We start from the raw sequence: 119,339 nt of genomic DNA on the forward strand, positions 1-119,339 counted from the left end.
TCATTATTTATAACATAATGTCATACACATCATTGTACAATAGGATTTTAGGGCACTAATCCTAATAATCTCCGACTTGCCCTAAAAGACTATTGCGTACCAATCTAACTCTCATTCCCTCTAGGTGTGACTCAAAAGTCCTTTGGGGCAAGGCTTTGGTGAAGGGATCTGCCAAATTATTTGCGCCATCAATCTTTGTGACTACCACATCTCCTCGAATCACAATGTTTTGAATAATATGATACTTTCTTTCTATGTGCTTTTCTTTCTTGTGATTCCTTGGATCTTTGGATTATGTAACTGCTCCACTATTGTCACAAAATAATGTGATTGGAACTTGTTCCATTCTCATAACACCAAGATCATAATGGAATTTCTTGAGCCAAACAACTTCCTTTGCTGCTTCAGAAGCAGCAACATATTCAGCTTCCATGGTGGAGTCAGCAATACAAGATTGTTTAACACTCCTCCAACTAATGGTTTCACCTCCCAAGGTGAACACATAACCCAAAGTGAACTTTCTGAAATCAAGATCTGACTGAAAATCAGAATTTATGTAACCAATAGGTATCAAATCCTCACAATGGTAAAGAAGCATATAGTCCTTCGTTCTCCTTAGATACTTGATAATATGCTTTATAGCCTCCCAATGTTTTGATCCTAGATTTGATTAATATCGGTTGACCATGCCAACTAAATAACAGATGTTTGGCCCAGTACATAGCATGGCATACATGAGACTTCCCACTGCTGAAGCATAGGGAATTTGTCTCATCATCTTTTCCTCTTTTGAAGTCTTAGGCCTTTGGACATCAGATAGAGGACCTCCATGCCTGAAAGGAAGTAATCCTTTCTTAGAGTTTTGCATGCTAAACCTTTCTAGAATCTTATCTATATATCTAGCTTGAGATAAGCCTAATATCCTATTTTTTCGATCTCGCTAAAACTTGATCCCTAGGATATAGCTTGTTTCACCCAAGTCCTTCGTATCAAATTGGCTTAACAACCAAATCTTAACTGATGACATTACCCCTATATCATTCCCAATGAGTAGGATGTCATCAACATAAAGCACTAGGAAAATTACTACTTTGCCTTGATATCTCTTGTACACACATAGTTCATCAAGATTTTGTTCAAAACCAAATGATTTGATTGCTTGATCAAACCTAATGTTTCATGACCTAGATGCTTGCTTAAGTCCATAAATGAACCTTTTCAATTTACATACCATATGCTCTTGGTTCTTTGCTATGAATCCTTCTGCTTGCTTCAATTAAATTTCTTCTTCAAGATTGTCATTTAGAAAAGTAGTCTTGACATCCATTTGCCAAATTTCATAATTAAAATGAGCAACAATGGATAAGAGAATTCTGATAGATTTAAGCATGGCTATTGGTGAAAAAAAATTTTCATAATCAATGTCTTCTTTTTGTGTTTACTCTTTCGCCACTAGTTTTCCTTTAAAGGTTTCAACATTTCCATCTACCCATCACTTTCTCTTGTAGACCCATTTGCAACCAACAGGTTTAATGCCATTAGGCGCCTCTACAAGATCCCAAACTTGATTGGAATACATAGATTCCAATTCAGATTTCATAACTTTGACCCAATGATGTGCATTTATATCTTTTATTGCATTTTCATAAGTGTAAGGATCAAATTCAAGCCCTTCTGAGATAGCTTCAAAAGTTTTCCAAAAGTGTAAATCTTACAGGTGACCTAATACTCCTCCCACTACAACGAGGTTTTAGTGTACTAGTTATTTCATGAGTAGTGTCTTGTGGTGAATCTAATACAACCACATCATCCCTAGTTTTATCCATTGATTGATCAATAACAAGTTCATTCATTTCAGTCAAGACAACTCTACTTCTAGAAGTAAAATTATTCATATAGTCATTTTCCAAAAATTTGGCATTAGTACTAACAAACACTTTGTTATCATTACGACTATAGAATAAATAACCCCTAGTTCCTTTTGGATAACCTACAAACAAACACACTTCTGATTTTGGTTCCAATTTATCAAGCTCCTCTTTCAACACATGTGCTTGACAACCCTAAATATGGAGTATCTCATACGAGGCTTACGCCCACTCCACAATTCCATGGGTGTTTTGTGAACAGATTTTGATGTAACTAAATTTAAGAGGTGCATTACTGTTCCTAAGGCATACCCCTAAAAAGAAGTAAGCAAAGTTGAATAACTCATCATGGCCCTTACCATTTCTAAAAGAGTCTTATTCCTTCTTTCTGCCACACTATTTTGTTAGAGAGTTGCAAGTGCAGTCAATTGGGATATAGTCCTATTTTCAATTAAGTAATCCTTGAAATCCCCAAGAAGGTATTCGCCACCACGATCAAATCAAATGGCCTTTATGTGTTTACCTAATTGATTTTCCACTTCAGCCTTAAACTCTTTGAACTTTTCAAAAGTTCCAGACTTCCATTTCATTAGGTACACATAACCAAATCTAAAGTAATCATCCGTAAAGTAATGAAATACTTATAACCTCCTTTTGCTTGGGTTGACATAGGACCTTATACATCTGAATGTACTAGCTCTAGTAGTTCATTGGCTCTATGCCCTTTTGCATTGAAAGGTCTTTTTGTCATTTTATCTTCCAAACAAGATTCATAAACAAGGAATTCATCAAAATCCAATTTTTCTATAAAACCGTCTTTCACTAGTTTTTGAATCCTATTTGGATTAATATGACCCAAATGCAAATGCCAAAGATATGCATCACTAGTAGAAGGAAATTTTCTCTTTAATGATTTTACACATGAATTACCATCTAACTTAGAATTGTACAATTCATGCTTATCAGGAGTTAAAATATAAAGACCATTAACAATAGTGTCAGAATAGATAAACACTTTATCCTTCTTTATTACAACACTGCATTTCAAGATAACACAATATCTATGTCTACCTAAATAAGTTGCAGAAATCAAATTCCTACAAACATTAGGAACATATAAACAGTCTTCCAATATTAAAACCTCAAAACCAAAGCACAAATTAAACACCCCAAATGCTACAATTGGAATTTTGCTCCCATCAGCCAAAGTAAGGGACATTTTCCCTTCATTCAGCCTTCTGGTCTCTTGGAACCCTTGCAAAACATTGCATATATAATTAGTAAATCCTAAATCCACACACCAAGAATCTGTGGGATTTTGTACTAAACAAGTTTCAAGAAGGAATGATCTTGTCATACCTTTGTTCTTGGTAGCTAAGAATTTTAGACAATTCCTCTTCCAATGACCTTTCTCACCACAATGGAAACATTTTCCTTTGGTGTAGTCCTTTGCTTTCTTCTTTGCCTTATTGGCAACTCCTAAGGCAACTTGCATACCGTCTTGTTTGGTGAAATTCTTTTTCTTCTAACCACCCTTGCCTTTCGACTTAGGCTTAGAAGAAGATGTTTCAGCCATATTAGTATCAACACCGGCTTTCACAAGGATGCTTTTCGCTACCACCAATTCATTCATCAATTTAGAAAAAGTATAAATCTTTTTGTTCATATTATAATTAAGTTTAAATTCTTTGAATCAATTTGGCAGGGATTGGAATATTATATCCACTTGAAATTCTCCATCAATGTCGGCACCTAAAACCTACAGTGTATTTAGATAAAAGATCATTTTAAGAAAATGATCTCTAATTGGAGTCCCTTAAGCCATCTTGGTATTCAGAAAAAGCCTCATAATATCTTGCATAGCAAAACGGCCTTGCTCACCAAACATTTCCTTTGGACTAAACATTATGTCCAAAGCTAGTTCTATATCCTGCATTTGATGTTGTAGAACATTTCAAATAGATGCTAGGATATAGCACTTAGCCATCTCATTAGATTTCCACCAACGATTATATCACTGCCTCTCCTCAGAAGGAGCATCTATTGCAGGAAAGTCTGGACATGGTTCACTAAGCATAAATTTGTGCTCTTCAACAATAAGAACAATGTCTAAATTCCTTTTCCAGTCAACATAGTTAGGTCCAGTCAGCTTGTTTTGGTTAAGAATAGCAATAAGTTGGCTAAAAGATGCTATGATTACATCTGAAAATAATAAACATAAATACAATAAGTAAATAGGACATTATCAATTTAGCATATTAGCACATAGTATGGAACCTTAACAAAGCCATAATATAAAAATATGCAACGACAACCCAATCCCATATTTAAAATTCCTTGGTAGCAAGTAAATAATAAATTTTATGATTGATTAAGAACTATTCTCATTACTAGTGCTATCTTGATAATTCTTGCCAAACACTAATAATATTTCATTTTTCCTTTAGCCTCTAAGTAATAATGACATAACTCCGTAGGGAGGTTAATATTAAACTTAGTCTAGTTTACACCATTTCCTAGACTCTATGTGAGTCACCAAGTATTTCTACAGTAGCATGGTCGTTCTCAATGTAAAAACACATATCATCCATCATTAAAAAGTTTAATCTATAGTACCGTGAATTAAACACCCTCCGTAGAGAGCAAGGCATATACGCCAAGGCGAGGTGCTAATCACACTACTATAAATCGATAATGGAGGCTGTGAGATTCAACCATTGAATCTCTCTCCCCTTAGAAATTTTAAAAGTAAGGTTTTTATTATTTTCCATCAAAAACACCTTTTGATTTTATAAATGAAGATTTATAGATTAAACATGAAGGGTTTCAAGATCAAGATCAAGAACCCTAAAATGCTAGAAACCCTTGAAAATAAAATCCTAATCTCATTAGAAATAAATTTCATAAAAGGAATACTTTAATCCTAGCATTAACATGAGAGCATCTATATCCGTGTGTATATATATATTATCAATCCAAGGATATGAACTAATGAAGTCAGGCCATGAATCCTATATATTATCAATCCGAATGAAGTTAGGCCTTGAATCCTATATAATATCAATCCAAGGTTATCAATCATTCGCGTGCATATGAATCCATATATATATATATATATATATATATATATCAATGCATTCCAAGAAGACAAGAGAACGACACATCAAACTCTATCAATGCATTATAGGTTTATGTGTTCATCCCTAATACAAAGACTATCGTGTTCATGCCTAATACAAACACTATCAAAAAACGACATATATTAAGAGGCATAATCATGACCACTTCGAATAACACAAACCAATTATTTGAACCAATATATATATCTCATATATAATAAATGGCGTGTGGGTTCAAAAAATAAAAAACGTGATTATACAGAATAATCACTGCAGAATGCCAGAACACCAAGAAAATGATTTTCTTTGATTCTAAAACTCACCCAACATGTTATACAAACATGATATTAAAACCCGGCTTTGATACCAATTGTTGGAAAACTGGTTTTGCATATCATACAAAACCCACAGCAGAAGCAACACAAGTATCTACTTCATTCATGTGAGATAACATGGAATATCTAGAATTTTAGAAACAAAGAATAGAAAGGCGTACATTAATGCAGTGAAATTCAAAACAAAAGAATTTTGAACTTGGGAAGACCTTCAATCTTCTCCCCAATTTCACATATGTCCAAGATGTGTGGTCTCTCAATCAGTTATGTATGCACCTATTCAAGAGAGAATGTCATTAGAGAAAACTGTATGTATCTCTTTTAATCGTACATACGTTTATAATTGCCAAAAGCAGTTATTTTATTTAATAACTCTTATTAAATAAATAACTGATTATCTAATTGAGCTAGCCTTTTGGGCCAACCCAATGCCAGTCCAATTGAGCGTTAGTGTGTGGTTTGGGATGGGACCAAAAGGACAAATAAAACTCTAACTCCAATAGACTTCAGGCTTATTTGTCAACTCTTGACAAGTCCAATGTTACCATTAATTATATTTAATACCACTATATAAATATAATTGCACTTTAGGCTTTATTAATAAAATTAAATCCCTAGACTTTATTATCTAAACAATTAACTCATTCATGAAAATATTTATAGTAATACAGAGTCACAATATATAACTTCCACTTTGAAAATTACTACTTCTTGATCCTTGAGTACTCGATTTAATCTTTTAAGTTGTTCATATATATATATATATATATATATATATATATATATATATATATATTTATTTATGAAATCAAATTTCATAAAATATAAACTTTAATAACTCTTTACTAAAATGGTTAGGCCTAACACTCTGAATAACCAAACTCATTAAACTTATCTCAATGAAATATTTTATATCTCTACAAAAAGACTATGAATTTCATCTTGAGAATATGTGTTCCTTTAACATTACGTGTGGCTACCCAACATACTGAAATTTTGACCATTAAATTAGATCTCACTCCTAATATATCAAAGCAACCTACATTTCATGACCGGGTTCACTATCCTTTCAGGATTGAGAGTTTATGTAAATTAATGGCGTGAAATTTATTATTCAGTTGCCAATCATTAATAGAATAATTCATCTCACAGCAGTCTAGTTCAATATGTCTTATATGTAGGAAAATAAGGCTAAATGAACAAGTTTGATTCAACAATACAAACCCTAAAAAATTAGCAATGATAAAAAATAAATGGATAGAGTTAGAAAGATCTCACAAACTATAGAATCATGCAAAATGCGTTGTCTTTAAAGGTGATTCATGCCACTCGGAGTAGGACTCGGTGTGAATGACTCTCTTGACTGAACAACCCCCCAAGATTAGACTATAATGATTTCTTCAAGTTGATCACACACTCAAGCAAGAAGAACTAAGAACAACCCTAATTTTCCTTTCCTTAAAACTAAAAATTGATGCTGAAATTTTCAGTGGAGATGAGCAAAAAAAAAACAGAGCAAAACAAAGGGAAGAGGCGGCTGCCGTAGCTGAAAAACTTAAGAGCTAAAGAGGGGAAAAGAGGGTTTTATATACTAACTGATGTGAAGGCTGATGGGCTGCATGCAACGGTCACTGTGCAAGCCAATGGGCAGCACTTTAAATGCCCCAACGGGCTGAACCAAATTGGGCTAAAGGAAAAGAAATAGAAAGGAATGAGGAACAAGAGAGATAGAGACAAGCCTAAACCCAACCCCAGCCCAACTCTAACCCTTAGCTCATTATCTTTCAAGCTAATACTTAAGTGGTGCTATGGTTTATAAACATATATGTAAGCTCATCTCTAACCAATGTGAGACACACGCATACTTAAAGTGTTTGAAACACACATACTCCAACAATCCCCCACATGTTACAAACACTAAACTAGGAAAGACAATAAACTCAAGAAGGCATACATCAATATGGTACCCTAAGGTTTTAACCATACTTAAGGTAAATAAGTAGGAACTACTAGACAATGGTAGAGTTAGACTCTTTTAACTAAGCTATTAGATAACCAAACTTACCACCCACATACCTTTCTTTACCAAGGTTGTTCCATAAGCGGGTTGGCGCCTTATACAGGTCATGCGTCATTGGATTTCATGAGAGCTCTAGAGACCTATCCAAGTCTCATAGGAAGCGGCACAACTTCCACTCCCACATAGGTGGCATCCATCAAGAGTGTGTGGAGTACACCCCATCCCAACAAGTAGGGACTATGGATCCATTAAGAGCTAAAGCTCAACCTCCAACAATCTGCAACTTAGCACTGTCTCACACTATAAGGATGGACTCATCACTAATCTCCTCAATGAGATAGCGGAATACATAATAACTAACAGTGCCCACACAAATGACCTTTACTCATTTAAACCCTTGCATGGAATCACCCATCATAGAGGTTGGGCATTAGTCATAGTGTCACAATTTAGGTATCAGTCCTATCCCCCTTGATGTCTCACTCACCAGCCTTCTTGCTAGTGGCTTGGTCAAAGGATCGGCCAAATTCCTTTTTGACCTCACAAAGTCCAAGGACATTACACTATTATCAATGAGCTGCCTCACAATATTATGCCTCCATCGGATATGTCGACTTTTCCCATTATAGATTTTGTTCTTAGCACGTGCTATGGTAGCCTGGCAATCACAATGCATGCAAATAGAGGCAATAGAGTTAGTATACAATGGTATATCAATTAACAAACTCCTAAGACACTCGCTTTTGGACCCAACCTTTTCTAAGGCTACTAACTCTGATTCCATGGTGAATCTTGCTATGCAAGTTTGCTTGGATGATTTCCAAGAGACAGCCCCTCCAACTAGTGTGAACACATATCAATTAGTGGGCTTTACCTCATCTATATCAGAGATCCAATTAGCATCACAATATCCATCTAATATAGCAAGATAACCACAATATGACAAACCATAATCAAAAGTACCCTTTAAATATCTCAACAATCTAGACATTGCATCCCAATGGTCAATACTAGGATTATGAGTATATTTACTCAATCTACCAACAGCATATGCAATATCAGGGCAAGTACAGTTTGTCAAAAAATATCAAACTGCCAATGATTTGTGCATATTTATCTTGTGAAACACTATCACCACGATTTTTAAACAAGTGCACCTTTGAGTCAAAAGGAGTAGACATAAGTGACATATCAAAGTGTTCAAAATTTTTAAGAATTTTCTCTATATAGTGAGATTGTGATAGTGTAATGCAATCATTATCCCTAAGGATCTTGATGCCCAAGATTATATTTGCCTCACCCAAATCTTTCATATCAAAATTAGAGGCAAGAAAGTGTTTAGCATTATGCACAACATCAAGGCTAGTTCCAAATATAAGTAAGTCATCAACGTATAAATATATAATAACACCTTCATTATAAATAAACTTGCTATATATGCATTTATCAGCATTATTGATCACATAGCCATGTGTAAACATAACATTATCAATTTTTTCATGCCATTGTTTAGGTGCTTGTTTTAAACCATATAAAGATTTAACCAACTTACGAACTTTATGTTCTTGTCCAAGAACTACATAACCCTCGGGTTGCTCCATTTCAATTTCTTCTTCTTCTAGATCACCATTTAGAAAAGCAGTTTTAACATCCATTTGATGTACTACAAGTTTGTAAATAGAAGCAATGGCAAATAAAATTCTAATAGATTCAATTCTAGTAACCGAAGAATAAGTATCAAAATAATCCACATTATGTTTTTGCTTATAGCCCTTGGCTACTAAGAGAGCTTTAAACTTATCAATTGTACCATCCAGTTTTAATTTCCTTTTAAACACCCATTTTCAACTAATAGGTTTAACTTTGGGTGGAAGCTCAACTAATTCCCAAGTATGATTAGACATAATAGATTCTAATTCATTATTAATTGCTTCCAACCAAAAAGGTGCATCTACGGATTTAATGGCATCATAGTAACTTACAGGTTCATTTTCAACAATGTAGGCAAGGTAATCGTTACGGTAATTCTTTTTCTTCCTAGCTCGCTTGCTCCTTCTTATTTCTTGCACATTATCAACAAAGTCATTAGAAATTTCAATAGAATCATACAATATTTTTTCCTTATTTTTCAAAGGAAACACATGCTCAAAGAATATGGCATTTTCAGATTCAATAATAGTGTATGATTCTAATATATCACTTTTGATGACAAAAAATATATAGCATGAACTATTGCAAGCATAACCAATAAACACACAATCACATGTTCTAGAACCAAGCTTTCTCCTTTTAGGCTCGGGTAGCATGACCTTAGCCAAGCACCCTCACACTTTGAGGTATTCCAAGTTAGGCTTACGCCCTTTCCAAAGTTCATAAGGAGTTTTACCGGTTTTCTTATGGGGTACCTTATTTTGAATATGACAAGCCGAAAGAATGGCCTCCCCCCACACGTTGGAAGATAGCCCAGAACTAACAAGCATAGCATTCATCATCTCTTTAAGAGTTCTATTTTTTGTTTTGGCTATTCCATTAGATTCCGGTGAATAAGGTGGAGTTACCTCATGTATGATGCCATTTTGTTCGCAAAATTCCTTAAAATGATTAGACTCATATTCACCACCTCTATCAGTTGTAAGTCTTTAAATCATTTTATTCTTTTGGTTCTCAACTTCACTTTTATACTTTATAAACATCTCTAAAGCTTCATCTTTGGTTCTTAGTAAATAAAGTTTAGTGAATCTAGAGTGGTCATCAACAAAGATCACATAAAATCTTTTACCACCTCTAGTCATGGTGTGTTTTAAATCACCTAAGTCACTATGTACCAATCCAAGAAGCTCGGTTTCTCTTGTTATGGATTTACAAGGTTTCTTGGTGATTTTAGTTTCGGCACAAATTTCACATTTGTCCATATTAGCTTCACTTAGTGAGTTAATAATTCCACATTCTTTCATTTTCTTTATATAGCCAAGATTAACATGTCCAAGTCTTCCATGCCAAACATCAATGGAATCAACTAAGTAAGCACAAGAAGATGAACCTCTTTAATTAATAACTTGATCAACATTAAGTACAAAGAGACCTTCATCATCATAGCCCTTACCAACAAAGACTTCATTCTTAGTTAAAGTAACTATGCCACCATCAAATAAAACTTTAATACCGGCCTTACCAAGTAAATTTATTGAAATGAGATTGTGTTGAAAGCGAGGTACATGAACGACATTATTGAGTGAAAGCGTTATATCGGAAGTTAGCTTCAAGAGTACCTTCCCTTTACCACTCACCGGCACGGACCTATTGTCCCCAACATAGACATATTCGGTGTCTTCCGCCATTGGAGTGTAGGAACTAAACTCCTCTTTGAATGCACCAATGTGTCTTGTGCAAGTCGAGTCAACTACCCATCCCTTCACTTTTGTCACCAAGTGTGCCTCACACACCACCACCGTAATGATCTCTTCGGTTTACACCACATTTGCCTTATTTGATGTAGAACCTTTGTTGTTGTTCTTATTGTTGTTGAAGTTGCCTCTTGCCTTACATGTTGCCGCATAATGACCTACTTTGCCACAAATAAAACAATTACCCATTTTCTTTTGGATTTAAGGATTTGGGCCATTTTTATTATGAAATTTTCCTTTTCCCTTGAAATCATGTTTCTTATTATGTTGTGGAAGTCTAGAAGGTTCTCCCTCTAGAACATTAGCCTTGGAAGTAAATTCCTTAGCTCTAGAAACTTTTTCCAACATCCTATTTGTTTCTTCAATTTGAATATCAACAATATTTTGTTGAAGATTCAAATAGGTTCTATGGTGGCTATACCGGTGTTTATACTCTTTCCAAGAGTCCGGCAACTTAAACATAAGGCCATGAACCACAAACCTCTTGGGTAAGACATCACCCTCTTTAACTAAGTCGGATACTAATTTTTGAAAATTTTCAATTCAGTTAGAAACACTTTTTTCCTCAACCATTTGAAAAGACATAAATTTAGCTATAGCAAACTTTTTAGCACCCTAATCCTCAAACCCATAACGACCATTAAGTTCATCCCATAAATCTTTAGCACAAGTAAAATGACTATAATTATTAAACAACTTATTAGATAAACCACACTTAAAAGTATGAACACATAATTTATTTGTTTTTTTCCCACTTTTCTATATTTTTAGCTAGGATCATCTTCGGGTTTAGGCTCATAAAGAACCCGGTCAATTTTGGTAAATTCCAAGATGGGCAAAACCCTTTCTTTCCAATGCTTAAAATTATTTCCATCAAAAGCCTCAAGCTTTGTAATTTCCGAAATGACCTTAAGAGAATTTACCACTTGTTTCTTCACTTTTAAAACACACTAATTAACCTTTAAAATTGTAGGAAAATAAGTCTAAATGAACAAGTTTGATTCAGCAATACAAACCTTAAAAAATTAGCAATGACAAAAATAAATAGATAGAGTTAGAAAGATCTCACAAACTATAGAATCACGCAAAATGCGTTGTCTTTAAATGTTGATTCATGCCACCCGGAGTAAAACTCGGTGTGAATGGCTCTCTTGACCGAACAACCCCCCAAGATTATATTATAGTGATTTTCTTCAAGTTGATCACACACTCAAGCAATAAGAACTAAGAACAACCTTAATTTGCTTTTCCTTAAAACTAAAAATTGATGCTGAAATTTTTAGTGGAGATGAGCAAAAAAAAAAAAAAAAAAAACAGAGCAAAACAAAGGGAAGAGGCGACTGCTGTAGCTGAAAAACTTAAGAGCTAAAGAGGGGAAAAGAGGGTTTTATATACTAACTGATATGAGGGCTAATGGGCTACATGCAACGGTCATTGTGCAAGCCAACGGGAAGCACATTAAATGCCCCAACGGGCTGCTTGTTTAATACCCAACGGGTAGAACCAAATTGGGCTAAAGGAAAAGAAATAGAAAGGAATGAAGAACAAGAGAGATAGAGACAAGCCTAAACCCAACCCAAGCCCAACTCTAACCCTTAGCCCATTATCTTTCAAGCTAACACTTACGGTTTATAAACATATATGAAAACTCATCTCTAACCAATGTGGGACACAAGCATACTTAAAGTGTTTGAAACGCACATACACCAACAGTATATACTTAAGACACATTAATATATCAACTAGAAGTCTCCACTTCCATGATCAAGACAAACCATCTTAATTGACACGTTATAGTCTTCACAGATGAAATGCCCAATTTTATCACCGATTACGAACTAAGGTTTTAAGTTTACAAAGAAATTGTGATTTATATCTTCTGTGACTAAATCATATACTATGCATCTCAATGACTATATGATAATGTTCAAATATTCATGCTACTACTATCTTAGATAATAAAACAACTTCATTATTTATAACATAATGTCATACATAATATCATACACAATATCGTACAATAGGATTTTAGGGCACTAATCAATCTCATATGTCAATCGGAACAAAAATTTCATCCAAATAACCCGGGCAACTATTGCTCCACTCCAATGCTTCCCACCAAGTCCTCTCACCCTTTATCTTCTTCAAATCTTGATTAGATACTTCATCAATGAATGTGTTTTTAAGATTTGGGCAATTATATAAACTCAGCCATTCTAATTGTTGTGCAATGTGTAAACCACTAGAGATGCTAACTAATCCAGGCATGTAATGAAGTGAAATCTTCTTCAAATTTGGGAGAAAATAAGAGGTTCTATGCTTAGCAAAGCCTCCGCAACTTACTATGCTTTTGACAGAGGGGCAGTCTTCAACTTTAAGCTCTTCTAAGTTGCAAAGGTTATCAAGCAACCCTTGAGTGAAAATAGTGGTCAACTGGGGACATGTGCGCAATGTCAAGGACTTGAGAAGAAATAAAGAATTATGTTGTACTGACCCTTCCCATATGCTCCTTAAACTCTTCATATAATATATATACAGATATTCAAGTGATCCCAGAACAATTTTTTCAGTTCCATATGAATCAGATAGTATATTGCCGATATCATCTTCTTCATCAACATCTATGCCATCTATAATCACTTGGACCTCATTACATTCCCCCACAACACAGCATTTTAGTTGCTTCATATTTCTTATCCCAAAATCGGATAGCTTCTTAACAGTCCCATGCCTGTCCAAGAAAAATGCCGTTGCATGTCGGAGTAGCTTCTTAATATCTTTAGGGACACCCACACCGTTTATGTATTTCAAGCATCTCTCCCATCGTTCCAGCTCAAATTCAACATCACGAGGGACACGAGACATAATGCGCTTGACATGGCGGCCAACAATAAATCTGAAATGAGATAGCAATATGCTATTCCATTGAAAGTGCGTCAAAAGTTCCACCCTTGGAAAATAGAATTTAAGAGTTTCCAACCTCTTTAAGGTACATACTTCATTAACAATATCTCCCACACATGCATCCCACCGCTCGTCATCTGGATTCACATCAATATTCAACTCTTCCAACTGAGACAATGCAGAAATTACCCCACAAGGAACCACTGCATTTGATTGCATGGCTCTTCTATCATTACTCACATATCCATAAAATGAAACTTCCAAGCATGTCAGATTAGTCAACTTCTTAATCTCCTTAGGCAGATCTATAATCTGTGCCCCTTCAAGATCAAGAACCTCAAGCTGCTTGAGATCTCCAACTTTTGGCAACAACCTCATGAGACGATGACAATTATTTAGAAAGAGTCTTTTGAGGCTTACCAATCTGATAAGGGAATCAGGCAAAGACTTGATGCCAGTCCTGGATAAGTTTAGTATTTGAAGGGTTGGCATGTAATCAAAAAATGAGGGAGGAATTATTCTCAATTTGTAGTTTCTTTGTAGGTACAAAGCTGACAGACTGGGGCACCTTGGATTCTCAGGTAAAATGGACAACTCATTGTCCATCAAGCAAATCTCTTTAGAATTTGTCCAATCCTCATCCTTTGGTGGCTTAGTTAATCCCAAACCACTCTGCATGAGAAATGATTGCTCACTTGCTTCAGGTTCAATCTCACCGTCTTCAAGCTGAAATTCCACCTGCCCACTAGATTTAAGGATTTTAACCGCTTCAACATCAAACACCATTCCTTGAGGTTTTAGAGTACTTAATGCTTGTGGTTGCATTTCCTCAACCTGTGAACCCTCTGGTTGTCTTGTTTGTGAAGCTTCATTCCCAATTACTTGAATTTCAAATTTCTTTTGTTCACTTGAATCAGTCATCTTAACTGCTTCAACATCAATCACCATACCCTCACGGAGCTCTAACGCTATTTCATTTTCAGTTATTTCTTCTATTTCATTTTCGCTTATTTCTTCTGTTTCATTTTCGCTGCTTATTTCTTCTGCAAAAAAAGCTTTCAAGTAAATCTATACTTCTTGTGTAAATAGTTGAAAGAAAAGATTCAGAAGATCTATATTGAATAAGTACATGTGAGATTCACCAATTATCCCTAAATTAATTGATTAAGCTGTTCGTCCATTGATTTTAATATTATAAAAAAAATGTGATAATAGAATTTAAAGAGATTTACTAATCATCAATTGACAAATGAAATTCTAATTGGGAAAGAAAATAAACTCAATGCGTAAAAGCTGAAGCTAATGCCAAATAGGCTCCAAGATAACTAATTGCACCCACATCATGATTAGTGATTAATCTTTCACAAAGCCAGTTCCAACTCCAAAAATAGGATAACTAACGTTAAAGATTGGATTGTGCATAGGTCTGTTTGAAGAGAGGTGGGAGAATATTTTTAACTAAACCAAACTCAGAATGTTGCCACAATATTTTATATCGGGTTGCCTATTTGAGTTTGTAAGGAAAGTTTAATTAAAAATTAAAATTTGAAAAAAAAAAAAAAAAAAAAAAAAAAAAACCTCTTGTGCTTGGGTGACCTCTACATTTTCAATTCTTTCTTATAACTCTCATATCCACCATATTGACCCTTAAATTAAAATTTTGTCAATGTCTTTTATCATAAAATTTCACTTCATAAAAAAATATAAAATTATTTTAAAACAATAAAATCTTTTATAAAATGAATAAAAACATATATAACATTTTTTTTCACTTTCTCACCAACCAAACAAATACAAACCACTAAAAACAAGGTCTTTTTGTCAAAATAATTTTTTTTTACTAATTGTTATAAATAGCATTTCAAAAAAAATTAACATGCATATTAAGAACATATAAAACATATAATCAAATGGTAAGATTTTCAAAATATGATAATATTGTTTAGAGTTACACCACCTAATAATTTTTTTTGGATAAATAATTTGGAGATTTAACTGTTAGATTACATATTCTCTATATTTTTAACACACATGTCAAATTATTAATCAAACATTATTTACTATTTAATCAATAAATTCATCTTTCATGCATTTTAAGGTTTGTTTGCCAAACATTCATTTTTTGCAGCAAAGAAAAAAAAAATTATTGAAAAGCATCCATCCAAACTTAAACTTATTTAGTTATGTAACAAATTTTTAGAACACGAGTTTACCAAACTCAACTTCCAAGCTCAAGTTTGACTTATTTTGGAACTTTTTTAGTTGTGTAGCATTTGTTTTCTACAATGCTTGGAACTTGAGTTCCAAAAAAGTGTTATATAACTAAATAATTTTGAGCAGAGCCTTCTCAATAAAATTTTTTGTTGTTTTTTTTTTTTTACAAAAACAGAATAATTGTCAAAAAATAAAAACATAATTTTAAATTACAAAAATTTGCACCATAAATATTTGATCGATGATCTAGTTATTGATTTTTGATTGTCTTGAAATTTTATAAGCAAAGAGAATATGAAAAAATAATAAAATCTAACGATGAATTTGTCAAAGTTCTCATCCAATAAAGAAATTTTGAGTAATATAACATTACTTAAAGATATACATGTATAACTTGAACTTACTATTTTCAATAATTACTAGCTTATAACCTCATTCATATGTATTGATACACCTAAAAATAAACAATCAGATACATAATATAACTCTTACATATATAATATAAATATCATTGATGATCATTCTTAAATTTTGTTAACTCTTAAAAGAAACATTGTAAGAATATTATTTTAAACTCTTTAATTTTTGTATTCAATAACTCTCGTTGATGAATATTTATGATATAGTTTCATATTTAACACAAAAATTAAAAAAATAATTTAGAACACATGTTATAAAATTGCAATTCAATTATAGAATATAAAATTTCACATATTATATATATATATATATATATATATATATATATATATATTATAGCAAAATTTTCTTTCTCACCAACGGTGCTCCACTGGCTGGGGCCGAGAGTGAGGTTGAGATTGAGGTCGCGTGGAGGCGATGGTGTGATGTCGGAGTTGAGGTCGAGTTGAAGCCGATGTGTGGACCAGGAGATGAGGTCGAGTTGAGGCGGTGTTGTGGACAAGAAGGTGACGGTACTGCACTCCTTGCTCGTGGAGCTGTTCTGAGAGGAGTCAATAGCATTGGGGAAGTTAGTTTTGGCTTTGGGGCCGCGGCGCTCGCGTGCTGCAGCGTCGTAGGCACGCGCGGCCTCTTCAGCAGTGTCAAAGGTGCCGAGCCAGACGCGGGTTTTCATGCCCGGGTCGCGGATCTCAGCTGCGTACCTTCCCCAGGGCCGCTTTCTCACGCCTCTATAATGGATTTCCTTGGGTTTCGGGTCTGGGTTAACGGATCCGTGTGTATTACTCGGATCCTTTGGGCTAGTTAAGTTTGGGGCTGAGGTTTCCATCGTGGGTTTCGGGTCTGGGTTAACGGATCCGTGTGTATTACTCGGATCCTTTAGGCTAGTTAAGTTTGGGGCTAGGGTTTCCATCGTGGGTTTGACTCACTGTGAAAAAAGAGCCAACAACGTTGTTTGAGGAAAGGAAGAGCCACCAATCAGTTTGAGTTTGTTTGCAAGGTTGGGTCTTGAAAGATCGAAGCTTTCATAGCCAACAATTCAAAGCTCTTTTCCCATCTTGGTTAGCTTTTTTTCTGCTGAGAAATTCTTGTACAACAAAGTTTAGTATTTGCTAGCTTGCATTTTTTGTCATGGAGAAAATTTTATGCCGATCGTTTGTTTGGTGGGCTAATAGTTGACTTTTAACTACCGACAAATCAGGGGCGGCCTGGTGAATGCTTTCTTTTGCTTACGCATGGATTTTTTTTTTTTTTTTCAATTGCACGTTGTGGCCAAAAAGTTGTGTAATTATTTTTTCACTAGACTTTTCCCTAGTAAAGAGAGAGAAGCGAGAAAGTAGAGAGAAAGTTTCTTAAGGAACACCGATTGCGACAAATACGGACTTCAAATTTTAAATGTTGATCGTTTGTTTGGTGAGCTAATAGTTGACTTTGATTACCAGTAAATGAGTCGTTACAGTGACACAAAAACTTACATGGCCTGGTGAATGCTTTCTTTTGCTTACGCATGGATTATTATTATTTTTTTTTTTCAATTGCACGTTGTGGCCAAAAAGTTGTGTAATTATATTTTCACTAGACTTTTCCCTAGTAAAGAGAGAGAAGCGAGAAAGTAGAGAGAAAGTTTCTCTCGAGTTCAACGCAAGTGGGTTTTCACGTGCTGTATGGTGATTTCGTTAATGACTGAATTTTTATAAGGGAGAATATATATATATATATATATATATATATATATATATATAATGAAAAAAATGGGTGGGAGTGACCAAAGTAACATTCTATTCGCTGAGAACGCCAGTGAGTATGAACCGAGAGCATGAAGTTATTTTCCAAGCGCTTTTCATTGTAGGACCTTGGGATCTCCACCTTTCAAACCCTTAAGAGTGAGCCCATAACTAATAGACCAACCACCCCGGTAGTTATAAGGGAGTATATCTAAGTTTTGCATATAAATTTTATCTAATACTCCTGACAATTAGTTAAGATATTCACTTCATTGAAAAAGAAAATACATTTTTTTAGAAGAAAAACACTTCTAATTTTTTATTTCATAGCAATAAGATCTGTAATAAAACTAATAGATCAATAGGAACAAACTCCATTCAAACTAATACATGAAAAGAAAGTCTCACTCTCTTGGCTAACGCATTGTCTTGCCAAAAAATATGAGAGAAAGATAAATGCCATATTGACCTAGCCTCACCACATGCGCTTCACGTGTATGGTGAGGCTTTTTTTTTTTTTAGTGTCAAATTTTCTAGAAAAATAAAAAGAGAAAGAAACAACTAAGGATTTAAATTAGTATTTTTACATATCTAACCCTAATACTTAAACTTTTTAAACATATGAGTTTGAGGATATTTTGATATGTAAAATGATGAAACTCATATAGGAGAATCCTTTATTAGTAGTGTACGATATTCGGCTATAGGCCCTTTTTTCCCTTGGGCCCAAATCGGAATGGCCCATGAGCAGTATCCAGCCATAGGCCCATTATCCTAGGAGGCCAATTTTTGAATAGCCTATGAGCACCAGCCCATTGGTAAGTCCTATGCTCGGCAGGATGGTCTCAGTGCTGCCACAGTTCTGTTGAACCTCGGTGCGTTGATAGTGCCTTGGGAAATATCGCCACCGAGCATCCTCCGGCGTCTAGCGCCATTTCCAACGTCCTAGCTCCTATTCCCAAGGCGGTTTGTTCTTGTCAATAATAATCAAAATGGATCACACCCACATGAGCGGCATTAGAAAACAATCATCATTAACCCACTATGAAAAGGCTATAAATAGGAGAAAGGAAAGAGAACAAGGCGTTGGATAATTAAGGGTAAGGATTGAAGAAGAAAGAGAAATTGAGTGAAGGAATCTACTGTCGGTGTGCTCGGCAAAGGAGATAATCTACTTTGGTGGGCTTTGATTTACTAAAAGGAATTACCTATTGTAACAATCCATAACCCACAATACTAAATAAATTGTGAGCCCAATAGCTTGGTTGGTCTATTAGACAGGATTTAGGCGCGCACAATAGGTGCTATCTGTGGGGATCTCATACGGAGATATAGTTCTGACAGAAGCTACTTGAAAAAGCATGTCTGACCATCATTTGGGAATCTATGCTGGTAGCGGCTTTGAGGGCTTGTCCCGAGGCTCAAGCTGGCGAGAAAGGAGGCATAAAAGGAACGAAGACAGAAGGCATGAATGAGGAGAAGAACATTCAGGCTCGAGAGAGGGGTCATCGCAAACGTACCAATCAGCATCCAAAGTCCTCGAGCAAGGGCATCTTGACAGGCGGGATCAGGACTTAAAATTGCGGAGAGCAAAAGATTTGCTTTTGCAAGGTTGGGTCTTGAAAGATTGAATCTTTTATAGCCAACAATTTAAAGCTTTTTTTCAATCATGGTTAACTTCTTTTTTTTTCTTTTTTTTCTTTTTTTTGCTGAAACAAAAATGTAGTGTTTGGTGGCTTGCATTTTTTATGCGCTTGTATTTGACTTGTAAAGACATTGAATTTTAAAGGCTTGATGAGAGAAAGTGTCTCTCGAGTTCAAACGCAAGTGGGCATTAAGTTAAGAACACCATGTATTCTCAAAAAAAAAAAAAAAAAAAAAAAGTTAAGAACACCATGAACTTATATCGCGCCATAGGGTGATTTCGTTAACTAGTCAGTTGAATTTTTATAATTTTTTTATTGAAAAGGGGGAAGTATTTGCGGTTGAATAGAGATATATGCAGATTATATAAAAATAAATAAATATAAAATAAAAAAAAGGAAGAAGAAGATATATGCCAAAAATTAAAGAGTGAAGGGAGAATATGATATACTATAAGTCCGTTTGGATAGAACTTATTTTGCTGAAACTGAAAACTGAAAACTGAAAACACTGTAGCAAAATAATTTTTAAACGTGTGAATAGTACTGTGGGGCCTATTTTTAATGAAAAAGTTGCTGAAAAGTGAAATTTGTGGGACCCATGAACAGTGCATTTGTGCACTGTTCATGGCTGAATAGTCAAATCTTGCGGCTGGGTTTAAAAAAAAAAAAAAAAAAAAGGAAGCAAAACACGGATGTGGGACGCAAACGTGGGATCCAAACGCCCTCTATATATCTAAGTTTTGCATACAAATTTTGTGTCCATTTGGAAAAAAAAAAAAAAAAAAAAAAAAAAAAAAAAAAAAAAAAAAAAAAAAAAATATTTAATTTTTTTTTTCTAAAAGTATTGTAAATAAAAAGTAAAAGTTAAATAAAATAAATAGTTGACTTATTTATGAAGTTAAGATCACATATAATAATAAAAAATATTAAATAAAATAAGTAGGTAGTTCAGATGGATCATCAAATAGTAAAAAATAAATTAATAAATTAACTTATAAGGAAATAATTTATCTAATACTCTTTGACAATTACTTAAAATATTCATTTCATTAGAAAAAATACCACTTAATATGATATGATTTTACTCATTTTATATTACTATAGGAGGGATGAACTCAATTCCGAGCCAAGGCTCAAAGGGCTTGGAAGATCATACTTGAAAAGATGGGCTAGGCTCATCTCTATGAGTAATAAAGGGAAACATCCCTAGACGATTTTTGCGGAGTTCTACGAATCTATGTATGCCACCAATATTGAAACTCTTGTCCAAGGTCATAAACACGGGTGACCCTATAGTGGACAAAGGAAGGATCCCAAGGAATCAATTCTCCCTTTTAGCTGAGATGCCACTCTTACTAGATATACCTCGGGAAACCCCCTGAAGGGATAAGGATCACAGAGACTGTTACCTCCGCATTAATGAGATGTTCTCTACTTAATCTCTTCCGCATTAAATACACATAGGACAATCGAAATAGTACAACACCCCCCAAAAGTCCTATATCATGATGAAAAGGGAAACCAATGGAAAATGGGACAAGTATCCAAAAAAATCCGGTTGGAAGCACGCCAACTAGAGAGATAAGGGAAGGAAAAATGCCTATAAAAGTAGAGGAGGTTGCAACAGAGAGGAGGATGACGAAATACAAAAAAGAAACTCTAGAATAGAAGGAAGGAGAGAGTCATGTTGTATTTTCCTTTTCTTGTTCATCCTCCACTCCTTGGAAAAACAATTTGTATATAAATAAACATCTCATGTTTATTCCTTTTGGCTTAATCAGTTGCTTGAGCTTTCTATTGTGGAATTTCTATCTTGTTTTAATGATAAATTAATTATGCAAGTCATTTACTTAGGCCATATATTAAATATCTGTTTGTGTTTGAGATTCCAACCCCCACAATTACATTATGGGATTGATTTGATCCGCAATTAATTATAGACTCAAGCATGCGTTATTCAATTTTTTTCTTTTAAAAGCACCCGCTTAGTTTCCATTTATATTTTATACCCGACAAGCAAACACGTTTGTCGGGTCCAGATAAAATATGGGGATTAGGATTCGGTGCTGAGTGCAATTCACCTTCCCCTCTCTCACATTTTTTTTTTTTTTTTACATTTTACTTTTTAAACTTTTATTTTTTACTTTTGTTAACTTTTTTGTTAACTTTTTTTAATTAATGATTTAGATTAAAAGGTGCTTTTTACGGCTATCATTCTCGCCCATTGGTGCCCACTGCTCACTTTTTATTCCGTTTGAAGTCAACACTAGGTTTCTAAGAGAAGAAAAGAAGTCAACGCTAGGTACTTCGACCCAAAAGTTCAAGTACTTTAATCTTCATGTGTATGGCTGCTTCGAGCTGCTGTGCCGATTCTAACGTCTTCCGATCTATCTGTACTCAAATTATCTCATTTATGGTGAGGCTTGTGCTTTTGACTTGATTACAAACTTGGGTTTCAATTCTGATTTTATTTTCTTTGGGATAATAGAAGTAAAATAAAATTTAGGAGGTCACTTTTTCTGTTCTTTGAAGTCAACGCTTGGTAGCTGAAAGGTCCTGATAATTTCCATGGTGGTGATTTCCTAATTAGAGCTGCAATTCTGATTCTAGTAAAGGTAAGTCTTCCTATCTATCTATTGTATTCTCTCGTTAATGGTGAAGTTATGCCTTTGGAAGGAATTGCTTGAGCCTGTTACACACTGATTATATGCCTTATTTTTGGAAAATGACTAGACTGTATGTTGAAAATTTTGATCTAAGCAATATCATTGTTAGTGGAAATAGAGAGAAAAGAGAGCGCAATCAACATAGAGATTTAAGAGTCTCCACATTCCCTTCAAAATCAACAGAAGCAGTAGGATTGACCAAAATCAATAGATACAAGAGGAAGCTAGAAAAGCCCTGTTTCAATTTTCATGTTAACGTGCTTCTTATTGAAAACAGCCTAATTAACGAGCTTTTAGTTTGATCGCAGCTTGCACAGAGGCACTCGCATTTTTTGGCTGCTTCATATCATTCTGGCAATGGATGGACTAGAGTCTCCACAATTCTTTCAATAGGACTGACTAAAGTCTCCACAATTCCCTCAAAATCCAAAATTCCAAGAATTCCGAAATCCTTGGGATTGATCAAAGCCTCCACCGTTCCTTCTATCACACCCAACATTTCATTTCTAAAGTTAAGTTTCAACAGGTAAAATCTTCTCTAGTACAACATTTCTTTTTCCAAAGTTTAGGTTGTTTCAACGCATAAAATTATCCCTAGCACAACTTTCCACTTCCAAAATATTGGTTGTTTTTAACATGTAAAAGTTTTCTTAACAATACATTCGAATCACACCCTCCTTGATTATAGGACCCCTCGCAGTTCTAACTTCTAATTCACCTCAATCATACCCTTTGTAGTTATAATTCACCTGGGATTAAACCCTTCATAATTATAATTGATGGGATTTGTCCCATAAAATATATTTTGTATGATGATTTTAATTAATAAAAGTATTTTATATAATGAGATTGTATGATCTTTGGACATTATGCATTCATTTGATAAATAGTGAATGAGTTACACTATATGAGATTTAGATATGTTGATAAGATTAACATACAAAAGATCTACATTGCAATTCCATAGGATTCTGAACGCCATAGTTGCGACAAGAGTATAAGCATAGCAAACAGAAAGTGGTTTAAGAATGCCTCAGCTTACAAGTTACAATCATATACTATCAATTGACAAGAACCAATGAGGCTGCATGAGGCAATGTGCAGTCTACTTTTGATTAGGAAACATCGCAAGTGCTCTGCAATCACATATGCCAATTGGAACAAAAATTTCATCCAAATAACCTGGACGACTCTTGCTCCAATCCAATGCTTCCCACCAACTCCTCTCACTCTTGATCTTTCTCAAATACACTGACAAGATACTTCCTCAACCAATGGTTTTTTTTCTTTTTCTTTTTTTTTTGGGGTTTTAGTGAAAGTATATAATTTCCAAGACCATTTTCAATATGCTTTTTGTACCTTATTTTGTCAAAGATTTGTTGAATTATACAAAAAACTTGAGATGCTGCATCTTAGATATGCCATTGATTCATCCATAGGTGGGGTAGTCCTTATCTAACAAGAGAGTTCTTCCACAATATGGGATCAAAGGTGGGGATCAGGTACTACTTGTTGCTGAAGAAGGGAAGAACTTGTTGCTGGAGCTCTAAATCTTATTGGAGGAGATACTTTATATGGGCAGCTATGGGGATGTCAGCCACAAGCTTACTATCCAAGTTTGCATTTTGAAGCATGCTATTACCAGGTTTGTATCTGATTGTTGAACCTAAATAATCTACAATTCTCAACTCCTTACCTTCAGTTCTATAACCAGAAGAACAATCTCGAAAATTTTCCATGTTACCAAAAAGCAGCTATATCTATGATAATGTTGGACTATAACTATGAACATGATAGTACACATCATGTGTATTAGGGCTGCACTCCTCTTTGCTCTTGTTTCAATATAATTGTTTACTTGTCAAAAAATGAAAAATAGCTATGAATGTGATAGTGCATTTTAGAACCCTTGAGCCCAGGGTGATTGTTCTCCCACTTTATCACAAAGCTCAAGCTAACCGGAAAAATCACGACAGTATGCGTATGAGGGTTGAATATCAGGAAATTGAGTACACAAATACACATAATCCAAATTGGTAACCAGTGTTATGGTGGATGCAAGACTACATATACATATAGCATAGTTTTTGTGGATTAGTGGTGGTGTAGTTTCTTCTGTCACGTGCATAATATTCCAAGCGACCCTTCTTCTCTATAGGAAGCTACTTAACTTGATTTTTACTCTAATCTTTTAGACTCTTCCAATGCCCCCCTTCAACCTCTACCTCTTTCCCCTCTCTCTCTCTCTCTCTCTCTCTCTCTCTCTCTCTTCTGAGCAGTGAAATTTCAGTGTAATTAATTGTCCCTTTGTGCTGATAATATTTGTCTACATAGATTAAGTACTCTTTTTGCTGAAAGAGAAGATTTAGTATTCTTACATACATGCCTTGCGTGATTTTACAGTATCTAGTTAGTTATTCTGTTTGCAGGTCAGGTTTGTTATGAAACTCTTGCATGAGTCTGGTCCCTTTAAGGAAGGAATACAGCAGACACAGGAAAACGAGGCCTTTACTTGAAGGAAAATGTGTTTTTATACCTGTAAATGTCTTTTTCATCATTTTGTGATGATCATAGTTATGATATTTTTCTTCAAGAATCAATATTATGTAAATAGGCACATGTGACAGCAATCATTAGTGGATCGTTGTATCATATTTCTCTCCAGTAGACAACAAGCTAGCTGAGATAACAAATGCTGGCTCTTGACTAGTTTAAACCCATGTAAATCATGCCCTGATATCTGTAAAAACTCCTGTAAATGTCTAGAGGGATTGAAAATATCCCTCATCTATCTAGAAGAAAGTTCTTTATAGAAGTTGAATAACACCCCCAGAAGTAGTGCTGATGATTCTTTTGGAGAAAAGGGAGGGTGCTTGGACAAATGCCTTTAATCATAGAAATATATGTACAAACAATGTAAACTCTTCAATAATTTTATGGCTTTCTGGGGTATTACGCAAACAGTAATAATTCCTTTCTTTAAAGAATAAATTTGAAAAATGTAAAGAAATTCATATTTTTCCTCATTGACAACTTCCAATTTCAAATTATTATTACTATGAATGGTGATTATTCCATTCAAAGATGTACTTTGTATGAATTGTCTTCAAATATTGACTAGATAATTCCTCAACTAATGGGTTCTTAAGATTTGGGCAATTATAAAAACTCAACCATTCTAACTTTGGTGCAATGTGTAAACCACAAGAGATATCGAATTGAGGCAGTTGAGGCTTTTGTAAATCTTTGAAAATTTCCTTCACCTGCAGATTCTGCTTCTTTCTCAGTTCTCTGATGTGGCCTTCTTCTCCTTCTTTTTTACTTCTTTTCTTCTTTATGTTTTTCTACCACACTTTTGGCACTTCACCCTCTTTTTCTTGTTTTAACGGCCTGTGAATCTCAATGCAAACTTTTGAAACTTGTGGTCAGTGATGGGTAGTGAAAAAGACAAGGCTTTTTATGCTCACTTTTACCCCATCCAAATGGTCACGTCTCACTCACGTGACCTGTGGTGTATGTTTTTTTTCCTTTTAACTTGGTAATAGTACAATTCGGATCTTTAACTCAAAAAAAAGTACATTAGTGTATATAATATAAATACTATATATTATAATAAACTATATATATATATATATATATATATATATATTGTACATTAGTTAAATAGTTTTTTTTTTTGTTGAAATAATTGTATACTTATTATTGTTAGGGCAAAACTTAGATATAGTACTTATGTACTGTTCCTTAGGTTTTCATTTTAAAATTCTGCCATATGAATTTTTTCTCATAGAATGAAAGTGCATTTTTTAATTAAATAACCACATGACTAAATTTTAAGAGGAGAACCTAAGGAACAACATCTAAAGTATTATACCTAAGTTTTATCCTTATTGTTATTATTATTATTACTATAGAATTAACAGTAACTGAAACGATACATATGTATTGATTAGTACCAAAATATATCGTTTTCTTAGCCAAATTAATATAGCTTCCAATACGAAATTAACTCTCTTGTCGCCACCACTACTACTACTACTACCGCAGCATCTCCTCTTTTTGGGATCGAGTATTTTGAATCATATGTATGATCGACTTACTAATAAAGGCATCTTAGCTATTTTCAAGAACTAAAAGTAAACAACAACTTTTTTTGGTAAACAAAAGTAAACAACTTCATCTCTTCCTCATCAATATGAAGAATAGAAAGCTAAACTATTTTGTCCTGCACTCTCTTTCTTGATTCTAGTGTCAAGGTTTTCAATTCTTTGAGTTTATTCTTTTAGGATATATATATATATATATATATATATATATATATATATATATCAATCCTCTTCGCTTTTTTTTTACCAAACCATTTCTGTGTAAGTCTTAATTTTTTATAAAAGAAAAAATTTCTAAAATATCTTTTTTTTTTTTTTTATTTCCCTACTAATTCCAGTATTGCATTATCAATACCGCATTTGTTTATGGAATCCCCGTTCACATGTATTTTAATATTTTACATCATTTTTCTTGGAGAAGATTTTGCAAACCTTAAACATGGTGATATGATCTTTAAATTAAGCAATAGTATAATCAAGATAGTAAAATCTCTCTTTATTTATTTTTTCTTTTATACCTGAACAAATTAGAATGTGAAAGCACTATTAGAGCATGCAAATTTTGCAATGACACAAAAAATTCAAGATATTGGAATGTATCGAAATGTGAGAATAAAATAATAAGTTGACTTACAAAGAATACTATGAAAACCATACAGATTTGGTGCATCAAATATCTAATCAAATTGTTCATGAACTTGAAAGTTTTTGAAAAAATATATACCAAAATGAAAGATGAGAACATAGATAAATTGCTAGAAAAATAAAGAGAGGGGGGGGGGGGGTGGAGAGAGAGTAATGAAAATGGTGAAAATTGAGCTTTAATTTAAGAAGAAAGTGTAACTTGGAGAATTTAAAATAACAGTTTAATTGAAAAAGGATAACGTAATAAGAAAACGGTGAATTCATGCTGAAAATTTAAAAGACAATCAAGTTTTTTTTTTTTTTTTTTATTTTTTTTATAGGAAGACATTGTAATCAGATTTTTGATGATGAAGATAATAATAAATGACGAAATTAAGATATATTAAAAAAAAGGAGAAATTTCAAATCAAGGAACCGTTTAATTTTAGGTGAATTAGAATTTGGAATTATTTTTAAGATTTATTTAAATTAATATTATTAAAAAAAGTTGTCCGTCAAACCAATTGATAACTTCAATATTTATAATGACTTTAACATTTGGTGAACGGTTCTTTTGTTTTGTATTCTCCTTTTGTAAAATTTTTTTTTTTTTTTTGAGAAGAAAAATAATATCAATTGATTGAGCAAAACCACTGACCCAGTCACCATTGTGGTTCCCAAGGAAAATAATAATGCCGCTTTCTCATGTGGTCTAAGGAAGAATCATTAGTGGTGTGTTTAAAATAGTTGGTGCTGGGCTCAATCCAACTGGCCCAAAGATATCTACCCCCATATTATAACTTGTGTTATATTGCTTTCACATTATCACATATAATTAAACTTGAGTTCCATTTAAGATTTACAAAGATCATCTTACCAACAATAAAATAAATGGTCAAGACCTATAAATTTATTTGTCTCATTGAATGATCAAGATCCATGAATTAACTTATTTTGTCAAATATGTTTTCAATACTTTTTTTTTTTTTAGAGACAGAAATGTTTTCAATACTTAGAGAACACATTATAAGCCTTAAAAGAGTATATTTTTCTCTTGTGCGAAACCCTATGAATGTGTCACACTGGAAAACACAGATTAGAGAGTTCTCAATAGTGAGAAATTGAATTAAGAAGTTGAGCATAGTAAATATGATCATTTAGACATATAAATCATGTCGAACCTTGTATATTCTTCTGCTTTCTTTACTTGCTTCCTAAGATTTATTTAAATTAATATTATTAAAAAATTTGTCCTTCAAATCAATTGATAACTTCAATATTTATAATGACTTTAACATTTGGTGAGCATTTTTTTTTTTTTTGTATAATAACAATATTCGACTAAAGATTTGTTATGAAAATGCCATGAGCATAACATTTTATTTATCATACAACACAAAGAATTTTTTTCTTAAAAAAATTGTTATTTTTTTGGGTTAATGTTATATGGCATGGATAAAGAGGAAAAACTACAAATTCAACGCCATAGATATACATAACCTAAAGCATCTTGTTTAAGTAACAACAAAATATTAAAAGGAGAGGCATCAAAAATAACAAAGTCTTCTCCAAGATTAGTGACACTCCTTGCTAGAGCATCAACCACACCATTTGCTTCCCTGTAGCTGTAATGCTTTACTTGGTTCTGGGGGGATCCTACATTCCTCCTCAGAAGGGCCCTGCAATCATCAACCATAGGAGATATGGATCTAGAGGTGTTGGTTCCTCTATTTATCTAATTAACAATCAAGGAAGCATCCATTTCAATTTCAACTGAGGAGAGGTGAAGTTGAATGCAAAGATTTAGGCCATCTCTAAGCACCCACAGTTCTGCAACCATGCTAGTGGCAATACCAATTGATTGGGCAAAACCACTGACCTAGTCACCATTGTGGTTCCTAATAATGCTATCTCCTCCAACTCTCCTCAGGTTGCCTAGCGCAGAGCCATTAGTGTTTTGTTTGAAAATTGAAACAGTTGGTGTTAGGCTTGATTTAACTGGCCCGAAGGTCTCTCCCCAATATTATTAAACTGGGGTTGCTTTAACATATATATATGATCAATCTTGAGTTCCATTTAAGAATTTACGAAGATCATCTTATCAACAATAAAATAAATGGTCAAGACCTATAAATTTATTTGTCTCAAATAATATATGAGGTTTACCAAGAATGTTTGTCTCATTGAATGATCGAGACCAAAAATTAAACCACTTATTTAACATTGAAATGTAAAGATTTTAAGAAATTTATGTTGGAGTTACATTATGTTAATATTTCTCTGCATTTGCTTAATAAGGTGAGACTTCATGGAATAAGGATCCTCTGAAGTTCATAAATTTACTCTTAAAAACGTATTTCAAAACTCTGGCACTGATAAATAGATTCTATTAGATCGACTAGAGTCTCCACAATCCCTTCAAAATCAACAGATGTGGTAGGATTGACCAAAATCTCCACAATTCCTTCAAATTCAATAGATACAAGAGGAAGCTAGAAAAGCCTTTTCATGTTATTAGTAAAGCGGTAACATGCCCTTTATTGAAGCTTGCACAGGGGCACTCACATTTTTTGGCTGCTTCATATCATTCTGCCATTCTGGTAATGGATTGACTAGAGTCTCCACAATTCCTTCATAGGATTGACTAAAGTCTCCACAATTCCTTCAAAATGCATAAGATAAACAAGAGTCTCCAAAATTCCAAGAATTTCCAAAATATTTGGTATTGATCATAGTGCAAAAAGTGACCAAATTCCATCTTTGACTGAAATTATTAGTGTTCTACCACTGTTTGATAAATAATTAATGATTTACCACCTTTTTAAAACTTGAGTTTTACATGTAACAGGGCAAAATTTGCCAGATAACATGATTTTAAAAAAATTTTAGGAAACCAACACACCGATGAAACTATTTTGCAAGTTAGATTGTTTTTGGAACTTGAGTTTGGGTTGGAAGTCGAGTTTGTCAAACTCAAGTTCCATTCAATATTGATGTATAGTGCTTGGAACTCTAGTTTGTCAAACTTGAGTTTCAGCCCAAACTCGAGTTCCAAAAACAGTCCAACTTACAAAATAGTTTCAAACACATGCTATGTACCAAATTTTTTTCTAAAAAGCTACTATTCAGCAAATTTTGCTTGTAACTTGAATTTCAAAAACTCAAATTCCATAAAAAAATGCTGCTGACCTGTGTTTGTCTAAAAAACTTTAACAATAAACAATATCCTCTATACATCTATTGAGCACTATTCACTCAATACACCAAATAAGAATCATATTTTATGCACACATTGAGAAGGATGGGTTGAAAAATATATATTTAAGGAAAAAGAAATAATATTAAAACATAATAGAGATAGAGTACTGAGATTGATGTAATTATCTGTAAATAATATATTAGCTCAACTAAAAAAAGTGAGTTTTTAAGACTAAATTCAGCTAAAAACCTACTTAGGCTGATGTGAATGCTGAGAGAGAGAGAGAGAGAGAGAGAGAGAGAGAGAGAGAGAGAGAGAGAGAGAGAGAGAGAGAGAGAAATTTTAGCAAGTGTGGTCACAACAACCTTGTTCGTTAAAGAGGAAGAACTGGATGCCCATACGTACAACTAGATGGATGGGTGACAATTTCTGTGAGTGGTTTTTTTTCTAATTTTGTTGTCTGTTTGGTTACAAGCGAAATTGAAATTGGAAAAATGAGAGATAGAAAAGAACGAAAAAATAAAATAAAATACTAACATGACATATAAATGGCCACTAAGCTACTGAGGTTCTTCTTTAAAAAAAAAAAAAAAATTTAAAAAATCTACAAAGGTGGCCATTTTATGTAAAGTATTTTCTATACTGATGATAGGACTCATAAACACTCCATTACACAGGGCAGCAATTTTTATGCATCATATGATAGCAGAAGGTGAATTTTTTTTTTTTAATAAGAAAAGTGTAACATTTAAACAATTAAACGTGCTAAAAAAGCCAATAATTTAATTGGGACTACTAATTTGTTAAGAAGCAAAATGATTAAATGAAATCAGCCATAAAAAGTTGAGAATCATAGCAAAAATTTCTCTCTCTCTCTCTGAGTATTCACATCAGCCTCTGTAGGCTTTTAGCCAAATCTAGTATAAGAAACTCACTTTTATTAGTTTAGCTAATTTATTATACACAGCCAAATTTAGTCTAAAAACCTCACTATTATTGGTTTAACTAATCTACAATTACATCAACTTTAATACTTTATCACTATTCTGTTTTAATATTATTTCTTTTTCCTTAAATATATTTTTTTAACCCATCATTCTCAAAGTGAATTAAGAATTTTATTTGGTGTATTGAGTAAACAGTACTCCACATAGATGTGAGGACGTTGTTTATTAAGTTTTTGAGACAAAATATTGAGATTGATGTATTGAAATTTTGGTGAGTTGAGCTTTTTTTTGTTGATTAAATGTTAGTTTAGTTAGGCTGACGGGAATGCTCTGAGCTCAGCATAGACTTTCAACCTAGCTAAAGAAATGTGACAATAGAATTCAAAGATAATTTTTGGTAAAAGGCCTGTAACATCCAAGAAACTAACATCCGTGAAACAAAACAACAGAATCGTTTATAATCCATTAAATAAATTGATCGGAAAAGATTACTCATGTTAGGCCATTAGCACATACAACAGTTTTGACCATTTAACCATGATAGAATTCTGGTTCCAATAAAAAATGAAGGGCTCACAATTACAGACAGACAACCAACGCTAATGGACTACATTAGTCTAGAGCTTTACGTATCCAACTTTGTAGGATTCCAGAATGGACTTTCCCCACATGTTCATGAGCTCGGATTTCATAAGCATTTTGCGTTTGGAGTATCAGAAATCTAAAAACACATTAATCTTTTTTTTTCATTTTTTTTTTACAAATGTCTGTTGGAAAAAAGCCCCAACAGCAGCATGAGAAAGATACATCAGACTAGAAGGGCTATATACAATGTAAGTAAGGTCTCATCGCCATAGCAGCTACAAGGGTATAAGAATAGCAAACAGAAAGTGGTCTAAGGATGCCTCAGTTTTCACACATTATCATTGACATTGAAACATTGAGTTTGCCTAAGGCAATGCACAGACTAATTTTTTATTAGGGAACATTTCAGGTGCTCAGCAATCCCATATGTCAATTGGAACAAAAATTTCATCCAAATAACCTGGATGACCATTGCTCCACTCCAGTGCTTCCCACCAACTCGTCTCACCCTTGATCTTCTTCAAACACTGACTAGATACTTCCCCAACTAAAGGGTTCTTAAGATTTGGGCAAGCATAAAAACTCAACCATTCCAATTTTGGAGCAATGTGTAAACCATTAGAGATGCTAACTAATTCAGGCATGTAATGAAGTGAAATCTTCTTCAATTCTGGGAGAAAATAAGAGATTTTATGCTCAGCAGTTATATCATGGCTTACTATGCTTTTGATGGAGGGGCAGTCATCAACTTTAAGCTCTTCTAAGTTGCACAGGTTAGCAAGCAACCCTGGTGTGAAAATAGTGGTCAATTGGGGACACGTGCACAATGTCAAGGACTTGAGACAAACTAAAGACTCCGGCTGTAGTGGCCCGGCCCCCTCCCACATGCTCCTTAAACTCTCCATATAAAATACATACATGTATTCAAGTGAACCAAGAACAATTTTTTCAGTACCATATGATTCAGATACTATTTCATCACTATCATCTTCTTCATAACCATCTGCTTCATCTATAATCACTTGAACCTCACTACATTCCCCCATGACTAAGCATTTTAGTTTCTCCATATTTTGAATCCCAAAATTGGATAGCTTCTTAACAGTTGCATGCCTGTCCAAGAAAAAAGCCGTGGCATGTTGGAGTACCTTCTTTATATCTCTAGGGACATCCACACCGTTTATGTATTTCAAGCATCTATCCCATCGTTCCAATTCAAACTCAACATCACGTGGGACTCCAGACATAATGCGCTTGACATGACGGCCAACAGTAAATCTGAAATATAACAGCGATGGGATATTCCACTGAATGCAACTTAAAAGTTCCACCCCCTGGAAATAGAATTTAAGAGAGTACAAGCTCTTTAAGGTGCATACTTCATTAACAATATCTTCCACACACGCATCCCACCGCTCATCACCTGGATCCACATCAATGCTCAACTCCTCTAACTGAGACAGGACAGAAATTACCCCAGAAGGCACTACTGCATTTAATTGCATGGCTTGCCTACAGTTACTCTGAAATTCACAAAATGAAACTTCCAAGCATGTCAAATTAGTTAACTTCTTAATATCCAGAGGTAAATCCATAATCTCTGTCCCTTCAAGACTAAGAACCTCAAGCTGCTTGAGTTCTCCAATTTCGGGCGACAACACCATGAAACAATGACAATCATTTAGAAAGAGTCTTTTTAGACTGACCAATCTGACAATGGAATTGGGCAAAGACTTGATATTAGTCCCGGATAAGTTCAGGATTTGAAGAGCAGGCATGTAATCAAAAAATGTGGGAGGAATCAATCGCAATTTGTAGTTTCTTTGAAGGAACAGTGCTAACAACTTGGGACACCTTGGATTCTCTGGTAAAACAGACAACTCATTGTCCATCAAGTAAATCTCATTGGCATTTTCCCAATCCTCATCCTTTGGTGGCTCAGTTAATCTTAAACCGACCTGCATCAGAAATTGTAGAGCTTCCTGAGGTTGATCTGCTTCAGGCTCCATCTCTTTGTCTGCAATCTGAAATTTCATTTGTCCACTAGATTCAGGCATCTTAACTGCTTCAACATCAAACACTCCTTGAGGTTTCAAAGTACTTATTGCTTCTTGTTGCATTTCCTCAACCTGTATACCCTCTGGCCATCTTTGTGAAGCTTCATTTTCAATATCTTCAATCTCAGATTTTGTTTGTTTACTTGAGTTAGACGTCATCTCAACTGCTTCAGTGTCAAACACCATTCCTTGAGGCGGTAACAGTATTTGTTTTTCATTTTCTTCTTCCGCAAAGAAGCTTTCAGGTATGTCAGTCAAATCCAGATCTGTCACAGATTTTGCAATAAAAAATTAACTAAGATTCACAAAGATATACAGTAAGTAAATATGATGTTCACCAAGTAAACCTAAATTGATTATTTTCAATTTATAAAATAAAAATAATGGAACTTGATAAATAGAAGTCAAATAAAGTAATTATCCTCCTCCAAGAGAACAAAACAATCGCCAAAAATAACATAAAAATTTATTTTAAAAGAAAACAAAATCCACGCAGTGGAAAATATTACCAACAGATAAATTTCTGTTTAAGCCAATTTTTTTCATCACTAAGGTGCTAACTAAATTTCCTCAACCTGCATAATTCTTAGCATTTCATCTTTCACACAGGCAATTCCAATCTCATAAATTGGACAACTAAGGTCAAAGACAAACCAACGTAAAATTATGATCCCAGAAGCAGCTAAATAGAAAAAGGATTCACAGTGAATTATCTGCATTTCCAATTATTGAGCTCTGCAGTAACAACTCAACCAAATATATATTTTCCTAAAACTTATCAAAACCAACTCCAACATAACATTTATTCCAAACCAACAAGTGGAATCAGAGCCACGTTTGACAATCTTATTTGGGCAATTTCAGCAGTCATAGAAGGACAATTTAAACTAGAAGATGACGTCTTTTACTGGACAAAGTTCTAGTGTTTCACTCTCTGTTATTCCAATATTTGAAGGAGAAATTTACAAATTTTCGAAGGTTAAAATGGACACATTGCTCTTGTCAGAAGGGCTGTGGAACATTGTTGACAAAGGTTTCAATAAACCTGCTGATGAGAATCAACTTTCAGAGGCAGAAAAGGAGTCACTTGAAGTGAATAGAATGATGTATGCCAAAGCTCTCTCAAAGCTGAAAAATGGAGTCTCTTCCACTGTTTTTCCAAGAATTATTAGAGCCACAACAGCAAAGCAAGCTTGGGAGGGAAAGTCTGCTGCGAGAGTTTCAAGGTGATAGCAAGGCAATAACGGTAAAATTTCAATCCTTGGAGAACTTGAAAATCTGAAGATGAAGGAATCTGAATCCATAAAAGATTATTTTTATAGAGTCATTGAGATTGTTAATCATATGAAAACTATGGAGAAGAAATTTCAGATCAGAAGATTGTTAAGCTTGCAATTGAAGAATCCAAGGATCTTGCTACTATACTGTTGAACAACTGATGGGCCCTATAGAGTCTCGTGAGCAAGGAAGATTTAGGCATGCTGTCCAATCGCAGAGATCATTCAAGAAGGGCAATTCAAGAGAGGAGCAAAAGATGACAATCAAAGAAGATAAAAGAAAATTGATTCCAGCAAGATGGAAGATGACAAAATTGACAAAAGTACTGCCTCCGACTCCAAACCTCCTTGTAAAATTTGTAAGACAAATCATGCAACTTCAAAGTGTTGGTTCAGTGGAAAGTCCCAATGCCATCACTACAAAAAGTTTGGCCATATTGAGAAATTTTGCAGGTTCAAGGCTAATAACCAAGCAAATTTCGCAGAGAACAAGGATGCCGAAGAAGGAAAACTATTTTTTGCTTGTCATTCATCCATCGAAGAAGAAAGCAGAATTTGGCACCTTGATAGTGGCTGTAGTTATCACATCCCAGGAAATGAAAGAAGATTTCTTGATATGGACACTTCAGTTACGTCTAAGGTATACATGGGTAATGGAACAATTGCAACAGCAAGGGAAGAGGAAGTGTTTCTGTATAGACAAAGAAAGGAAAAAAAAAAATGTTTGTGATATTTTTTTGTCCCTGATCTGAAACAAAAGGCAGCTGATGATGGTGGCTGCACTATCTATGATGATAACAGGAACTAGATCTTGTGATTGCTAATGTCAAGCTGAAGTTTTGAAGGATAGTTCTGGCACAAAAGATTTTGTCGTCTTAATTTTCATGGGCTGAAGCTGCTGAAGAAAAAAAAATGGTGAATGGACTACCAAAGATAGAAGTCAATTTGTGAAGAATGAATAATAGGAAAGCAACATCAATGGCCCTTCATTAAACAAAGCTATTAGAGAGTGAAGGAGCCATTAGATCTCATTCATACCGACATGTGGAAAAACAAGAACTCCTTCTCTCAGCCAGCATGGGTGTTTTCAGACCTGCATGGATGATTATTCGAGAATGACCTGTGTGCATTTCTGAAGAAGAAATCAGAAACCTTTCTAGTTTTCAAGAGATTTAAAGTGTTTGTAGAAGAGCAAAGTGGCAGCAGTATCAAGATTATTCATAATGATAGGCAAGCACACTCAGAACAGTTTGAAGAATTTTGCAAAGATGAAGGAATTTGGAAGCAGCTAACTGCTGGATACAGTCCACAATAGAATGAAGTTGCTGAACGAAAAAACAGGACTACTGTGGAAATGACAAGATTGATTCTCAATGAGAAAGTCTTGCCAAAGAATTTTTCACTCAGCCGTGTACATTCTCAATAGATGTCCAACAAAGGAAGTGAGGAGCAAAACTCCAGTTGAAACATGGAGTGGAATCAAGCCATTTGTAAGGCACTTCAGAATTTTTGGAAATATTTGTTATTTTCATATCCCTCAAGAAAAAAAGAACTAAATTTTATAATAAAAGTGAAAAATGCATACTTGTTGGATACAGTTCAATGACAAAATGATATAGACTTTATAATTTTGAAAGTAAAAAAATAATCATTAGCCAAGATTTTTTTTTTTTTTTTTTTTATGAGAAGGCTTCTGGGGATTGAAAGAGAATAAGGTGCCGGAAAATGCCTTTGTGATTGAAGTGCAAGAAAGTATTCCAGCAGTACAATATGAAGAAGCTTCTCCACAGTCACCGATGGCTCCATCAAGTTCAAATTCCAGAGAAGAGTTCAAATTCCAGAGAAGAAGTATCTTCGCCAGAAACTCCTCAAGAAGGATGCGAAGGTTGAGTGAAATATACGAGTCATGTAATTATTCTGTAATGGAACCGGAAAGTTTTGAAGAAGCTGAGAAACAAGGAGTGTAGATGGAGGCAATGAAAGAGGAGCTTGGCATGATAGTGAAAAATAAAAAATGGGAGCTTGATGATCGTCCAAAAGAACGTGATGTCATTGGAGTAAAATGGATTTACAAGACCAAGCTCAACTCAAATGGGAGTATTCAAAAACATAAAGCAAGGCTTGTGGCAAGAGGATTTACTCAAAAGCCAGGAACTGATTTCTTTGAAACCTTTGCTCCTGTTTCAGGACTCGAAACTATAAAAACAATAATTTTTTATTGATAGATAATCGAAATTTTATTGATTAGAAAAGTACAGTGTTTACTATAGTAAAACCACTGCACTTGAAATGAAAACAAACAAAATCAAAGAGAAGAGACAACAGAAACTATTGTAGTCTTGAATGAAGATATATATATATATATATGTTGAGCAAACCCAAGGATTTTTGGTGAAAGGGGAAGAAGACAAGGGGGATAAAAGCAAGCTCCTTGAGCATGTTACAGTGAAATTAATTAATAGTTCACCTCAAAATGGTTTGAAATAAGCAAAAGTGAGCCTACACTTTACGTCATGAAGAAGGCAATCCGTATTCTCATTGTTTCTGTTTATGTTGATGACTTAATCTTCACCAGTAATGATGAAAAGATGCTCCAAGATTTCAAGAAAGACATGAAGAAAACTTACTAGATGAGTGATTTGGGGCTACTACATTGGTTTTTGGGAATTGAAATGCCTCAAACAAAATATAGGATCTTCATTTCTCAAAAGAAACATGCTGAAAACATTTTCGACAAATTCAAGATGCTTAGTTGCAAATTTGTTCCTACCCCTGGTTGCAAATGAAAAGCTGAAGAAAGAAGATGGAGCTTGTAAGGTTGAATTTATTCAACCATATGTTGGCTTTATTCCGCGCCAAATTTGCTTGTAATTCAGTAATTAGATGTTTTGTATTTAGGTGGGAATCATGTAAGGGTTATCTGTGAGAGAGTGTGAAGAATTCAAGTATGTGTGCAATTAAGAGCATTCTCGTGACTGGAACTCGCGAGTGACTCGCAACTGATGACTAGCTAAAGTGCCACACATGTGAAGCAAGCAGGAAGTTAAAGGGTCACAATAGCTGGAGCACTATAGGACAAAAAGTACAGTCTGGACCTTTCAGTTATCTGGCGACTGGAACTCGCGACTCATTCCAGTCGCTAGTCACTCGCCAAAACCACTTGTTTTGCAGAAAAGTGACTTTTCACATTCCATCTCATACCCTACTATAAATACCTTTATACCCATGAAATGTAGAGAGCTTCCAGAGAGAATTTGGATAGATAAACCCTAGAGAAAAACAAGATTGACTCATCCACAATATTAGACATTTGATTCTCTAAATTTCTCTACTCTCACCCTTTCCATTGTCATACCCTTGAGAGAATACTTAGCCAAATCCTTACCTCACCATACTCATATTAGTGAAAAGGTTATTTGGTGCTTAGGAAGCAGTTCAAAGAGGACTAATTCATTTGGTTGATGCAATGGGCTTATTGCGAGATCCAGAAAGCTATAAAAGACATAGTTAGGCTTAACCTTGTTGGGGCAAGAAACTTAGAGGGCTTAGGTGCATCAGGTGGGAGCAAGAAGCTTGGAGACCTGACAGAATGTTTGCTGCAAAAAAAGAGAGAAAAGATATTATAAGATAACTAAAAAGGTAATGTGGTGTTTTGGGGGAAAAAGTTTACCTCCTAGTATATTAATGTGATTTAAGATATGTATGACAGAGCGTAAGATGGTAAAAATGTCACTCGAAGAGAACTTTTCTTGCCAAATGTTTTCTAGATTTTGGCAAATGTAGTCTAACTTATCTTTCCTCAAAAAAAAATGCAGTCTAACTTATCAACCAACCATTGGTTCATAGTTCATACCTCTGGATCTACTCCAATCTCGCTTATCTAAACTTGTTTCTTCAGACATGAAGGAGCCAATCCTGTGTGATGTCGGGTGCAAGTAATTAAGCAAACGACAAAGAATAAAGCCATCCTGTAAAAGGTAAAATGGGAATGTAATAATTTTTTTAAAGTAATGTTGTGGACAGCATTTCTTAATAACTTTATTAGATACTAAGAAGGAAACAAGTACACAGAAAGTGTTCTAAAGGTACATCATACTAAACATTGATATGTAATAATTCAAGAGATAAATGCTAAGAATGTCACTCAATCTGAGCATATATGACGCCCATAATTTCTAGAAAGAATGAAAGCTTTTGAGTAACTAACCATGAAAAAATATGTAATAGACTTATAGTATATTGATATGCAGACAAGTATAACATTGTTGATGCAAGCTGGCAAGCATACGGTTATTTTACAAATGTAGTTAGATGAAATGATTATAAAGTGACAAGATAATAACCAGACAACTACTAAGGAAAGAGAAAGAGGGAGAAAGTAGAGAGAAAAGAGGCAAGAAAACATAACAAACAAGCTCTTCCTTTTTTTTGTTTACGTCAAAATCATCACCCCTTTTAACGTCCTAATTTAGCCCTTTCGTTGACTTATTTGCCTTCCCTAGAACTAGTCACACTAAAACTCTCTTAGCCTAACAGATATGGATCATATAAAGTGCAGGGCACACTTTAAAGGTAGAATGAGCCACTCGTATGAGGTGCAGAGTCTCGTTACTCAAACAAACCAAGCACAGTCACGAAGAGTAGCAACAGAAAATGAAGAGATAAAGACAAGAAGAAACCATCCTCTCTCTCTCTCTCTCTCTCTCTCTCTCTCTAAAAAAATACATGATTTTAATTTTCCTAAAGATGTACTTCTCCCCAATTTATTTGAAAGCTTTCTAGACCAAATTAGGCAATTTTCCAAATATTTCTGCATGTGTATGTGTGATGAAACTGTATATGCTTTGTTAAAGCATGAAATGGTTCTTACGGAAAAACATCAATGAGCCAACGGATGAATTAAAAAATATATGTTGGGAGCACAGTTTTTTTGTATATAGACTATCCACTCATTTTACATGCCAAGATGTGCCCACTATAGCCTTCAAAGCTAGTCTTACATTTTAGAGGAGACAACTCCCCAAATATATCTGGGGATGGCCAAATCCATTGGGTAATGGATACCCTGTCGTACCCGGCCTGAAAGTTTCGGGTAATACCCGACTCATCATGGGTATAAGGTAATTGAGTAGGGTTTGGATACTCTCCAAAATTTCTGGGTCGGGTTTGAAAATTACCCGAACCCAACTCACATTTAAAAAAAAAAAAAAAAAAAAAAACGTTAGCTGATTAGTTCTTTCAGTATTTCATGGATTTACTTGGGTGGATTTTTTGCATTCATGTTAGGTGATTTTTTTTTAATTATTCAAAGATTTGTAAGGATTTTTTTTTTTTTTTTTTTTTTGCGAATACTAAGTATTTTTTAACACACACGGGAAGAGGGTAAAAGATTTTTTAAAGAAACTTACAATAGTGTATATCCAAAAGGGCCTAACTCTTGGATACATAGCACAGGTGTTTAGTCTTTTGTTGTTGGCTCCTCTATTATAGCATCTAATATGGTTGTTAGTTAATAAGTGGTCCTCCATTTTAGCTGGTGATTTTTGCTTTAAGAACATATAGAAATATAGCACTAATTTAACACTTTAACCCAATGTATATTATTATTATTATTATTATTCATTATTTAATTGCTAGTTGACCAGATTTTTAAATTTGAATTGCATCTTCTATATATATTGAGATTTATATTTGTGAGGGCAAAAGGCCCAGGACTTGTTCTTGGGCCTTGGGCCTGATTCGAGGGAATTAATATGTCCGAGGAGGGTTTATTGGAAGTAACGGTACCAAACTTAAAAGCCAATAAGTAAACTACTACGAAAGAGGCTGATGGGAATAGTCCGAGGAAAGACAACTCCTCGGCTAAGTGAAGTGAAGGTCAAATGATACAGCATGGTGATAAGAATGATATTCTAAAAGGTCTCATGGATGAAGATGTATTCCACAAGAGCACAAAGAGGAACAACAAATGAGAAATATCTTATAGAAAGCTATTACCACCGTATTAAAGACTCTGCATCTACCTCTCTGGCTGTCAGCCTTACAGTTATTGTTTGAAGACTTCAAGAGGACGGTGGAAGATAGAGGAAAGAAGAATAATGATATAAAAGAAAAAGAAAGGCATTCGAGAAAGGGTATTAGGGAAGAAAGGGAGAAACAATGTACACACCACCCTTAATTGTAATCTATCTTGAGAACAAGGAAGAGCAATACAAATCGTCATCGGCATACGTTCGAGGAGAATTTGTGTTACATAAACAATTCGTTGCATGTGAATTGGGGATCTAGCCCATCATTTTTGTTATCTAGTATCTATAGAACTTAGATTTCAAGCTCACTCTTTACAAATTTCATTGTATTGGGCTTTTTGGGCATGTTCCCTTCACACTGTTAAGTTCGGGTGCAAATTGTCCTTACAATATTAATATTGATTGAGTACAATATTAATGATGACAATATTGTAAAGTGAAAAAAAGTATTAAGAAAAGGAATAAGAAAAGGAATGTATAACTTCAATAATTACTGCCAAAATGCATTTATTATCAAGATTAATTCAAACTTTTTTAATTTTACACAAAAAAAAATTATAAAAAAAACAAAAATTACACAAACTTATATATTTAACAAAAAAAGATTCATCTCTACTATCAATAAGCTCTTTGGATTGGACTTTTATGTGGTTCAGAAATACCCCTAAACCTTATGTTTAACAGGAAAACTTGAAAACAACCCGGTAAAAAGATATCTCCAATTCCACTTAAAATGCCTACAAAATAGCTTACTTTCCTACTAATCCATATCTTCAAAAAAAATTTATCCAAAATTAAAAAAAAAAAAAAATTATGACACTAGACTAAAAATAAAAATCAAAGCCTCATCGCACGTGTTTTGCACGTGTGATAAGGCTAGTAATACTATAAAATGAATATCTAAATTAATGGTAAGGATATTCTTATGATTTGTTTCTTTTATGTATCAAAACCATCTCCTTTTATATAATTTTTAAATTAATTCTTCATTATGTACTCCTATGTGAGACCATTTTAATAATACTATACTTTATCCACAAAAAATCATAATACTATAAAATGGAATGAGATCAAATTAATTACTCTCCTAATTGTTCCATCCTTAATTAAAAACTTCCCTTTCTCAATTTGGTTTTCAGCTAAAAACAATAGCTGTAAGTAATCTTCAATTACATTAGATAAAAAGAAAATTTATTATTAACATTTAAAACACCATTTAAGTGGTCGCTAATTGTTCCTTCTTTGTAAAGTCAAATCATTTATATCATGATTCTTAGTATGATATGTTAAACAAGCACATATTACTTCATTTTTCTTAGTATGAATCACAAATTGATTATCTTTGTACATACCATAATATCATTTCAGAATCATTTTTAACAAGGCTAAAGTAGTAAATTTGAAAATGTCTAATAAGGAAATTTATTAGTTGATAGTTTAAAAATGTCACCAATGTTTTGGGGAAAAAATCTAACTAAGGGTCTGTTTGGATACCGCTTATTTTGCTGAAAACTGAAAATACTGTAGCAAAATCATTTTTAAATGTGTGAATAGTACTGTAAGATCCATTTTTAATGAAAATTTTGCTGAAAAAAGAGGTTTGTAAGTCCCGTGAACAGTGCATGAGACTTACTAAAAAGCTGAAACGCATTTCTAAAAAAAAAAGCCAAAATGCAGAACGTTGGGATTATCATCAGTATCCAAACGGATACTAAGCCAAATAGTGATTAATAAGAAATCACAAGTCTTCTTAGTAATATTAAGGACTTTTCATGATTATTGATTTCCAATCAATTAGTGATTTTTGATAAGTTTTCTCATAGTAATATTAAGGATATATTTTATAAGGAAAATTTCCATATTAGTAGGAGTTCTCATAGAGTTCTAGAAATAGATTTTATATTTTTAATCATTTCTCTAAAAAAGAAATAGATGTTTTAGTCACAACCATTAAAAATTTTCCAATAGAGATTTTTTTTTGACAATTTAAAATTTCATCACTGAAAAAAAAAAATTAAAAGCCCAAAAAATCAAGTTCAAGTTGGGTATGGATAAATGGGTAAATAATCCGGGTACTGATATGGCATTAATATTAGATATCTAAGGGTAAAATATTTGGATTGAGTTTGGGTAAACCAGACCCAAACCCAAACCCAAACCCAATCCATGACCATCCCTAAATTCCCCTAACCTAATACTCATTCCTATACATTTATAGGTTGTTAATGTGCCTTGATATATTTTACAAAGAAAATTCATATAATTGGAGAGTATAAATGCCTTAATTATTTATTTTCTAAGGCTACTTCATTCTTTCTTTTTCTTTTTCTTTTTTGAAAACAGGCTACTTCATTCTTAAACAAGGGCTACGTCCATAACATTTTCATAACAAATCCTAGTTGGCAGGTTGTTACAGATTTTTAATTTAAATTTAACATTGAAATTATTTTCTTATCATTAGTAACAGCCAAGTAACAACCTACTATATAAGATTTGTAGTGAAAAAAAAAAAAATATATATATATATATATATATATATATATATATATATATATATATATATATAGAGAAGAAAGACAATGCATTATCATTAATTGTGGCTGTTAAAATGTTGTAAACATAGGATTTCTCTAAACCAATAGGCTACGTTGCATGTTGTAAGTGCAAAAGATGGGAAAAAAAATGCGAAAACATCTCCTTGAACATTGGTAATTGTCTGAATCGACCCTTTTGTTAGCTTTCAATTAATGAAAAGGAGGAAAATATTACACACGTGTGAATTGAGTTTCATTCAATTGCATTTCATGCTATCTCTTGACCCTCCAAAGAAAAATTTTGTTTCTCGAGAAAGCATACCTGGCGAGTAGCAATGTCATGATACTCGTGCACAACCCAATTGCTGCGCTTGCCCTTGGGATCATGACCTGTGTGGTAAACTAAGGTCTTCTTAATACCAATCAAGCTGGAATTACTGGGCCCCCACTTCCTGGACGTGATGTGGCGCTCCTTACCTGTGGCTTTCCAGTAGCCGGATTTAGTTGCCCTATTAAAATGAGAGGCAATCTTGAGCTTGCAGAAGAAGAACCACTGCTCATTGCTCGACTTTATAGCTGACAAATCTGAATTTAATCCCAAAAGGCACCAAATATCTTTAAAAAGAACCGAGGAAGATAAATATTCGGAGAAACATAGACTAAGTCGGGAAAAAAAAGAGAGTACCAGGCAATTCCCAGGGATCAAATTCATAAAAGTCGACTTCGGCAATGACCTGGACCCCGGAATCATGACTCTCGTTCTTCAGCCTCAAGTAGTGGTTTATGAGTTCCTCGTCTGTTGGGCTAAATCTGAACCCCAAAGGCAATGATTCCAGCGACAAATTCGCCATCTTTCTCTCTCTACTTCGATCAAGAAACAAAGGTCTGTTTCCTTTTATAACATAGTGCGCACTGACCCAAGAGGCATCCTTGTCTCTCTGTTTAAATTTAGATTTTAAAAAACAATAACAAAAGAAAATTAATATAAATTTAAAGAAATAATGTACCTTAATGTCACTTTGGTACATTTTGAGAGGAGATAGACAACGTCCACACCGCGCACCGTGGTCACTCCTTAAGTATGAGTCGCTGTCACTCCATAAATACGAGCGCTTGTGGGGTGGAAGGTAAGGGTCGGGATTCCTGTCTCTAAGAGGAAGCTTCACATACATTTACATACAAATTAAGTTAGAGTAGAATTCTATCTTGTATAATAATAAAAAAATGTCCATGCAATTTAATTAGCCTTAACGGACTAATATGACTTTTTTTTTTTTTTTTTTTCAGAAACAAACACACACACAAGAAAAAGGAAAATGAGTTCTAACACAAAAGAACGTCACAACTCCACTTAAAACCCCTTTTCCTCAAGCCTTTAACTTTCTATCATTAATCCCAAGATAGAGTGATGGTTCCACTACATTAATGTATTTAATATTGGGTCATGCTAACGGGTGCCCTTAGGACAATGGTTAGCAATCTATTTTAAGAAAGTTTTAACACCACTTTTATGGGAAATGGAAAAAACTGTCAAAATATTACTTTTTTTTTCCCATAAAAACTTTCTTTAAATAGATTATTAACCAGTGTCCTAAAGACATTCATTAGCATTTCCCTTTAATATTCAATGGAAACTTTGGCAATGATTGTCTTGTACTATAATTCAACATTATGTTTTTCAAATTCTGTAGTTGAATGATGCTTTAGAAGGCAAACAAAATTATTTTCACTTAGATTCAAATGTTCTAAAGAATAAGGAACCAATATCATTGGAGATTGTCTTGGGATTTCTCATTCTACGCAATTATCCTTTCCATCTATTTTAACTCCTAGTTAGACAAAGCATTAAGTGAATCACATAGAACAATAAAATTCACCCACAAGCATAAGTAATCCTAATCTCAAAGCCATACTGATAACTTAAATTTTCTTGCATACTAAAAGAAAAAAAAAATCATGACGTTTGTCCAACGAAAAGAGAAAGAAAAAAAATAAGTTAAATGAGGAGAACTTACTGTATCTTTTATTAATACCCTACTACAATCCTTGAGCATTTGTTGTGATTCTTGTTGAACAATTTCTTGACCCATTTGTTGTAAAAGGTTATGCATCCACAATGTGCCAAATTGATCAACAGTAATGAGACATTTATCAATAAGTTTTTGAATACCATCAACAGTATCTAAACCTACAGTTTTGAGTATATCTTCAACAGTAACCTTCTTCATTCCATTCAAGGAACATGCGACCTGGAGGAAAATCTTCCGTTCATTTGTATCCAATGCTTCAAAACTTAATTTCAATATTTCTTGAATTTCTAGTTTAGGAATCCTTTTATACTTATCGAAGGCATTTTCCCATTCTTGTTTAGTTCTTCCACAAAAACTAGCACCCATTATTGTTAGAGCTAATGGATGGCCTTTAGCATAAACCATAACTTGTTCTGAAAGTTCCAAATAATCTTCCTTGGGTGTGTCTCTTAGGAAGGCATGCCAACTAAAGAGTTCAAGAGCTCTGCAGTGATCTAATTCCTTAACCTTATACCTTAAATCAACATTGACAAGAGAATCTAACAAGTATTTGTCTCTTGTTGTTATAATGATTCTAGTTCCAGAAGCAAACCAATCACATTTTCCAAGCAATTTTTCTATTTGATCCAATTTATCTACATCATCCAGAATTAAAAGAATCTTTCTATGGGAAAGAACTTCCTTTATCATAGTGATTCCTTTAGATACATTGTGAATCTTTAAGTTGCTATCTCCTAAGATCTCAAATAGTAGTGTCTCTTGAAGTTGGATCACACCGTTTGTCTGTGACTTTTTGCTAACATTCTCAAGAAAGCTGCTTTGTTCAAAATGCTTGAAAATGTTTTTATAAACAGCCTTTGCAATTGTTGTTTTACCTATTCCAGCAGAGCCATAGATCACTACCATGCGAGCATCATTTGACTCGATATCTAAAAGCGATTTTATGGCCTCTACATGAGAATCTATTCCAACAAGGTATTTAGCAGAAAATAATGGCATCTGTTTTGTTATAGTTCTTCCAATAAATTCAAGAATTCCTTGAATAAATTTGTACTCGGTGCAACTGCCAATTACAAAGCATTAAAAACATGCAACGAGTTAGATTAGAAAATAATAAGGATGAACTAAATTCAAGAAGTTAAATTTGTGCATTACATCCAAAGTATTGTTAATTAAGGTAAGAGTCATGTAATTGCATGGAAATCCCAATTAGCAAGGATACAAAACCCCATTTCTCATACTTGAACGAAATTATTAAGTAAATTTATGAATATTTTCTAAATAACATATGGGGAAAAATCCTCATTAATTGGTAAGATAATGTGATGCTAAATTATTCTATTTCTACCATTGACCTGTAGCTAACTGCCTTATTAGACAATAAGGTAGTTAGACGATATGATTTTGGATTTTCTAACTTTGATAATCTTTGTTCGAAACCAACCAGGAATCAAGGTTTTGAGGTGCGAGGATATTATCATGCCAATATAGCCTAACGATATGGTGTTCCCTTGGAAGGTATTGTGGTGTTCAAAGGTTCCTCCTAGGGTTGCCTTCTTTTCTTGGACAGTTGCCTTAATGAAGATTTTAACTATAGATAACCTCTGGAAAAAAGAGATTATCATGTTGGATTGGTGTTGTATGTGTAAAAGGAGTGGGGAATCAGTAGATCTTCTTCTTCTCTATTGCCCTATAGCTTGTGAGATGTGGACAATGGTGCGTTGCTTGTTTGGACTCCAATAGGTTGTGCCACTGAGGGTCACCAATATGTTTGCTGCATGGTAGGGTGCCTTTGGCAAACATCATAACATAGCTTTTCGGAGGGTTGTGCCGCCTTGCATCATGTGGTGCTTTTGGAGTTTGGAGGGAACGGAATGCTAGGAGTTTTGAGAAATAAGAACCATATATCCTTCAAATTAAATCCTTTTTTATTTTCTATTCTCTGTTACACTTTCTTAGATATGTTGGAACATTGTAATTTGACTGTATTCCTTCCTAAGTACACCCCAGTGTAATTGGGTTTATTTTCTTTCAATAAAATTTTATCGTTACTTGTCAAAATAATAATAATTATTATAAAAATTATAAAAAATTTAAATAAAAAAAAACTACCTTGTTAGACGATATATTTGAGAAAAATAATAATTATAATAATACTCTCATGTTCCCCACCCAAAAAAATAAAAATAATAAGAATAACCCTGAAAAATTAGTGGTAGTTGTTAAAAAGTAAATTTTGAGGTCATAACAAACCATTAAAAATCAAAAAAGCACAAGAATAGTCTTTAAATACATACCCGTCCTCCTTGTAATGGAAACCAAAAAGACTGCCTGCTTCTTTCAGAGCGTGCTTCCATCTTTGCACCTTTTTGATATCCCTGAATTTTATTTCATGTTTAGCCAATGCTTCTCCGAACTTTCCCTTTTGATAAAGTACATCTGATGGATTCACTTTGTAAAAAATTGGTAACACCACCTTATCATTCTTCAGGCACTCAATAAACTTGACAAGTTCATCCAAGCACCAGCTGGAAAATGCATAGTTTTTAGAAAATACAATTATCAAAATTGTTGAGTCCTCGATGACTTTGAGAAGTTCTGCAGGAATTTCTTCTCCCAATTGGAGGCCATTATCAATAAAAGTGTTAAGACCTTCTTGACACAAGGCTTGATACAAGTGACTTGTAAAACCAAAGCGAATATCTTCGCCTCTAAAACTCAAGAAGACATCGTACTGGCGACGGGTGAAAGAGGAAGAGGAAGATGACTGCGCTTGATTGGTCAAAGATGCCATTGCAAATTATACGCAAACAGTGGAGAAGATCTAAACGAAGGATGAGAAAGAAAAATGTCAAGAAATGAAAATTGGAAGAGATTTATACAGATTAAATACAGGAGCCAAGATGAAACTGCAACAAACACGTGGCAAGAGAGGGCACTGACCAAAAAAAAGAGAGTTTTCCTGTAGATCTGAATTTCAGAAGCCCAAATAGACACAAAACACCTACAGACTTCAAACACAAAGTAACTTCCCAGATCCGAAATATTTTTTACCCAAAAGCGAGAAAATACGAAAACCATAAAAATATATATGTAGAAATAAAAGCAAAAACACCATTTGCCCGACAAAGTCACTGCCGGTGATGGGTGTACGATTTACCGGCGGTGATGGGTGAAGAGAGAACGATCGACGAGCAGCACTCGTCAGACAAGGAGGTGGGTAAAGATTGAGCTGAAATGATCGAATTAACAAGGTTTTTTATTATTTTAAAATGACTTTTTCTCATGAGGATGTAGCTCGGTACAGCCGAATCTCCTTTTGTAGATAACCTGATTCGAATATTTAATAATTTTTCTCCTCTCTTTACTAACTTTTATTAATGTGCATTTGTTTGGCAATGCCTTTGCGTTGAAGCTTCGCTTGCGTTTTTTGATGGGTCCCATAGTACTGTTTATAAAACAGTCAAAATACAAAATTGCGTGAACAGTTGCAAGTGAAAATTATTTTTCTTTTTAAAAAATATTTTGTTACAATGTTTTTAGTAATAAATTTTCAGTTTTCGACAAATAAATGGTATCTAAACACACTTTAATAGATTGTGGATGTTATTTTAGCTTATATTAACAGGGGACATGTTAAAATAAGAGATGAAATATAAGGTATAATGTTAAATTCTGTTTACCAAAAAAAAAAGTTAAATTCTATGCTAAAATAAATAAAATAACTTTTTAGTACATTAAAATAGAATTGTTTTAGAACATTTGATGCTAATGCTTTGATGAGAGTGCTTGTGTAATAGAAAAACATTGTATTTTACATTGATACTATTTACTTTGCATTTTTTTTTATATATCCCGATAATAAATGAAGAGAATGAATGGTAGTTGTTGTGTATGAAAGAAGAGAAAAATTTAAGAAAAATTGATATTTTAATCAAATGTAATGTAAAATAAATAATCTAGTGTAGAGTGTTTTGAAAAGTAAAAGTACGTTAAATAAAAAAAAAAGTAGGTCTTTATAATAAATAAACAAAACAAAAAAAAACAAAAAACAAAAAAAAACTTGCTTAAGCTTATGTGAATATTCTAACTATCAAATAAAATTTTCCAATCAATTTTAACTTTAAAAATAAAATGGGTAATTACACTCCAATTTGAAAGGAAAAACCAAAAAAAAAAAAAAAAAAAAAACACTTCCTCTTGACATTAGTTTGATAAAACTTTGTTAACTTGATGTTAAAAATGTTGTGTACTAACCTATCCTTTGATTAAGCGAATGTTTCCAAAATTACCCTCCCAAAAAGAAAGAATAATTAACTTATTTTTATTTCTTATTCACTTCCCTGTTTTAAAGCCAATTGTTTTAATTGAAGAGTATTTTAAAATATCCAGTATGACTTTTGCTTCTTCTTCTTTTTTCTTTTTCTTTTTTTAACGAGTTGTTGAGAGATTTGTCATTGTGAATCTTTTGGTACTTGATAAATTTTACATTTTTATTATAAAATTATCAGTTTATTATTAATTATGCTTAAACTTTGGTCAAGAAAATATTTTTAAAAATCAGAATATTATGTTACTAATATTGAAGAAATAGGAGAGCGTTATTTTCTTTAATCCTTAAGAGAGGGGAGTGTGGTTTGGGGTGTAAAGTCATTTCCCCAAACCTTAAGGATTAAGAGTATAATTACTCCAAAATAGAAATGTGAAACTTTTAAGTCTCAGATCATTCCAATCAGCTTATGCATGAAAAAATGTATTTTGTATCATAAAGTGTCACTTTATTTTTTTACATTTTCACTTTAACAACACACCCAACTTTTCATTCTTTATTTTGCAATTCATCACTTTAATATAATAATAATATAATATCATCACACACCCAAAAAAAACCCACCACCACCCAACGTAGCCAACCGCCACCACAAGAACTTAGTAAAGAACCACTTCCACCTCAAATCTAAAATCTGAACTCGATGAAAAACCCAGCACCACCGCAACCTAAACACAACTCAAATCAACTATAGTCTGAACTCAATAAAAAAACCCAACAACATCACAAGCCAACCCTAAAATCATTGAAACCCAACCTCAAATCGACAAGATTCATGACAAAGCCATGCCTACGCTGATTAGAGAGAGGTACCCTCAAGTCGCTGTGAGACAGTGAGAGAGAGACCCACCTTTAAGTCACTTTCCAATCTTGCCACCACCGCAAAGGCATTGATCCGCTTCTTCAGATGCCCAAGCTCAACAAGAGAGAGCTTTCAAAGAGGGGAGAGAGAGAGAGAGAAGCAGGGAACGGTTGGAAAGACATAAAATAATAGAAAAGATTGATATGCATAAGTTGGGATGGTGATGCAAAAATATATATTACTATATCAACAATGAAAAATTTGAACAACGATGGATGGTCGGATGTGAGTGTGCTTTTGGTGTTTCTTCTAGCCTACGGGCACATCCCTTCCCAAACCTAAATTCACATCTTGTTTAGATATCAACTCAAGATTGGATTTCAATATTTTCGCATAAACCCACCATTAAGCATGTTTGTCAACTTATGCCACCAATTACGAGTTAACACTTAAGCAGGTGGTGTGAATATGAAAGAAAGAATATGTCCCTAGAATTATTAATTTTGTACACGGAATTAGTATGCTGGATTCGATGCGGATTCATAACTTCTTTTGATTACGATGCAGGCATGTGACAATTTTTTAATACCTACTTGCAGGTGTCAGGTCCACCCAAGCCAAATTCGAGTGGAATTTCCCATCATTATTACATGTAGAAATTATGTTTTTAAAAAATCATTTTCTCACAAGGGATAAGAGATTTGAACAATGTCTTCCTTGAAAAATACCATAAAGTATCAATGGAATCACAAATGCTTTTAACAACAAAAAACTGTACTTTTATGCCTTTGTCTATATTGTCCCTCTAAAGTCTCGATAGCATTCACATGTGGATATGAAAATCCATGTTTTGGCCATTTCTTTTAGTCAAATACAATAGGATTTCATTTATAAAGAATTAATGTGAACGATGGGAATGAGAAAAGATGAATATTTCTCATGCCAAAATGAGTATTTGGGGGGGGGGGGGAGGAATTGACTCGTATTGTAGTTAAAAATCATTATAAAAAAATGCTTTGTTTTGAGTTTGTTAGAACAAAGCATTCCTTAGGTCAATGTAATAGAGTGCATTAACTTTCTGTAAACAAGCCAAGTTTTGTTGAATAATGAATGTTCGTGTTCGGCTTGACAACAGTAAAATGTTCAAACTCGGCTCAAGCTTGAATCAAGCCTACAAATAATGTAGAGCTTGACCTTGTCAAAAAGTATATGAAAGCTCAAATAGTGTAAAACATTATAGCTTGTTTAAATTCCCAATTTTAAATTTACGGCTAAATTGCTTTTACTCTAACTTATTTAAGTGCGGTACAAGAGTAAATGATACATAATAACCGGAACTACTCTCTAAGCCATAACCACAAGCAAGCAATAATAAATATAAAGCTTAAAGAGTACAGAAATAGAGATGCAAACACAAAATAATATCGAGAAGTGTTATTGAATAGGAAATCGAAGTACTCGGCGAAAATCCTCTCCGTGGCCCTCCAAGCCAAAATTGATCCACTAGTGAATAAAGTTGGAGTACAAGAATATCAAAAAGACCCTCAAAGTTTAATTTACCCAATGTACTTGAACCCTCCAAATTCCAGCTACCAATGGGTTACATGGAGCCTTGTCTTCACTAGTTATCCGGATCCCATAATTAGCTTCAAATTGCATCCACCAATCAATGGCTTCTTCCAATGCTTCTCATAGACACCAAAACTTCTCTCAATACTTAGAATGAGTGAAGTAAGTGTTTGAACTAAGAATCTCTCAAGGATGTGTAAATGGAGAGGTAGGAGTAAAGGAAAATTATGAGAAATTGTGTAGATGATTGTAGGTTTACAATCTCTAACTCTCAAGTGTATAGCTAGGGTTTTCTCTTTCAAAATTTCTTTAGAAAAACTCCTCACAATTTCATGGGTTTGGGCTTAAATAGTGTAGGTAAATAAATGAGGAAAACACCATTTAAAAAAGCTCCAAGCAGAGGGTTTCGCAGGTTACTCGCGACTTGACCTGAGTTGCGAAGTGACTCGCAAAATCCAGCCTAGCATGAGATTATTCAAATTCCAGCATGTGCTTATCATGTGGCCTTTCGCAAGTTGTCCACCCACGAGCTAGTCACGAGCCAGTCATGAAATCACTTTCTCAACAGATCTTCACCAAACTCTCACACTCAACCCTTACACTAAATCCCACAAAAAATACATGAAAATAATTGAATAAAAATACAATCAAATTTGATACGGAATAAAAGCCAACATAAAAACATAGTTGTAAATCACAACTTTACAGTATAAAATTTTGAGTTTGACTCAGCTTGACTTGATTCATTAGTCAAGCTTAGCTTGAGCAATATAATAAACTTTTGTGCTTGAGATCCAACAAATGTACATCATCAAACTCATATCAAGCTCATTTGTTTTAGACAATTGGTCTCAACTCCCAATTAATTAAAGTCTTAGTTAATATGTGTTTTTTTTTTTTTTGTCAAACTCATGTCAAACTTATTTTACCAAACTCATAAATGAGCAAAGACTTGGCTTTTTTTTTTTTCTTTTTTTGTATTGAACCCTAATGTTCACGAGCTTGTTCATCAACATTTTTATTTTTATTTTTTTTCTTACACTCAACTCGTTTATTAAAAAAACCTAAAACTAAGGTTTATTCTTGACTTGTTTAATAAACAAACAAATATGAATTAACTTACCATAACTTTTCAGTGGAGTTTATGATGTGTCTTTGTATTAGAATCTCTTTCTCTCCCCCTTATGTGTGTGTGTGTTTGATTCTCAATATATATATATATATATGAACGAACTTTTTATTGAACCAAACTTGAGTTGTTTATGAACAACTTATTTTATTTACAACCCTATATAATTTTGTACAGGCTTAAGCCATTAGTGTGGAATGCTGGAATGAATATTTATTTTCCATTTTTTTTTTCATTTCTCTCCTTGAATCTTGAGTTAAGTTCTCCTATTCTATTCATTTCCTTTAATTGCTCAATCAAAGAAAGAATATAAGAAAGCAATTATTAAAAGCATTAGCCCAAAAATCAAATGAAGATGAAGATCAAGAAGATATCTCCCAAATTATTAGGAAGATTTTCGGGATCCATATGAGAATTAATGAATTATACTCTTTCTGAGGCTATCCCAGCGATTTTGAAAGCGCTGGGATAGCCCCTTCTTGACAAAATTTGATTACAAACTTGGTTGTAGCCTAAGATTACAACATTACTCAATATCTTTTTATTAGATATGAATTTTGATAATTTCACCATTAGATTACATTTCTTCTTATATTCTTCATATTTGCAAAATTTCAAGAAAATAAAAAAATAATAGTTATGTTATCAATTAATTATATAAAGTGCAAGGTTTTGTAATCTAAAATTATACCTAAAAAATAAATTAATGGATCATAAATAACATCCTATTGACACAAAATTTGACATGTATGTTATAAGTATACAAAATATGCACTTCACTAGTTAAATTTTCAAAATATGTAGTCATATTAAAATTTTCAAATAAAGTAATATACTTAAACTATAATTAAGTTTGTAATCAAATTTTGTCATTTTTTTATACTAATTTTTTTTTTATAGAAATGATATCAAAATTTTTCTAAAATAATTTATTAACAATAAGTCTGATTTCGACTACTTTCGGTGGATTAGACAAAAGCACCAAATATCTCCAATTATTTCTGACATCACATGGGGTGGAAACTTTTTTTTTTTCTTTGTTGAGAAAAAGTGAAAAACGTGGGGCGGAGCCGGGATTTCCAGATCTCCTTTAGTTTTCATAATTTGTAGACTTTATTACTGTATTATTACTTTCCTCTTTGCTTTGGTTTTTGTATTTTATTTTTTTTAAAGGAATGCTCAATTATATATGTGGGACCGAGACTTTAGTTGTCCAGTCTTTATACTATTCAGTTTCCGAAAAAAAAAAAAGAAAAAGAAAAAGAAAAGAGGGTAGTCTTTACTTTTTCAGTTTTTACTAGTTTTAGCGTGAGTTTGGCATTAATTAGTTTAAAGAATTAGTTTTTTTTTACTATTCAATTTATTTTTGCTACTATTCATGAGTTTCAATATACTTTTTTTACTTTTTGGTACTATTTATGAGTCTTACTATACTATTTCAGCTATTTTTTAACTTTATTTACAGAGATATATAGTTTTAAGAAGTACGGAAGAGTAATACTGAAATTCTATTTTACTTGGACTACCTAAAATGTTTATGTGAGAAATTTTTCTTCTTCATTATTAAATTTATAATTAAATTATAATCAATACATTTTTTTTGGTATATATAATCAATACATATTTCTATGTTCATTTTCATTGCTTTGCATGAGTCTTACATATTTATAAGCTTATAAATATTTGTCAACAAAGACATTTTAAAGAAGTAGTAGGAATAATACCAAGTTTATAATGTAATAAACATATATCCTTGTTCATGGTAAGTTTTTTTTTTTTTCTTGGGATTACCAAAAATTTTATGAGGGTTTCCATTTTCATTGTCAATTTAAAAAATTAAAAAAAACAAAAACAAAAACTTTGATTGCCAAATACGTGAATGAAAAATTTGATATGGGACCATATTTTATTTTATATTAGTATATATTTTCATATTCATATTTTTCTATTGGGACTACAAAAAATGTTTATGAAAATTTTGATATGAGCATTAACTGTCTTCGTCATTGGATCAATAATTAGATTTTTTTTTTTTTTATTGAACTACCGAAAAGAGAAATGCTACCAAAAATGTTTATGGGGAGAATGCAAGGAATAGATTCATATGAATATCAGTTAGTATCATATGGCATCAATTAATGGGGCGAATTCATTAAAAATTAAAAGATGAATTCTTTCAATGTTCATTGTCATTCATTTATATTTGGAATGCAAAAAAATGTTTATAAGATCGAGAAATTTTTGTTTTGAGAAGGAATAAGATCAAGAAATTATGAACAAAACAATACCAACAAAATTGTGCTACTCTAGATAAAAATAATATGGTGGAAATATATTGTTAAATTACACAAATACAATTAATACTCATATAAGCCAAAATCACATACCTCAAAAGAGAAATCAAATCGATTGCATAGAAAATTCCTAAACTGATTAAAAATACCTCTAAATATACTATAAAGTTATATTCAATTGATAGACCTATACTAAAAATTAAATAGATAAGGAGACTTAAGGTGAATGATTGTGTATTGAATGAGTTCATGTTTTTAGGGGGAGGTTGAGTGGTATTTGACATTTTTTACCTTATTTTTAAGAGAAATTATCATTTATTGATGAGGGTGTTTTGGAACCACAAAAAAGTCCAATCCAAGAAAGGTAACTTTATATTAATTCGAACTACCTATGACGTGAGATTTTTTTTTTAAAGATAAACGTGATAAACTTTAGAGATAAGTTGTAACTATAATTTCTTTTTTGAATGTATATTTGGAAGTGTAGTGGGGCCTCTGCAATAATAATAAAAGTGATATAGAGAAAAAATTGGGATAAGGATAAGTAATTATTTTTTAAATGATCGAGTAGTATTTTTTTTTTTAACTTGAGGTGTTTTATTTGGATAAAAAAGGAATAAAAAAAGGGCTAAATTTTAGGAAAAATAAGATGAATGTGAGGGGAAAGAAGCCTGAATTTTAGGAGTTCTTTAATTTTTTTTTTTATATTATTAAATATTTTAACTGGAGATATTTTATTAGGAATAAAAAATAGCTAAATTTTAGGGGAAAAAAATAGATGAATGTAAAGAAAAAAAAATCTAAATTTTAGGAGTTCTGTTTTTTAGAGTATATATATTATAGGTGAAGGGTAAGAAAACGTGTGTTTTAAATTTTTTATCAAAACATGTTATTTTGCAATTTATCAAAACAATAGTAGCTGTAGGTTTTGTAGAAAATGTGTGTTTTAAATTTTTTATTTGAAATTATTGCTCCTAATTCTAACAGAAGTTACTATTTATTAATAAGGGTATATTCTGAATCACATAAAAATCTAGTTCAATAAAATGAATTTTTTGGAGAAAAGAGTGCTATATATAATTAAATCGAGACTTGTATTTATAAGCTTGTTCATGAATACATTATTATATTTGTCTCCTCTCGTTTAATAGTTAAGTCTAAATGTAGGCTTAAACTTAGCTTGTTTAATAACAAATCTTTTTCCAAACTGAACTCCAGCATAGTTTGATTTATTTACAGACCTAGCTTTTAGTCTCCTTCTCGGTAACTTTCTTGAGTTGAGCTAAAGTTAGTTTTCATAATTTGTAACATTGCTCTATTATTACTTTTTCTTTTTCTTTTTCTTTTTTTAAGAAAAGAGTGCTCAATTATGATTAACGTGGGACCAAAACTTTATACATCGTCTAGTCTTTTACTCTTTATCCTTATTCGAGGTCGACGATGTCAACGACAGGGTGAGGCGAAAGTTCCAGTCTCCTCGAGTTGCTCCGACTTTAGTTTTCATAATTTGTAACACTGCTCTATCTTTTTTTTTCTTTTTCTTTTTGGGTAAAAGACACTGCTCTAACATTTCTTTCCTTCTTTTTTTTTTTTTTTTTTCTTTCTCAATTATTAACGAGGGACCAAACCTTACCTTGTCGAGTCTTTGTACCTATATTGGATGTTAACGGTAGGGGGAGCTATCATTTTTTATTTATTTATTTTTTAAGATAAATTGCAAAATACACTTCTGAAATTTGAGGGTGTTTAAATTCTACATTCGAAAATTTTAGAATTTGATTTTGGACCTTAACATTATATGTTGTTTAGGTTTTTAGCCTCTGTTAGTTTATTTTTATTTTTATTCTTCTGATGTGTTAGTTAAGTGCCACATCAGCTTATAACATGCATCAATGGGTTCAATCAAATTGTGACATGTGGATTATTTATTATATGTAATAAAATAAATTTTAAAAATCTTTAAAATACTTAAAATAAATCCTAAAATCTAATTAAAGAAAGCAATTAAATTAAAATTAAAATTTTTTTTCTTTTAACTAAAATTTTGGAAGAACAATATGAGTGTGTTCTTCCCCAAAAGAATTAAAGGTCCTCAAAAGTGCAGTTCCAAATCTGATGATGTCTAGTTGAAAGCTCAAATTTGTGTGAAACACAAGAGCTTGTTTAGACCCCTAATTAAAAACTTCGGCTAGATTGCTTTTATTCTAACTTAAACTAAGTGCGGAACAAGAGTAAATGAAGCGCAATAAACCGATAACTACTCTAGAACATAAACATGAACAACTAACAATAAAAGTAAAACACAAGAGTAAGGGAAGAGAGATGCAATTACAAGATAACACTGAGACGTGTTATCGAAGAGGAAACCGAAGAACTGGGCGAAAAACCTCTCCGCCTCCCTCCAAGCAGTAATCAATCCACTAGAGAATAAAGTTGGAGTACACGAATAACAAAAGACCCTCCAAGCCTAGTCTACCCAATGTACTTGAGCTCTCCAAGTTCCTGCTACCAACTGACTTAACGAAACCTTATCTTCTATAGCTCTCCGGATCCCACAATACGCCCAATTACATCCGCTAAGCCTCACCGGCTTCTTTTGGCAAATCCTCAAAACTTCCCAAACTCCAAAACACTCTCTACACTCTGAAAATGTGTGGGTTGTGTTTGGGTATAAATTTCCTCTTAAAGTATGATAATGGGAGAGGGAATGAGAAGAGACTAGAATGATTTCTCACTAAGGATGAGTAGTTCTCTCTCTAAAAGATGGGTGTGTGTGTTGTAGAAAACCTATCTAGGGTTTTCTCTCTGAATTGCTTCCTTACAATTTCTGTGGGTAATAAGGGTATATATATTATGGGTGAAAGGTAAGAAAGTCACACTTAAAAATCCTCCATGCAGAATGTTTCGTGGGTATCTCACGAGAAGGCCTACCCGCGAGAAACTCGCGAAATTCTCCAGGCTAGCATAACTCTTCAGCTTCCGACATATGCTTTTCATGTGGCTCTTTAAATTTCGTGGGTTAGCTTCTAGCAAGACACTCGCGAAATCCACTGATTCTTCATTTTACGCTTGATTCTTCACCAACTTAATACTAAACCCAATACAATAAAATCACACAAAATACAAGGAACAAAATTAAAGCAATTACAACACTTTTTGTCATGGAATAAAGCCAACATAAAACATAGTTGTAAATCACAACTTTACTCTAGTGACCAGGTTTGGCATCGAAACAAATTCAGCTCTTGTGATCGATATAAAAGCAATAACAATGATATTACCAAAAATGAAAGGCTCCTTGGACCCATTCCACTCTGCTTTCTCTTTCTTTCTCTATTATAACCACAACTCCACAAACAAGGTCCACTACCATCAAAGAATCAGAGTTAGGGATGATCACAATTTTTAACTTTTAGGGTCTGTTTGGGATCCGCTTATTTTGCTAAAACTGAAAACTTTTTGCTAAAAGTACTGTAGATAAATGTAAAAGTTAGCTGAAATAGTACAGTAGGACCCATGAACAGTACCAAAAAATGCAATAGGACTTATAAATAGTAACAAACAGGCCATTAATTATTATATATTTAGTTTTAGTGGATTTCAGTTAGCTCAACTGGTAAAGTATCTTGTGATTAAAAAAGAGATCATCAAGAGCAGATGCCATGAATTGAAACTATTTCTATAAAAAAAAAAAAGATTTATTTTATCCTATCAAGAGTCTATTTGTAAACCATCACTTAAAACATCATATGGTTAATTAATAGACGTTACTTTTGGTGAACAACTTGTCAATCAAAATCAATTATACTTATTGATGAAGGAAGTATAAATAGGAAAGCAACTTTAAATTATTCTAGCATTTGAAAAAAGCATTTGTTCAATAGGAAAGCAACGTTAAATTATTCTAGCATTCGAAAAAAGCATTTGTTCAATAGGAAAGCAACGTTAAATTATTCTAGCATTCGAAAAAAGCATTTGTTCTCCATTGGAAGAATTTCTAAGGTGAAGGCCACACATTAGAATCATTCTTTCAATATGCATTATTTTATAGTAAATTTAATTTCTTACATGTACGTCTCCACAGTTTACTGTTTTTTTTTTTTTTTCCAATTTAGTTTTCATTATTTGTAACATTGCTCTATTATTAATATGGGCCGGTTTGGTCTTTATACTTTTTGTCAATGACTAGAGAAGCAGGACTTTATACTTTGTCAGTGGCTTGGTAGAGTAGCAGTAAGTTCCAGATCTTCTTCCTGGTACTCAAAGAAAAAAAAAATGTCCTTCTTAATTTGTGATTTCCTTGAGCTGTACTAAAGAGGCGAGTTTTCATAATTGTAACTTTGCGGTTCTATGACTCCGGTGGGGACAAAACTTACCCTGTCTAGTCTTTGCTTTGTCAGTGGCTTATAAGGGGAGCTGGAAGTTCCATATCTCTTTGTTGGTGATTTTCTTGAGCTGCAGTAAGGTAGTTTCATAATTTTAAGTTTTTAACACTGCTCTATTGTTACTGGAGGGCCAAAACTTTATGGTCTAGTACTTTTTCTTGGAATTAGGTAAGGGGAGCCGGAATTGCATATCTCATTGTTGGTGATTTTCTTGAGCTGTTCTAAGGTTAGTCTTCTTTATCCCCATATACTATTCTCTCATTCATGGTTAGGTTTATGCATTTGGAACTTGGAATAGACTGCTTAAAGCTTATTAAATTACTCTATACATATATGCCCTCTCTCTTTGATAGGGAAAATGAATAAGCTGTATGCCATTTGGGTGTTCAATTCGGCCAGGATTAAACTGTCCATTATTAAACTGTTTTTTTTATAATTTATTTTTTTATAATGAAATAAAATAATTTAAGAAGGTAATAGTTAGCTGGTATAGTTTCTCAACGTTCTATTAGAAAATGAAATTGAACCATTAAATGCGTTTTCTGTTATAGGTGTTACTTGTTGACTGTGATTTGATACCGTTAATACTTACTAATATCATACCAAATGCTATTTACCACATCAAAACTTACTTTAATAACTTACTTTATCAATTTTAGCACATCATTTCAAAATACGCACTACATCACATACTCTATTTTAAAATTACACCACATTAAAATAATAATAATAATAAATTCAAATATATTAAAAAGTTAACAAAAACAAATACCAATTCAATCCAAGCACCACCGTCTATCACCCCCACATCTCCATACCACTACCATCAAAACCCACCACCAGAGACACCAAAACCATGAAAAGCTAGAAGTTTGTCCTCAAAACGAAAACCATGAAAACCCACCAATTTGTAAAGAAAAAGCTTGCTTCTTTTTCTGCCACATGTTCATCTTATGGGCAACACTTACTTTCACGTAGGGCTATTCACGGGTCAGGCTTGTGCCCAACCTGGACTCGACCTGAATAATTCGGGTGGATGAAAAACCAAAACTGACCCAAATGATTTGGTCGGATCTTTCAGTTCGGGTCTCGTTGGTTTCAAGTTGTATTGGGTCGGTCTCAAGTTTTATCATCAGGGCCGATATTTGGCTAGATTCATTGAGATCTAGCCTAGATTTTGTTGGATAACGGCAAGATCTCATGGGATCTAGACTAGATCTCGACAGATCTCGATGAGGTCTCATCGGATTTGGTCCAAAATGCTTAAAATCGCTAGAATGAGTGTGAAGCTTATGGGCAGGTCGGGTTTCATGGGTTTTGAAAGGGAAAACTGACAGCCAACCCACTAGGGTCGGGTTAGAGAGTTTGGAACCTGCGTCTGACCACCGAAGTTATTGGATTGGGTGGCGGTGGATTGGACTTGGGCGGGTTGGGTAGGTGGGCGGGCTGCTTGAACTCCCCTACTTTCACGGAAGTGAACTTCTTCAGCCAGCAACAGTGACCAAGGCTCAAGTACTCTACCCAATTACAATGTAATCCCAAAAATACATGAAAAACTAAGCAGAATTACAAGTTAATTAATTCGGCATAGAATTGAGACAACAAAATCATGGATATAACGAAAATTAATTGACATTTTATATATATCATGTTTACATTTTCATTAATATTTTTTATAATTAAAAAAAAAAGAAAAGAGTTTCATAAATAACCTTGCGGTTTCAAAAGTTACACACATACGCACACATATATTTATACTACCTTGTAACTCCATGTATATGCATGGGTACATTTTAAAATATGCAATTATATGCATTTTATAATTCCAACATAAGCCAAATATAGTTATTATTATATTTTGTTAACTCTTAAAAAAGCATTGTAAGAATATTCTTTAGTAAAAAATACAAATTGTTCATGCTTCTGTATTTTATTTTAGAAAAAAAAATAGAGGAAATAGTATTCCCCAGAAACTGAGTTAAAAAACTTAACTTTTAATAACTTACCACGAATAGGTATAGAGCCTTGAGACAAAGGATGAGATATATCAAACACTTGCTTAAAAGGAAACAACTTGAAACAATCAAGATGAGTGTGACTAGAAGCACCACAATGGTGACAAACATGAGTAGTTTTAGCATTACTAGATTTCCTAGGTGGGTGTTTAGATTTGGAGGTTGACAAAGACATCAACTTAGCACAATTTGGCCTAATATGACCAACAACATGATAATGATGACAAGTGGGACAAATTCATATTTTCTTGTAGCCTAGGAGAGGATTTAGACATAGGTTTTTAGAAATTTCAGAGTCGACATAATTTTTTTTACCTTTGTCTATCCTAGCTATATTAGCCTTCAACTCTTCTTCATTATTCTTTTTAAATGGAGGAATATAAAAAAAAATTAAAAAAAAAAGTATCTTTTGAGTTAGGCTCATCAATAGGCTTGACACTAATTAATTTTTCTACTTCAACTTTAAATTCAATTAGTTGCTCTACCTAGCTTTTAATTTTATCCACTTGAGATGAAATTTTATTTTTCAAAGTTTCATTTAATTTATTGGCTTCATCCAATTTTACAATCAATTCACCTTTTTCAAGTTTGATCTCCTCAAGTTTTGCCTCTAATTTTGTTTTCTTTTAAGAGGTCTGAAAAAATAATTTATAAAGCTTATTATAAGCTTCTTGAAGGTCATCATCATCATTCATTACATTCATTAAATTAACTAATTACCCAAGTTGATTAATTAGTCCAAATTACATGCAAATTAAGGTACAATAAAATCACCAAACTAAATTAAATGTAACGAAAAATAAATTTGACATGGTAATTTGATCAAGATGGGAAAAATCATTGTAGGCAAAACCCTACTGGATGAATTTTAGGTTATCACTCCCGAATAATCCACTAACAATAATAGAAGTTACAAATACAAAGAATCTTACACTATCCCAAAGTACCTACCTACAATAAAACCTTAGCTACAATCCCCAGTTGGACTACTTATTGTAATAGACCTTTCCTTTGCACAAATATCCTATTTATGACTAACAACACAACAACTCTTTTGATTGTTGTAGCTGATTTTTGCAACAGTTTTACACAAAACCCCAATAAAATCTTCAATTGTTAGTACTAGAGATTTTGCTTATTTTTACTCACAGGTTCAATAAGTCAATGCTAGAGTTTTAATATGAAATGCCTTAGGTTTTCTATCACAACCACCTTATTTTAATAGGAGCTTAATGGGCTTTTAAATAGCTCTCCAACTAGGTTAAATAACCCATAAAAAATAGGCACCTAAATAAAATGTTGCTAGCTAAAAATAAAATTCCAGTAACTCAATAGATTGAGAGATATCGAGATCTAGTAAGTCTCGATAGATTGACAGGTATCAAAAGGTATCTAAGTCCTGTTCTGACATCTTTTCTTGATCAGTTTCTTAAGCAATCTTGTGTTTTCAATAATATCACTTGTTTAGTCAACCGAAATATTCTTGAACACACTAGAAACTAAGACTCAATTACTAACATGGGTTTTGCCAATACATAAATATATGACCCTTACAAACACAAAACAAGACATTATCCATGACACACCAAATAAGCAAAAAATCAAAGATCACAAATCTTGAGCTTCCGCGTAATGAAGAAAAAGATGTGTCACATTCTCCCCGATTTTGCACATTAAGCACCATTCTATGATGATTATCCCTTATTGTCGAAGGTTTCTTGTAGAGTTGTAGTCAAGTTCTTAGCTAGGTGTATGAAAAAAGCCACACTTGGTAGAACATGAGCTTCCAAATTCTCTGCCTAGGAAATGGGTTCTTATCTCCTCTCAGTGTCTTATAATAACCCTTCACTTGGAAGCCTTGAAACTTCAACGGGATCCATTCCAATTTGTCTTCCTCCCCATTAGGTAATTTCTTAGTATGTGTATATATATATCCTCCATTAATTAAAACATATGTTCTAGTTCACAATCTTGCACCTCTCTAATGTATAATGGATTCCAATAAAAGCTCCCATTTGTGTTATATATATAATATCCGTAACCACGGTGTCTTTGTCCCAGACAAAAGGAAAGAGGCTAAGATATCTCTCCTTAAGGAGGTGGGATCTTATACACCAGCATATAAGACCTATGTCTCACTGAGTGCATACAAGAATTTCCCCTCCTTAAAGAGTGGTCTTATCATTCCTCAAATCATGCCAAAAACGTATTCTAGCATTGTCACCAACAACAAATCAGATAAAAGTGAGAAGTTGTTCCATCTTCTTCAAATCTTATTCCACAAGCCCACACTATAAGGCCCTTTTGCGGTTTGACCTCAACAAAGCCACCACTAGAGAAAGCCCCTTTGTATTCTCCATGCCTTTTGCCACTCCTGTACAAGGAAGTCAATACCGTACCGGAGATTATACCGGTTTAGCCACCGCTACGATATATTTCGGGTATCAGTCAATACCGGTATACCATTTCGGGTTTATCGCTATTTTATATATATATATATATATATATATATATATATATATATATATATATATATAAAACTAACAGTAAATGTGAATTTCAGTATTACCTACTTAAAAAATATATTTATATATTAATAGTATATATTAATTACATGTTTATAAATTTAATTATTTGATAATAACCCATATAAAATCTTACAAATGCAAATTTCATACCTATTTCAATATGCCACAGCCCATTTTTTATTAAAAAACTTAGAGTCTCAGCTCAATTACAACCGTAAAAAAAAAAAAAAAAAATGTTACAAGTTTTAAAAAGAAAAAGAAAAAGTGAAGTGGGGGTGGAGAAAGTTGTTAGTAAAACCGAAAAATGAATTAATCCATTTGGTATTTGATTGATGGGCATGGGTGATAAAACCAAAGACTGTTGCTTTTTCAATCTTTACAAGTTCCAATGTTTTTTTTTCTTTCAAATTTTTACGAGTTCAACCAATTTTTCTGCTACATGCACAGTATTGACTGACTTATCATGTCTTACTCCATCAACATTATTTATTTTCATTTCACTTGTTTTCATCTCTCTCTCTCTCTCTCTCTCTCTCTCTGTGTTCAACTCTACTTAGCAACACCATTAAGCATCATCTTTGCCAATGTGAAGCTTAGAAAATGATGGCTTAAGGAGGAAAAAGATACAAGGAAGGCCATATTCGACGCGAGGAGGAGAGAGATAGTCACTATGATGGCGTTTTTGGGTCGTTTGGTGTAATTTCAATTCCGGCCCGGTAATCATTATTCGGCCGAAATCCAGTATGTATAGCGGTATAGCCGAAACAACGCCGGTATAGCCAGTATTTAAGCCGGCATGAAATTACTATGTTTCAGTACCGGTTTAGCCACCGGAACGGAAAATTTCGGCCATACCAGCTGGTACGGTACAAATTAACTACCTTGCTCCTGTAGCCGTAGGCAACAAAATTAAAGATAAGAAAAGTGAAAATAAAGTGATAAACTACTTTTAATAAGGGTAAGGTTATAAGTTTAAGACTCACTTGGTGCATGTGTAACTTTAAAAAAAAAAAAAAAAAAAAAAAAAAGAGAAGGTGCATGTGTAACTTATGTATTATAAAAAGGGTAATAAGTTTCTCCCTTTTTGATAAGTACAATTTCTTCCTGCCAACCAATCTCTTTTTCATCCTCTCAATATGATCAATTGATAATGTCCAAGATGTGCCTTGCCTTGAAGCAAGTTCCCAGAGGCAAACCCAAATATTTCATAGGAAAGGAGGAAACACGACAGCCATGATGATTGCTTTAAAATTCATAAAAACTTCAACCCTTCTCCAATTGGCACAATTTCACTTTCATTCTCATCGATCCTCAAACTTGATACTGCCTTAAAACAAATAAGGATACATCTCAAATAGCAAAGTTGAGTTGGGCTTGCATCATAGAAAATGGGTGTATTGTCAACAAAAATAATCATAGTTACATCCCTAATAAAATTAATAAAAAAAAAAAAGATAGACAATAGTATGAATAACTTTTTTTCCCCCTAAAATACCCAGTTGATTATATTAGAATAGATGGAAGAAATAAAATGCTAGTTGCTTGGAAAATATTTAGTGTGTAATGAGGACAAAAGAAAATAGGGGATAATTTTGGATTTGACCAAACAAATTTTAACCTCTAGGATTCAATTTGGATTAAAATTCTCAAATGCTTTATGGAAGACTAGCCTCATCACCAGGGGCGGAGCTAGGACTTAGAGTTAAGGGGGGTGACTTTACTGTTGGATATGTGCGGCAGTTCTGGCCTCTGGCTCTGCTGCTTAACTAATTGCTAAGGCATTTTTTTTTTTTTTTGTGGTTTTGATGTGTGCATTGTTACTAGGTGAGGACAAAATTATTTTATCTAAAATTTTTTAAAGAGTTAGGTTGTTTATTTTGGGTAAAATTGGTTGATTGAACTTAATTGTTTTTAGTTTTATTATTGGAAATTTTTGTTGTTGGACTAATTTTTTGGGCTTGTACCTATAAATTTTTTTTTTATGGCCTTTAGAAAGAGGAAAATGCTGGAGTTACAATTTTTTTTTAACAAATTATTGATGTGGTGAGTGGTTATTGGTAAGTAAAAAAGTGATATAAGTGGTAGGTCTAGATGCAAACCAATAAGAATTTACTACCTCAACAGTTTGTAAAAATGTTGTAAAAAAGTTTGTGAGTATAGCATTACTTTTAAAAGAATCAATGATATTATTAAGGGCGGCAAAGTGTAATTTTATCGAACGAAATTGCTAAAATTAGTAGTTATATGTATAATACTATTTTTTATAAATAAAATTAGGGGGGGCCACTGCCCCCCAATACCCAAGTCTACCTCCGTCCATGCTCATCACACGTGTTTTGCACATGCGATAAGGCTTTTTTTTTTTTTTTTTTTTTTGTGCGGAGCAATTAGAGAAAGAGAGATAAAGAGAAAGACAAATGGAAAGAGAAACAATATAATGAAATTTACTAAAAACAATGGTATGTTCATACCTTCGTAATTGAGTTTTGAGTAATTGTCTTCCTTTGAAATTAGTGGAAATATGGGAATAGATGTTCAGGATTGATTTTTTTTTTTTTATTAAAGAATTTGAAGAAGAGAGAGAAGATGAAAAAGATGGGAGAGACATATCAAATGAAGAACATAGAAAAAAAAAATGTATGTATAACTATAGTAGGAAAAATTACTATTTTTTAAAATGTAGCTAAAATTTAGGAGTTTTTAAATTACTAATTTTACACTAGCCTCTGACTATGCGCTCATGCTCGTTTTTTGTTTCTTTTTCATTTTTCATTTTTGCACGTGTTCAACTCTATCAAAAATAAACCCAAGTTCATATAATCTATAGTATAAAAAAGAAGTTAGAAGGTGTAAGGAGAGGTGGTGCCTAATTTTATGGGATATAGAGAAATGTGGTGAAAAAAAAAGTTTTTTTATTATTATTTTAAATTTACCTAAAATTTAGGAGTTTTATTTAGACTCCACATCTTAGTCTATGGCTTAAATAGAGTCCATGGCTTAGAGTCCATGGCTTAAATGGCTTGAAGGATCCTTAAATAATAGAAGTATAGAGTATAGATACTTTTTTTTGAAGGAAACGATAGTAGACTTTTTTTTTGTGGTTAAAAGGAACTTCATTCAGAAACTAACCGGCCTCTAAAACAAAGGTTACAATGTGATCATACATCATTTCAGCCAAATCAAGGTTGAGAAGGAGAGCTACATCAGAAGGGGGTTCAAGCTAAATGATAAAATCTTGACTAAGGAGTGCACCTCGTTTAGCAAGGGCGTCGGCACATTTATTCGCCTCTCTATAACAATGTTTAATCTTAACTAGGGGAATGTCTTTCAAAAACTTCCTACAATTAGCCACCAAAACATTGATACCATTAGGATGATCCAGCTCCTTCTTCATAAGATCCACAACCAATTTTGAGTCAAGCTCAATTTCAACCGCTGGAATTTTTAGAGTAAGACACAAGCGTATGCCATCACGAAGTGCCCAAAGTTCTGCAGCAACACTTATTGTAGACCCGATTGCTTGTGCAAATCCCTTGACCCATTCACCCTTATCATTTCGAATTAAACTACCCTCGCCAGCCAGACTAGGGTTACCCAACAAAGATCCATCTGTATTCAACTTGAACCAGCTAAGAGGAGGCTGGTGCCAATGAATCTGAATTCTTATTTTGGCTCTAATCTGCTTCCCATTAATTCCTAGGTGCAGGAACTCAGCTGGTTTGGCTACAGCTTCAGCTTTGGGATCCTTTTGGAGGTGGGGTCTTCCAAAGACTACATTGTTGCGATGAAGCTAGATAGTCCATAAAGCGAAAGGGAAGAGGATACCCCACTCCATACTCGAAAAGCTGCTAGATTTGGAACTTTAACTGTGGATCGGTGGAGAAAAAGAGTACCAATACATTTGCGCCATAGGGCAGTCTCTTAAGGTGTGTATAATTGTTTCAGGAGCATTGTTGCATATAGGACAAAGAAAAGGAACATCCATATCTCTCTTTGCAAGAATGGCCCAGACTGGTATGCTGTGATGACAGCATTGCCAGAGAAAATGCTTGATCTTCAGAAGGGATTGTACTTTCCACACCCAATCTCCTCGAATATCTGATTCACCTTACTATTGACATCCAAGTTTGCAAGGCAATAATCCTCCTTAAGCTTGAACTCACCATTAGGAGAGGAGAACCAAGAGAGCCGATCCTCACTATGGTTTGAGAAAGGGAAAGGGGTTGCTTTAACTTCCAAAAGAATGGAGGCAGGGAGTACAAAGGATAATCCCTCCCATTTCCATCCCAAGAAGCTAGCAATGCCCATCACCTTAAGATTCTCTTCACCTCTGTTCAGTGGTCCAGAATTCAGACTTCTCAAATGCCCTTTGTTCAGCCACTTGTCAAACCAAAGAGATAAAGAGTTATCCTTCCCTGTTATCCACTTAGAGCCTTTTGAAAAAATCTCCTCCCCTTTTCTAAGACCAGCCCAAGTATGTGAGCACGATGTAAGTGTTGTTGCGCTCCTAAAATTTCTACGTTGAGCTCAGTATTTGTTTTGCAAGACTCTTACCCATAAGGAGGATTTTTTCGAGTGGAACCTTCAGTTAAGTTTAGCTAGAAAGGCCTTATTTTTTGGCTTGGTTGCTTGAATACTTAGCCCACCTTCCTCTTTTGCTTTTGTAATTTTGTTCCAGCCTATGATATAGGCTTTTTTCTTATTCTCAGAAGAACCCCAGAAACAATTCCTGTTCAGCTTGTCTATTCCCTGAAGAATTTTAGGAGGTAGAGTCGTGCATTGCATCACATAGTTAGGAATAATGGAGGTGACCTATTGAGTAAGGACAACTCTACCCGCAGGAGATAGAAGGTTGGCTTTCTTGCTCTGAATACGGTCCAAAATAAAGCCAAAATCTTGCTGAGAACCTCTATGCTTAATGGGACATCCCAGGTATTTCCTAAGGGAAGGGGTAGATCTAAATCCCAGCACATCACATAGCTCGGTCCTTGTATTCTGATCTACATTGGGAGAGAAGAAGACATGAGACTTCTTGCCATTAATTTTTTGCCTCAAAAGCTCACAAAAGGAGTCCAAAACTTCCTTAATGGAAACACAATTTTTCCGATCAGCTTTGGCGAACAACATGAGGTCATCAGCAAAAAAACACATGAGAGAAAGTTGGACCCCTTTGAGAAGCTTTAATTGGATTCCAAAGATTCTCCCGACATTTACCCTCATTCAAAGCCCCAAGGACTTCCATACATAAGATGAAAAGGTAAGGCGATAGAAGGTCGCCTTGACGCGGCCCTCTTGAAGGTTGAAAAGCATCCAGGGCCCCCCCATTAAAAAGAATAGAGATTGAGGTGGTGGTGACGCAGCTCATGATTAGGGAAATCAACTGATCAAGGAAGTTGAAAAGTTTCAAGGTATCTCTAATGAAACTCCATTCAAGGCGATCATAAGCCTTTTACAAGTCGAGTTTTATTGCCATAACACCTGTTTTGCCCTTTTTCTTTGACATCGTGTGGATTAACTCTTGAACTATAATAGCATTATCTAAACCCTTTCTTCTTGGGACAAAGCTGCTTGGAGCGGAGAAACTAACTTAGGCAAAAAGGGGCAGATCCTGTTAACAATAGTCTTTGGTCACAATCTTGTAGATCGTATTACACAAGCTAATTGGCCGGTAGTTGGACAGACTCAGGGCTTCTGCATTTAGGAATGAGGGTAATGAGGGTTTGGTTCATATGGTCTGGAATTACCCTTGAAGAGAAAACCCTTTTAACCTCCTCTCTCACAGAGTCGCCAACAATCAGCCAGAAACGCTGAAAAAAACCCCCATGGAAACCGTCAGGGCCAGGTGCTTCAAAGGGTTTAAGCACCCAAAGGCCCTCGGAGATCTCCTTATCTGTGATCGGAGTGTTCAAAATGAGATTAGCTTCTGCATTAAAACAAGTATTCCAAGTAAAGGGGTCCCATACAGCCAAAAAAGAACTGTTCTGACCCGAGGTGAAAAGATCCGAGAAACCTTGCCTGATAAACTCCACAATCTCAATTTCACCATTCAGCCAATTGCCCATTTTGTCCTTCATACAGAGAATTTTATTACGCTTCCGGTGCACAAGGGCTGAAGTATGGTAAAAAGAAGTATTTCTATCTCCCTCTACCAACCAAAGGATCCGAGCCTTCATAGCCTAGAATTCCTCTTCGATTTTGGCCACCTCAGCATAATCCAATCTCAGCTTACTTTCTAAATCAACCAGGAAAGCATTGGGTCTTAGAGACATACTTTCTTGAATCCCCTTAAGTTTGGCTATGATCCTTCTTTTCCTATGAAAAAGGCTACCAAAAGGATTCTTGTTCCAGTTGCTTACCTTGGAAGAGAAAGTTGACAAAGCCTGTTGCAGAGAGGGGGTATTATTCCAAGCTTCCCTTACCACCCTTGGAAAGCTTGGATCCGAAAACCACATAGCTTGGAATCGGAAAGGCTTGGGGAATTGAAGACCCCCCTGTTTCTCAAAACATAGTTTAATGGGGCAGTGATCCGAGTGAGTGTTTTCTAGGTGAAGAACAACTGCTTCAGAAAATAGGGAATTCCATTCAGCATTCACAAAAACTCTATCGATTCTCTCTTGGACCAATTGCGAAAAAGGGCGGTGGTTGGACCAGGTAAAGCGTGGCCCTGAAAACCCAATGTTGATCATTCTACAATTGTTCAAGCAATCCTAGAAACAAAGGGCTCCACTTATGTTGACCGAACACCCATCAAACTTATCTTCCCCCATAAGCACTTCGTTAAAGTCTCCTGCTATAACCCAGGGCATGGAATGAAGGGTAGCCACAGACTCTAGATTTTCCCAAAGCAGCCGTCTCTCAGCATACCTCGGGCTAGCATAAATGGCTGAAAGAAGCCAGGGAGGTTTCGCTGTGGACGTGACAATCAAATGAACTTCTTGCTCAGTGGAAGCTAATTTAGCAATCTCAAATTGGTCAAAGTCCCAAAGAACCCACAACCCTCTAAGCAGGCCAATAGAATACGCAAAGATTGCCTCATCAAGGTTTATTCTATCCGAGATCCTCTTAGCTCTCTCACCACTAACTTTGGTCTCACCAATGACCATAATAGTAGGGGAGTGCCTTTGAATTTGATTATTAACAATATCGCAAAAGTGGGGTTTAGGGCCCCACGACAATTCCAAATTAACACATTCATAATTAAAATACAAAGGAAGGAAACAAAGTACAACTAGCAAGGGGGCAAAGGAACATCACCTCTTTGATCAACTTGCATGCCTGCCTCAGCTGATTCCACTACATCACTTAGGCTAGTCCTATTACTCCCCTACAAATGATCTTAACTGTCCAAGAAGCATGCCTCTCCTTCCTCATCTGGCTTCCCCATTTTCTTAGCTCGTAGGGATGGGTCAATTCTCTTGAGTAACCCTTTGGGGATTTTAAGAGTATCTGTCTCCATACTACAGCTAGTATTGCCTTCACTGGAGGAGTGGCAATTGGAAATTTTTTACAGGGGCCGCCGCTCATAGGTTTGACAAAGATGATCTTGCTTCTCATAAATCTTGTCATCGTTCTTGTCAATGGTGGAAGCTCTTCTCGTCTCTATCTCTCTCATGGATTCCGTTACTTCCCGGTCACCATCGACAGATTTGGAACGTAGACCCACCGGTGAAGATTTCTCCAAAAGAGATCCTCTAGTTTAAATCCTTCAAAGATCATCACTGGGTTCGAATCACCTAAAGATTTCATCTCCAAACTTCGGATTGGCTTGACCTCAAACAGCTTAGAATTAATTTTTTTCTACTCAAGGGGAGGATTTTGGCGTGTAATTTTCTGCCCGAACTGCCTTTCTGGGTTGTCAATGCTTTCTGACTCCTTCTTATGTTTTTACTCTTAGGGGCACGGCCACTTATTTTGGTCAGCTGGGTATTATGGCTTGAGATCTTCTCTAATCGTGACGCATCATGCCCTTCGGCAGCTATAGGAGATTGGTGAATATTTACTGCCTCTAGGCCTATTGCAGAGAATCCCATTGATGGGCTCGAAACACTGATGAGCCTGACCGGGTTATGGTCAACATAACTAGAATGGGCTAGAGTTTCAATGTCTTTTACCCCCTTTTTTTCCAAATTTCCTTTTACGTGTAGCAATGACCCAAGGCCCAAAGGGGTTTTCGTCAGGTCCAACTTTCTCATTTGTCTCTTCCTGTGCCATTTGATTCTTCGTTCTGGTGTCTTGCTCCGTGCCGGCGTCTTTTTGTGTTTGCTCTGGTTTTTGAATTTTGTAAGGACAACCTTCAGCTTTATGCCCCACCCTTCCACAAGCGAAACAAAGCGAGTTGTTGCCTTCGTATTGAACTATTTTCCTGATCACTCTAACTCTAATAGTTTTAACTATAGGTTCATCAAGATTTATTTGAACACAGAGTTGCGCAAACCGCCCCCTAGCCTCCATTGCTGTGTGGGTGTCCACTTTAAGGACAAGACCTATGGCTCTACCGATGTTCCAAAGGACTGACTCTTCATAATATTCTATGGGTAGCTCCGGTAAATGAATCCAAACGGTGACTGCGGAAAGATTTGCTGACGACGGTATGAAGTTGGGTTCCCATCATCTAATGGAAAGATAATGCCCACCCACAAACCATGGGCCATTCTTCAAGACTCTCGAATGATCCTCCATCTGTGAAAACTTGATGAGAAAGAAATCATGGCCGAGACCGACACAATCCATCTTCCCCTCAGGCTACCATAGGCTTGTTAGACGTGAGACTACGAAATGATAGCCTATCGTTTTACCGAAAAGCTTGACAATAATGGCATTGTTCTAGGCAGCTCGGATTCTTGCTTTCCTTGGAAGTAGGCCTTCTTCTTCATGGTCGGACTCCACTTCAGTCTCCATGCTATTTTCAAAGGCAAAAGCTTACTCATATGCACCAAGAATAAGCCCAAGAAGCTTTTCTTTATAGGAACCTCCTTCCCCCATGGAGTCTTGAAGGAGTGGTTCTGATGGGTTTTTATCTTGGTTATTCTCCTTAACTTTCTTCATGCTCCTCTGTAATTCCTCGTCATCTTCCCTAGACCTAACGGCGGACTCACTTGTCATGCTCGTAAGGTCTTTACAGCTCTACTTACTACTTTACATTAATCATTAATGCATCTTTCTATCACTCACTGTTTCTCTATTCTCCTCCTGCCATAATAATAATAACGATAGTAGACTTTATCAATTGAAAATACACTATTCAATGGAGAAAGAGAAAAGAGGGGGCATTAAACAATAACATCATCATTCTCTTTTACAACTATCAAGTGCTAGAGTAACACGAATATAATAAAAGGAACACTAAAAAATACATTAAAAAAAACTTTCACAAATCAAATTAATATCCTCAAGAATCCATGCGACTTCTAGTGGGCAAATTCTTTTCAAATTCAGGCTCTGAGTTTTCATATTGTGAAAGGGGTTGGAGACCAACCTCGACCGCGGGATGCATTGAATGCTTTTGTTCTTCACTGATAGCTTTCCTCTTGTAATAAGCTTCAGTAGCATTTTCTAAACTTTTTTCAGCACCTCATTTTTTTTGTGGTGACACCAAGGGAGAAGGAATTATCTGTTGGAATTTTTCCACTACTTCTAAACATACATTTCCAAGTCCTTAAGGAAGACTTGGTACAGCCCAATTTCTCTTCATGAACAGTTGGAATCATTGCCATATATTCATCCTTATCCAATTCAAAAATTTCCTTGACATATATGGATGAACTTACCAACTTATCTCCTAATACTGAGTCTGTTGTTGTGAAAAAGCTACTTCTTCTGATTTAACAGACATCACTTCTTTTTCAACATGAGAGAGACGAAAGCGTTTCCACATCTCCTCCAAGGACGCATCCATTTTCGAAGATTACTCAATTTGAAGAAAGATATTAATTGTTGCAAGAATGGGAGGTATAGAGAAGGGAGATTAGCAAGGAATCCTTACAACAACAGGTATCACCGAATGGATAAGGGGGATGGGAGATCAAACAAAGAACAAAAATCCCCTATGACAATCTGGTATCACAGATTGGAAGAGTTTGGATCTTGCGTGAAAAGACACAAGTTGGGGCTTCGACTTTTCAAGACCTAAGGGTGTCTAGGAGTGAGAAGTTTTTTTATCGTAGTATAGATACTTACATCTTCTAAATAGATTAAGTTGAGGGTACTTAATTTGCATATGAAAAATTAGGAATCCAAAGAAGGAAAATCCCTTAAATAGTAGTAAGATAGATTAAACAATGACGACTCTGCGAACTAAAGACTCGGGCTTATTCTATCAATATCGACTAAAACAACTCTACCAATCCCATGCAAAAGAAGCCCCCATTACTACACATCTCCTAAGTGGGAACCAAGCACGTAATGCACTACATATCACTCCTAGTATCCTACATGCATTCTGATGACCCACAACCCAAATTCATCTATGTATGTATCACAAAATCACTGGTGACATACTAGTATAATTTTTCTCTAAAGTTTATAATTCGCGTGGTGAATACGTGCTTGAGCTACTTAAATTCGTTTGGAAAAACGACCTTTGAGTTACTTTTATTTTATATTTGAAACATTAATATAAATAACAAATTATCATTACTTGCTTTATTACTCAGATGAAAAAAAGAAGTAACTTTTTCCATAAAAAAAAATTAAGGGTAAATTATATGAATGGTCTTCAACCTTTACACCTTATGTCAATTTGGTCTTTAACCTTTCAACGATGTGTCAATTTGATTTCTGCTATTAACTCTTGAACGGAAATTACTAACATGTCTAACGGACTAAATAAAAAAAATTATTTCTCTGCAACGTAAGCGGACATCTCAAATGCCACCTCATAATACAAAATCCAAAGATCAAAATGGAATCATGCCTCTGCCTCAACAAATCAAACCAAACCCCAAAATCACAAATTCAAACCATTGTAATGCACACAGAGAATAAGAACAAATGCTCTTCTTCTTCATTTTTGGTAAAATGGAACAAATGCTCAAAAGCTTATATTCCAATCAACAAATTAAACAAAATCTAGTCCCAACACAAACTCCAAGACCACAAATTCAAAGTAGACAATCACATCAACACATTTCCACACACATAGCACAAAAGCTCAATTTCAACCAATGCCCAATTCAACCCAATACCAAAATCTCCCATCTTTGTGCCAAATCAGTAAAATCCCGCATCACAAATATCCAAAACAAAACCGCAATAAAAAATAGCAACAGAGAGAGAGAGAGAGAGTCCTCACCAGAGCCGCCGGTCCTCGCCATCTACATCCTTCGTTATCGACCAAAATGTGAAGAGGCTGTTTTGGGTTGTGGTTTTGAGTGATGAGGGATGGTGTGATTATCTAATGAGAGAGTTGGGGATTTTTAGGGCCCGTTTGGTTTAAAGATAGCTCAGTTTTCAAAACTCATAACTCAGTTATCAATTTTTGAAAACACCTATTTGTTGTTTCTTGTTTCCATCACTCTAACTCAAATTTTTGAGTTTTGAGTGATGGAAACAAATGTTGAAAACCAAGCCAAACATAAAATTTTTTGTGGGACCCACGTGTTTTGAGAACTCAGTTATGAAAAATGAGTGATATGATCCAAAAACCCACTCATCCAAACAGGCTCTTAAACTTTGATCTCAAATAGGACTTGCGAGAGGCAAGGCATGCTTCTATTTTGTTCTTTGTTTTGTTTTTTTTTTTTTTTTTTATAAATGTAATATGATGTAGCATTCCAGGTGTCCACCTACATGCCAAAGAAATAATTTTTTATTCAATCCGTTAGACACGTCAGCAAATTCTGTCAAAGCAAGGCTGGCCCTAGGCCTAGGCCATGGCCTAAGGCCCCCTAACATGGAAAGGCCCCCAAATATGGGGCAGTAAGTGTTTTTTTTTTTTCAATTAAAAAAAATATGAGTTAAGTGTACATTTTTTCCGAAGGCCTAAGATATTATTTGACACACAAAGGCCTAAGATATTAGAGTAATGCTAGTATGTTACAGGTTTTATTATAAAGTCCTATAAATTAACATGTCACCAATCACATGAAATAATTGAATACTCATTTATTCTTTTGTTGAAGTGTCACCTCATTATCATATCAGTTAATAAGTTTTTTGTAATAAAATTTATAGTAAGTTTAGTATTTTCTCCACAAAAAATATATATATATTTATATGAATTAATAGAAATACAACCTAATATGATTGGTGTCACTTAGACAGCATAATAAATGGATGTTTGAATAAATATTTTTTTTAATTGGTGATATGCTAGTTTGTAAAACCTATATAGTAAGTATCATTAGCTCACTTTGGGTGAATTATCCATATTAATAAATATGAATTAGTAATAAATTTGAAATAAAAAAATATAATAAAAAATAAACTAAAAACTGTATTATTGAAGTGATATTTAGATCTAAAAGACCCCTTTATAATTTTCGTCTTAGGCCTCAAATTATCTTGGGCCGACCTTGTGTCCAAGAGTTAACAGTAGGGAATAAATTGATACAACAACAAATGGTTAAGGATCAAATTGACACAATTTAAAGGTTATGGACCAAATTGACACAAGGTGTAAAGATTACAAACCATTTATGTAATCTATTCAAAAATAAATTATAAGCCCATGTATGGGTAATCTTCATTGATGAAAAGAGTCTCATCTGTAAAGTCTTTTTTCTAAGATTGTGAAATACTGTTGCTTTGAATTTGTAGTTAATCTTGTGAGTTTGTCCATTAATATTTCATGTTAAATATTAGCATTGATATATCATATTGAATATGCTAGTGTGGATGTAGAAGCAGAAGCATAAAGTATAGAACACAATAACACACGAGAGTTACTTGGTTCAGCCTAATGGCCTACTTCTACGGAGGAAACCATAAAGGGCTACATCAATAATATATTATGGTGTAGTATAAATCCTGTTTTACAATGAATCATAACATGTGTATATATAGTAGAGTAAACTCTAGAGTAATAGATTTTTAGTACAAGTAGGAGACTTGGCTTTCACACAAAGTAAAATTAGGCTTGGGCCTATGCTAACGAGCTAATATATCTCCAAGTCGAAATTGATCTACTAGTGAATAAGTTGGAGTACACAAATATCAAAAAGACCCTCCAAGCCTAATCTACTCAATGTACTTGAGCCCTCCAAACTCCAGCTACTAATGGACTTCTCAGAGTTTTGTCTTCACTAGTTATCCAGATCTCACAATACCGTTCAATTGCATCCGCCAAGCCTCACTAGCTTATTTTGGCAAATCCCAAATGCTTCCCAAGCTCCAAAACACTCTCTACACTTTGAATAAGTGTGAGTTGTGTTTGGGTACAAATCTCCTCTCAAGGTATAACAATGGGAGAGGGAAAAGAGAAGAGACTACTAAGGAATTGTCACTCAAGGATGAGTAGCTCTCTCTAACAAGGATGGGTGTGTTGTAGAAACCTCTCTAAGGTTTTCTACTGAATAGTCTCCTTACAATTTCGTAGGTAATTAGGGTATATATAATATGGGTGAAGGGTATAAGAGTCACACTTAAAATCCTCCAAGCAGAGAGCTTCATGGGTCACTTCACGACATGGCCTGAGTCACGAAATGACTCGTGAAATACAGCCTTACACTTGACTCTTCAGCTTCCAGCACGTGCTTCTCATGTGACTTTTGTGGGTTGCACCACTCGTGAGACAATTTGCGAGATCAACTTCTTAAGCAATCTTCACCAACTTAAAACTAAACTCAATACAATAAAATTCCATAAAACACAAGGAAATAAATTAATGCAATTACAACACTTTTTGTCATGGAATAAGCCAACATAAATATTATATGAAAAACTATATATTAACAAAAAATATATTAGAGTATAGTACAAATCTTGTGTTACAATGAACCATAACATGTGTATATATAGTAGATTAAACCTTAGACTAATAGACTTCTAGTACAAATAGAAAACTTGGCTTACACACAAAATAGAATTAGGCTTGGACCTATGCTAATGGGCTAATATATCCCTAATACATCTCTAACATTTGTATTTTAATCTTGTGAGTTCGTCCACTAACATTTCAGTGGAATCTAGTTGGCATCTTTTGACCAACCGTGCCCTTGTTTGTGTTGTTAACTACAATTTAATCCTGCTTTCGTTGAACTAAAAAGTTAGTCTTCATTTTGCATTTTGAATTTCTGTCAATGTCTTAAATTTTATTTTGTTGTACCACAGGTATGTTGGGAACAGATGCAGTTGCAGCTGAGGTGTACAAAGATGGGAGACAGATTGTCAATAACATAAATCAGACTGTTAATTATGCGCATGACCTGAAGAAACACTATAAAAGGTTAACAGATATTGCAGAGAAGCTATCTGCTAGAAAGGAAGATATAGTGGCTGAAGCAAACAAATATAAGACGAAACAGTTCACAAGAGAATGCCAAGTTTGGATGTCTACAGTCACGAAGAGAGAAGAAGATGTGCAAGAACTGAAAACCAAGTACGAGAAAGTACAAGGTGAAAAGGGGATATTGAGGTTTCTTCATCATCATTTACGTGCAGATCTTAGCAAAAGCATGGCAGAGAAGTGCGATGAACTACAAAACCTCTTGTTAGAGGCAAAATTTGAGAGGGAAATGATGGTTGAGAAATCGCCAGAACGTGTGAGAATTATGCATGCACCCAAAATAGAAGACAAGCCATCACTCCACTGCGTTGTTGAAGACATATTGAGCCTCCTAAGAGATGGGAATGTAAAAAAAATTGGACTTTGGGGAATGGTAGGAATCGGGAAAACAACAATAATGCAGAACTTAAATGACAATGAAGATATTGCTAGAATGTTTGATATTGTCATATGGGTTCGTGTATCACAGGATTGGAGTGTAGAAAAGTTGCAACATGTAATTATAGATCGGCTAAAATTGAATACGGAAGGCATCACTAACGTTGATGAAGTTGCTTGGAGAATATATATGGAGTTGGAATGCAAGAGGTATCTACTTCTTTTGGATGAAGTTTGGGACATTCTGGATCTAAAAAAGATAGGTATCTATGGCAACCAAAAGGATAGCAAGGTGGTATTGGCGACTAGATATCATCAGATTTGTCATAAAATGGATGCGTTGATTATAATGAAACGAATGTCTGAAGTTGATGCATGGAAAATGTTTAAGGAAATAGTCGGTCAAAATATAAATATTTCAGGTGTTGAACCAATAGCCAAGCTAGTTGTTCGTGAGTGTGCTGGTTTGCCGCTCTTAATAGATAGGGTAGCAACCACCTTCAAATTTAAGGATAACGTCCACCTGTGGCGTGATGGATTAATTCGTTTGCGAAGATGGCGCAGTATCAAAGTCCAAGGCATGGATGAATTTATTGAGTGTCTAAAGTTTTGTTACGAAGATTTAGATGCTGAAAATAAAAAAATTTGCTTTTTGTACACTGCATTATATCCTGAAGACTATGACATATATATAGATTATTTGTTGGAATGTTGGAAAGCTGAAGGTTTTATTCATGATGCCGATGATTTTAAAGTTGCACGTGGTAAAGGGCATACAATATTGGATGAACTTATCAAAGTATCTTTGCTAGAGAGGAGCAAGAAGATGAATCATGTAAGTATGAACAAAGTGTTGCGGAATATGGCCCTTAAAATTTCTTCCCAAAGCGAAGATTTTAAGATTTTGGTGAAAACCCAAGAGGAGCTACAAGAGCCCCCCAATGAGAAAGAATGGCAGCAGGTAAATCGAATCTCCTTGATGGATAGCAAATTGTGCATTTTACCAGAATTGCCAGATTGCAACAATCTTAAAACATTGCTGCTGCAAAAAAATAATGACCTGAAAGTGATTCCTCATAGATTCTTTAGATGCATGCAAAATCTAGTAGTTCTAGACTTGCACGGCACTGGAATTGCGGCATTACCATCATCTGTGTCTTGCTTGACGTGTTTAAGAGCATTGTATCTGAATTCTTGCATCAATATAATGGGGCTTAATTACTTAGAAGAACTAAAGCATCTTGAAGTGCTTGATATTCGACGAACTGGGATAAATCATTTACCAATTCAAATTGGATATTTGATTCAGTTGAAGTGTTTACGTATGTCCTTCTCAAATTTTGGCCCGGAAACTAGGGATGTTGAATTTCATCAAAATGTCTTTTCAAATCTTTCTTTATTGGAAGAACTAAGAATTGATGTAGATCCAAACAATGGAAGCTGGGAGGGAGTGGTAAAGTCTATTACAGAGGAGGTGGCTACCTTGAAATGTTTGACTTCTCTTTCAATTGTCTTTCCCGATGTGGACTGCCTTAAGAGTTTTATCTCGACAAGCCCATTTTGGAAGGAAACGCACTTCACATTCCACTTTTCTGTTGGTTATCATGGCTCATCAAGCTTTCATATTCAAGATTGTTTTGAATACCAAATCAGGAAGTGTTTCAAGCTTGCAAATGGTGAAGGTGTACATCCTGCAATTTCAGAGGTTCTTGCAAATTCTGAAACATTTGAATTGATTGGTCATAAAGGAGCTTCAAGATTATCAGATTTTGGTATTGGAAATATCAATAAAATGCGAGGTTGTTTAATTGAAGGCTGCGATGATATTGAAACAATTATTGATGGTGATAGCGAAAGAAGAAGTGCATTAGAAAACTTGGAAAAGATGTACATAAATAATGTCCCAAAATTAGAAAGCATATGGGAAGGTCCAGTACATAGTGGAAGCCTAGCTAAACTAACAAGTTTAACTTTAATGAAATGTCCGAAGTTGAAAAAAATATTCTGCTATGGTGTGATTAAAGAACTCTGTAGACTTCAACACTTGAGAATTGAAGGAAGTCTTGAAATCGAAGAGATAATTACAAAATTTGAGAATAATGAGTTTGAACCCAAGGTGCTTCCCAAACTGAAAACGCTAGAGCTCTATGATCTTCCAAAATTGGAAAGCATTTGTACTGATGACTCATTGGAGTGGCCAGCTTTAGAGAATATTAAGATATCCATGTGCCAATCGTTGACAAGATTGCCTTTCAACTGTGAGAACGGAGTCGATTTGAGATGTATTGAATGCCAACAATTATGGTGGAGTGCGTTGGTATGGAATGAAGATACTATTGAACAAAGATTACGGTCTATATGCATTTTCAACTAGTATTTCGGCTTCAGATTTCTTCACGGTAACTCTTTTGTATAAGGTAATGGTAGAAATGTTTGTTCCATCAACTTTTTTGGTTTGTGAGATTTAAAATTTTCGTGTTCTTCCTTTTCAAGATATCATATGAATATGAGTCTATCAATTATCTTGACATGTGTGATTGTTTAGTATATGTGATGCATGAATGTTAGAAAGAAACCTTTGTTATGGGTGGTCATGATTGTCTCAAATTTGTAATGAAAACTTTTGAACTTTTAAATTATACTATTAAAGGGATAGCCAAAACTACCTTAGGTATTTTATCAATGATGATATTGTGAATAATGGAAAATTTTCTCTTATGGAAAATGTTGCTTCCATAAAGCATTTAAGAAGGTTATGTATGTTGGATTTGGAAGCATGGTTTGACTAACAACTTTAACTTTATGCAGATGTCCAAAGTTGATTGAATAGCTTGAATTGAATAATGTCCTGAAATCTGAGAGAATACTATGGGTTGGAAACTGGTGTGCTTTCAAGTCTAAAGATGCTTTGTGCTTTCTGATCTTCTAAGAGCAAAAAGCGCTTGGATCAATGACTCATTGAAGTGGCCAACTTTAGAGAGAATTAAGATATCCGTGTGCTAGTTATTGATAAGATTGTGCTTCAACAATGAGAATCCAATCAATTGGAGATGTGCTGAAGGCCATCAGTCATGGTGGAGTGCGTTGGTTGGCAAGAGATGCCATTGAACAAAGATAGTCTATATGCATGTTCAACTAACCATTCTTCTTCGCAGCATTTCTTCTATGTAAGCTAGTGGTATAAATGCTTTCTCCATCAACTTTTGGTTTGCTAGATTTAAAATTTTTATTATGTCCTTTCCGATATAACATATGATTATTGTGAGTTTGTTTATTATCTTAATATGTGTGATTATTTAGTATTTATGATACATGAATGTTAGATTCAAACCTTCCTTATTGGAGTTAATGATTGTCTCAAATCTTTTGTGAATTTTTTTTAACATTTTAAATTATGCCATTTAGATGGTAATCTGCCTTTACTAAGTTTTGGGTAGCCGTTAGCAAAAAATAAAATAAAATTGGGCAGCCAAACCTACCCTTTTCTCATATTTCTAAGCTGTTTAGAAAAGATCGAAATTTTGATAGTTCATGATCGCCTAATTTTGCCACAACTTCGTCTTGCATATTATTTAAACTAGTCACAGACTTGCGCAATGCGTGGAAAAATATAATATGATTATTTTTTATTGGATAATTATTAAATTAATATATTAGATTGTAAATTTTAAAAAAATCAATATTTGTTATTTGAATTTATATTTTAAATTAGAAGTTTTTTGTAGTGTAACAAAATATATTTTGTAGTTAGGTATTATATATAGTGAGATATGTATGAAAACACAATGCAATATATAATTTTTTTTTTTTTTAAATTGATAGTGTGGGGGAATTATTAGACTAAGTTGTAACTATGTATATTTTATTTATTACTATACAGATGTATGTGATTCAATTCTTATAGATATATTTTTTTTCCAAAACATAGATCCATGTCTCTTTCTTCCTCACAATTGAAACTAAGGGTGTGTCTAGATACCGCTTATTTTGTTAAAAACTGAAAATACTGCAACAAAATAATTTTTAAATGTGTGAATAGTGTCATGAAAACCATTTTTAATGAAAATTTTGTTGAACAAAGAAATTTATGGGTCCTGTGAACAGTGCACGGGACCCACTAGAAAAGCAAAAAAGCGCCAATGCACGTTCTCAAAAAAGAAAAGAAAAACACTGAAACGCAAAGGTTGGGTCTGTTTCAACTGTACCCAAAGGGGTACTAAGTGAAAAAATAAATAAAGATAACTATGCAATAGATAATTATCAATAAATCATATATGATAAAGTGGAAATATAAAATAAAATAAAATGCAAAAAGAAAAAGTTCCTTAAATTTCTATATATAAAAACATTAATAGCATAATAATGCTCTAAAGTAAATTATATTTTATTTTATTATCTTTTTGGTATTTTCAGTAAAGATGATCAACTAAGCAAAGTAAAATTTTACCAAAAAAGTTCAAATTAACAAATTGTTAGACTTGTTTTTCACAATAATTATTCAATTAGTTAATTGTGCATAATAAGATACCATGTTCATGAGTTTTTATTTCCCCCTCTTTTTCCTACAAAATTTGGATTACACATTTGATCCTTTACTTTCGTAATTGCAAATTTCTTTTCTATACCAAGAAGAAATATAAAGAAAAAAAATTATTAAAATAAAAGAAGAAGAAAATATAGTAAATGTTGATGATAAGGAAGAAATATATAATTGAAAGATGATGAACATGCCGAGCAATTCACATCTTAAACCCGCCACTTCTTACCCACCAAACTTTCAAAATCTCTGGTAAGATTAGAACAGAGCGATTTTGCTTTGCATTTATGTTTGCAAAGAGACCCAAACCCCTCCTTTCGTTCCCAAAACAACAACTCTCAAATCCTCACTTCTTCTTCTCAACACCTACTACACTTCACACGCCTCTGTCTTCTCTGCCACCACGCCCTTCCATCAACCAAACCAAGCAAGCCCACGCTCAAATCATCGTCTCCGGCCTTGGCGCCAATGCCAGCTTCACGGGTCATCTCCTCGCCTCTCTTGCTCTCTCCCCATCAACCCCATTTGCCTATTCACTCTCCATTTTTCAAACAATCCAATACCCATCTCTTTTCGCCTCCAATAACATGATCCGGTGCCTCGCCAAGAGCGAGTCGCCTCGTGAATCGGTTGTACTTTACTCGTGTATTCTGGGAAGGAATTTGATACCCAATAACCATACTTATACGTTTTTGTTGCAAGCTTGTAGTAAAGCTTTGGCTATATGTGAAGGGACTCAGGTTCATACCCATGTGGTGAAACTTGGTTTCTGTGAGGATGTGTTTGTTAGGAATGCTTTGATTCATTTGTATTCTGCTTGTTGTAGGGTAGAATGTTCAAAACGGGTGTTCGAGGAGAATGGCCATTGTCGAGATGTTGTTACTTGGAATTCAATGCTAGCTGGGTTTGTAAGAGATGGGCGGATTGGTGATGCGGAGAAAGTGTTTGATGAAATTCCTGAAAGAGATGTTATCTCGTGGAGCACAATGATTATGGGTTATGTGCAAAATGGACAGTTGGAAGAAGGGTTGGAGTGCTTTAAGGAGATGAGAGAGAAGGGGTTGAGGCCGAATGAAGCCATATTGGTCACAGTGCTCTCAGCATCGGCCCAAATGGGTTTGCTTGAAAATGGTAGATTAGTTCATTCCATTGTAGATTCTTTGAATTTTCCGATGACTGTTTCCCTTGGTACAGCGCTGGTTGACATGTATGCAAAATGTGGGTGCATTGAACAGTCTAAACTCTTGTTCCACAATATGCCCCGGAGAGATATTTCATCATGGAATGCCATGATTTGTGGGTTGGCCTCACATGGCCTTGGAAAGGAAGCACTTGCATTTTTTGAAAGGTTCATAAATGAAGGTTTTCATCCAGTGAGTGTGACTTTCATTGGGGTCTTGAATGCCTGTAGCAGGGCAGGTTTGGTCAGTGAGGGCAGGCATTATTTCAAGCTAATGACAGAAAAGTATGATATTGAGCTGGAGATGGAGCATTACGGGTGCATGGTTGATCTATTGAGCCGTGCTGGATTTGTTGATGAAGCTGTGGAATTGATTGAGAAGATGCAAGCTCCGCCAGATCCGGTATTGTGGGCAACATTGCTTGGTGCTTGTAAGATTCATGGATCTGTAGAACTGGGTGAAAAGATTGGAAATAAGTTAATACAATTGGATCCAACCTATGACGGGCATTATGTTCAATTAGCCAGTATATATGCCAAAGCAAGGAAATGGGAAGATGTGGTTCGAGTTCGGAGATTAATGGTGGAGCAAAACACTAATAAAGTTGCAGGTTGGAGTTTGATTGAAGCACAGGGCAGAGTTCATCAATTTGTTGCAGGGGATAGAGAGCATGAGCGTTCTTTGGAGATCTACAAAATGCTTGAAACAATTGGAACTCGAATAGCAGAAGCTGGTTACTCTCCAAAGATTTCATCTGTATTGCATGATATTGGGGAAGAAGAAAAAGAGAATGTAGTTAAAGAGCATAGTGAGAGGCTGGCAAGTGCTTATGGTATGTTAGTAACAAAGGTTGGGGATTGCATTCGAATCATGAAGAATTTGAGGGTTTGTGAGGATTGTCATGAGGCGAGCAAGACGATTTCCAAGGTGTTCGAGAGAGAAATTATAGTGAGAGATTATAGCAGATTTCATCATTTCAAGGAGGGAAAATGTTCTTGCCTTGATTATTGGTAATGCTTAACTTTAAACCATCAAGAGATCTATTTGATCTTCTGATTTTTCTGGAAGCTTTCACTGATAAATTACCGATGCTGAGCGGGATAATCATCCAGTTCTATTAGCTGCTGTTGTTGTTGCTGCTGCAAGAAGCAATTTGTGTCCACCTTCCTTGCAAACTCTTCTGGAGGATGTGCCTGAGTTAGGGATTCTGATAATATTTCCAGAAGTAGGAAGCTGAAGCATGATGTAACTCTGGAGGTAAATGAACTCATTCATGATATTGCCACTTGCCTTGAAGAGATTACTGGGCAAGAAGTAGAGCGCATTCATCAAAATGAGGTAATATTAACTTTAGGAAGTTCAAGAACAGTCTTGGAATTTCTTTGCATCACAAAGGTGAAAAAGAAATCATCTCGGATGTTTGTTGCAGAGGGTGCTCCAAGGTATCATCAGGGACATCTTCTTCCAAAAAAATTGGTCACAAGAGGTCTAAACCACACTAATCACTGAATCTGCAGTTTTTGCCATGATTTCCCATGCAAACATGGCTATAGGTGCAGCACTTGCTGTCATGGCTAATGGCAGGGTTACAGCATATTAGCGCCTGTTGGGTTGAATATGGTTGCACTTGCAGCTCATAGGCCCTGTGATGCTAATTGACTAGTTGATTCTTCCCAGTGGATTATTACTTTATGAGATATTTCCTGATCAGGTAAGAAAGAAAAATAATTTGAGTTTTCTTCTGTAGTTCGGGGCTTATAATAATTGATCCTGAATATTTACTTGACATGTCCAGCATCATCTCTTAATACATAGATTAATTACGCTCTATTACTTGCAGGCATATGAGGGTTAAAACTTGCTCTTCTTAATGTCAATTGCAATTTGAGATAGTACAAAATTTCTTCAAATTTAGCTATCAATGCTTTTCTACAACCAGGTTTTTTCGCTGTAAGAGGTACCGCCCCATGCAAGAAAGTATTTAGAAGTGGAGGGACATTGGACTCGGGGCAAGACTAGAAAGTCGATTTAGATGGTTTGTCCATTTGCATGGATGACCAACGACTACACCAACGAGGAGTATATGATTTCTAGAGAATTTCCCTACCTTTAAGTCATTAACTGACCTGTATTTGTGATTTTTGGCATGAAGAGATGTGAAATGTTGTGTTGATATATTAATCTCTTTCATAAGAAGTATGCTCATCATTCATTGAGTGGGCAATGAAATCATATATATGTGTGTAAATTTAAATGTTAGCTTTCTTTTCTTCTTTTTTGCCACAACTCTCCCTCTCATGTGGACAAATATACGGGGTGTCCTAGTAGCTTAGATGATGAAAAATCCAATGAAAAGGAACTGGTGACAGCAGAATTGCTCACTAATCCTATGTACATGCAACTTTTTAATATTAGTAACTTAGACAAGTACCTGGTTGATCTTGCAACTATACTCTTACGTATATGCTTGTAACAAACACAATCATTAACCCGTCGTGCACTAGGAATCCACTGGCACTGGATAATAATATTCTTGAATGAGCAAAATGCCAATCATAGAGCTCCTGCACTTAACAAGTTCTTCCTTGTAAATGGAAAAGGAATTCAAAGCCAGAGTTATAATTTTCTCACCAAATGTTAACTACACACTGGCCATATTATGAAGAGATTAAAGCCTTTAATTTGCCTTGCCCATGATTACGGTTTCTCTATCATTTTTTTATGATATTATTTTATAATCACCAGTTCAATGATTCTATGTATCTTATAATTATGAATTCCAATTAATTCAACTGGTAAAGTTTTGAAATGAATTTTCCGAATATTGGCCAAAATATGTGTATGAGAGCAATAATAGTGCATTAGATATGTGCATGAGAGTAATAAAAGATATATTTATCTTTTCCACACATCATGAATGTACGTAAAGAATGTATTACATATCTAGATCGCATCATATATATGAACCTTACTTCTCACATTATGTAGGCCCCATTTGCATGTTATTAATTTTCCTAACCATTCCCATTCTATCGTTTATTCTTTAATAAATAAATAAAAAAGAATGGGAATGGTTAGGAAAATTAACGTTAATTTTGTTGAAATGCATTAGTTGTCTATTTTTTTTTTTTTAACTCAAAAGAAGACTGAACTAATAATTAAAAAAATACCACAAAAATTAAGTATCATTATAATACATAGACATTAATTTCCTTAAATAACACCACTGTAATTAACTAATTATCATTAAATTCATAATAACTAAGGATTACAAATAATAATAATATTCCTTTTAATAGAGTCCCTAATAATTACCCAAAAATTTTCCAAAAGGAGAGATAGCTCATTTAATCAATAAAAAAAAAATACAAAAACTATTTAGTCCATATCAATCTAATTTGATCTCACTTGGTCCACTTCGGAATTTCGGTCTAATTCGGTCCATCTAATAATATCAAATTTCAATTTTAAAAAAATTACACAACACTTGACTTCACCGTACAAAAATAATAAGAAATAAATAAATAGATAAAAGGTACCCTACCATCTCTCCAAAACCCTTTCCTTTCCTTTCTCCAAACGTACATCGACAAATTTGAAAAGTCAATGATACAGTTAGCGTTAATATCTTTATAATTTGATGCCTTTGGTGAAATCCATTAGAATTACGTTTAACCCAAAAGCATATGTATTACTTACTCCTTGTTGGAACCTGGTCCTTGTAATTTACTCTATAAAACATGGAAACATTGATTAAAACTTTCAGTTTGATAATCAACGATAATAGGAACTTAACATGTGATACTTTTGCATCAGAACCACAAGAAAATGTCTATGAAAATAGATTCCAAATCATCTGCATCAGAGAGACACTATCATCACGTGGGCATCTTTCCAACATATCTAAAGGTCAATGGTGTTTTATCATGGCTGCAGAGCCCACAATAGTTGATGTAAAGAGTAACTCTGAAGTGTGTTGGCTTCAGAGAATGCATGTGATCTCAGCAGACATTGGAAACTATGGATTATTAGCAACTGAAGTTTATCTTGGATGTCAGCTGGGAAGAAGCAGTTAGAATATGCTGCATGCAGGGCACTGAGAAGGTTCAGGTAAGATTTCATTCAATCCTTTTGTTTTGGATTTTTCTTCTTTGTCTCTTGGGTAGACTATATATTCTTATATGAAGATTCATAATACCAAGAAATTGCTATTATAGAAATTTTGAGAAATATTAGTAGTACTAATTTAGAATATGTATTGGAATTTGTGTGCACTGTGGCTGTTTACTTCTTTATCAATTTTGTAAATGCATGGATGAAATAGAAATCTGTTAGACCTTTTGGTCATATCAATTCCAGATTTTCTGCTCTTTCCTCTCCTCACCGCACATTTTTCTTTCCCTTTCCTATCCTAAATCCCAATCGCTCCTTTCTCAAAAAAATCCCAACGAAACTGCTAGAAAAACACAAATAGAAAAGAATCTGAGTGAGAGTGAGAGGGAGACCCGAGTCCAAAGATTTTCCAGGAACATTCCACCAAACAAAATGGTCAGATTCTTTCCACTCTCTAATATCTTTCTCGTAACTTTGTTTACATTTTCTTTTTATTTATTTTTTTTGGCTTTGTCACTTATTTTGATGGGACAAATTGAATTGTAGATTCGATTGATATGTTTAATTAAGCGAACGATCGTTACTCGTTAGTGAAATCAAATGGTGTCAGTAGTGAAAGCAAATGGTCCCATGTGATTGTTTTGTTGCTTTTGCTTAACTGGGGATCACTAATCATGCATATTGCCTGAGTGTAATAGTTTGAGTTTGTGTATGTTAACTGGGGATCAATAATCATGTCATACGCTAATTAAAACTGTAAGTTTGCATATATGTATACATTATGAAGTGTTTGTGAAAATGTCTGAATGAGATTTTTGGTCTATTATTGTTATATGTTATTGTAAATATTATACTGGGAAAATGTGGCATGTTTACAGCTTGATTTAAGAAAAAATTGGATAGATATTTGCAGCTAAGTTTTTTAAACCTATTAGTCATTTAGAAGCTTTATTTCTTTTCAATTTTATCTTCTATTAGTGTGTGTTTGGCTTCAGTTTAAAAAGCCAGCTTATTTAACTATTCAGCTTATGTTTACTACTATTCATGGGCTCCACTGTACTTTTTAGTACTATTCATGGGTCTCATTATACTATTTCAGTTAATTTTTACCTTTATCTACAGTATTTTTAGCAAAAAGTTTTCAATTTCAGCAAAATAAGCAGATCCCAAACAGACGCTTAATTGTTGGTTTGATTCAATCCACTTGACTTACCCACTTCATAACTATTCAAAGAAGACTCTGCTTTCGAAAGCATTTTTGCTGTAACTAAAACATAACTTATTGTTTCATACTTTGTTGGTAATAAAATTTTGTTTCTTATTCTAAATGACAAAGGCAGTTGTGATAGAATCTCATTGTTTTTTACTATGATAGACCTTTCACATTCTCACAGAATATGCATGACACGGAAACTTGTCTTCCCTTCACTTGGTTTATATGGGTGTGCTCAGTGGACTAGAAATTTTGTCATATGCAGGCGTCTATGTGTGTGATCTTTCACAATAAAGTGTGGAAGCAACATTTGGGAAAGATTGGAAGCTAGAGCAGAATGTTTAGTCTCATTAATTTGAGCTAACAAAAAGATACAACAAAAAGAGCTTTGTATACAAGATATAGGAGAACATATACTTGTGTGATATTTTAATCAATGATATCCAAATTACTGATATGTGTTAAGATTTGAACGTGCGTAGGATTTTGGTAATGAAAGTTATGAATTACTTGGTGAAAGTTAATTTTGTGTCTAGCTTTGTTTAGAAGTTGCTTTGTCGTGACTATGACTTCTACCTTATGAATCGACGATATTGTTCGCTTAAGAAGAAATTTACTTTGATGGATCAAAAACACACACACACACACATATATATATATATACTTTCGTTTTGTTGTTAATAATGTTGTGAAATGTTGTTGGTCCTTATTCTAAATTAGGCCTGTCCACGGGTCGGATTTGTGCCCAACCCGGAATCGACCCAATCAGTTTGGGTCTCTTATTTCTGAACCCGCCGCCGACCAGTGAAGGGATTTGGTTCAAGTGGTCGGAACTCGTCGGATACCAGTCGGTTCTTGGTTGGAGTTGAAACCTTCGAAACTATGCCAAATTTTGTCAAAATCCATTGATTCTAGTCGAGATTGGGCCAAATCTACCGAGATCAGGCTAGATCTCGACGAGATCTCTCTGAATCTCAACGAGATTTCGATGGATCTCGAAGAAACAAGCCAGATCTCGACTAATCGGACCAAAACGCCGGCGAAACACACCCATCGGTGGAGAACAGCTACTTTTCCAGTGTAAATACGGTCGGATCGGTTGGAGATCGGTTTTTTGAGCTCAAACCCGTCATCTGACCCAATGGTATCGGGTTTTGGGGACGGAGACCCACCGCCGACCGTCACCATGTCGAGTTGGCCAGTTTTCAGGCCAGGTTGGGCGGATGCCGAGTCTAGTTGGACACCCCTATTCTAAATCATATTAGAGGTTGTGAATCATAACATTGTTTAATTTTAAATATTTTTAAAAAGTAAAGCAAACAAAAATTTTATTTTAAAAAAAACACGGCGGATACCAACACAAAATTTTGTGGTAGTCAATTTTTTTTCATCACTTTTGCAACAACAAAATAGCACCGGCATCGTACTTTGCATTTCATCTTTCACACAGCCAGTTCCAACCCCATAAACAGGACGACTAAGATCGAAAACAAACCAACGTAAAATTAGAAAATGGCAGGTAAAACTTTTTCTAACAATAACTAATTAGATAAGATGAGCGATGACTAACTAATCATGAGAACTTGAGGGAGAAATTAGGGGGTTTAGAAGGAATAAGCATCAAAATGTGTTTCACTAATTATGATTTTTGTTAGAAAACCTAAGCATATAATCAAGGTGATTCTTTTAATTTCTTTTTACTTTTTGTTAAAAATAATGATTTGAGGTGAACTAAAAAATAATATCAAGGTCAATGTACCTATGGTGTAGAGGGAAAACCAACACTAATGGACTACATTACTCTAGAGCTTTACCATATGTACTCTGTAAGATTTCAGGAAAGAATTTCCGACGTCGATGGACTTGGATTTCTTTAGCACTTTTTGATTGGAGGACGAGAAACATACAATACATCTTTTTTGACACATGGCATGAGAAAGATACATCGGGCTAGAGGGACTATATTCAATGTAAGTAGGGTCCAATCAATTGCAGCGACAAGAATATAACATAGCAAGCAGAAAGTGGTCCAAGGATGCCTCAGTTTACAATTATACATAATCATTGACGTTGTTGATTGTACCACTGAGAGCTTTCATTAAGGCAATTCACAAACTGATATTGATTAGGAAAATTTCAGGTGCTTAGCAATCCCATATGTCATCAATTGGAACAAAAATTTTGTCCAAATAAGCTGGACAACCATTGCTCCACTCCAATGCTTCCCACCAAATCCTTTCACCCTTTATCTTCTTCAAATCTTGACTAGATATTTCATCAATTAATGGATTCTTAAGCTTTGGGCAATCATAAAAACTCAACCATTCTAACTTTGGTGCAATGTGTAAACCGCTAGAGATGCAAACTAATCCAGTCATATAATGAAGTGAAATCTTCTTCAAATTTGGGAGAAAATAAGAGGTTCGATCCTCAGAAAAATTTTTGCAGCTTACTATGCTGTTGACGGAGGGGCAGTCTTTAACTTTAAGCTCTTCTAAATTGCACAGGTTAGCAAGCAACCCTTGTGAGAAAACAATGGTCAACTGGGGACATGTGCACAATGTCAAGGACCTGAGAAGAATTAAAGAATTTTGTTGTACTGACCCCTCCCATATGCTCCTTAAACTCTTCATATAATATATATACAGGTATTCAAGTGATCCAAGAACCATTTTTTCAGTAGCATATGAATCAGATATTATTTTGCGGATATTATCTTCCTCATAAACATCTGCTTCATCTATAATCACTTGGACCTCATTACATTCCCCCATGACTAAGCATTTTAGCTGCATCATATTTCTAATCCCAAAATTGGATAGCTTCTTAACAGTAGCATGCCTGTCCAAGAAGAATGCAGTAACATTTTGTAGTACCTTCTTAATATCTCCAGGGACATCCTCACCATTTATGTATATCAAGCATCTCTCCCATCTTTCCAGCTCAAACTCAACATCAGGAGGGACTCGAGAGATAATGCGCTTGACATGGCGGCCAACAGTAAATCTAAAATGAGACAGCAATGGGCTATTCCACAGAAACTGCCTCAATAGTTCCACTCTTGGAAAATAGAACTTAAGCGTTTCCAACCTATTTAAGACACAAACTTCATTAACAATATCTTCCAAATGTGCATCCCACCGCTCATCCTCTGGACTCACATCAATATTCAACTCCTCTAATTGAGACAATTCGGAAATTACCCCACAAGGAACCACTGCATTTGACTGCATGGCTTGCTTACCATAACTCATATATTCACAAAATGAAACTTCCAAGCATGTCAGATTAGTTAACTTCTTAATCTCCTGAGGTAAATCCATAATCTCTGTCCCTTCAAGATCAAGAACCTCAAGCTGCTTAAGTTCTCCAACTTTAGGCGACAACATCATGAAACAGTGACAATCATTTAGAAAGAGTCTTTTGAGGTTGACCAATCTGATAATTGAATCAGGCAAAGACTTGATACCAGTCCTGGATAAATTCAAGATTTGAAGAGCAGGCATGTAATCAAAAAATGAGGGAGGAATGATTCTCAATTTGTAGTTTCTTTTAAGGAATAGTGCTGACAGCTTGGGGCACCTTGGATTCTTTGGTAAAACAGACAACTCATTGTCCATCAAGTTCATCACCTTGGCTTTCTCCCAATCCTCATCCTTTGGTGGTTCAATTAATCCTAAACCGCCCTGCATGAGAAATAGTCGAGCTTCTTCTGGTCGATCTGCTTTATGTTCCATCTCATTGTCTTCACTATCAAATTCCATTTGTTCACTTGAATAAGATGTCGTCTCAATTGCTTCATTATCAAACACCCCTCCTTGAGGTTCCAGAGTACTTATTGCTCGTTCCAATTCCTCATCCTGTATAAAGTCTGGCTTTCTTTGTGAAGCTTCATTCCCACTTTCTTCAAATTCAAACTTCGTGTTTTCACTTGAATAAGATGTCATATCAACTGCTTGAGGTTTTAGAGTACTTATTGCTTGTTCCGCTTCCTCATCCTGTATAAACTCTGGCTGTCTTTGTGAAGCTTCCTTCCCAATTTCCTCACTATCAAATTCCATTTGTTCACTTGAATTAGATGTCGTCTCAATTGCTTCATCATCAAACACCACTCCTTGAGGTTCCAAAGTACTTATTGCTCGTTCCATTTCCTCATCCTGTATAAAGTGTGGCTTTCTTTGTGAAGCTTCATTCCCACTTCCTTCAAATTCAAACTTCATTTGTTCACTTGAATTAGATGTCATATCAACTGCTTGAGGTTTTAGAGTACTTATTGCTTGTTCCGCTTCCTGTTCCTCATCCTGTATAAATTCTGGCCATCTTTGTAAAGCTTCATCCCAAATTTCTTCACTTGAATTAGATGTCATCTCAACTGCTTCATCATCAAACACCACTCCTTGAGACTCTAACTTTATTTGTCCTTCACTTCTTTCTTCTGCAAAAAAAGCTTTCAAGTAGGCCAGTCAAATTCACATCTTTTGCAAATTCCGCAATATTTTTTTTTTTTTTAAGATTCACTAAGATTATATTGAAAAAGTAAACGTGAAGTTCACCAAGTATCCCTAAATTGATTTTCAGTCCATCAAATTATAGCAATGAAATATGATAATATAAGTCACAGAAATTTTCCTCTAAGAAAAATAACAATCACCAAAGCACACATAAAAATTTAATTAAAAAAGAACATAAAATCAATTCAGTGAAATATACCAACAGATGAATTTTCTGTAATTGTGTCTAAGCGAATATTAATCGTGCTTAGCAATTCATCTTTCACAAGCCGGGTGCTCACCTAGGCACCTAGGCAAGGTGAGGCGCTATTAAGGTGCCTTTAGAGCCTAGGGAAGCGCCTTAAACCATGAAAAAGGTGATAAGGTGAGAGCCTGAGTTTATTTACTTTTTTAAAGAGGGTTATTCTAAAGCCTATTGTTAGATTCGTACTTTACAGAAGCTTTTTCTAAAACCCATTGTTAGATTGATTTACAAAAGCTTGCTGAAAATTTTATGGTTAAATTAATCAATATGTATATAAAAGTAGAGACCTCATGTGGGAGAGTATGAGGTCTTCCCATGTGACGCTTTAATTTTGCATTTAGCCTCTTTAACATCTACTCATTAACTTTTTTTTACTGTTACTCAAAACATCCCGTTAAATTATTTTTACTATTATCTAAAAAATGGGCTACTATTGAAAATTAAACCACATCAGACCTAACCTTAATAAAATCCCGAGTCCACTTATTCCCTTACATATTATGACCCAAACATAATCTTTTTTCATGTGTAGATGAAAGCCAAGACCCCAACCACTTACAAACTCTTTCTCCTCCCCACGTGTAGATGAAACTTGAAAGCCACGACCCTAACTCACTTAGAAGCTCTCTTCCTCCATACAAGCTTCCCTTCAGACTACATACACTCTTCAACTTTTTTAAAAACAACAATTCCATTTGACCAAACCAACGTTCCTACTCATTTTTCAAGTCTTAGTTCAGCCCTTCTGTGTGAACTAATGGAGATGTACAGTCAAGGAAGATATAAAATCACTCTGAAAAAATTATTATAAAAAAAAAAAAAAAGGAAATGTACAATCTAACCTCAATAGTCTCACCACTCTGTATTCTCTTCCTCTTCCAAAAATTCTCTCTCTCTCTCTCTCTCTCTCTCTCTCTCTCTCTCATATTAAGCAGTATATTAGGATTCTCCTAATTGAAGATAATATTCAATCTTTCCAATGGCCTACATATTGGAAGGATTGTCTTCTAAGATAACTAGTGTTTGTTTAGAATTTCCCAAATTGAAGATAATATTCAATCTTACCAATAGGCTACACATTGGAAGGATCGTCTTCAAAGATAACAAGTGTTTGTCTTGCTTTGTTACAGAAAATGTCAAGTGGCATGCGATATGGCATAGTCACCAATAGTCATATTGCATTCAACTATATTCATATTGAATTTTGAGCTGTCCATGATACTATGGTATTAGGTATGAAGACCAATTTGTTAATATGACTTTTGATATGCTCCTACAGTTGATTAAGAAATTCACAGCAAATTGGACCAAACTGTTTGTGATGCCTTCGAATTTCAGGTGTTTTTTTTTTTTTACACAATTGCATGAAAAGTGGTAGGTCCATCATGAGTATAAAGATGATCATAGGTTTAGATATGGGCAAATTACAATTTACTCATCTGTGATTTGGCCAAAATTTAAATTGCCTACCTGTGATTTGAAATTTGACACTTTACCTACCTAAGGTTAACTTAGTTAGATTTCTATAACCCACCTCTGTTAAAAACAGAGCTAAACGTGTAATTTTCCTCCACTTTTATGTCTCTCTCCTCCAAAAATACATAAAAATACAAGATCAAATAAGATCAAAAACTACCCATCAGAACAATTGCATCATGGAATTTCAAACCATAAGTAGGTAACTTAAATTTTGATCAAACTTTAGAGGAGTAAAGTGTCAAATTTCAAACCACAGATAAGCAACTTAAATTTCAGTCAAACCAACCACAGATGGGTAAGTTATAATTTGCCCTTTAGATATTGACAAACAATTGAGATACTGCGGTCATAATTCTGATAGTATTTGTCCCTTCTGAAAATCTAAATAATTTATAGGATTCTAGCTACAAATATTTGGCATATAATCTATGAAGAAAAAATTATTTTGGTATCCCATATGATAGAAACTAGAGACTATAGAGACTTTTTTTTTAGTGAGATGCACACCATTTTTTTTTTTAAAGTCTTTCAGTAGTATTTATTGTTTTAGTTTGAGACCAATATAATTTAATTAAACTTTTTATGCAAAGCTCGAGACCAATATACTTTTAGGTTGGGAAGCACCGACACGGCTGGGAGGGTGCCGCACCGGAGTCCGACCCAAGTTGCGGCCACCGACACCACTGCCCGCAAGTCGATGCTGCGTCTGAATTTTTTTTTTTTTTTTTTGGGATTCACACGGACTTGGCGCAATTCACGCCGACTAAGCTCGATTCGCGCCAACTCGGCTTCGATTCACGCCAAACCGGGCCAATTCGGCAAGAATCGGATTGCCGGCGGCTGAAACTTACCGAAACAACAAACATCATGAATTATAATTGTAAAATAATAAATAATATTTGTGTTAGAAGAAGGGACCTTGTGTTTCCAAAAGTGAGAATAGGTCTTCTTCAAAGAAAGTCGTCGTCGTCGCCGCCGCCGCCGCCGCCGCCGCAGCCTATTTGGTGAGCCGGAGCCATCATCCTCATCCTTCATTTCTTCTTCGGCACTCTCTCTCTCTCTCTCTCCCCCCCCCCCCCGGCACAAAGCCTAGATAAATAAATAATTGATGATGCCCATTTAGATTCGGTATTATTTAAACGGGCAAATGGGTCAGTCGGGTCAACAATAATGGGTTGGGCAACTGCCTGCAATCTTAAAAGTGAGTCCACTTTACATTGGTTGTATGAGAGGAACTACCTAATTTTAAATGAGTGGGAAGGAATATTTTAATCTTTTTTTTTTTTTTTTAAATCCCCATGTCCTTCCTCAATTTTATTTTGAATATTTGTTGCTTCTTTTTTGTTTTGTATTTCTTGCAATCTTGCCTTCTTCTTTCTTTGTTTTGTGAACCAAGGCCATAGTAATGTATTATTTAAGAATATTTTAATAGTAAAAATATATATATAAAATATAATAAAAATATTTTTAATAATTTTTTAATTGCTGCACCCTGCCGCACCCGCACCCGAATCCCGAAACGCACCTGTGCTTCTTAGCTTTTAGGTAAAGTTTTCCCGTGTATCGCACGAGTTTCTGACTAGTTAATTTATAAAAGTTGGTTGTAGACCCTGTTGTTAGAATAACTAATAAAGCCTAAACCAAGGTAATCCTATTTTGAAATCAATTAATAGACTAAGTTTTTTCATGCAACACAAGCGAAAATCACTTATATTTCAATACATTAGATATACAAGATTTAAGTTCTACACACACACACACACACACACACACACACACATATATATATATATATATTGGGTAAGTAAAAAAAATTATTTGAAATCAAAAAGACAAACCAAAGTACACAAGTGGTGTGTACTCAGGGAGCAATACAATCAATTTCTCAAATTACAATACTCAAACATATCTAAAAAGGTAAAACATGAAACATGATGAAAAGTAATACTCCAATCTAGTAAAGTACAAAAGGAAAAGGATTTAATGTCAAGGATAGATTGTTCACATCCCTAAAAAACTCTAGTATTTCGTTCCCACCAAAGACACCAACTGATGCAATGTGGCATAGCCCTCCAAAAAAGCTATATTTCAATGTCAATCAAAAGTACCTAGCCAAGCTGCAAACATATTAATAACCCTATGTGACATAACCCATTGTAGTCCAAACAAACAATACACCATTGTCCACGGCTCATGTGCTATAGGGTAATGAAGAAGAAGATGATCCACTCACTCCCCACTTCTTTTACACATACAAAACCAATCCAAAATAATAATACCTCTATTCCGGAGATTCTCTGTAGATAAAATCTTCCCTAGGGCAGCAGTCCAAGAAAAGAAGGCAACCCTGGTAGGGCCTTTCAACACCACACCAATTTCCAAGGAAACAAGGTGGCATTAAACGAGGATAAAGAGTAAGAATATCCTCTCACTTCAAAACCACAACTCCTGGCAGGTCTCCAACAAATTTATCAATCCCCTCACCCCTCACAAACCTGGAATAGATTAAGTCCATTAAATCAACCAATGACTCCAACTCCCAATCTGTGGCCGATCTAGAAAACATCCCAATGAGAGTTGCATAACTTTTGCTACTGAGCATTCTTTATCACAACTTATATTATATAACTCCGAAAAATCCACTTTAAGTGAGCAATCACCAAACCACAAATCATGCCAAAACTTCAATCTAGTTCCATCACCCACATCCAACTATAGAAAGCGAGAAAAAGTCAACCATTCTTGTCTTATGGATTTCCAAAGACTAACACCATATGGACCTAACACACTTTTAGGCTATATGTTTGGCTGGGTGGATTTTGGGGAGGATGAAAAAAAAAAGTGAAAAATAAGAGAGAAAATGAGTGAGAATGATATTTGGTTGGAAGGGGAAGTGGGAGAGAAAAGTGGTGGGGCCTAGTTGTTTTCCCTCTAGGCCTACCAAAACTCAAATCTCCCCAAAATGAGGAGAAAATGGGAGAGAAAAGGGGGAAGGTGTGTGTTGGACAAAATTGCCCTTCCCTACACATCAGCCAACTTTTTGTCTTTTTCTTCTTTTTGTTTTACCCATTTTTTTTTGGATAAATCTTTTCTTCGTATTCGCACTGTACGCTCTACGTTGGTTTTGGTTTTAGGTTGCTCATTTCACATTTTTGTCTTTTTCTTCTTTTTCTTTTCTTTTCTTTTTATCTATTTCTTTTTTCTTTTCTTTTTTTCTCATTTGTTTTGGATCCTCTTTGGCATTTGCTTATTTTATAAAAAAAAATTGAGGTGTCCATATAAAATTGTTTGATAAAAAAAAGTTACCTTTTTTTTAGCTTAATAAAGACATAATTGTAAATTCATACCAACTTAATTTTCCATCCTCTCCTTTTTCTTCTCAACTAAACAAAAAAAAAAAATTTCTTCCTCCACTTTTCCACCCCTTCAACCAAACACAAATGAGGGAAAACTAAATCTTTCTATCTTCCCACTTTTCCATTCTCCCACAATTTTCTATCTTCCCACTTTTCCATCTCCCCAACCAAACGGACCCTTAGTACACCATCCCTCATTCACTCCTATAGTTCGCCTCTATAACCCTCTTCCAAAGAAGCTCCCTCTCAGTCTTATATCTCCACAAACATTATCCTCACAAAGATTGATAAAATCTTCTCAAGTTCCTTATACCCAACCCCTCGTTCTGAACTAGCTCACAAATTTGAGCCCATTTAAGTAGGATGGAATTTAGGCTCCTCACCAATCCCACTACATAAACAGTCTTTGTAGCTATTCAATACAGTTAGCCACCTCTACCGGAATGGGAAAGAGATAAAGAATCTAAGTAGGCAAACTCGAGAGTGCTTTTAATTAGTTACCTTGACATATATAGCCGCTTCCATCCCACAATCCCCCACTCCAACTTCTTAAGGATAGGATTCTAAATCATCCTCTCCTTAAATTTAGCACCCAACGGAAGACCCAAATATTTCATCAAAAGTGATGATTATTTACATCCTAGCAAGGCCACCAATTCTCCCATATTGCACATTTCCACAATTGGTATCAACTATAATTTTCCCAAATTAACAAGAGAACATCATGCAATTTTGCTATCTCTCCTAAGTCAGCATCACAGAAAATAAAAGTATCATCTGCAAACAAAAGACGAGACACCATCATTAAGGTACGCTATGCAATGCCTATTAAGAAGCCCAATAAAATACCATCATTGACTATTGCATCCAACATGCAACTCAAAGCCTTCATCCAAATACCAAATAGCATCAAAGAAAGAGGGTCTCCTTAATGAAGCCACCTAGAGCTCCCACAAAAGCCACTAAAGCTACCATTAATCAAAATGGAAAAGCAAACAATAGATATATGTAACATAATCCACTTCCTCCATTCTAAAAACCCACACCACTAAAGCATATATACATAAGAAAATTCCAACGCGTGATCATAAACTTTCTCCACATCCAATTTACACGACACCCTTGGAACCCCTACATTTAGCCTACTATCTAAACACTCATTTGCAATTAAAACCGAGTCAAGAAGGTGGTCAGATCCCCTATACTGTGCTATCTCCTTACTTCCTAAAATCTTTGGGTGTGTATGCTATGTTAATCTCTTAGGTGGGTGATAAACTTGATCCTTAATCAATTAAATGTGTTTTTATTGGGTATTCTCATACTCAAGCGGGATACCAGCGTTATTCACCTACTTTTCGTCATCATTTCATTAGTGTTGATGCCACCATTCATGAGTCTTAACCCTATTTTTCTCCTTCACCTAGTAGTGCCAATTCTCTTCCTTGTCTTCCTCACTTGCTCCCCGTGTCTCCGACCCTTGTTGTCTCTCCTCCTCATAAACCACTCCAGGTATATAGTCGTCAACAACAACCTCTAGCTGAGACTTCTTCCCTGCCTAGTGATCCACCTCCTCATCCTAACTCTCATCTCATTGTTTTGAGCTAAAGTGAGTGTACTTGTACCTCTCATCCTATTTCCCAGATTGTCTCTTATAGCCATTCATCCCCAGCATAACTATTATTTCTAGCACTCCATGCTTTCACCTTGTCTATGTCCTCTTGAGTTGTTCCTAAGTCTATACAAGAGGCAATGTCCATTCCTAGTTGGAAGGCTGTTATGGAAGAAGAAATGTATGCCTTGTCTCAAAAATCCGCTTCGTCTTTAGTTCCACATCCAGGGAAAACTATTGGTGGTTGTCATTGGGTGTTTACTATGAAGTACTTGATGGTTCTATTGAGCGTTTGAAAGCTCACTTAGTTGCTAAAGGGTATACCCAGATATATCATGTGAATTATGCAAAGATATTCTCTCCTGATGCTAAAATTTTCTCAGTTCGAATTTTAATCACCTTTGTTGCTAATCTGGGTTGGCCATTATTTCAATTGAGTTTTTAAATGGTGATCTACAGAAAGAGGTGTATATGGAGCAAACCCCTGAGTTTGTTGCTCAGAGAGGAGTCTGGGAAAGCTACATAAAGTCATCTATGGTCTTAAACAATCTCCCAGGGCTTGGTTTGGTAAATTTAATGCACCAATGTTAAAGTATGGCTTGCAACATTGCCAATCTGATCACTCTGTGTTCTCTCATACCTTTAAAAGATGAAAGATTCTATTGATAGTGTATGTTAATGATATCATTCACTAGTGATGACAAGAAGGGAATTGATGATTTGAAGACATACATTCAAACTTCCTTTTGAACTATGGATTTGGGCAAACTTGGTTATTTCTTGGGTATTGAGGTAGCACGATCTAAAGAAGGCATCAATTTATCACAAAGAAAGTATACGTTGGATATTTTGGAAGAAACTAGCTTGTTAAGATCTAAACCAGTAGAAACCACTATGGATCATGATGTCAAATTGTATGAAGATTAAAGGGAGCTGTTATCTAATCTTGAGAGATATCATCGTCTAGTTGGTAGCCTAAATTATCCCACAACTACTAGCCCAGATATATCATTTGCAATTAGTGTTGTGAGCAAGTACATGAAAGCTCCTCATCTTCCACATTGGGAGGCAATTATTAGAATGTGAGGTATCTTAAAGCACATCCAGGTTGTGGTCTCTTGTATAAAGCTAACAGTCACCTAAGAATAGAAGCCTTTTACAGATGCAGATTGGGCAAGATCACCTTCAAACAGAAAAGCCACTACTGGATATTTCACTTTTCTTGGAGGAAACTTGATTACTTGGAAAAGTAAAAAAGCAAGTTGTTATAGCCAAATCTAGTGCAAAGGCTGAGTATAGAGCAATGGCACACACATCATGTGAGCTTAAGTGGATTAAGCATTTACTTGAGGAATTATAATTTAATGTAAAGCTGCCTATGACTATGCATTGTGATAATCAAGCAACAATTCACATTGCCTCATATCTTGTGTTCCATGAGCGATGGTGTAATTACTACTCCATGTGTTTCTACAAGAATCCAAACTATTGATATGTTTACCAAACTTTATGTAAAACTCGTTTAGATTTATTATGTAACAAATTGAGATTGTATGATATATAATCTCCAGCTTGAGGGGGAGTGTTACGAGTTGGAATATTTGTTAGGGGCATAATTGTAATAGTACAACATATATATATACACACACACACATATATATATAATAGTTTTGTGTTAGGGGCTGACCAAGAAACCCTAACCACACATTTACTCACAACAATTATTAAATAAAATAAATCTAAAAAAATAATAATTAAATAATGCATTAGCCACATTAATGCTTACCACTTCTAAGGCCTAGTCAAATTGCAACAAAAAAAAAAGTACCTCCAAAGTATGTTAATGCGAATAAAGATATTTATGATGGAGTAAGATGGTAAAAGTATAATTCAAAATAAACTTTTCTTGCAAAATTGTTTTTTAAATTGGGTAAATATCACATCACGAAAGACCATGTTGTCTAACTTATCAAATTAACCATTGGTTTTTTTTTTTATATAAGTAGTAAAGATTTTATTAACAAAAAAAAAGTACTCCATCTTCACGATGATGAAGACAACTACAAAAAAATCAAATAGAAAGACTAAAGGAAGAGTGAAAGAAGCCATTGATTTATACCTTCAGATTTCTTCCTAACTAGCTTATCCCACATTGTTGTTTCTTCAGACCAAAAGGAGCCAATCATGTGTGTCTTTGGGAACAAATCTGGCTCTGGGAACTCTACCATAGGGAACATGAATTCCTTGAAAGACAAACGACAGAGAACAAAGGCATTCTGCATAAGAATGCTAAGAATGTCATTATATAAATCTAAGCATATACCACGCCCATAATGTCCAGAAAGAATGCAAATTTTAACTAACCACGAAAAAATAATAAATGACATGCTCTAATAGTATAGACATGCATACATATATGATGTTATTGGCAAGCCTATAGTAATTTTAAGAAGTAATAAGAGGAAAGGATTATAGAGAGAGTAGAAAGTGAGAAGATAGAAAACAAACAATTGGTAAAGGAAGAGAAATAGCTAGAAAGTAAAGAGAAAAAAGGCAAGGAACAGAACAGATATGGATATGGATCAAAATCGGGAACCCTTTTAAAGTTCTAATCTAGAACTTAGTCTTATTTTTCAGCCTAAAACCCACCTAGTGTAACAGATATGGATCTTTCATATTGCAGGACAAACTTTAGAAGGTATTGTGAGCCCATACAAACCATTAGAAGGAATACAGCCTAGATCACAGAAAGTGTAAAAGAATTTCAAATATCTCCAAAAGTCAAGGTCAGTCACTTACTTGCATGGTCTCCCTACCTCAACAAACCAAGCATGGTCAAAAAGAGCATCAATAGCAAACGAGAGAGGAAACACCAAGAAGAAATCAACTTCTCTCTCTCTCTCTCTCTCTCTCTCTCTCTAAAACCACATGCTTTCAAATTTCTTCTTGACCTTGATTCAGGTGTCAAAACAAACAACTCGACAAATTCATCTGCCTCTTAAAGATGTGCTTCATCCTAATTTATCTGTACGTCTTCCTAGACCAAATTAGGAAATTTTCTAAATATTTCTGCATGTGTGTGTGCTGAAACTGTTTATGCTTCGATAAAGCATGAAATTATTTTTATGGTAAAAGATCAATGAGTCACAACATGTACTAGAATCATACACATGCACACCACAAGAGGGGGCCCAAAAAAAGAGAGCAAGAGAGAGTGAAAAAATTTTCTAGGTTCTGAGACATTTCGTACTTTGCGTTATTTCAGAATTGGTGATAGATTTTCCTTAAAAAAAAGGGAAAAAAAAAAAAGAAAAGAAAGAAAGAAAGAAATGTTGGAAGGATAGGCTTTTTTGTATCAAGAACTCCACTTATTTCACCAGTCAAGATGTGCCCACTCTAGCCTTTGAAGTTGTCCTTGATGAAGCCATGGAAAGATTAATATGCTATTACTTAGCAAATTCGCCTATTCAAGAATCATTTTATGGGTTTACAATTTGAAGTCTAATTGAAGTGAAAGTTGTGTGGTTTTAATTGTCCAAGTAAGAGTCTTTTAGGGTTAAAACAGATTTTTCATTTGGGTTTTATTTTATTAGTTATGGGCAATTTTATATTCAGGCCAAATCTGTAATTACCACAATTCCTGCTAATTAAGGTTATTTGGGAAATTTGGTTGAGTCTAAAATCTTCTAGGAGATCTAAGTATCTTAAGTTTATTTTCTTTCGGTCCAAGGTCATATTTAATAGGTTTTAGCAATGTTATGAATTCCTTTCCGCCACCGGAAAAAATCATACCGGAATGGTAATACCCCATGTGTCCACCTCGGATCAAATTTCAGTCAATTTGACCAATTTCGAGTCATTTCGGCTGAAATGTAAATTTCACCAGGAATGAGTTTCAGCTTTTTCTTTTTCAGTGTATTTCAGTCATTCTGGGCCAGTAAATCATTTTGGAGTGGTACAAAAACAGAAGAAAACTCTACCATCCTCATCAAAATCAGACCGAATTTTTTTTTTTTTTTTTTTTTTGATAAGTAACGAAAAAATCAGACTGAAAATTTGCTGGAGGTTTTGCAAATTGCAGCAGCCCAAAGAAGAAAATGAAGAACCGACGAAATTAAAGTTCTTCAGTGAAGAAGTTATTCAGCGAAATTATGAAAACTCTACCATCATTCTAGAAGAACAGGGGGGAAAAAACAAAAAAGAAGAAGAAGAATGCTAGAAGAAAGATGGAGAGAAACTGAAGAAAAGAGACATCAGGTGGTCCAACCTCAAAAGGCAAGAAATAAGGAAATCATGCTATTGGTATCCCTTGTCTGATGTGAAAGATATAAATAAATAAATATATATATATATAAATTAAAAATTTAGGAATCATTATTACTTGTTTATAAAATGTTCACATGCAAACACTATTGGCCTAAAATTTGTGTCTAGGCCTATGTGATATGAGTTAACAGAAACAACAATTGGGCGTGAACTGTGTTTAGGATAGTAATTTTTGGGTCTGGACAAGCTGAAGAATTTTCATTATTTATATCCCAAAATGGTACAACAGTATCAGTCAATACCAAAATATTTTGTTCCCCTAACCAAACAAAAATGGCTTTCAATAATGTATTGACAATTTTGTCCATAAACTCATGTTTTGTGTATAATTTCAAGTATAATTTCAAAGTACGAAAAAACATGAAATTATAGATGAAAGACAATGTAACGCAATGGTATGTTTGTCAAAAATCAAATTCAATAGAAATTTATTAAGACAGCAAAAACAAATTGGAGGTTTCCATCACTAGTTGTTCAATGGCATCTCTCTGGTTATCGTATACACAATTAAAATATAATTGATCATACATAACAAGATGTAGAAAGTTATAGAATTTACCACATAGTTGTTAAAAAGAGAAATAAAATGCTGTATGAGAGGCTTTAGATTTTTTTGGTTTAGCTCAACATGCTTAGTTTCTGTTTGGCATTGGATTATAAGCCTACTTTTTTGTTTTTAGCTTTTATGTACAGCTTTTTAAAACCTCATTTTCTTTTTCTTTTTCTTTTTTCACTTTTTCAAAGTACAAGTACATTTTAACACAGTTTCAACAAAAAACTAAATAAGTTACTCCCTAAAGGACATTTAGTTTTTTAATTCCATGAGTACTAAGGGCTTTTTAGCTTCTTTTTTTTCTCAATCTATTGTTATTCTAAGAGTGCATAGTCCCATGAGATGTCAGTTAAAAAAAAGATAAAATAAAATGAAAACTAAAAAATTTCAATAGTTACAATGGATAAGAGGAATTTGAACCCTAGATGTCTCCATTGGAAACACCAGAAGGTACCAATCAATTGAGTTACAAGGCTCTTGGCAAAAAAAAAAAAGATTGAATTTTTTGAAAGATTAATTAGAATGATAGTTTCCTAAAATGATTATTGATTGGTGCATTACTTCCTTATTTATGGGTCTAATAATTGTTATATATACTAGGCATTTAGTATATTTTATAAGTTTACTAGTATGTAAAAGGCAGTGATGTTTTGAAGTAAAAACCAAATACTTAAGAGGTCAAAAGTTTCAATGAACCAAAAACTATCTCACAAAACGTGAATAAAACTAAATATATGTTACATACACAATGAAAAATGAAAGTGCTCAATTTAAATTCATTTCTACACATAAATTTTATAAATCTTTCACTTCTCAATAATGTATGTGTTGTGAACCAGAAAAATAAAAGATAACTTAGTCAATTCGAGGTGACTAGCATCCTAAACTTGAGAGGGAGAATAGAATTTTTGGGTTAGTTTTCGGCTTAATTCTCATTAATACATTTAACGTACATAAATAGCCAAGGATAAGATAACCTCATTAACAAATACTAAAACAAAGGAACTAATCTTATCCTAAAACATGGGGATCAATTTGAATACAAGCAAATAATAATACTAATCTACTACTACCTTATTCAAATAAAGATCTATCACTAAGCCTAAATTTAAATACTTCTAATTCAAATAACAATTTATCCAAAATATCATCTTGGGTCATAACAGTATGATTTATTTAATTAAACATGAAAGATAGTATCTAATCAAAACATATAATCTCAAAAAATCCAAAAGAGAAATAAAATCAAGAGTTTTCTATGTGATGTTAGTTTAGTCATCTCTCACAAAGTGTGAAACTTTTAAGTCACATATTTCAAACAAATGCATACATAACTATGTACATGTATGTGTGCATTTGTGGTTTGCATTTCATTTAACTGCATTTTGATACCGTCACTTGACCTTCCTTTCCAAAGCGAAATTCCTATCCGGTTCCTAAAAAAGCATTATATGTAAAAGAATTGTACATATACCTGGTCAGTGCATGTGGCATGATACTCATGCATGATCCAGTTGCTGTGCAACAGCTTGGAGACAAAATGGTAAACCAAGGTCTTCTTTCTATAAAAAGGCCCCAACTTACAAAACCTGATGTGGCAATCCATGCCAGTGTCTTTCCAGTAGCCAAAGTTAGTGGCCCTCTTCATACGTAAGGCATTGTTGTACTCATCACGCTTACAAAAGAAGAACCACTCCTGTCCGTCTGACTTTATCGCTGACAAATCTGAATATAGCCCTAAAAAAAGATCCATTGACAAATAAATATCAAAAGTTACCACTAAAAGAAAAAGAAAAAGAAAAAATAATCCAAGAAAATTGATGAGGAAATTACCAATCAAGATACATATTCAGATAAAATAAAACAAGTTGGAAAGTCTATAGAAAAGAGAGACATTACCAGGCAATTGCCATGGCCCAAATTTGTAAACGTTGACTTCGGGGATGACCTGAACCTCAGAATCACAACCATCATTCTTCAGCCTCAAGTAGTGGTTTATAAGTTGTTCATCCGTTGGAGTAAATCTGAACCCCACAGGGAGTGATTCCATTGACAACGTTGCAATACTTTTCTGTTTGATTTCAGCAACTGCTTCAACACCATGGACCACTCCTTGAGGTCTCAGAGCATTCATTGCTTGTGGTTGCATTTCCTCAACCTGGATAACCTCTGGTTGTCTTCTCTGTGAAGCTTCTCTCCCAATTTCTTCATTTTCAACTTCACTTTGTTCACTTAAATCAGATAAAATCTTGACTGCTACAACATCAAATACCAATCCTTGAGGCTCTACATTAATTGTTTAATCTTTCTTTTGCAAAAAAAAAAAAAAAAAAAAAAAAAAAAGCTTTCACATAATTCATACCTTTTGTGAATAAATGAGCTCCACCCCCTCCCCCCCCCCCCCCAAAAAAAAATTTTAATTAATTAAAAAGAATTTCTATTGAATAAATTAGTGTGAGATTCACCGACTATACTTTATTCTATTAAATTATACACTCACTCGACCTTACCTTCTACCCATTCTTGTCGGAGGAAGAAGTTCCATGGGAGTTAGAGTTCCTTCAAGAAATATTTAATTTAAATGACCGAAAACTCAATGTTAAGAAAATACCAAGAGATAAATCTCAATCTAAACTAATTTCTTATTATCACTAAGGCGATAACAAACTGCACCTGCATCGTGCTTAGTTTTTTATATTTCACACAACCAATTCCAACCCCAGAAATAGGACAACTAAGGTCAAACACAACCAAATTGAAATCATGATCCCATCTCACCAATTTTGGGGAACAAAAATTTGACGTTTTGAATGAAAATGAAGGTATGAGTGTTCCTTACTATCCATTCCATTCCCTCACACTCCAAACAAGGGAATGATCCTTCCATTCCCTCCATTGAATCCCCAAAAAAAAGAATGGAGAGAATATTCCAAAATAATTTTTTTCATTCCATTCATTTCTCTCCTCTCAAACGGGGTGTAACTACAATAACTATTAAAATAGTAGCAAGTAACATTAATGAGTTGGTTGCTAAATTAAACAAGGTCAAAACTATATATTAATTGTTAAATATGAGAAAAATAAGGAGAGTATGATGAAATGGCGTGGATTTTGAAAAAGAAACATGTATGATGGAGACATAACTAATGCTTCTTTTCTTTAGCTGGTAAAAGTAAAAATATCACTCATAGAACACCTGTCTTGCTAAAATGTTTTGTAGATTTTGGTAAACATTAGATCATTAGAGGCCATGTTGTCAAACTTATCAATCAACCAATGATTTATACCTTCAGATTCGTTCCCAGCTAGCTTATCTAACATTGCGTCTTCAGACGAGCTAACGCAGTCTGCCTCTTCGAAGTCTACCTTTGAGATCAAGGATGTTTTCTCTTGGGAAAAGCTTGCCTCATGGAACAAACGACATAGCACAACGGCATACTGCATTAGAGAGATATACAATAAGAATGTCACAAAATATCTGAGCAAACACGATTTCTAGAAAGAATGGAAATTAGTTTTAGAGTAATGTTATTAATGTAACTTAGTCTGCCTATGCCCCATCATTTAAGGAAAGAATTAAAGGATAAGATTTTAGACAGGGTACAAACTAGAAAGTGACAAGAACGCTTATAGCTTTGGAGTGCATTACAGAACTTGAAATTTACAACTGACCAATTACACCAATTTTATATATTATCACACCCACCTGGGAGGTTTAATGACCTCACATTCCACCGCACTCTTAAGGGAGGAGTGTCATTTGAGCTAGAGCTCATTTATATATATATATATATAGTTACAACAAGAAAGAGGAGGAATTTGAACCCTACCCTAGATGTTTCCAACGGAAACATCAAAGGTGCGTTGAGCTACAAGGCTCTTGGATTTGACCAATTATATATGAACCAAAAGCACAATAGCAAAAGCATTTATATGTAAAAATAAAGAATTGTAGTCCTACCGAGTGATGTTTGAGAGCATCAAGACCACCTTCAGGGACAAAGTACTCGTGCATGACCCAGTCAGTGCGTATGCCATGGGGATAACGGCCTGAGTAAAAAACCAATGTCCTCTTCATACCATTCAATCTGGTATTATTCTCCCCCTGCCAGGACATGATGTGGCAATCCTTACCAACAACTTCCCAATAACCGTATTTAGTGGCCCTATTCAGATGAGCGGCAATTTTAAGCCGGCAAAAGAATAACCACTGGTGATTGCCCAACTTCCTCACCGAAAATTCTGAATTAGCCCCCAAATATAAAATATAAAAATACTTCAACATATAAATACCAAAAAGGAACTACTAAAAGGGGAAAAACAAACATATTCATGAGGAACCAAGAAAGATCATATTTGGAGGACATAAGATAACTTTGGGAATTTAAAAGAAAAAGGAGAAATACCAGGCAATTCCCAAGGCTCGTATTTGTAAAAGTTGACTTGAACAATGACCTGGACCTCGAAATAATGACCCTCATACTTCCGCCTCAAGTAGTGTTTTATGAGTTCATCATCTGTTGGGCTAAACTCGAACCCCGGTGGGAGCGATTCCTTTGGCAAATATCTCATCTGTTCTTGAATATCTTTGCCAACAAGTCTTTTAAACTTAGATAACGCAAATTTCCATTCATGTTTAGTTCTTCCAAACAAGCCAACACCGATTATGGTCAGAGCTAATGGTAGGCCTCTGGTACAATGTATAAATTTTTTTGCAAGGTCCAAAAAAATTTTCTTGGGTTTGTTTTGTTGGAAGGCATGCATGCTAAAGAGTTCAAGAGCAGCATATTCATCTAATTTATTAACCCCATAGATTAAATTATCATTAACAAGAGTAGCTAACAAGTATTTGTCTCTTGTTGTTATAATGATTCTACTTCCAGGAGCAAACAGATCACAATCTCCAAAAAAAATTTCTATTTGACTCATTTTATCTACATCATCAAGAATTAAAAGAATCCTTTTTCCAGGAAGGCTTTCCTTTATCATATCGATTCCTTTAGATACACTACCCACCCTAAATTGTACTTCTTTGTCTAAGATCCCAAAAAGAAGTTCCTCTTGAAGTTTGATTATACCATCAACTGTACTTGACTTTTCTCTAACATTCTCTAGAAAGATGTTTCCTCCTTCAAAATGATAAAAAAGGGCATTATAAACTGCCTTTGCGATTGTTGTTTTACCAATTCCACCAGGGCCATAGATCCCCATCATGCGAACATCATTTGACTCAATATCTAATAGCAATTTTATGGTCTTTACATGAGAATTTATTCCAATCGGGTACTTGGCAACAAATAATGGCGACCAATCTAATTTAGTACTTGCAACCAGTTCGACAATTTGTTGAATCAATTCATATTCTGGGTAGCTGTCCATTATAAGAGCATTAACAACATGTATTGAGTTAGATTAAACAAGAGCTAAATTCAAGATGCTAAGTTTGTGCATTACAAGTAAAGTATTGTTAATGAAAGTGGAACCTGTATCATAACTCTGAGAGCTATGATTACATTAGCAATGTTTTGTTTTGCTAGGAAATTATTCTTAGACCTATTAGGTAAGGACACAAACCCCACTTCTCATACTTGAACAAGATTGTTAAGAATGGTTAAAAGGCTTTCAATTGAAACAAAAGAAAGTAAATAATATGTGAGAGAAGAACATCCTCACCAATTGGTACAATAATCCAAAGTTAAATTCTTCTGTTTCTACCATTGACCAGACCTATAGAGCTAACTACCTTATTAGAAGATATGATGAAAATGAATATGTTCACAAATAACACTCCCCGCACCCCAAAAATAAATACATAAAGAATAACACCAAAAAAAAAAAAAATAGAAGAATTTGTTTAACAGTAAAATTGTGTGTTCATAGCAAACCATTAAAACCGGTAAAAGCAAAAGAGTAGTCTTTAAATACATACCAATGCACGTAACAAAAACCAGAGATATTAGCCGCTTCATATAGAGCTTCCCTCCATCTCTGCACCCTTTTTTTATCCTCTAACTTTTCTTCATGTTTAGAAAATGCTTCCCCAAAATCTCCCTCTAATTTACGAACATCTGATGGACATACATTGTAAAAAATTGGTAGCACCAACTGGCCATTCTTCCTGCACTCAATAATCTTAGCAAGTTCATCCAAACACCAGCTGGAATTTGCATAGTTTATAGAGAATATGATTATTGAAATCCTTGAACTTTCAATTGCGTTAAAAACTTCTGAACTTCCTTCTCCACGTGGGAGGTTATCATCGAAGGTTTGAAAACCTCTCCCCAACAATGCACTGTGCAGGTGGCTTGTAAAAAGAATTAAGGTGTCTTCACCTTTAAAACTCAAAATGACATCAAAGCGGTGGGTGAAAGAGGAAGATGAGACTCCTTTTCTGGGCACAGACGCCATCAGGATTTACAAGCAAACAGTAAAGAAGCCTGTAATGAAATGAGAATTGGAAGAGATCAGTAAAGATTAAATGCTGGAGCCAATACGAAAGCACAAGATAAAGTTAACAGCAACTGCAACAAACACGTGGGCAGAGTGTCTTTTTTCACCAATTTCAGAAATGAAACAACTAATTTAAAATTTAAAAAAAATTAAAATAAAATAAAATAAAACAGCTTTCTTATAGATCTAAATTTAGAAGCCGGGATCGACACAAAACACTTACAAACTCGAAAGACAAATCTGATCTTTTTTTACCCACAGCGAGAAAATACGAAACACATCACAAATAAAGAAGGTTTACCGTCTGTGATGGATGACGAGAGATAACGATAGACTAGTGGATTAGCGCAAGTCTTCAGACAACGAGGTCAGTAGAGACAGAGCATTTTCAACTTCAAATGAGTTTCACAACTTCCTTTTATATTTTAAATCATAGTCTCAGACATGGAGGATTTTTTTTAGAAATGTCAGACATGGAAACTGAGAATAAAGGTTGGAAGAGAACAGAGAACTTTTTCAATTTTTAAAATGCGCTTCACTTTTACATAATAAGAAAAAGGAAAAAATTTAAAACTGTAGTCTAACTTTCATTCTTTATCCTGTCTGTCCTTTAACTCTAAGATTTGTCATTTCAATACTCCAATTTTTTATTATTGTCAATTTAGTATTTCATTATACTTCAATTAGTAATCTCCATTAGGTGAGCCAAAATGATGCCATTTTGTCTCTTTTCTAAAAAATAAATAAATTTCATAATCAAAACAAAAATAAAAAATTGTTATTTATAAAAAAAAATAGTTAGGGGAACAACTTCATTCCCCTAAGCTGATCAAAACAGAAAATCATGGAAAATTTCTTAGTAGCCCTAAACTGTGAATTTTGGGGGAAAAGGGAGAGGAGAAGTTTGGGTTGGCAGCAATGATGAAGTGAGATCGAGATTAGGAGAGAGAGAAACCAAGATTGAGAGCACCTGAGATTGAGAGAGAGAGAGAGAGAGAGAGAGAGAGAAACCGAGATAGGGTCCACTCTAGCTTGCTAAGGTGCACTTCGTTAGCTCTAACTCCTACCAAGTATAGTTTTGGGTAACTGATGATATAACTCTTTTGAACTTTTGTGTTTTTTTGCATAGGTAGTAGCAAAACAATGAATGTTGTGCTAGATTTTGTTGTGTGTTATATAAAGTTTGTGACTTTTTCCGTTGAAGAGTTTTTTTGTTTCATTTTGTTTGTTTTTGTTGGACTTTGTTGACTGATAGATGAAATTAAATGCTTTGGAATGATCTACTTTATCTTCTTTTTTTTCCCCTTTTTCTTTGTGGATAACATACTTTATTTGTCTGTTTGCTAAACATCTTCACATGCAGTTTTATTATTTTGAAATAACTTAGTCCCCACTAGTTGTTTGTTGTGTGGGGTACTTAGAAGTTAGCACTTTATTTTTATTTTTTTTTTTGATATTTTGGTGTGAGTGGGGTACTTAACACTGTTTTTGTTGGTTAAAATAATTGTGTTATTTGTTGACCTTTTAATTATAAACTTTCACAGTAAAGATGCTTGGTTAGAATTTTACATTATTTTTTCACTACAACAGAGTATTGCACCATTCGGTTAAGAAGAGGAAGTATATGATTATATGGATTCAGAATGCTTTTTAGTACCAAAGGTTAAGCGTTGTTGTGCAGAGTTGGGGGTATTGTGCAGTTTTATTTTCTCGTGCCTAGGTTGGATCTTCACAATGGCTTAAAATATTTGTCCACTGATGCTGATACTCAGGAACTATAAGTGCCTTGACCCAATTAATCCAAAAATAGACATTTATGTAGAACATGCAACCCCTGTTTAGAACCAATTGTTAGTCAGAAATGTCAGTGTTGTAGATGTTGCGAATTTAGTGGGTTGTGGTGTTGGTGTGGAGGATGTAGACGTTGATGACATTGATGGTGATGGTGATGATAATGAAGTTGATGTGGAGGATGGGGATGGGGATGGGGATGAGGCTCTTGCTGATGATGAGTTTAAGGAGGGTGGTAATTTGGTTGATGAATGGAATTATGCAAGGGGCAATGATGGGAATCGTGTCGTGGGAGATGTAGATTATGAATGGTATGACTCTGACTATGATGACCCAGCCAATGAAAAATTATATGAAATTATTGTGGATAAGGTTGATGGCAACACTTTTCAGCCTATCATAACCCATAACGGTCAACCCTCATAAAAGCCCACAATTGCCAACCATCCATTGTCACACCCACCTAATTTTGCAAACCTCATTATCCCACCTAGATCTAGTTCCAACTCTTTTCAATTGGTCGTTAGATTAAATTCCAAGTGGATCTGACTATGCATCCTTGGACAAGTTGCATTCTCCTGACAATTTTGATGGTAAGCAAAAGAAAAAACTTCCTGAATTCAAACTTGAATACTTAAAGGATCTTGAATTTGTGTTGGGGATGTCCTTTAGGGACAACAAGTAGTTTAAAGAGTTTGCATGAGCTTACAAGTTGAAGTATGGATATGGCATCAATTTGTCAAAAAATGAGAAATCTAAGGTATGGTATAAATGTGTTGAAGGTTGTCCTTTGAAGGTGTCTGTAAGTAAGGATAAGGAGGCAAACTTCGGGATTAGTGTTATACGATACTCATACATGCAGTAGGTCTTTCCATAGCAGGTAGGTTTCTGCACATTGGGTGGCAGAAAAGTATGTTGACCAATTTCAAACTAATATTGAATTTCAGGCAAAAGATTGGGTAGCTGCAGTGGAGCGAAATTTTAATGTAGAGCTTGCCTTGTCGAAGGCATATAGAGCTAGAGATATTGCTAGAGGCATGGTAAGAGGAGACTTTTGTGAGCAATACTCCAAGGTAAGATGCTATTGTGCGGAGTTGAGAAGATCTAACCTAAGTACCACTGTTAGAGTCACAGTTGCTATCCTTGGTCATAATTTCAAGAGCATTTATGTGTGCTTAGATGCATGTAAATAGGGATTTGTTCATCATTGTAGACCATTGATTAGCTTAAACCCTTGTCATCTGAAGGTTGTAGTTGCTGGCCAACTTCTAGCAGCTGTGGTTATAGATGGAAATGATGATATGTACCCAATTGCATATGCTATTGCTGAGGCAAAACATAATGAGACTTGGACATGGTTTTTGGAGAATTTAATAGGTAATATAGGGCCTATGAGAGACCATGGATGATGCTTTATTTCAGACAACAGAAAGGTTTGCTTTTTACTTTAACTGATGTGGTCGCAAATGCATACAATAGATCCTGTGTGATGCATTTGTTTGCTAACTTCAAGAAGAACCATAAAGGAAAGGAGTTAAAGGACTTGATGTGGGGGGCAGCTAAGTCATCAACAACAGCAGCATTCGAAAGTTATATGTAGCGAATGGAAATAGTGAGCAAGGAAGTTTGTGATGAGCAAAGGGGCAGGTCTCCATTATAGTGGGTTAGGCATGCTTTCCCCTATTATCTAAAGTGTGATTTGCTATTAAATAACCTTCATGAGATTTTTAATTCGAAGATCGTGGAAGCAAGAGAAAAGTCATTGGTCAATATGCTTGAAACCATTAGAAGATATCTCACGGTTAGGATCCGTAAGAATAGGGATTCAATGGCTAAGTATCAAGGCCCTATTTGTCACAAGATCCAACAAAAATTGGAGAAATGTAAAGAGGCTAGCATTGATTGCAAATCTATTTGATCAGGTGAGACAAGGTAGGAGGTGAATAGTTGTGGTAAGCAGTTTGTGGTAAGCAGTTTGTGGTTGATGTGGAGAAACGTTCATGTGCTTGCAATTGCTAGGATTTGACTGGGATCTCTTGTAAGCATGAAGTGTACGTAATAACTTTCAAGAAAGAACGGGCTAAAGATTATGTGTATGACTTCTATAAGAAGGATACATATATTGTTTTATATTTGCATCTCATTCAGCCATGCAATGGTCCTAATTTGTGGTCGGCTGCAGATGGAGATGCAATACTTCCTCCAATCTATAAATTTTAGCCAAGGAAGCCTAAGATTGATAGAAGAAGAATGGATAAAGATGAAGTTCATAACCCCTACAAGATGAAGAGGAATCAAACAAGTTTAAGATGTGCACATTGTCATCAATTGGGGCATAACAGAAGGACCTGCAAGAGCAATCAAAGACCACCAAGAGTAGCAACTGCCAAAGACAAAGGCAAGGTAGCAACTGACAAGGGCAAAGGCAAGGCAACAAGTAGTGGTAGAAAGAGGGTATTTGAATTCATTTAAATTCTTTCCTTAATGCAGCAAATTGCGTACAATGCTAATGTTTTTAACATGCAGGCCGCCAACTCTGAGGAGCACTTCATGGGATTTAGAGTGCAAGTAAACGGTGCATTTAGCAGCCAACAAAGCAATGTTTTCAACAATGCTAAAATCTTCACATTAAAAAAAAAATGCCGAAATCTTTTTTCGTGGAAGTTAATGGTAGGGGCTGACTATTGCCCGAATTGAAAGTTTCAAGCTCCTTCTTGGTAACATTTAGTGGTAATTACATTTTATTACTCTAAAATATATCCCAAATTATATTTTACACCCTAAACTTTCAAAACGCATGACTAACACCATAAATTATAACTCGTGCTACACTTTGCACAATGTCATCAATTTTGCTATTACCTTGGATGGAAAACCAAAGTTTAGGGTACAAAGTGTAATTGGAAGTATAGTTTAAGATGGTAAAATGCAATTTCTCCTTTATTTAAAAGAGATTGAAAATATGAGAAATTAAGTCTTTTCACATGATTTTTTCAAGGTAATGGTAGAATTGACAGCGCGGTGCAAAATATAACATGAGTTATAGTTCAAAGTACAACCCGTACATTTTGAAAGTTTAGGGTGCAGAATATAATTTGGAGCATAGTCTAGAATAGTAAAATGTAATTTCTCCTAACATTTTTTTTAAAATTTATTGGAAGCCAATGGTAGTGACCACCAAGGGGTCTAATAAAGCATCTTCAGTTGTCTTTTCAAAATTTTACACTATTTAGGGAGTGAAGAGTTAGTTTTCCATTTGTTTATCTACTTTTTGAAATACACCTTCTAGCAAACCATCTATCCTTTTTCTATCCCATTTAATTTTTATTTCTTTAATTTTCCTCTATCCCAATTAAATATGGTCTCTCTATCCTTTGTTTAAGGAAGTTTATTCATTAATTTATGAACAAAAATTATCATTACCCTTTACCCTTTTTTTAATTAAATTAAACCCATTACAGTCAACAATCAAATCTAAAACACTCTGCTAATTAAGCAAAAATTATCATTACCCATTACTCTTTTTTTAATAAGAAAATAAAACCCATTACACCAAACAAATAAATCCAAAAACTCTGCTAATTAAGCCTAAAAACACCACTAATTAAACCGCACCCCTTCTTAAGTGGACCATATCACATGTCTCATCTTATCTCAAATTGTTAAGTTATGGTTTTTACATAACATTTATGTTGGCTTTATTCCACGACAAAAAGTGCTGTAATTTGTGAAACTGACCCTGTGCATTTGCACATGTTGCAAGTAAGCTCACAAGTCATTGACTCGTGAAATACGCGAATTAATAGTTTTAAAGGGTTCAAAAAATCAGTTTTTAAAAAAACTTGTCTTTTTGCTTTTCGCTACTACCTCTCCTCAAATCAAAAAATTTCTTCAAAACCTAACCAATCTTCCTTGGATTTCACATCTTGGACTACTCTAAGGTAATTTCTAACACATTTGATCTTTCAAATCCTTAGTTTAAGTTCTAGATTGCTTAAAACCTAGGATTGGGTTTATTTTGAATGGGGGTTTGGGAAAGCTTAATTTTTTGTTGATTTTTTTTTTTGCTTGGGTTTAGTCCCGTTTGTGTTTTTGTTGATGATGTTGGTCCCATGTGGCATTTAGGACATGTATTGAGGTAGATTTTCACATGTTCATGTATTTCATCACATATAGAGTTTAAGGGTGTATGTTAGGTGTTTGATAAAATGTTTTTATGGCATTTTTTTTACTCGTTTGGACTCTCAAGAGTACCAAACTTTGGGGATTTGGATGTTTCCTCTTTAGGAACATATTTGCTTCATTGGTTGTGTATTTTACATACCTTGCCCCAAATGTGCATTTATCATGTCTTGCTCATTGCCACCTCTTGCACATACCTATGCTACTCTTGTCATG

General features: G+C 34.4%; 6 protein-coding genes and 1 long non-coding RNA gene across 13 annotated transcripts; 3 read left to right on the plus strand and 4 right to left on the minus strand.

The window, feature by feature from the left end:
* Positions 1–12,699: 12,699 nt before the first annotated feature.
* On the minus strand, positions 12,700–17,435 carry LOC142621849 (disease resistance protein At4g27190-like). The gene is made up of 2 exons (XM_075795216.1): positions 16,642–17,435; positions 12,700–14,693 (listed from the first exon to the last, which is right to left on the minus strand). The coding sequence occupies exons 1-2, from the start codon at positions 17,192–17,194 to the stop codon at positions 12,793–12,795; spliced, it is 2,454 nt and encodes an 817-aa protein (XP_075651331.1). The 5' UTR covers positions 17,195–17,435; the 3' UTR covers positions 12,700–12,792.
* A 4,435-nt stretch (positions 17,436–21,870) lies between these two features.
* On the plus strand, positions 21,871–25,130 carry LOC142609125 (uncharacterized). Of its 4 annotated transcripts, XR_012839572.1 has the most exons (5): positions 21,871–22,067; positions 22,140–22,266; positions 22,626–22,843; positions 23,757–23,962; positions 24,747–25,130. It is a non-coding gene; the product is annotated as an uncharacterized LOC142609125 (long non-coding RNA). The 4 variants fall into 4 exon arrangements; XR_012839571.1 differs by having other exon boundaries at positions 21,885–22,266; XR_012839573.1 differs by having other exon boundaries at positions 21,885–22,266; positions 22,615–22,843; positions 23,757–25,130.
* A 6,776-nt stretch (positions 25,131–31,906) lies between these two features.
* Positions 31,907–48,993, minus strand: LOC142622777 (uncharacterized). The gene is made up of 9 exons (XM_075796311.1): positions 48,649–48,993; positions 48,003–48,529; positions 45,691–46,768; positions 44,683–44,835; positions 44,361–44,613; positions 43,998–44,260; positions 38,966–39,080; positions 38,631–38,708; positions 31,907–34,101 (listed from the first exon to the last, which is right to left on the minus strand). Exons 2-9 carry the CDS (start codon positions 48,497–48,499, stop codon positions 32,192–32,194), a joined length of 4,347 nt encoding a protein of 1,448 aa, XP_075652426.1. The 5' UTR covers positions 48,500–48,529; positions 48,649–48,993; the 3' UTR covers positions 31,907–32,191.
* Positions 48,994–59,991: 10,998 nt separating this feature from the next.
* On the plus strand, positions 59,992–85,053 carry LOC142622388 (putative disease resistance protein At4g27220). 2 transcript variants are annotated; one of them, XR_012841899.1, is made up of 6 exons: positions 59,992–60,062; positions 60,230–60,294; positions 60,383–60,440; positions 79,026–81,995; positions 82,387–82,756; positions 84,942–85,053. XR_012841899.1 is itself a non-coding variant. In XM_075795844.1 (5 exons), the coding sequence occupies exon 4, from the start codon at positions 79,028–79,030 to the stop codon at positions 81,950–81,952; it is 2,925 nt and encodes a 974-aa protein (XP_075651959.1). In that variant the 5' UTR covers positions 59,992–60,062; positions 60,230–60,294; positions 60,383–60,440; positions 79,026–79,027; the 3' UTR covers positions 81,953–81,995; positions 82,387–82,940. The 2 variants fall into 2 exon arrangements, 1 of the variants encoding a protein (XP_075651959.1); XM_075795844.1 differs by lacking the exon at positions 84,942–85,053 and having other exon boundaries at positions 82,387–82,940.
* LOC142636989 (uncharacterized) lies at positions 70,934–71,860 on the minus strand. Its single transcript, XM_075811286.1, has 2 exons — positions 71,473–71,860; positions 70,934–71,313 (listed from the first exon to the last, which is right to left on the minus strand). Exons 1-2 carry the CDS (start codon positions 71,858–71,860, stop codon positions 70,934–70,936), a joined length of 768 nt encoding a protein of 255 aa, XP_075667401.1.
* Positions 84,325–87,635, plus strand: LOC142622389 (pentatricopeptide repeat-containing protein At3g62890-like). Its single transcript, XM_075795845.1, has 3 exons — positions 84,325–86,634; positions 86,726–87,007; positions 87,137–87,635. The coding sequence occupies exon 1, from the start codon at positions 84,403–84,405 to the stop codon at positions 86,308–86,310; it is 1,908 nt and encodes a 635-aa protein (XP_075651960.1). The 5' UTR covers positions 84,325–84,402; the 3' UTR covers positions 86,311–86,634; positions 86,726–87,007; positions 87,137–87,635.
* Positions 87,636–92,501: 4,866 nt separating this feature from the next.
* On the minus strand, positions 92,502–113,759 carry LOC142640686 (uncharacterized). Of its 3 annotated transcripts, none has more exons than XM_075814903.1 (9): positions 113,452–113,759; positions 112,630–113,137; positions 111,107–112,071; positions 110,662–110,942; positions 109,988–110,138; positions 108,600–108,953; positions 108,175–108,437; positions 103,941–104,097; positions 92,502–95,069 (listed from the first exon to the last, which is right to left on the minus strand). In XM_075814903.1, exons 2-9 carry the CDS (start codon positions 113,106–113,108, stop codon positions 92,767–92,769), a joined length of 4,953 nt encoding a protein of 1,650 aa, XP_075671018.1. In that variant the 5' UTR covers positions 113,109–113,137; positions 113,452–113,759; the 3' UTR covers positions 92,502–92,766. The 3 variants fall into 3 exon arrangements, with proteins under 3 accessions (XP_075671018.1, XP_075671010.1, XP_075671027.1); XM_075814895.1 differs by having other exon boundaries at positions 108,600–108,956; XM_075814912.1 differs by having other exon boundaries at positions 92,502–95,057; positions 108,600–108,956; positions 113,452–113,758.
* Positions 113,760–119,339: the final 5,580 nt, after the last annotated feature.

The sequence above is a fragment of the Castanea sativa genome, chromosome 1, assembly GCF_040712315.1.
Source record: "Castanea sativa cultivar Marrone di Chiusa Pesio chromosome 1, ASM4071231v1".
In the NCBI taxonomy this organism is placed as follows: Eukaryota; Viridiplantae; Streptophyta; class Magnoliopsida; order Fagales; family Fagaceae; genus Castanea; species Castanea sativa.

What these genes read in the sequence shown, in the direction of transcription:
- LOC142636989 (XM_075811286.1), bottom strand. Translation starts at nt 71,860, where the DNA reads ATGGTCATTGGTGAGACCAAAGTTAGTGGTGAGAGAGCTAAGAGGATC. An exon ending in CAACATAAGTGGAGCCCTTT is followed by an intron (nt 71,314 to 71,472) that starts GTTTCTAGGATT and finishes TTTCTGAAGCAG; the next exon opens with TTGTTCTTCACCTAGAAAAC.
- LOC142622388 (XM_075795844.1), top strand. Translation starts at nt 79,028, where the DNA reads ATGTTGGGAACAGATGCAGTTGCAGCTGAGGTGTACAAAGATGGGAGA.
- LOC142640686 (XM_075814895.1), bottom strand. Translation starts at nt 113,108, where the DNA reads ATGGCGTCTGTGCCCAGAAAAGGAGTCTCATCTTCCTCTTTCACCCAC. An exon ending in ATGCTCTCAAACATCACTCG is followed by an intron (nt 110,139 to 110,661) that starts GTAGGACTACAA and finishes TCTCTAATGCAG; the next exon opens with TATGCCGTTGTGCTATGTCG. An exon ending in AGCTGGGAACGAATCTGAAG is followed by an intron (nt 108,957 to 109,987) that starts GTATAAATCATT and finishes TTGATGTTGTAG; the next exon opens with CAGTCAAGATTTTATCTGAT.
- LOC142622389 (XM_075795845.1), top strand. Translation starts at nt 84,403, where the DNA reads ATGTTTGCAAAGAGACCCAAACCCCTCCTTTCGTTCCCAAAACAACAA.
- LOC142621849 (XM_075795216.1), bottom strand. Translation starts at nt 17,194, where the DNA reads ATGGAAACCCTAGCCCCAAACTTAACTAGCCTAAAGGATCCGAGTAAT. An exon ending in CAGCCAGTGGAGCACCGTTG is followed by an intron (nt 14,694 to 16,641) that starts GTGAGAAAGAAA and finishes CTTTTTTTGCAG; the next exon opens with AAGAAATAAGCAGCGAAAAT.
- LOC142622777 (XM_075796311.1), bottom strand. Translation starts at nt 48,499, where the DNA reads ATGGCATCTTTGACCAATCAAGCGCAGTCATCTTCCTCTTCCTCTTTC. An exon ending in TTCCATTACAAGGAGGACGG is followed by an intron (nt 46,769 to 48,002) that starts GTATGTATTTAA and finishes TGTAATTGGCAG; the next exon opens with TTGCACCGAGTACAAATTTA. An exon ending in TGTACCAAAGTGACATTAAG is followed by an intron (nt 44,614 to 44,682) that starts GTACATTATTTC and finishes AAATTTAAACAG; the next exon opens with AGAGACAAGGATGCCTCTTG.